This window comes from Bufo bufo, chromosome 6 (genome assembly GCF_905171765.1).
Source record: "Bufo bufo chromosome 6, aBufBuf1.1, whole genome shotgun sequence".
Classification (NCBI taxonomy): domain Eukaryota; kingdom Metazoa; phylum Chordata; class Amphibia; order Anura; family Bufonidae; genus Bufo; species Bufo bufo.
In genome coordinates this window covers 353,671,094-353,807,212 of record NC_053394.1, presented here as the reverse complement: position 1 = coordinate 353,807,212, position 136,119 = coordinate 353,671,094, and the positions used below count along the sequence as shown (strand labels likewise).

Sequence of the window (136,119 nt, the reverse complement as noted above, 5' to 3'; positions counted from 1 at the left end):
CATTTTGTGCAAAGAAATCTTTAATTGAGGCCTAGTCTGGTTACATACTGTCGTTCTTTTTTACTATTATTTAAACACCCATTTAGGGCAAGATCCTAAATTCAAAAAATACGAGGAGAGAGTCAAATAAGGGACGTGGCCCAGGTCGTGGTGCTGCTGGTGGAGCTCCTGTTGCAGGGAGAGGACGTGGTTGATCTGTGCCAGCTACACGCACAAGTGAAACCACTTCCTCAGGTGCGAATAGGCGACAAAACCTGCAGTGGTATTTGGTCGGGCCTAATGCTGCTCTAAGAATAGTGAGGCCTGAACAAGTACAGGCGATAGTAGATTGGGTTGCTGACAGTGGATCCAGTTCCTTCACATTGTCTCCCACCCAGTCTCCTGCTGAAAGACCACAGTTGGCACCTGCAGCCGATGTCCATCAGTCTTTCACCTCACCCCCTTGCAAATCAGCCAAGCAGTCTGAGCCCCAAGTCATGCAGCAGTCTCTTCTGCTTTTTGATGACTCTGTTAGCAGGGTTTCCCAGGGCCATCCACCTAGCCCTGCCCCAGAAGTGGAAGAGATTGAGTGCACCGATGCCCAACCACTTATTTTTTAAGATGAGTACATGGGAGGACCATCGCAGCACGTCTCGGATGATGACGAAACACAGGTGCCAACTGCTGGGGCTTTTGAAAGTGTGCAGACCGACAAGGAAGTCAGGGGTGAAGACTGGGTGGAAGATGATGTGGAGGACGATGAGGTCCTCGACCCCACATGAAATCAAGGTCATGTGAGTGACCGATGTAGTTCGGAGGAAGAGGTGGTGGTCGCACAGACCACCGCAGCAAGGGACCGAGCACACCAAAGCCAGCTCCAAGGAGTTCCCTGGCGTGGCAGTTTTTCAGACAATGTGCTGACGACAAGACACGAGTGGTTTGCACGCTGTGCAATCAGAGCCTGAAGCGAGGCATAAACGTTCTCAACCTGAGTACAACCTGCATGACCAGGCATTTACGTGCAAAGCACGAGCAGCAGTGGAGTAGACACCTCAAAAATCAAGAAAGGTCTCTGGCTCCTCCTGCTTCCTCTTCTGCTGCAGTCGCGGCCTCTTCATCCACCTCTGGAGTGACAGTGCCACCTGGCACCCCACAGAGGATCTGCCAGCAACACCAACACCTGGGTCACCAAGCATCTCCACAATGTCACACGGAAGCGTTCAGCTCTCCATATCCCAAACGCTGGAGAGGAAGTACCCCCCTACCCACCCACGATCCCTAGCCCTGAATGCCAGCATTTCTAAATTACTTGCCTTTGAAATGCTGTCATTCCATCTGGTGGAGACGGATAGTTTTAAAGGCCTTATGGCGGTGGTTGTCCCACAGTACGTCGTGCCCAGCCGCCACTACTTTTCAAGGCGAGCCATCCCTTCCTTTCACAACCAAGTAGGGGACAAAATCAGGTGTGCACTGCGCAACGCCATCTGTGGCAAGGTGCACCTGACTACGGATACGTGGACCAGTAAGCACGGTCAGGGCCGTTATATCTCCATAACAGCACACTGGGTAAATGCAGTGGCGGCTGGGCCTGAGGCGGATAGCAGTTTGGCGCATGTCCTTCCACCACCGAGGATTGCAGGGCGCTTCAGTTTGCCTCCTGTTGCTTCCTCCTCCTACTCCGCTTCCTCATCCTCTACCAGCTCCTCTTATCCGGTCAGCGTAACACCTTCACCACCAACTTCAGCACAGCCAGGGGTAAACGACAGCAGGCAATTTTAAAACGTATCTGTTTGGGGGACAAACCCCACACCGCGCAGGAGCTGTGGATGGGCCTTGAACAACAGACCGATGAGTGGTTTGTGACAGTCAGCCTCAAGCCCGGCCTGGTGGTGTGCGATAATGGGCGAAATCTCGTAGCAGCTCTGGGACTAGCCGGTTTGACGCACATCCCTTGCCTGGCGCATGTGCTGAATTTGGTGGTGCAGAGATTCCTTAAAAATTACCCCGACATGTCAGAGCTGCTGCATAAAGTGCGGGCCGTCTGTGCGCGCTTTCGGAGTTCTCACCCTGCTGCTGCTCGCCTGTCAGCGCTGCGGCGTAACTTTGGCCTTCCCGCTCACCGCCTCATATGCGACGTGCCCACAAGGTGGAACTCCACCTTGCACATGCTGGCCAGACTGTGCGAGCAGCAGCAGGCGATAGTGGAGTTCCAGCTGCAGCACGCACGGGTGAGTCGCTCGGCGGAACAGCACCACATCACCACCAATGACTGGGCCTCCATGCGAGACCTGTGTTCCTTGTTGCGCTGTTTAGAGTACTCCACCAACATGGCCAGTGCCGATAACGCCATTCTCAGCGTTACTATCCCGCTTCTATGCCTCCTTGAAAAAATGCTCATGGCAATGATGGAAGAGGATGTGGCACAGGAGGAGGAGAAGGAAGAGGGATCATTTCGTAGGGTTTCCGGCCAGTCATTCCCAAGTGGCTCCGAGGGTGGGTTCCTGCACCCAAAAACCCAAGGTACACAATTGTACAGCCAGGGCACAGTTCTGGAGGATGAGGAGGTGGAGGATGAGGAGGAGGAGATGCAGGAGGAGGAACTATGTTCACAGCAGGGTGGCACCCAGACCAGCTCATGGCCATCACTGGTGCGAGGATGGGGGGATACAGAGGACACAGACGATACACCTCCCACAGAGGACAGCTTTTCGTTGCCTCTGGGCAGCCTGGCACACATGAGCAATTACATTCTGCAGAGTCTCTGCAACGACCACCGAGTTGCCCACATTCTAACTTGTGCTTATTACTAGGTGGCCACGCTTCTGGATTCCCGTTACAAGGACAACGTACCGTGCTTAATTCCATCACTGGAGCGTGATCGTAAGATGCGCGAGTACAAGCGCACGCTGGTAGACGCGCTGCTGGTGCCATTCCCACCTGACAGCGGGGGCACAGTGGAAGCACAAGGCGAAGGCAGAGGACGAGGAAGAGGTTGCCAACGCAGCTGGGGCACCGCCAGCACCTCAGAAGGCAGGGTTAGCATGGCCGAAATGTGGAAAAGCTTTGTCAGCACGCCACAACAACCAGCACCACCAGCTGATATAGAACGTCTTAGCAGGAGGCAGCATTTAACCAACATGGTGGAGCAGTATGTGTGCACACGCCTACATGTACTGAATGACGGATCTGCCCCCTTCAACTTCTGGGTCTCCAAATTGGGCACATGGCCTGATCTTGCCCTTTTCGCCTTGGAGGTGCTGGCCTGCCCTGCAGCCAGTGTATTATCTGAACGTGTGTTTAGCACGGCAGGGGGTTTCATCACAGACAAGCGCAGCTGCCTGTCCACAGCCAACGTGGACAAGCTCACGTTCATTAAAATGACCCAGGCTTGGATCCCACAAGACTTGTCTGTACCTTGTGCAGAATAGACATTTATACCACCATCAAACATACATTCTTGTACTCAAGTCAAGTGCAATGATTCTTTATTTTCTTTTTTTTTATTTGTCCCAATATTTTGGGGTCTACCTACCCCAATAAAAAAAAAAAAAACATTGTTAGCTACCTCCTCCATTGCTGCCTCCACCTACAACACCACATTCACCGCCTCCTCAACCTCTGACTCCATATCCACCTCCTTCTCTGAGTTGCAGGTTAATAATTTGTAATTTTTAGTTATTTTATTTTATTTTAAGTTATTTCCCTATCCACATTTGTTTGCAGAGCAGTTGCCATGCTCTTAAGCACATTTTACTGCTTTTTATATCCCTCTAGCCTTTTCAAGGACTATTTTAGAGCCATTTTAATGCAAAAAAGTGCCAATTCTTATTTTCAATTGTCGGGTGACATTTTACCATTTTTGGCGTATACAAACCCCTGCTGTGCCTGGATGACAGGGGCCTAAATCTCTCAAAATCCTCTGTTCTATTGCTGGGTGACATGAACCCCCTTTTGCCGTGAATGAACCCCTGCTGTGCCTGGGTGACAGGGGCCTAAATCTCTCAAAATCCTCTGTTCTATTGCTGGGTGACATGAACCCCCTTTTGCTGTGAATGAACCCCTGCTGTCCCTGGGTGACAGGGGCCTAAATCTCTCAAAATCCTCTGTTCTATTGCTGGGTGACATGAACCCCCTTTTGCCGTGAATGAACCCCTGCTGTGCCTGTGTGACAGGGGCCTAAATCTCTCAAAATCCTCTGTTCTATTGCTGGGTGACATGAACCCCCTTTTGCCGTGAATGAACTCCTGCTCTGCATTGCTGACAGGAAACTAAATTTAGTGAAAACATCTGTTACTGATCGGAAGATGCACGACTACAAGCGCACGCTGATGATAGCATTCCCACCTGACAGCGGGGGCACAGTGGAAGCACAAGGCGAAGGCAGAGGAGGAGGAAGAGGTCACCAATGCAGCTGGGGCAACACCAGCACCTGAGAAGGCAGGGTTAGCATGGCCAAAATGTGGAAAAGCATTGTCAGCCTTGTAGGTGCTGACCTGCCCTGCAGCCAGTGTATAGTGTGAACGTGTGTTTAGCACGGCAGAGAGCATTATCACAGGCCACAGCCAATGTGGACAAGCTTGCGTTTATTAAAATGAACCAGCTATGGATCCCACAGGACTTGTCCGTTCCTTGTGCAGAATAGACATTTATACCAGCCTCAACCATCCATTCTTGTACTCAAGTGCACTTATTCTTTGTTTTATTTTGTTATATGTCCCAATATTTTGGGGGATACCCCAATTTAGAAATAAAAAATAACACGAAGTCAGTGTTGGCTACCTATTCCTCCTTCACCGCCGCTTCCACCTACACCGCCACGTCAACCTACACCGCCCCATCCACCGCCTACTCAACCTCCTACTCCTAGATCCAGATTGTTATTTTTTATTTTTCTGTATTTTATGTTATTTTAAGTCATTTCCCTATCCACATTTGTTTGCAGAACAGTTGCCATGCTCTTAAGCACATTTTGATGCATTTCCCTCTAGCCCTTTCCAGGACTATTTTAGAGCCATTTTAGTGCCCAAAAGTTAGGGTCCCCATTGACGTCAATGGGGCTCGGGTTCGGAGTCAAGTTCAGGTCAAGTTCGGGTCCCGACCCCGAACTTTTTTTTCAAGTTCGGTCGAACTCGTCGAACCCGAACATCCAGGTGTCCTCTCAACTCTATTCAAGACGTATCTGTCTTGGCTATGTTAAAGATAATACAAACTGATCCATTCTGAACTGATGCAGACGGTTGTATTATCTGAACGGATCCGTCCATGACGGATCTGCACAAAACCTGAGTGTGAAAGTAGCCTAACACAGGAAATGTGAAGCAGCTAATATCACTGTCCGCAGCGGACACTGTCTATGGAAAAAGTATACTGTATGTCACAGATAATTTTTTTCAGCGCACACGTTACACTGCAGATGTTGGACTGGTAATGTCACTGTTAGAAGCGGACACCATCTATTGAAAAAGTACAATGTATGTCACAGATACATTTTTTAACCACACACGTTACTCTGGAGATGTGTCCCTGGTAATGTCACTGTCAGAAGCGGACACCGTCTACGTCAAAAGTACACTGTATGTCACAGATAAATTTTTGAAGCGCACACGTTACACTGCAGATCTGCCCCTGGTATTGTCAATGGCCGAAGCTGACACCGTCTATTGAAAAAGTACACTGTATGTCATAGATACATTTTAGAAGCACACACGTTACACTGCAGATGTGGCGCTGGTAATGTTACTGTCCGCAGCAGACACCGTCTACAGAAAAAGTACACTGTATGTCACAGATAAATTTTTGAACCGCACACGTTACACTGCAGATGTGGGCCAGATGTGTGCAGATGTGGGCCTGGTAATGTCACTGTCAGAAGCGGACACTGTCTACGTCAAAAGTACACTGTATGTCACAGATAAATTTTTGAAGCGCACACGTTACACTGCAGATGTGCCCCTGGTATTGTCAATGTCAGAAGCTGACACCGTCTTTTGAAAAAGTACACTGTATGTCATAGATACATTTTTGAAGCACAAACGTTACACTGCAGATGTGGCGCTGGTAATGTCACTCTCAGAAGCGGACACCGTCTATTGACAAAGTACACTGGATGTCACAGATAAATTTTTGAAGCGCACACGTTACACTGCAGATGTGGGCCTGAAATGGACAGATGTGGGCAGATAAATTTTTGAAGCGCACACGTTACACTGCAGATGTGGGCCTGATGTGTGCAGATGTGGGCCTGGTAATGTCACTGTCAGAAGCGGACACAGTCTATTGAAAAAGTACACTGTATGTCACAGATACATTTTTGAAGCGCACACGTTACACTGGAGATGTGCCCCTAGTAATGCCACTGTCCGAAGCAGACACTGTCTATTGAAAAATTACACTATATGTCACAGATAAATATTTCAAGCACACTTGTTACACTGCAGATGTGGGCCTGGTAATGTCACTGTCCGCAGCGGACACCGTCTATTGACAAAGTACACTGTGTGTCACAGATAAATTTTTGAAGCGCACACTTTACACTGGAGATGTTGCGCAGCTAATGTCACAGTCTGCAGTGGACACAGTCTATGGAAAAAGTACACTACATGTCACAGATATTTTTTAGATGCGCACACTTTAGTCTACTTTCACACTCGCGTTTTGGCTTTCCATTTGTGAGATCCGTTCAGGGCTCTCACAAGCGGTCGAAAATGGATCAGATTGCATTCTAATGCATTCTGAATGGAAAAGGATCCGCTCAGAATGCATCAGTTTGCATCAATTCAGTCTCCATTGCGCTTTGGAGACGGACACCAAAACGCTACTTGCAGCGTTTTGGTGTCCGTCTGATGAAACTGAGCCAAACGGCTGGCACACAATGTAAGTCAATGGAGATGGATCCGTTTTCACTCACACAATCTGGCACAATAGAAAACGGATCCGTCCTCCATTGACTTTCAATGGTATTCAAGACGTATCTGTCTTGGCTATGTTAAAGATAGTACAAACTGATCCGTTCTGAACGAATGCAGACTGTTGTATTATCTGAACGGATCCTTCCATGATAGATCTGCACAAAACGCGAGTGTGAAAGTAGCCTAACACAGGAAATGTGGCGCAGCTAATATCACTGTCCGCAGCGGACACTGTCTATTGAAAAAGTACAATGTATGTCACAGATACATTTTTTCAGCGCACACGTTACACTGCAGATGTGTCACTGGTAATGTCACTGTCAGAAGAGGACACCGTCTATTGAAAAAGTACACTGGATGTCAGATTTCTTTTGGATGCGCACACTTTACACTGGAGATGTGGCACAACTAATGTCACTGTCCGCAGCGTACACCGTCTATGGAAAAAGTACACTGGATGTCACAGATTTTTTTTGGAGGCGCACACTTTACACTAGAGATGTGGCGCAGCTAATGTCGTTGTCTGCAGCGGCCTAACTATTGTACGCTATTTAGCGCAGGATGCGCTATAAATAGATATTGCTGCCACACACAATAGTCCTTAGAAGGACTTTGGACTCTCCACAGCAGGAAGGTGCTCTCCATGGCTCTGTAAATTTTTAGCTATTTAGCGCAGTTTGCGCTAAAAAAAGATATTGCTGCTGCCAAACACAATAGTCTTTAAAAGGACTTTGGACTCTCCACAGCAGGAAGGTGCTCTCCATGGCTTGTTGGTCTAGTGGTATAATCCTTGCTTAGGGTGCGAGATAGGGGTTCGTAATATTCGTAATATTCTAAAACAAGAATATTTAGCAATATAGCAAATATTCGGAAAAAACGAATGTAGAACAATTTAGTTAATATAAAATCTTTTTTTTTAATAGTTGTAATTTTTTTCCAATCTGGACTTCAGATGAGAAAAAAATTACAACTATTAGACAAAGAAGATTGTAGCACTATATTAGCTAAATTGATCTATATTTGTTTTTTTTTCAAATATTCGCTATATAGCTATATATTCGTTTTAATCAGTACACATGATCCCTCCCTGCTCCTAGCTTGTGGGCCAATGACAACTCTGCAATATCTTTGACCTTAGGAGTAGTGTCTATTGCGAATTTTCGTAATGCAAATTTTCATAATGAGAATTTTCGTAATGAGAATTTTCGTAATATAATTTGCTATATTGCTATATATTCTTGTTTTAGAATATTACGAATATTCAAAAAAATGAATATATAGCAATATAGCGAATATTCGAAAAAAATAATAATAATATAGAGCAATTTAGCTAATATAGTGCTATAATCTTCTTTGTCTAAAAGTTGTAATTTTTTTCTCATCCGAAGTTCAGATTGGAAATTAATTACAACTATAAAAAAAAGATTATAGCATTATATTAGCTAAATTGTTCTACATTATTTTTTTTTCGAATATTCGCTATATTGCTATATATTCTTGTTTTAGAATATTATGAATATTCTAAAAAACAAATATATTAGTTTTTTCTGTACAGTTGTTCCACTTTGCCATACTCCTCCCCGACAAGCGTCCCCATCACCATGGTAACGCCTGGGGGTTAGAATATACCATCGGATCTCTTTGATTCTCATTACAAAAATTCTCATTACAAAAATTCGCATTACGAAAATTCGCAATCAACACTACTCCTAAAGTCAAATATATTTCAGCCTTCTCATTGGCCCACAAGCTAGAAGCAGGGAAGGATCATGTGTACTGATTAAAAAAAAATCTCGAATATTCAAAATTACCAATATATATCACTATATTCTAAATATTTGCAAATTCTCAAAGTGCCGATATTCGCAATAAAAATTTGCAATTCGAATATTCGTGATCAACACTATTAACTGTATCATCGTGCCAGAGAGACACGTTTCTAGAGAAACCGAGTTTTCTTCTGTAGCCACCTGTTGTCAATGTGCTCCAATTAAGCCTTCTTCTTCTGGTATTTGCATGTTGACACATGAAAAAAAAAACTTATGTCCCTCAAGCAGTTAAGTAGTTGTTGTTAAGCAGTTGTTACTTTGCAAAAGCCAGAAAAATCATATCCTCTTCAAGACGGTAACCGAGAGCAGTCTTGGTGTAGCGGTATGGTTCTTTCTTTAGGTGTGGGAGGTTCTGTCTTCAAATTCCACGTGATCCCTTATAGCTGTACTTTCAAATTCCCTTGCCATCGTTATCTTAACAAGACCTTTACCAGAGCACCCGACCTTTACCAGAGCAGCGTGCTTCATGTCACGTACATAGGTGTTTCTCTGGAAGCATTCTACTAAGGCCTCATGCACACGATCGTTGTTGTAGATCCGCGTCCGTTCTGTCATTTTTCACAGTTTAGCGAAGGTCCATTTATTTCTATGGAGCTGTGAAAAAAAACTGATAGTCCTCAGTTATTTCTCAGTGATCCGTTATTCGAGGAGTCTGTCAAAAAAATATAACCTGTCCTATTCTTGTCAGTGGAAAATTGAGGACGGACCCATTTAAGTCAATGGGTCCGTGATTCCAGTCCATCAAAAAAATATAACCTGTCCTATTCTTGTCAGTGGAAAACGGAGGACGGACCCATTCAAGTCAATGGGTCCGTCAAAAAAAACGGATGCACAACTGGTATGTCATCCGTGTCTGCGTCCGTGTCCGTTTTTTTTCTACAAGAACTTGGTGCAATAAAATTACACTTTTCATTAACCTTCCTTTTTTTCCCCCTGTCAGACAAAAAAAAAGGAAGACACAAGGAAACACAACTGAAGCAAAATCGGACACGGACTACTGAAGCCAAATCACTGACAGTGAAAAAACACTGTCGTGTGCATGAGGCCTAAGGGTAGCCTAATTCAACTTGGATGCCTTTAGAAGTGGGAATCCAAGCCAGCCCAACGTTGTTGTTTTCAAAGAACACACTGGTTGGTATGATTCAAGCTTAGGATGCGAGGAGTATTAATAACAGGCGAGCCCTCGGTACCAAAATGGTTATCTTCTTCCACTTTTGTATGTGGCGTATAGTCTTCTCCTTGTAAGTCTCTTGATGCCGGCATTAAAGGGAACCTGTCACCAGTTTTATGGTGTCCTAACTAGGGGCAACATAAATAAGTGACTGATTCGCTTAGCAAAATGCCGGGTCACTTTTTTTAATTGACCCAGTCAATCTGCCAACATCTTGTATTGAAAAGCTCCAGCTGATAATGATGAGTCATGAATATTCATGAGCTCCTGACTCTCCCCGCCCATCTGCTGCTGAATGACAGGTATTTTCCATATGAATCAGCAGCAGGTGGGCAGGGGAGTGGCTATAGCTCTGAATTAAATAAACGCTGGACTCAATGACATCACGCTGGACTCAAATCAGCTCATTATCATGCGGCATATTTGTGTGTATATTATGAGGTAACCATCTGTCACATCAGTAAGTGAATACATCTAAGGCACTTTTTAGTAGTTAAGGATTGTATATAATTACTTAGATTATAATCAAATATCCACATGACAGGTTCCCTTTAAGGCTCTCATAATGAATCATGTGAATAAATATGTATAGCGCAAAATGCATTTTGTTGATATTCTCAGGGTGTCCCATCCGGCAAGGGTCTGGATACTCAGCAAGTGTCTGAGAGGATCTAGGTTTAAATCTCGGACAAGCCTAGTATTTTGAAAGCTCCTGTGATGGTGAATCTGTAGTGCTTCCCCTATGTACTTACCTATGTGGGTGCCAAGCAAGCTCTCTGCAGCAGGATGGTGATGTCTGTGGCTCGTTGGTCTAGGGGTATGATTCTCTCTTAGGGTTCGAGAGGTCCCTGGTTACAAGCCTTGACAAGCCTTGTTTTTGGAACCCCCTGCCATCACTGTCGGTAGAAAAGTATGGGTCTTGGTCTTGACTGGATCAGCGTGCCAGAGATTACAGATGAGCCCTTGCTCGTCTTGTAGAGAAACAGAGTTTTCTTCTGTAGCCACCTGTTGTCAATGTGCTCCAAATAAGCCTTCTTCTTCTGGAATTTGCATGTTGACACATGAAAGAAAACCTTATGTCCCTCAAGTGGTTAAGCAGGTAAAGCTCGTTGGTCTAGGGGTATGATTCTCGCTTTGCGTGTGAAAGGTCCTGTGTTCAAATCACGAACGAGCCCTGCCCCATGTCATTTTGCAATTCCCTCGCCATCGTTATTTGAAGCAATGCAGCGTGTTCATCATAGCAGTGTGCTCCGTGTCACTGAAAAAGGTTTTTCTATAGAGACACCTTTTCAAAGGTACCTCTTCCCTGGCTGGATGCTTTAAGGGATGGGTTTCCATCCCAGATTAGTCCTGGATGCAAAAGCAGTTACCTTCTTGCACTTTTTATAAGTTGCGTGTAAGCTACTGCTTGAAAGTGCTCTGATGCCAGCGTTCAGGCTCTCATAATGAATCATGTGAATAAATATGGATTGTACAAGCAGCATTTTGCTGACATAATCAGCTTGTCTCATTGGGCTAGGGGGTGTGATTCATCTCAGGGTACGAGAGGTCCCGACTGCAAATCCCACTCGAACCCCTTCTTTTGAAAACCCCCCTTGCGGTTCACTTGTGATTCTTCTCTTAGGTAATTGGTTTGGTATGTACCAAGCAAGCGCTGCACATGTCAGCGAATTTTGAGTGGTGAAACTCAGAAAGATAGTAAGAGCTCCAAGTGCTGTCTTTGGCCCTTTGCTCTCACCCTGAGCGAGAATAATACCCCGCATACACCTATTGTCAGTTTTCCATAATAAGCCAACACTCTGAGGAATTTGGAGGTTTACAAAAGAGAGAAAATCTTACCAGCCTAGAGAAAGTGAGGGAAAGTAGGGTCATTGCTCTAGAGGTGTGATTGTTTGCTTTCGGTGTGAGCGGTCCCAGATTCATATCCTGCATGAGCCCTAAAAAGTGCAATTTTGTTTTCCCTTGCAATCATTATCTGTAGAAAAGCATTGTTAATTGTCTTTACCAGAGAAGCTTCCTTCACATTACTGACAGTGGTGTGTTTCTCGAGAAATACCCCTGTAGCGGAGTACCTTAATTCAACTCAGATCCTGTAAGGAGTAGGTTAAAATCCCAGACCAGCCCTGAAAACGATAGCAGTTTTCTTCTTCCGGTTTCCACAGTTTAGCTCATTGGTCTTGGGGGGGTGATACTGGCTTAGGGTGCAAACGGTCTGGACCTGAAGTGCCGGAATAATCTGCTCTTTCAAAAACTCCCCTTAGAGTTAATCCTGTATTGCTTCTCTTAAGTAGTTGCCGTTGTAGGTACCAAGCAAGCTCTCCATTTCAGTGAAGTTCAAGTGGTGAAACGCTAAAGAAAGCCCAAACCCATGTCTTTGGCTCGTTGGTCTAGGGCAGGCATCCTCAAACTGCGGCCCTCCAGCTGTTGCAAAACTACAACTCCCAGCATGCCCGAACAGCCTACAGGTATCAGCCTACAGCGGGGCATTGTGGGAGTTGTAGTTTTACAACAGCTGGAGGGCCGCAGTTTGAGGATGCCTGGTCTAGGGGTATGGTATACTTTGGAGAGAGTTCAGAGAAGAGCTACTAAACTGGTACATGGATTGCAGGATAAAACTTACCAGGAAAGATTAAAGCAATGGCCGGACTGAGGGGGGGCGGAGCCCCCTTTAGGGGAGGCCCCCATGATGGGGGTTTGGTTTTAGAGAGCTGGGGGGGTTGTCGGACTAGGGTAGAGGGAGGGGGGGGGCTATGGTAGGGAGAAAGGTTAGGATAGGTTAGTTTGAGTGAGGGGGTGGAGTTAAGGGGTTAAATAGGCAGGGAGGAGGAAGGCAGGGCGCAATTTTAGGTACAGAGGAAAAGCTAAGCTTACCGGAGTGATGGAGCAGCTGGAGGCCATGATCGGGGAGTTGCGGGCGGCAGCGGAGGTGAGGGGCCCAGCGTGGGCTCAGAAACAGATCCAGTTGCTGCTGAGGGGGCTGGGTGAGGTGTTTGTTTTGCCTCACCCACCTGCTTTACGCCGGCGGCGCGCCTGTCACCATCTTCCCCCCCTCGGGCTCAGCGCCGTATTAGGAGCCCCTCGCGGGACCCTCCACGTCGGGTGCCGCCGACACCAGCTTCCTCCAGGCCCCGACGTGGGAGGAATCCTTCCTGTAGGCGGAGCCTTGTGGGTGGCCGGGCCCGGCCATCTACACCTGCGAGCGGTGACGGCATGGGAGCAGGATCGAGTACTGCGGGCGCCTCTGTAACTCCAGGCACAGAGGCGGCCCCTCGGCGTGGGAGGTCAAGCGTACAGCGCGGGGCTGCTGCAGTTAGGTCCGTCGGTGGTAGCAGGCCCCAGGACACAGGCAGTGCAAGAGGCTCCGCCCCCAGGAGCAGTTCAGAATCAACTGTTAACCCCGGCATCCCTGGTCTGTGTGGGGCCAGGGGACAGGAGACAGCCAGTCCCAGGAGAAGTCAGGAGGTCCGGGCTGCTGAGGGGTCCTTCTGCACTGCGCGTTCCTGCCTTGCCAGGAGGCAAGGTGAAGAGGAGAGGTCCGGCTTCGTGGTCTATCCTGGTGAGGACGTCCCTGGTCCCAGCGGGCCCAGGGGACAGTAGGACGGCCTTACGCACTCGGACGGCGCGACGCAGAGGAGAGATCTTCAGGAGTCAGGACTTAGGGCTGATGGGAACACAGCACCCAGCCAGTCAGGTGAGATTTCCTGGGGACCACTTGCGCAGGTAGTGCAGGGTGTGGGGGCTGGGGTGGGGGTGTCTCCCAGTCAGAGTTGAGTAAGGGCCTGGGGTAATTGTTGGGGGGTTTGGCAGGGTTGGTTGCTAGTTGGGGGTTGAGTGGGGGGACACCGTTACAGGCCTGGGGCGTGCACGGTTTGGCTGCGAGTGCGGGGTCGGGGGAGCAGCAGCGGGGGTTGCCGGGCATGGGGGTGTCAGTGCAGACGCAGGCGGGAGCGGAGGTGGAGGAGGATACTGTTCTGGTGGATGATAAGGCGAAAGGGGAGGTTTATGTTTGCTTTGAGGGCCCGTTGGGGGCGCATTTGAAGTCGGAGGTGAGGGAGAGGATTTGAAAGGGGGAATATGTGGAGATATTTTCCCTGCTTCCTTTGGAGCGCTTCAATTTAGATAGGGTGCGAAGGGAGGATGGTAAGAGGGAGGAGGAGGAGAAGCGCCGTTATAGGTTAATACCACGGACGTTCGCAAACTGGTTGCAGGCGTTCGCAATATTGGCAAGTTTGATTGGGGAGAAGGCGCCGGAGGCTTGATCGGGGTTGTTTTGCTATCTGGACGCAATCGGTGAGGCGTATCGGGTGTATGGGGGGTAGCGTGGTTGCATTATGATGAGCAATTCCGGCAGCGGAAGGCGGTGCGCCCTGAGATGCGGTGAGACCATAAGGATATCGCCTTGTGGTTAAAGGTTACGGCCCCAGTGTGTTCGGGGCAGCCCTTTCGGGGGGAAGGTAGCAGTGGGGAGACGAGCAATACAGCAGTTGCCTCAGCGAGGGGACTGTGTTTTGCCTATAATGAAGGCAACTGTAGGTTTGGGGTTAAATGTAAGTTTAAGCACGAATGCTCAGGTTGTGGAGGGAATCATGGGGCAGAGAGGTGTTTTAAGGGTGGCAAGCAGAGCGGGGGGGATAGTTCTGGAAAAAGGGGTGACGCCGGTTCGGCTGGTAAAGATGCAACCGTACTTAGATAGGTACCCCAACAGGGAGGCAGCGGGATTGTTGGTTTTGGGTTTTGCGGAGTGTTTTAGAATTCCGTTCGTGCCGGGGGAGGCGGTGTTGCTCAGGAAGAATTTGCGGTCCGCTAGGGAGCATCCGGAGGTGGTGGAGAAGTTGGGGAAGGAGGTGATGCTTGGGCGGATGGCAGGCCCGTTTTTGGAGCCACCCGTTTGCAATTTGCGGGTGTCGCCGTTGGGGGTTGTCCCTAAGAAGGAGGCGAATAAGTTTCGCCTTATCCATCATCTGTTGTTCCCGAGGGGCTCCTCGGTCAACGATGGTATTGACCCGGCAGTTTGTTCTGTAGTATATACATCGTTCGACGCGGCAGTGGGTTGGGTGAGGTGTTTTGGGGCTGGGGCATTGATGGCAAAGACGGACATTGAGGCGGCGTTTAGGTTGTTGCCGGTTCATCCGGAGTGTCAGCACTTGTTGGGGTGTTTTTGGGATGGGGGGTTCTTTGTGGATCGTTGTTTACCTATGGGGTGTTCGCTGTCATGCGCTTACTTCGAAACGTTCAGCTCGTTTTTGGAGTGGGCGGTTGTGGACTCGTCAGGTTGTGAATCACTGATTAATTACCTGGACGATTTTTTGTGTATTGGCCCCCCAGGGTCGCCGGTTTGCGCATTGTTGTTGGAGACGTTGGGCTCGATTTCTGGGAAGTTTGGGGTCCCGCTGCCGGAGGGCAAGACGGTGGGGCCTGTAACGGAATTGAGTTTCCTTGGCATAGTGATTGATTCAGTGAGGATGGAGTGTCAGTTGCCGGGTGATAAGCTGGAAGATCTGAAAGGTCTGGTGGCTAGGGCGATTCGGGTGAGAAAGTTGCAGTTGAGGGAGCTTCAGTCGCTGTTGGGGAAGCTTAATTTCGCTTGCCGGATTATGCCCATGGGTCGAGTGCTCTGCAGGCGGTTGGCGCAGGCGACCGGGGGGGTGGTGGTTTCGCATCATTATATCCGGTTAGGGAGGGAGCTGCGGGCGGACTTGCAGGTTTGGAGTTCTTTTCTGGACCAGTACAACGGTCGCTCGCTTTTTATGGGGTGAGTTGTTGAGGCTTTTGATTTTGAGTTATTCACTGATGTGGCGTGGGGTTCGGGTTTTGGGGCGTTTTGTGGAGGTCAATGGTGTGCTGGGGTTTGGCCGGCTGTGTGGGTTGAACGGGGCTGGGTGAGGAATTTGGCTTTGTTGGAGTTGTTCCCTATTGTGCTGGCGGTTTTGTTGTGGGGGGAGCGTTTCCGGGACAGGAAGGTTCGTTTTCACTGCGACAATATGGGGGTGGTTCAGGCGATCAATGGTCTGTCGGCGTCGTCGCCATTAGTGGTGCGGCTGCTGCAGCGGTTAGTGTTGGAGTGCTTGTCGCTTAATGCTTGGGTTGTAGCGGTACATGTGCCAGGGGTGGACAATTGTATTGCTGACGCCCTTTCTCGTTCGCAGTGGAATCGTTGTCGGCAGTTGGCTCTGGAGGCGGACGCGGTTGGCCTGGAGTGTCCGGCTTGCTTGTGGGAGCTGTTGGAGGAACGTTAATGGGGCTTATTCGGGCGTCATTGGCTCCGGGTACGTGGGATATGTATATGAGGGCTTGGAGGGCCTGGGGGGATTGGTGTACCGTTTTGGGAGGGGGGATGGAGGAGCCGGAGTTGGCTTTATTAATGTTTTTGGGTCATGGTAGGGAGCAGGGTTGGTTGGTTAGCAAGGTTAACGGATACATGGCTGGGTTGGCTTTTGGTTTTAAGGTTCGGCGGATGGTGGATGTTATGAAATCCTTTCTGGTGGTGCAGGCGTTAAAAGGGTGGAAGAGGATGGGTGTTGGGGTGGATGGGAGGAGGCCAGTTTCGTCTGGGTTGTTGCTTAAGTTGGGGGGTCAGTTGCGGACGGTTTGTCGTTCAGAGGGGGAAGCGCGGTTGTTTCGGTTGGCTTTCTCGCTGTCGTTTTTTGGGGCAATGCGTGTGGGGGAGTTGGTTTGTCCATCGGTGAGTCGGGTGGGGGGACTTTTGAGGGGGGATGTTGAGTTGTTTGAGGATAGGGTTGAGTTTGTTATCCGGCGGTCAAAAACGGATACGTTGGGTAGAGGAAGGTGGTGCTTTTTCGGATTGAGGGTTGTGATATGTGCCCGGTTCAATGTTTGCGGGATTTTGGGATGGAGGGGGAGGCGTCCCCTTTGTTGGTTCATGCAGATGGCACCTTTTTGTCTCGCTTCCAGTTTTCTGCTTTTTTTTCTAGGTGTTTGAGCCGGGTGGGGGTGGATAAGGTGGGGTATTCTAGCCACTCCTTTAGGATTTGGGCAGCGACGGAAGCGGCTAGATGGGGCCTGGGTGAGGATGTTATTAAGCGGATTGGACGTTGGGAGTCGGCAAGGTTTAAGTCTTATGTTCGTTTGGATCGCCTATAGAGACGGGGGGGTGGTTGTGTTCAGGGTTTGTTGTGTTGGTGCAAAGCTGCGGTATTGTTCTTTTGTTTCTCTCGTTGCAGATGCGGCGCCCGCTCTGGTGTGGATTCTGGGGCATTCTTATGTCTTCTGGGGGGCTGTCCGGGCAGCGGTTCGGCCGGATGGTCAACAGCTAGGCTTTGACAGGGAGTCTGCGGTGGTAAGGTGGATTGGGAGGCAGGGTATGGTTTGGAAGGGGGTGTTGCCTGAGATTCATAGGTTCGTGAGAATGGATAGGGCACAGGATGTGTTGGTGGTCCATGCGGGGGGCAACGATTTGGCGGCGAAGCCTATTCGGGAGCTGATTAAGGAGGTCAAGTGGGATTTTTTACGGTTGTGGTCATTATTTCCGGGTACGGTGACCGTATGGTCTGATATTGTTCCCCGGCAGGTGTGGAGGGAGGCTCGGTCTGTGGATGCGGTGAATAAGGCGAGGGTAAAGGTGAATAGGGCAATAGGGCATTTTATGGCTAGGAACGGGGCGGTGGTAGTCAGGCATAGGGAGTTGGAGGCTGGAACGGGGGCTTTTTGGAGGTCGGACGGAGTGCATTTGAATGCGGTGGGGCTGGATATGTGGAGTTTGGCATTGCAGGATGGCATTGAGGTGGCCCTGAGGTTGTGGAGGAATGCCCGGAGTTGAGGTGGTCAAGTCCGGTCGTTGGTGGCGGTGGGGGGGGGGTCCTTGGAGTTGGTCACGGTGGAATCTGAGGACAATTGGGGGGGCCCCACGGTTGGGGCTGGACTCCCAGTTGGACCGAGCGGTTGTGGTGAATCGAGGGGGGGTCATTCGGAGGTGCCTTTGAGCTGGGCGTTACGGCTGGAGGCAAGAATGGCTCACCCTGGTTCGGCAGCTCAATGTTTTTGGGGCTTCAAGGACCTTCCCCCATTGGGGTTTACAGTATTATGTTATGTTATTTTGTAATTGTTATTTAATAAACGGCTGCTGTGGCCATTATATTTCCAGTTGGTGGTCCGAGTTTTTATTGGGATTGGGGCTCTGGGGCGGGGAGGTGTAATGGTGGAAAAGGGGTTAAAAAGGACCTTAACATGTATAGCTTGGAAGAAAGACGTGATAGGGTTATTGGGGAAGTTCTCTCGGGTCCCTCACACACCATCTCACCCCTAACCCTCAACCTCCCCCACCCCATCAACCCACCAATGAAGACACTGAGGCAGATGATTGGAATTAAATGGCCACAGCAGCCTTTTTATTAATATAACATAACATCAAAAACATGTACATCATGAACCCGACGAAGGAGGTCCTGAAAGCCCTAGTTACACTCTAAAACAAGTGCACCAAAAACACCCGGGTAAATACAACTTGCCTCCAGCAGCGCCACACCAGCTCGGAGACCCCCGAGAGCTGTATCCCCTTTAAACCGCCTGATTACCAAAACCTGGGAGTCCAGCCCCACCAATTGAGGCCCTCCCATCCACAAACACCAAGTCCTAGCCCAGCTTCCAGGACCTCCTACCGCCACACCTGCCGTGACAAACAGATTCGACCTCCCGCCACTAAGCCATACAACAAGGGGGGGGGGTAGGTGAGAGCTCGTTCCAACTAAAGATGGCGCTGGATAGCCCTTAGCGCCACCCTTATAAACCCTCAGCTCCGCCCCTACCTCCCAACCGCTTCCTCACACCATTTAACCCCTTCCTCGCCTCACCAGCCCTCACCTACCTAACCTGCGTCCCCTCGCTCCCCAAAACCTATCATGGCAGCCTCCCTTAAAGTCTGTCGCCCCCCAGTACAGCTGCACTTGATAGGGTTATTGGGGAAGTTCTCTCGGGTCCCTCACACACCATCTCACCCCTAACCCTCAACCTCCCCCACCCCATCAACCCACCAATGAAGACACTGAGGCAGATGTTTGGAATTAAATGGCCACAGCAGCCTTTTTATTAATATAACATAACATCAAAAACATGTACATCATGAACCCGACGAAGGAGGTCCTGAAAGCCCTAGTTACACTCTAAAACAAGTGCACCAAAAACAACCGGGTAAATACAACTTGCCTCCAGCCGCGCCACACCAGCTCGGAGACCTCCGAGTGCTCTATCCCCTTTAAACCGCCTGATTACCAAAACCTGGGAGTCCAGCCCCACCAATTGAGGCCCTCCCATCCACAAACACCAAGTCCTAGCCCAGCTTCCAGGACCTCCTACCGCCACAGACGCGCAACTTGAACCAACTAACTTAAGCTTGCGCGCCCCTCCACACCACCAATGCCCGTTCGATCCCGCCCTGCAGACCCAGGGCCCATAAATCCACACCCACCGCATTAAGGTGAACCCCGTCCGCTCTCCAATAAGCCCCCTCACCAGACTCCAAATCAAAATGCCGCACTACCACAGAACCGTTCCGGGCCACAAACTTTCCAACTGTTCTATTCACCTTAATACGAGCCCTATTGACCCGCTCCACCGACCGCGCCTCCCGCCAACTCTTCCTCGGGACAATATCTGACCACACCACCACCAGCCCCGGAAACAAGGCCCACAACCTTAGCAAATCAAACTTAATGTCCCTTATCAGCTCTCTCACCGGCTTCACCCCCAAATCGTTACCACCTGCATGAACAACTAGGACATTCGGGGGGCGATCCAGCTGAACAAAACGATGCACCTCCCTCAAAACCCCACCCCACAACATACCTCGATAGCCCATCCACCGGATGGCCGCAACATCCCTGCTAATACTCAACTGCCGCCCGTTAGGCCTCACGTCAGCCCGTATCGCCCCCCAGAAAACAAAGGAATGGCCGATAATCCACACCAACGCCGGCGAATGACCTAAAATACAAAAGAAACAATCAACATCAGAGAACAAGCCCTAAACCACCAACCATCAGACTTCCCCAAGCCGCACATAGGAGCGGAACCTACTAGACTCCCACCGCCCAATCCTCCGAATAACCTCATCACTCACACCCCTCCGCGCAGCCTTCGTGGCTGCCCCAATCCTGAAAGAGTGACCCGTGTAACACCCTGGGTCCACCCCCAGGCTCCGCAAACACTTCTTCAACACAGCCAGAAACTGATACCGGGACAAAAATGCCCCATTCTCATGCCGAAGCAAAGGGGCACCCGCCCCCCGCAACCCCGCACCATACTCCCGCAAGCAAGCCACCGGGCACATAGCACAGCCCGGAACCGAAAACAAACAAACACAACGACCCCGCCCCTCCTGATCCGTCTTTGACGCCCTCAGCCGAATCACCACCCGATCCGGGAACACATCCACATCATCATCACGCAACCCTCCCACACAGCGAACACTCCGACTCACCAATTCCCCCAAACGAAACGCCCCAAAAAAAGCCAGCGAATACGCTGCCTTAAACAAACGAACCTCACTCCCCGAGCTGCAAACCAACTCAACCTGCACCCCCAGTCTCATCAACAAATCAAAAGACACCGGCCGACGCCGATCCTCCGACCTTTACCCCCTCCGCCAGCCCTTTAAAACCTGCCGAACCACAAAAGCCTTGGTACAATCCACCAACCCCGCACCCGAAACCCAAACGCCAGGCCCGCCATGCACTTGTTAACCCTAGCCACCGACCAACCCTCCTCCTTCTTCCACCCCAGGAACAACACTAAAGAAATCTCACCAGCATCCACACCTAGCCCCAACATACCACACCACTCCCCCCAAGCAACCCAAGCAGCCTCGTACGCCGCCCACGTCCCAGCAGACAGGGACGCCCTAAACAGCCTCTTCACCGTACCTCCAATATCTCCCACAACAACCCCAGGCACTCCATCCCGACGACGTCCGCGTCCGGCGCCAACTGCCGAAAACGATCCCACTGCGAACGAGAAAGAGCATCCGCAACACCATTAGAAACACCCGGCACATGCACCGCCACCGCCCAAACATTCAATGACAAACAACTCAGAACCATATGCTGCAACAACCTTACAACCTGAGGGGAAGAAGCAGACAACTGATTAATTGCCTGCACTACCCCCAAGTTGTCACAATGAAAACGCACCTTTTTATTCCTAAACTTGTCCCCCAACAACTCCAAAGCCAACACAATGGGAAACAACTCCAACAACGCAACGTTCTTGACCCAACCCCTCTCCACCCACAACGAAGGCCAGCGATCCGCACACCACTGCCCGTTACAATAGACCCCAAAACCAACCCTCCCTGCCGCATCCGAGAAAAGGTCAAAATCCACACTATCCACTGCATCCCCCAAAACCAGCGCCCTCCCATTGAAATCCTCCAAAAACCGAGCCCACACCCCCAAATCCCCCCTCAACTCCTCCCCCAAACGGATGAAATGGTGCGGAGCCGTCACTCCAGCGGTTGCTGCCGCCAACCGCCTGCAAAATATACTCCCCATGGGCATAATCCGACATGCAAAATTAAATTTACCTAATAATGACTGCAAATCCCGCAAACAAATTTTTACTAACCGGCTCGCCCCGGCCACCACCGCACGCAAATCCAACAACTTGTCCTCCGGAAGCCTACACTCCATGGCCACCGTATCCAACACAATCCCCAGAAAACTAAGCTCGGTAGTGGGCCCCACCGTTTTACCCCCGCCAACGGAACTCCAAAAGACGCAAACACCGATTGCAACATAGCGAGCAATACCGCACAAACCCGAGAACCCGCCGGACCTAAACACAAAAAATCATCCAAATAATGAATGACCGACGTGCTCCCTGCTACCTCCTTCACCACCCACTCCAAAAAACAACTAAAAGCCTCAAAATACGCACAGGACAGGGAACAACCCATCGGCAAACACCTGTCCACATAGAAACCCCCTTCCCAAAAACACCCCAACAAATGCAGGCTATCTGGATGCACCGGAAGCAGCCGAAACGCTGCCTCGATATCCGTTTTTGCCAACAAGGTCCCCGGACCCAACCGCCGAACCCACTCCACAGCCGCATCAAACGAGGTATAGACCACCGAACATAATTCTGGGTCAATGCCCTCATTGACCGACGCCCCCTTTGGGTATGACAGGTGATGAATCAACCGAAACTTGTTCAGTTCCTTCTTCGGAACCACCCCCAAAGGTGAAACCCTAAAATTAGGCAAAGGCGGCTCCGAGAACGGGCCATCCATCCTCCCCAACCCCACTTCCTTCGCCAATTTTTCCGCCACCACCCCCGGATAATCCCCCGCCGAGCGCAAATTCCTCCCTACAAAAGGGGCCGGCCCCGGATCTTAAAACCAAAACTAAAACCTTCCCACAACAACTGCGCCGCAACCCGATTCGGGTACCTATCTAGAAACGGCAACATCTTTTCCACCCGCACCGGCGTCCTGCCCTTTTCCACCATTCCCCCCCCCTGCTGCCGTCCCCCCCTAAAACACCGTGACGCTCCATGTCCTCCACCACAGTTGGTGCACTCGTGCTTGAACTTGCACTTAGCACCGAACTTACAGGTTCCCTCATTAAAGAGGAAACACAACCCCTTTGCCACCGCTGTTGACACACCTGACGTTCCCGCCCCAGAACCCCCATCCCCCCGAAAGGACTGCCCCTGCCGCCCCGGCGCAGTCACCCGCATCCATAACCCTATATCCTTATGGCCCCACCGCATAGACGGGCGGACCGCTTTCCTCTGCCTAAATTGTTCATCGTACCGCAGCCACCCCACACCCCCATAAACCCGGTACGCTTCCCCAATCGCATCCATGTAGCAAAATAGCGCCGAGCAACACTCCGGCGCCCTCTCCCCAATCACGCTAGCCAGTATCGCAAACGCCTGCAACCAATTAGAGAACGTGCGTGGAATCAAACGATACCGCCGCTTCTCATCCTCTTCCTTCTTCCCCTCCTCGCGACGCGCCCTATCCAGGTTAAACCGTTCCAGCGGCAATAATGAAAAAATTTCCATATATTCCCCCTTCCAAATCCTCTCTCTCACCTCCTGCTTCAAATGCGCCCCCAAGGGGCCCTCGAAACAAACATATACCTCCCCTTGCGCCGCATCATCAACCTTGCGCCTCTCCTCCTCCCCACCGGCCTGCGTCTGCACCGAAACCGCCTCACTCACCAGACCCGCCGCCACCTGAATCCCCGCACCAACACCGCCTGGCCCCAGAGAAGCCTCCTGCCCCCCCCCCACGCCGGTAACGGAGACACCCCTGACCCTCCCAAACCAGCCACCCATCCCGCCAGACTCCCTAAAAGCTGGCTAAGGCCCCCTATTAATTCTCCCTGGCTTCCACCAACCCCTACACCCCCCTGAACCCCCACCAACGTCTGCAATGAATTCCCCATGGTCCTACCTGGCTGCCCGGGCGCTGTGAACCCCGCAGCCGTGGGTCCGGAATCCTTATGCTCCATCCTCTGCGACAAAACGTCATCACACGGCACCACCACGGAACAGGAACCCCGCACCCCAACCTCCAAACTGCTGGGTGCGCCGGACGATGTCGAAGATGATGCAGGCAGCTCCTCTGCACGCCTGCGCTCCGCTGGGCACGCGTCATTCCACTCCGCATCCAAAGGCCTGGGCCTCCTGTGGCCTGACACCACGCGCCCAGCCTCGCTTCCAGCACGTGCACCGCTCCCCCGTCGCACGGGCCTCCCCACCCCCTGGGAGGGGGGGACCCCGCAGGCCCTGGTCCAGATCCATCGTCGCTAGCAGGGGAAGGCAGGGGGGGGAACCCCTGCCCTGCACAGGACTCCGCCGTACCGCGGGATTCCTCCCACGCCGGAAGGACGATGCTGGGGGTCTGCTACGTCCTCCCCGGCGCGGAGGGTCCCTAGGGGGTCTCTCAATCCGGCGCCGAGTCCGTGGGGTGTCGCTTGGGCTAAAGCGCGCCGGCGGCCGTACCCGCCGCAGCCGTGCGCCCTCCGGCGACGCGCTAACTGTGCCCGCCGCCTCCCCACTCAGCAGGCTGGATACCTGCGCCTCTAGCCACTCCGGGCCCCGCTCCTCCGCCACCGCCCGCAATCTTTCAATTATTGCCTCCATCTCCTGCGTGCGCACACTGCAGCTCGTTCCAACTAAGGATGGCGCCGGATAGCCCTTAGCGCCACCCTTATAAACCCTCAGCTCCGCCCCTACCTCCCAACCGCTTCCTCACACCATTTAACCCCTTCCTCGCCTCACCAGCACTCACCTACCTAACCTGCTTCCCCTCGCTCCCCAAAACCTATCATGGCAGCCTCCCTTAAAGGCTGTCGCCCCCCAGTACAGCTGCACTAGACAGAGGGGATATGATAGAAACTTTTAAATACATAAAGGGAATCAACAAGGTAAAAGAGGAGAGAATATTTAAAAGAAGAATAATTGCTACAAGAGGACATAGTTTTAAATTAGAGGGCAAAGGTTTAAAAGTAATATCAGGAAGTATTACTTTACTGAGAGAGTAGTGGATGCATGGAATAGCCTTCCTGCAGAAGTGGTAGCTGCAAATTCAGTAAAGGCGTTTAAGCATGCATGGGATAGGCATAAGGCCATCCTTCATATAAGATAGGGCCAGGGGCTATCCATAGTATTCAGTATATTGGGCAGACTAGATAGGCTAAATGGTTCTTATCTGCACATTCTATGTTTCTATGATTCTCGCAGCCACCTGTTGTCAATGTGCTCCAAATAAGCCTTCAATTTTCTGGTATTTGCATGTTGAAACATGAAAGAAAACCTTATGTCCCTCAAGCGGTTAAGCAGGTAAGGCTCGTTGGTCTAGGGGTATGATTCTCACTTCGGGTCCGAGAGGTCGCGTTTTCAAATCACAGACTGGCCCTAACCCATGTCATTCTGTAATTCCCTCGCCATCGTTTTTTGAAGCAATGCAGCGTGTTCATCATAGCAGTGTGCTCCGTGTCACCGACAAAGGTTTTTCGTATAGAGACACCTTTTCAAAGGTACCTCTTCCCTGGTTGGATGCTTTAAGGGATGGGTTTCCATCCCAGATGAGTCCTGGATGCAAAAGCAGTTACCTTCTTGCACTTTTTATAAGTTGCGTGTAACCTACTGCTTGAAAGTGCTCTGATGTCAGCGTTCAGGCTCTCATAATGAATCATGTGAATAAATATGGATTGTACAAGCAGCATTTTGCTGACATAATCAGCTTGGCTGATTGGGCTAGGGGGTGTGATTCATTATCAGGGTACGAGAGGTCCCGACTGCAAATCCCACTTAAACCCCTTCTTTTGAAATCCCCCCTTGCGGTTCACTTGTGACTCTTCTCTAAGGTAATTGGTTTGGTATGTACCAAGCAAGCGCTGAACATGTCAGTGAATTTTGAGTGGTGAAACTCGGAAAGATAGTAAGAACTCCAAGTGCTGTCTTTGGCCCTTTGCTCTCACCCTGAGCGAGAATAATACCCCGCATACACCTATTGTCAGTTTTTCCATAATAAGCCAACACTCTGAGGAATTTGGAGGTTTACAAAAGAGAGAAAATCTTACCAGCCTAGAGAAAGTGAGGGAAAGTAGGGTCATTGCTCTAGAGGTGCGATTGTTTGCTTTCGGTGTGAGCGGTCCCAGATTCATATCCTGCATGAGCCCTAAAAAGTGCAATTTTGTTTTCCCTTGCAATCATTATCTGTAGAAAAGCATTGTTAATTGTCTTTACCAGAGAAGCTTCCTTCACATTACTGACAGTGGTGTGTTTCTCGAGAAATACCCCTGTAGCGGAGTACCTTAATTCAACTCAGATCCTGTAAGGAGTAGGTTAAAATCCCCGACCAGCCCTGAAAACTAAAGCAATTTTCTTTTTCCGGTTTCCACATGTTGTAGAAATATTAATAGTTGTAATCTGTTCTCCAATAGCTTTGTGTAAGGAAAGGTAAAAATCTCAACCGCAGTCAGAGGCAGACCCAGGTGTTACCATATTGAATTCTTGCTGAGCAACTCCTCCCCTCCCTGCCCAGTCTGTTTCTTTTATTTACTCACAAAAGGTTTAAAAGGGGCTGGCCCAAGACAAGGTTGTTTATTTACAGGACAACGTCATTATCTCCAGCGGCTGATCAGGCGCACTAAAGACAAAAAAAACGCACGTTCCTTTAATATATTGTTCTCTTAACAAATGCATCCACGCCAAGCCAATAAATCCGCGTCTTGTGCGGAGGCCCTAGCCGGCGTCCATACATCAGCCAACAAAACACTGCTCTGCCAAACACATCAGTCTCCCCCGGCCCACAGCCCAGTGCTTGGTACATGGACCATTCGCCGACGGAGACCTCTGCTCCCAGCAGCTGTGACAGGACATACAGTACAGACCAAAAGTTTGGACACACCTTCTCATTCAAAGAGTTTTCATTATTTTCATGACTATGAAGGCATCAAAACTATGAATTAACACATGTGGAATTATATACATAACAAACAAGTGTGAAACAACTGAAAATATGTCATATTCTAGGTTCTTCAATGTAGCCACCTTTTGCTTTGATTACTGCTTTGCACACTCTTGGCATTCTCTTGATGAGCTTCAAGAGGTAGTCCCCTGAAATGGTCTTCCAACAGTCTTGAAGGAGTTCCCAGAGATGCTTAGCACTTGTTGGCCCTTTTGCCTTCACTCTGCGGTCCAGCTCACCCCAAACCATCTCGATTGGGTTCAGGTCCGGTGACTGTGGCGGCCAGGTCATCTGGCGCAGCACCCTATCACTCTCCTTCATGGTCAAATAGCCCTTACTTTCAAAGTTTTCCCAATTTTCCAGCTGACTGACTGACCTTAATTTCTTAAAGTAATGATGGCCACTCTTTTTTCTTGCCATAATACAAATTCTAACAGTCTATTCAGTAGGACTATCAGCTGTGGATCCACCTGACTTCTCCTCAATGCAACTGATGGTCCCAACCCCATTTATAAGGCAAGAAATCCCACTTATTAAACCTGACAGGGGACACCTGTGAAGTGAAAACCATTTCAGGGGACTACCTCTTGAAGCTCATCAAGAGAATGCCAAGAGTGTGCAAAGCAGTAATCAAAGCAAAAGGTGGCTACTTTGAAGAACCTAGAATATTACATATTTTCAGTTGTTTCACACTTGTTTGTTATGTATATAATTCCACATGTGTTAATTCATAGTTTTGATGCCTTCATAGTCATGAAAATAAAGAAAACTCTTTGAATGAGAAGGTGTGTCCAAACTTTTGGTCTGTACTGTACACGGGAAGATATCCACTCCAATGGTTTACCCTGACACTGAGAGACATGATGACAATACACAATATATTAAATACACATCCTAATAAAATTTCCACAACAGTCCCTCCTCTTTGTCATATGCTCCCCAGTTTTCCTCGACAAATCTCGATCTTCTTCTTTGAAAAAAACAGTCTTGTCTACGAAAAGTCCTGCATCCATAAAACGAAACAGATGGTGGAAAACAGAAAGTCAATCTTGACATGTAGCTTATTTTCTTTGGGAGGTGACTTAGGACGTGGCATTTCGCGTTGGTCGCCGGCTGGTTTGGGATCCTCTGCATCTGGTCCATGGTTTGGTCTTCAGGGCGTCTTGTCTGTTTGGGCTTCGGTAACTCAGTCGATTAGACCAGTGTTTCCCAACCAGTGTGCCTCCAGCTGTTGCAAAACTACAACTCCCAGCATGCTCGCACAGCCAAAGGCTGTCCGGGCATGCTGGGAGTTGTAGTTTTGCAACAGCTGGAGGCATACTGGTTGGGAAACACTGGATTAGACATCAGGAACATCTCACTCCGGCGTATAGAAGGAATGGAAACAAAAAAACATAAGTACATGTCCTATTTCCTTTCGCCCAGATCCAATGGAAAACCAGTGAGCCCCAAGACCTCCCAAAGCTTTAAAAAGGATTCTGACCCTCACTAGTCATAGCTCCGCCTCTGCCCTGCTCCTGTCAGTATGTGCCTGACCCTTGTCACTGGTGTCTGCTAGCCAGGCATAACCGTATACCTTCCTCACAACTGGAGGATCCCACATCTACGGGTCGCCTAGCTGCCCGGACACTCATACAGGATTAACAAGCGAGGAGCAGGAGCCAGAGCTAATATTAAAATTACCCTCTAGGAATGTATCGTTATGTGCTATCAACAAATGCCTCCTTGTAACAAATAAATAAAAGTGATACTCTGCATTCTTTGACTTAGTTGAGCAGCTTCTTGCAGTGACCGGTGTGGATCCAGTTGTCTCGTCCCTCGAACTTCAGAGAGGTTGGCGTCATCAGCAGCACCTGGAATGGCCCAAGATATCTCGGCTCTAGTCCCGTCTTCGGATGTTTCTTTAGCTCGACCAAATCACCTGGTTGACTAGAATGAACACTGGTTATTGAGTCTGGGTCTGGGAGAAACTCCCGAACCCGGTGGTGGACATCGGGTGATAACCCGTGGGGCTGCCCGGGGGAATACCTGATGGAATAAAAGGGTTACAGCGGAACATTCAGGCCATGGATCGGCCATGATTTTTGCCTTCTTTGCAAAAATCTGACCCAAATACCATCAAAGAAAAGGCAGTCGTAATGGTTCTCAACGTAATTCCCTACTAGGTTAGAAATTGATTGACATTTGAGAGGTTAGAAAGTTTGAAGATCATTGTTTTCTGCACCACTTTACACCCTTCTCATCGTCCTTAAAACCAGGACGAAGAGAAGCTGTATTATACATGGTGCATCGTCTCAAGGTTAGATAGAGAGATGAGGAAGGGATGAGAGGGAGAGATAGAGAAAGAGAAAAGTGCTTCTCTTGGACTCTGCAGTCTTAGCGGGACGGGAGTACATGACAGTGTTAGTTCGCACTATCTGGGACTTTTGAATGCCCTGTTGCTGGAGATCGATGGATTAGTGCAGCCACAGTTCTGCTTTCTGGAGGGAACCATGGCTTTGGAGTCTAGTGGGGAATTCATGGACGAAATTTTTCCCAATCCAGACCTCAAAGGTCCCTTCTTTGGGGATGGTCCACTCTGAACCTACAGTCCCTTGGTGCCAATCCTTGAGGGGCTTAACAACTCCTCCTCCATAGATGGATTTCATGTACTGCTTGGCTGTCCTATAGTCAGAAGTGGTACCCTTCTGTTCCCTAAATTTCCCTAAACCCATGCTCGAGCCTTCTAAAAGTAGCACCTACAGTGTCCCGCGACCTACGCAAGGACTTGTCCCGCGACACACGCCTGGACGGCTGCTACTCCCCTTCGTTCGCCTCTGAGTTGCCCTAGGGTTTCTGGCACCGACACACGGACTCCGTTCACCCTAGTTAGACCTCAGAAAAAGGAATAATCAGTGTGAGGAAAAGGGCTCTCGCCGACACACGGCGGCCCTCAGAGTCTCCTAATAAGATATACCAGCCTCGGTTTTGGCTCTGAATAGTGACCTGACCACAGGATAGGGCTTCAAATTGAAACAAACACACAGTACTCCTGTGGGGAATGGGGTTACTCACACAGCTATTGGTATGCCCGGGTGATATACACTGCTCAAAAAAATTAAGGGAACACAAAAATAACACATCCTAGATCTGAATTAATTAAATATTCTTCTGAAATACTTTGTTCTTTACATAGTTGAATGTGCTGACAACAAAATCACACAAAAATAAAAAAATGGAAATCAAATTTTTCAACCCATGGAGGTCTGGATTTGGAGTCACACTCAAAATTAAAGTGGAAAAACACTCTACAGGCTGATCCAACTTTGATGTAATGTCCTTAAAACAAGTCAAAATGAGGCTCAGTATTGTGTGTGGCCTCCACGTGCCTGTATGACCTCCCTACAACGCCTGTGCATGCTCCTGATGAGGTGGCGAACGGTCTCCTGAGGGATCTCCTCCCAGACCTGGACTAAAGCATCTGCCAACTCCTGGACAGTCTATGGTGCAACGTGACGTTGGTGGATACAGCGAGACATGATGTCCCAGATGTGCTCAATTGGATTCAGGTCTGGGGAACGGGCGGGCCAGTCCATAGCATCAATGCCTTCGTCTTGCAGGAACTGCTGACACACTCCAGCCACATGAGGTCTAGCATTGTCTTGCATTATGAGGAACCCAGGGCCAACCGCACCAGCATATGGTCTCACAAGGGGTCTGAGGATCTCATCTCGGTACCTAATGGCAGTCAGGCTACCTCTGGCGAGCACATGGAGGGCTGTGCGGCCCTCCAAAGAAATGCCACCCGACACCATTACTGACCCAATGCCAAACCGGTCATGCTGGAGGATGTTGCAGGCAGCAGAACGTTCTCCACGGCGTCTCAAGACTCTGTCACGTCTGTCACATGTGCTCAGTGTGAACCTGCTTTCATCTGTGAAGAGCACAGGGCGCCAGTGGTGAATTTGCCAATCTTGGTGTTCTCTGGCAAATGCCAAACGTCCTGCACGGTGTTGGGCTGTAAGCACAACCCCCACCTGTGGACGTCGGGCCCTCATATCACCCTCATGGAGTCTGTTTCTGACCGTTTGAGCAGACACATGCACATTTGTGGCCTGCTGGAGGTCATTTTGCAGGGCTCTGGCAGTGCTCCTCCTGTTCCTCCTTGCACATAGGCGGAGGTAGCGGTCCTGCTGCTGGGTTGTTGCCCTCCTACGGCCTCCTCCACGTCTCCTGATGTACTGGCCTGTCTCCTGGTAGCGCCTCCATGCTCTGGACACTACGCTGACAGACACAGCAAACCTTCTTGCCACAGCTCGCATTGATGTGCCATCCTGGATAAGCTGCACTACCTGAGCCACTTGTGTGGGTTGTAGACTCAGTCTCATGCTACCACTAGAGTGAAAGCACCGCCAGCATTCAAAAGTGACCAAAACATCAGCCAGGAAGCATAGGAACTGAGAAGTTGTCTGTGCTCACCACTTGCAGAACCACTCCTTTATTGGGGGTGTCTTGCTAATTGCCTATCATTTCCACCTGTTGTCTATCCCATTTGCACAACAGCATGTGAAATTGATTGTCACTCAGTGTTGCTTCCTAAGTGGACAGTTTGATTTCACAGAAGTGTGATTGACTTGTAGTTACATTGTGTTGTTTAAGTGTTCCCTTTATTTTTTTGAGCAGTGTATATCACCTTTTCTCCTTAAAAAAAGCTCATCAACTCACTTTCCTTTGCCGATATCATTCTATATAGTCAAGCTGAACAGCACACAAAGTACTTTTTGCAGTGACTGATCAAAAACCTCTCGCTCAGCAGCAACCCTTGAATTCAGACAGTAGTTCACACACAATATCATGAGACCCCCAGTACTCCTAACCAAATGTACAGAGAAGAGAGAGGGAAAGAAAGAGAAAAAGAAAGAAAAAGAGAAAAGCGCCAAAATATGGAAAAGGAAAAAATTAATAATAGACTAAAAATAAAAATGGGTTGGTAAATAAGAAAAAACTGAAAGAAACTTCAATAAAAACCTAAAAAATAAAAATGGATTAGTGAAAGAAGAAATTAATCAAAGAAATACCCAAACAAAAATAGACAAAAATAAAAAAGGAAAAAACTTGATTACAACAATAAAACCTAAAAATAAAAATGGATTAGCAAAAGAAGAAAAATGTAAACAGGAGAGAAAGACAAACAACATAGAAAACTTCAGTTACAGACAGTCTCGTTAGAAACATTGAGACTCAGTAAAAAGTTCATGTTAACTTAAAACTGAGACCCAAATACAAAAACAAAAACCCTCTGGAACACATTCAACTGTATAGGACTGAATTAACAAATCAATATCTTAAGGGTTCACCTGAGACCGTACAGGAGAATTTCTACCCACCCAGTCATTGAAATGTTAATTTGCCCAGCCCCAAACAGCTTCAGATTCATTTTACCAGAGAAGCAGGATTTAACATTACAAGGTCCCAAAACCTTTTTTTCCTAGGGGAAGGGAAAAATCTATTTAAATTAGGTCTTAGATAAAGACCTTAATTTACCCTTCTTTGGCACACAAAAATTAGAAACTCTACTGAATTCCAGGAACTGATCTCTTTCCTCTCTGAGCTTCACATTTTCAAATTTTAACCGTTCATATTGTGATTTAAAATCTGCTTCATTGATAAATGACCTTGGCTGTCCCTGGGTTCTCTGCCTTTGCAAAGAAGCATGTCTGGGACCATTACCCCACCTTGCTGAATAAACCACTTTACTTCTAGGTGTGGTTCTGGGGTACTTAACATACCTGTGTCTGTTGCCATTAGCAACGTTACAATATCGTGCAATGTGCCCGTATTCCCTGCATGCAAAACAACAAATAGCTTGCCTCCCTGCACAATACCTTGTCTGGTCACATGGTGATTTGACTTGGCGCACAACATTAACCATCTCACCATGACTAGATCCCACACTCCTATCTGTATTGAGTCCACTTACCACGGACTCATCTGAGGAATCTTCTGGCCTTGTGTTAATACTTCCAACTCCAGGGTCAGACACATTGTCCATCTCAATCCCTGATTCAGATCCACCATGCGACCCACAGTCCTCAGACTTCTCCATGCTTACGGCCCATACATTTCCTCTAATCCCAGACACATTACTCTCCAACGGTTGTTTCAATAACTCTGGCAATTCCCTTACAGCACCCTGTGCATGCGTCAGGCTTTCAGATAAACATAAATTTTCCTTGCGCAGCTCAGTATTATACCTCACAGTACATTCATAATTAGCGCTAGCTTCAGCTGCCTTCTGGACACGAGTTCTCAATTTAACAATTTCCCCTTTTAAATCTTCCACTTCTCCTTCCAAACTCAGCTTCAACCTACAAGACTCCTGATATTTATCCGCTATCCACCCAGCAGCAAAAATGCTTTTCCTTTTACGCCAATTTTTGGTACCGATCAGGTTTGCTACACAATTCTGAGCCTGCAGCCATGGATCAGTAGATCCCTGCATAGCCTGAAGAATGGCCGCCGTATCCTTCAATTTTGCAACTTCTTTAAAAATACTTTCCATTGCACAAGAAAACAAAACACTGGTACCAAGCACCTCCTTTCTTCACTGTAATACCTGTATTAATTATGCCAAACAAGTCTACAATTCAGTGTAACAGCCACAGATATACAAACATTAAGCAGAATCATCAACTATAGGACGATTTCACCGCTAAACTGCGACTAATGTTCACACAATGATTCCTGTATCAGACTGGTCACTGAGCTATACCATAACCGAACACTCAACTGATATCCAGCACAAAACTTCCTCTTACAAGATCACAGTAATATAAAAGTTAAGAAGTTACAAAAAAAACACAATACCCTGTACTGCTCAGCACACACATCACAATCTCTGTACAATCAACTCAGATCGACCAAAAACTACACAACGGAAAAACTCTTACCTTATCCTTACACAAATAGAGTGAAAAATGTTCTTTAACAAGCAGAAATTTTCTCTGACGCAGCAGACAAAACTACAGTTTACTATCCCCTCCCTTTTACCTGCTGTGCAGAGAAAAAAATCAGTTGAATCCTTCCTAGCTCGCCAAACTGTTGTAGAAATATTAATAGTTGTAATCTGCTCGCATCAAACTTTGTGTAAAGAAATAGGAAAATCTCTCTTCCCTCAACCACAGTCAGAGACAGACCCAGGTGTTACCATCTTGATTGAATTCTGAGCAACTCCCCCTCCTCCCTGCCCAGTCTGTTTCTTTTATTTACTCAAAAAAGGTGTAAAAGGGGCTAGCCCAAGACGAGGATACAGGAAGTGATGACATAGGAAGATGAGAACATAGCCAGCTCACAAACACATGTATACAATAACCACTGGAGCGAACTTTATCTAGCCTTGCTCAGTGATCAATGCCAGATAAAGTTACTATGATCCTCATGCATGTTTATTTACAGGACAACGTCATTATCTCCAGCGGCTGATAGAGACAACAAACGCACGTTCCTTTAATATATTGTTCTCTTAACAAATGCATCCACGCCAAGATAATAAATCCGCGTCTTGCGCGGGGGCCCTAGCCGGCGTCCATACATCAGCCAACAAAACACTGCTCTGCTGAACACATCAGTCTCCCCCGGCCCACAGCCCAGTGCTTGGCACGTGGACCATTCGCCGACGGAGACCTCTGCGCCCAGCAGCTGTGACAGGAAATACATGGGAAGATATCCACTCCAATGATTTACCCTGACACTGAGAGACATGATGACAATACACAATATATTAAATACACATCCTAATAAAATTTCCAAAACAGACAGTTTAGCTCATTGGTCTTGGGGGGGGGGGGGGTGATACTGGCTTAGGGTGCAAACGGTCTGAAACCGAAGAAGCTGCTCTTTCAAAAACTCCCCTTAGAGTTAATCCTGTATTGCTTCTCTTAAGTAGTTGCCGTTGTAGGTACCAAGCAAGCGCTCCATCTCAGTGAAGTTAGAGTGGTGAGACGCTAAAGAAAACCCAAACCCATGTCTTTGGCTTGTTGGTCTAGGGGTATGATTCTCGCGAGAGGTCCCGGGTTAAAATCCCAGACGAGCCCTCAACTTCTCTGTCCTGTCTACATTTGCTTACCCACTTTCAAGCCTGCCTCTTGTAGCAATTGTTACTTTACAAAAGCCAGAAAAATGGTATCCTCTTCAAGACGGTAACCGAGAGTAGTCTTGTTGGTGTAGCGGTATGGTTCTTTCTTTAGGTGCGGGATGTTCTGTCTTCAAATTCCACGTGATCCCTTATAGCTGTACTTTCAAATTCCCTTGCCATCGTTATCTGCACAAGAGCGTTGCACCCAACCTTTATCAGAGCAGCGTGCTTCATGTCACGTACAAAGGTGTTTCTCCGGAAGCATTCTACTAAGGGTAGCCTAATTTAACTTGGATGCCTTTAGAAGTGGGAATCCAAGCAAGCCCAACGTTGTTGTTTTCAAAGAACACACTGGTTGGTCAAGGGGTATGATTCAAGCTTAGGATGCGAGGAGTATTAATACCAGGCGAGCCCTCGGTACCAAAACGGTTATCTTCTTCCACTTTTGTATGTGGTGTATAGTCTTCTCCTTGTAAGTCTCTTGATGTCGGCATTAAGAGGATCTAGGTTTAAATCTCGGACAAGCCTAGTATTTTGAAAGCTCCTGTGATGGTAAATCTGTAGTGCTTCCACTATGTACTTGCCTATGTGGGTGCCAAGCAAGCTCTAGGGGTATGATTCTCGCTTAGGGTGCGAGAGGTCCCGGGTTCAAATCCTGGATGAGCCCTGCAAAACCTTGTTTTTGGATATCACTGTCGGTAGAAAACCATGGGTCTTGGTCTTGACTGGATCAGCGTGCCAGAGATTACAGACGAGCCCTTGCTCGTCTTGTAGAGAAACAGAGTTTTCTTCTGTAGCCACCTGTTGTCAATGTGCTCTAAATAAGCCTTCTTCTTCAGGTATTTGCATGTTGACACATGAAAGAAAACCTTATGTCCCTCAAGCAGTTAAGAAGGTTAGGCTCGTTGGTCTAGGGGTATGATTCTCACTTCGGGTGCGAGAGGTCCCGTGTTCAAATCACGGACGAGCCCTAACCCCCTGTCATTTTGTAATTCCCTCGCCATCGTTATTTGAAGCAATGCAGCGTGTTCATCATAGCAGTGTGTTCCGTGTCACCGACAAAGGTTTTTCTATAGAGACACCTTTTCAAAGGTACCTCTTCCCTGGTTGGATGCTTTAAGGGATGGGTTTCCATCCTAGTTGAGTCCTGGATGCAAAAGCAGTTACCTTCTTGCACTTTTTATAAGTTGCGTGTAACCTACTGCTTGAAAGTGCTCTGATGCCAGCGTTCAGGCTCTCATAATGAATCATGTGAATAAATATGGATTGTACAAGCGGCATTTTCCTGACATAATCAGCTTGGCTCATTGGGCTAGGGGGTGTGATTCGTTCTCAGGGTACGAGAGGTCCCGACTGCAAATCCCACTCGAACCCCTTCTTTTGAAATCCCCCCTTGCGGTTCATTTGTGATTCTTCTCCCAGGTAATTGGTTTGGTATGTACCAAGCAAGTGCTGCACATGTCAGCGACTTTTTAGTGGTGAAACTCGGAAAGATAGTAAGAACTCCAAGTGCTTTCTTTGGCCCTTTGCTCTCATCCTGAGCGAGAATAATACCCCGCATACACCTATTGTCAGTTTTTCCATAATAAGCCAACACTCTGTGGAATTTGGAGGTTTACAAAAGAGAGAAAATCTTACCAGCCTAGAGAAAGTGAGGGAAAGTAGGGTCATTGCTCTAGAGGTGCGATTGTTTGCTTTCAGTGTGAGCGGTCCCAGATTCATATCCTGCATGAGCCCTAAAAAGTGCAATTTTGTTTTCCCTTGCAATCATTATCTGTAGAAAAGCATTGTTAACCACTTGCCATCTGGGCCATTTGCCCCCTTCCTGACCAGGCCTAATTTAGCAAAACTGACATATCTCACTTTATGTGGTAATAACTTTGGAACGCCTTTATTTATCCAAGTCATTCAGAGATTGTTTTCCCGTGACACATTGTACTTCATGATAGTCATAAATTTGAGTCAAAATATTTCACCTTTATTTATGAAAAAATCCCAAATTTACCCAAAAATTTGAAAAATTTGCAATTTTCTAAATTTCAATTTCTCTGCTTTTAAAACAGAAAGTGATACCTCATAAAATATTTATTACTTAACATTCCCTATATGTCTACTTTATGTTGGCATAATTTTGGAAATGTCTTTTTATTTTTTTAGGACGTTAGAAGGCTTAGAAGTTTAGAAGCAATTCTTCAAATTTTTAAGAAAATTGCCAAAACCCACTTTTTATGGACCAGTTCAGGTCTGAAGTCAGTTTGTGGGGCCTACATAGTGGATACCCCCATAAATGACCCAATTGTAGAAAATACACCCCTCAAGGTATTCAAAACCGATTTTACAAACTTTGTTAACCCTTTAGGCGTTCCACAAGAATTAAAGGAAAATGGAGATCAAATTTTTAAATTTCCCTTTTTTGGCAGATTTTCCATTTTAATCCAATTTTTTCTTTAACACATCGATGGTTAACAGCCAAACAAAACTCAATATTTATTACCCAGATTCTGCGGTTTACAGAAACACCCCACATGTGGTCATAAACTGCTGTATGGGCACACGGCAGGGCGCAGAAGGAAAGGAACTCCACATGGTTTTTAGATGCCATGTCCCATTTGAAGCCCCCTGATGCACCCTTACAGTAGAAACTCCCAAGAAGTGACCCCATTTTGGAAACTAGGGTATGAGGTGCCAGTTTTATTAGTACTATTTTTGGGTACATATGATTTTTTGATCATTCATTATAACACTTTATGGGGCAAGGTGACCAAAAAATTGGTTGTTTTAGCACAGTTTCTATTTATTTATTTTTACAGCGTTCACCTGAGGGGTTCAGTCAAGTTACATTTTTATAAATCAGATTGTTACGGACGTGGCGATACCTAATATGTATACTTTTTCTCATTTATTAAAGTTTTACACAATAATAGCATTTTTGAAACAAAAAAATTATGTTTTAATGTGTCCATGTTCTGAGAGCTATAGTTTTTTTATTTTTTGAGAGATTTTCTTATGTAGGGGCTCATTTTTTGAGGGATGAGGTGACGGTTTTATTGGTACCATTTTGTGGGACATACGCGTTTTTGATCACTTGGTGTTGCACCTTTTGTGATGCAAGGTGACAAAAATTGCTTGTTTTGACACATTTTTTTTTTTTTTACAGTGTTCACCTGAGGGGTTAGCTCATGTGATATTTTTATAGAGCTGGTTTTTACGGACGCGGCAATACCTAATATGTATACTTTTTTTATTTGTTTCACTTTAACACAATAATAGCATTTTTGAAACCAAAAAATGATGTTTTAGTGTCTCCATGTTCTAAGAGCTATAGTTTTTTTTTTTTCTGAGAGATTTTCTTATGTAGGGGCTCATTTTTTGCGGGATGAGGTGACGGTTTTATTGGTACCATTTTGTGGGACATACGCGTTTTTGATCACTTGGTGTTGCACCTTTTGTGATGCAAGGTGACAAAAATTGCTTGTTTTGACACATTTTTTTTTTTTTTACGGTGTTCACCCGAGGGGTTAGGTCATGTGATATGTTTATAGAGCTGGTTTTTACGGACGCGGCAATACCAAATATGTCTATTTTATTTTATTTTTTCTATTTTTAACATTTTTTTTTATTCCTTACTTGGGGACTTTTTTTTTTACATGTGAAACTTTTTTTTATTTTATTTTTTCAACCCTTTATTTTTTATTTATTTTTTTTTTACACTTTTCGTCCCCCATAAAGTCATACAAGAACTCTGGGGGACATTTACTTCACTTTTTCTTTTTTTTTTTCACTGTTGATTTCTCCTGTAACTGGGGCTGACATAGTAGCCCCAGTTACAGAAGAAATGCACCCCCCAGAGAGGCTGTACAGCATAATTCCCTCAAGCAATTGAGCAGGTAAGGCTCGTTGGTCTAGGGGTATGATTCTCGCTTCGGGTGCGAGAGGTCCCGTGTTCAAATCACGGACGAGCCCTAACCCCCTGTCATTTTGTAATTCCCTCGCCATCGTTATTTGAAGCAATGCAGCGTGTTCATCATAGCAGTGTGCTCCGTGTCACCGACAAAGGTTTTTCTATAGAGACACCTTTTCAAAGGTACCTCTTCCCTGGTTGGATGCCTTAAGGGATGGGTTTCCATCCCAGTTGAGTCCTGGATGCAAAAGCAGTTACCTTCTTGCACTTTAATAAGTTGCGTGTAACCTACTGCTTGAAAGTGCTCTGATACCAGCGTTCAGGCTCTCATAATGAATCATGTGAATAAATATGGATTGTACAAGCGGCATTTTGCTGACATAATCAGCTTGGCTCATTGGGCTAGGGGGTGTGATTCGTTCTCAGGGTACGAGCGGTCCCGACTGCAAATCCCACTCGAACCCCTTCTTTTGAAATCCCCCCTTGCGGTTCATTTGTGATTCTTCTCCCAGGTATTTGGTTTGGTATGTACCAAGCAAGCGCTGCACATGTCAGCGAATTTTGAGTGGTGAAACTCGGAAAGATAGTAAGAACTCCAAGTGCTGTCTTTGGCCCTTTGCTCTCATCCTGAGCGAGAATAATACCCCGCATACACCTATTGTCAGTTTTTCCATAATAAGCCAACACTCTGTGGAATTTGGAGGTTTACAAAAGAGAGAAAATCTTACCAGCCTAGAGAAAGTGAGGGAAAGTAGGGTCATTGCTCTAGAGGTGCGATTGTTTGCTTTCGGTGTGAGCGGTCCCAGATTCATATCCTGCATGAGCCCTAAAAAGTGCAATTTTGTTTTCCCTTGCAATCATTATCTGTAGAAAAGCATTGTTAATTGTCTTTACCAGAGAAGCTTCCTTCACATTACTGACAGTGGTGTGTTTCTCGAGAAATACCCCTGTAGCGGAGTACCTTAATTCAACTCAGATCCTGTAAGGAGTAGGTTAAAATCCCCAACCAGCCCTAAAAACAAAAGCAGTTTTCTTCTTCCGGTTTCCACAGTTTAGCTCATTGGTCTTGGGGGGGTGATACTGGCTTAGGGTGCCAACGGTCTGGACCTGAAGTGCCGGAAGAAGCTGCTCTTTCAAAACCTCCCCTTAGAGTTAATCCTGTATTGCTTCTCTTAAGTAGTTGCCAAGCAAGCTCTCCATCTCAGTGAAGTTAGAGTGGTGAAAGGCTAAAGAAAGTCCAAGCCCATGTCTTTGGCTCGTTGGTCTAGGGGTATGATTCTCGCTTTGGGTGCGAGAGGTCCTGGGTTCAAATCCCGGACGAGCCCTCAACTTTTCTGTCCTGTCTACATTTGCTTACCCTTTTTCAAGCCTGCCTCTTGTGGCATTTGTTACTTTACAAAAGCCAGAAAAATGGTATCCTCTTCAAGACGGTAACCGAGAGTAGTCTTGTTGGTGTAGCGGTATGGTTCTTTCTTTAGGTGGGGTATGTTCTGTCTTCAAATTCCACGTGATCCCTTATAGCTGTACTTTCAAATTCCCTTGCCATCGTTATCTGCACAAGAGCGTTGCACCCGACCTTTATCAGAGCAGCGTGCTTCATGTCACGTACAAAGGTGTTTCTCCGGAAGCATTCTACTAAGGGTAGCCTAATTCAACTTGGATGCCTTTAGAAGTGGGAATCCAAGCAAGCCCAACGTTGTTGTTTTCAAAGAACACACTGGTTGGTCAAGGGGTATGATTCAAGCTTAGGATGCGAGGAGTATTAATACCAGGCGAGCCCTCGTTACCAAAACGGTTATCTTCTTCCACTTTTGTATGTGGTGTATAGTCTTCTCCTTGTAAGTCTCTTGATGTCGGCATTAATAGGATCTAGGTTTAAATCTCAGACAAGCCTAGTATTTTGAAAGCTCCTGTGATGGTGAATCTGTAGTGCTTCCACTATGTACTTGCCTATGTGGGTGCCAAGCAAGCTCTCTGCAGCATGAGGGTGCAGTCCGTGGCTCGTTGGTCTAGGGGTATGATTCTCGCTTAGGGTGCGAGAGGTCCCGGGTTCAAATCCCGGACGAGCCCTGAAAAGCCTTGTTTTTGGATTTCCCTGCCATCACTGTCGGTAGAAAAACATGGGTCTTGGTCTTGACTGGATCAGCGTGCCAGAGATTACAGACGAGCCCTTGCTCGTCTTGTAGAGAAACAGAGTTTTATTCTGTAGCCAGCTGTTGTCAAGGTGCTCCAAATAAGCCTTCTTCTTCAGGTATTTGCATGTTGACACATGAAAGAAAACCTTATGTCCCTCAAGCAGTTGAGCAGGTAAGTCTCGTTGGTCTAGGGGTATGATTCTCGCTTCGGGTGCGAGAGGTCCCGTGTTCAAATCACGGACGAGCCCTAACCCCCTGTCATTTTGTAATTCCCTCGCCATCGTTATTTGAAGCAATGCAGCGTGTTCATCATAGCAGTGTGCTCCGTGTCACCGACAAAGGTTTTTCTATAGAGACACCTTTTCAAAGGTACCTCTTCCCTGGTTGGATGCCTTAAGGCAGGGGTCAGCAACCTTCGGCACTCCAGCTGTTGTGAAACTACAATTCCCAGCATGCTCCATCCATTACTATGGGAATTCTGAGAACAGCAGAGCAAGTATGCATGCTGGGAGTTGTAGTTTCACAACAGCTGGAGTGCCGGAGGTTGCCGACCCCTGCCTTAAGGGATGGGTTTCCATCCCAGTTGAGTCCTGGATGCAAAAGCAGTTACCTTCTTGCACTTTTTATAAGTTGCGTGTAACCTACTGCTTGAAAGTGCTCTGATACCAGCGTTCAGGCTCTCATAATGAATCATGTGAATAAATATGGATTGTACAAGCGGCATTTTGCTGACATAATCAGCTTGGCTCATTGGGCTAGGGGGTGTGATTCGTTCTCAGGGTACGAGCGGTCCCGACTGCAAATCCCACTCGAACCCCTTCTTTTGAAATCCCCCCTTGCGGTTCATTTGTGATTCTTCTCCCAGGTATTTGGTTTGGTATGTACCAAGCAAGCGCTGCACATGTCAGCGAATTTTGAGTGGTGAAACTCGGAAACATAGTAAGAACTCCAAGTGCTGTCTTTGGCCCTTTGCTCTCATCCTGAGCGAGAATAATACCCCGCATACACCTATTGTCAGTTTTTCCATAATAAGCCAACACTCTGTGGAATTTGGAGGTTTACAAAAGAGAGAAAATCTTACCAGCCTAGAGAAAGTGAGGGAAAGTAGGGTCATTGCTCTAGAGGTGCGATTGTTTGCTTTCGGTGTGAGCGGTCCCAGATTCATATCCTGCATGAGCCCTAAAAAGTGCAAATTTGTTTTCCCTTGCAATCATTATCTGTAGAAAAGCATTGTTAATTGTCTTTACCAGAGAAGCTTCCTTCACATTACTGACAGTGGTGTGTTTCTCGAGAAATACCCCTGTAGCGGAGTACCTTAATTCAACTCAGATCCTGTAAGGAGTAGGTTAAAATCCCCAACCAGCCCTAAAAACAAAAGCAGTTTTCTTCTTCCGGTTTCCACAGTTTAGCTCATTGGTCTTGGGGGGGGTGATACTGGCTTAGGGTGCCAACGGTCTGGACCTGAAGTGCCGGAAGAAGCTGCTCTTTCAAAACCTCCCCTTAGAGTTAATCCTGTATTGCTTCTCTTAAGTAGTTGCCAAGCAAGCTCTCCATCTCAGTGAAGTTAGAGTGGTGAAAGGCTAAAGAAAGTCCAAACCCATGTCTTTGGCTTGTTGGTCTAGGGGTATTATTCTCGCTTTGGGTGCGAGAGGTCCCGGGTTCAAATCCCAGACGAGCCCTCAACTTTTCTGTCCTGTCTACATTTGCTTACCCACTTTCAAGCCTGCCTCTTGTGGCATTTGTTACTTTACAAAAGCCAGAAAAATGGTATCCTCTTCAAGACGGTAACCGAGAGTAGTCTTGTTGGTGTAGCGGTATGGTTCTTTCTTTAGGTGGGGTATGTTCTGTCTTCAAATTCCACGTGATCCCTTATAGCTGTACTTTCAAATTCCCTTGCCATCGTTATCTGCACAAGAGCGTTGCACCCGACCTTTATCAGAGCAGCGTGCTTCATGTCACGTACAAAGGTGTTTCTCCGGAAGCATTCTACTAAGGGTAGCCTAATTCAACTTGGATGCCTTTAGAAGTGGGATTTCAAGCAAGCCCAACGTTGTTGTTTTCAAAGAACACACTGGTTGGTCAAGGGGTATGATTCAAGCTTAGGATGCGAGGAGTATTAATACCAGGCGAGCCCTCGGTACCAAAACGGTTATCTTCTTCCACTTTTGTATGTGGTGTATAGTCTTCTCCTTGTAAGTCTCTTGATGTCGGCCTTAAGAGGATCTAGGTTTAAATCTCGGACAAGCCTAGTATTTTGAAAGCTCCTGTGATGGTGAATCTGTAGTGCTTCCACTATGTACTTGCCTATGTGGGTGCCAAGCAAGCTCTCTGCAGCATGAGTGTGCAGTCCGTGGCTCGTTGGTCTAGGGGTATGATTCTCGCTTAGGGTGCGAGAGGTCCCGGGTTCAAATCCCGGACGAGCCCTGAAAAGCCTTTTTTTTGGATTCCCCTGCCATCACTGTCGGTAGAAAAACATGGGTCTTGGTCTTGACTGGATCAGCGTGTCAGAGATTACAGACGAGCCCTTGCTCGTCTTGTAGAGAAACAGAGTTTTCTTCTGTAGCCACCTGTTGTCAATGTGCTCCAAATAAGCCTTCTTCTTCAGGTATTTGCATGTTGACACATGAAAGAAAACCTTATGTCCCTCAAACAGTGAGCAGGTAAGGCTCGTTGGTCTAGGGGTATGATTCTCGCTTCGGGTGCGAGAGGTCCCGTGTTCAAATCACAGACGAGCCCTAACCCCCTGTCATTTTGTAATTCCCTCGCCATCGTTATTTGAAGCAATGCAGCGTGTTCATCATAGCAGTGTGCTCCGTGTCACCGACAAAGGTTTTTCTATAGAGACACCTTTTCAAAGGTACCTCTTCCCTGGTTGGATGCTTTAAGGGATGGGTTTCCATCCCAGTTGAGTCCTGGATGCAAAAGCAGTTACCTTCTTGCACTTTTTATAAGTTGCGTGTAACCTACTGCTTGAAAGTGCTCTGATACCAGCGTTCAGGCTCTCATAATGAATCATGTGAATAAATATGGATTGTACAAGCGGCATTTTGCTGACATAATCAGCTTGGCTCATTGGGCTAGGGGGTGTGATTCGTTCTCAGGGTACGAGCGGTCCCGACTGCAAATCCCACTCGAACCCCTTCTTTTGAAATCCCCCCTTGCGGTTCATTTGTGATTCTTCTCCCAGGTATTTGGTTTGGTATGTACCAAGCAAGCGCTGCACATGTCAGCGAATTTTGAGTGGTGAAACTCGGAAAGATAGTAAGAACTCCAAGTGCTGTCTTTGGCCCTTTGCTCTCATCCTGAGCGAGAATAATACCCCGCATACACCTATTGTCAGTTTTTCCATAAAAAGCCAACACTCTGTGGAATTTGGAGGTTTACAAAAGAGAGAAAATCTTACCAGCCTAGAGAAAGTGAGGGAAAGTAGGGTCATTGCTCTAGAGGTGCGATTGTTTGCTTTCGGTGTGAGCGGTCCCAGATTCATATCCTGCATGAGCCCTAAAAAGTGCAATTTTGTTTTCCCTTGCAATCATTATCTGTAGAAAAGCATTGTTAATTGTCTTTACCAGAGAAGCTTCCTTCACATTATTGACAGTGGTGTGTTTCTCGAGAAATACCCCTGTAGCGGAGTACCTTAATTCAACTCAGCTCCTGTAAGGAGTAGGTTAAAATCCCCAACCAGCCCTAAAAACGAAAGCAGTTTTCTTCTTCCGGTTTCCACAGTTTAGCTCATTGGTCTTGGGGGGGTGATACTGGCTTAGGGTGCCAACGGTCTGGACCTGAAGTGCCGGAAGAAGCTGCTCTTTCAAAACCTCCCCTTAGAGTTAATCCTGTATTGCTTCTCTTAAGTAGTTGCCAAGCAAGCTCTCCATCTCAGTGAAGTTAGAGTGGTGAAAGGCTAAAGAAAGTTCAAAATCATGTCTTTGGCTCGTTGGTCTAGTTCATTTGTGATTCTTCTCCCAGGTATTTGGTTTGGTATGTACCAAGCAAGCGCTGCACATGTCAGCGAATTTTGAGTGGTGAAACTCGGAAAGATAGTAAGAACTCCAAGTGCTGTCTTTGGCCCTTTGCTCTCAATCTGAGCGAGAATAATACTCCGCATACACCTATTGTCAGTTTTTCCATAATAAGCCAACACTCTGTGGAATTTGGAGGTTTAGCCTAGAGAAAGTGAGGGAAAGTAGGGTCATTGCTCTAAAGGTGCGATTGTTTGCTTTCGGTGTGAGCGGTCCCAGATTCATATCCTGCATGAGCCCTAAAAAGTGCAATTTTGTTTTCCCTTGCAATCATTATCTGTAGAAAAGCATTGTTAATTGTCTTTACCAGAGAAGCTTCCTTCACATTACTGACAGTGGTGTGTTTCTCGAGAAATACCCCTGTAGCGGAGTACCTTAATTCAACTCAGATCCTGTAAGGAGTAGGTTAAAATCCCCAACCAGCCCTAAAAACGAAAGCAGTTTTCTTCTTCCGGTTTCCACAGTTTAGCTCATTGGTCTTGGGGGGGTGATACTGGCTTAGGGTGCCAACGGTCTGGACCTGAAGTGCCGGAAGAAGCTGCTCTTTCAAAACCTCCCCTTAGAGTTAATCCTGTATTGCTTCTCTTAAGTAGTTGCCAAGCAAGCTCTCCATCTCAGTGAAGTTAGAGTGGTGAAAGGCTAAAGAAAGTCCAAACCCATGTCTTTGGCTCGTTGGTCTAGGGGTATGATTCTCGCTTTGGGTGCGAGAGGTCCCGGGTTCAAATCCCGGACGAGCCCTCAACTTTTCTGTCCTGTCTACATTTGCTTACCCACTTTCAAGCCTGCCTCTTGTGGCATTTGTTACTTTACAAAAGCCAGAAAAATGGTATCCTCTTCAAGACGGTAACCTAGAGTAGTCTTGTTGGTGTAGCGCTATGGTTCTTTCTTTAGGTGGGGGATGTTCTGTCTTCAAATTCCACGTGATCCCTTATAGCTGTACTTTCAAATTCCCTTGCCATCGTTATCTGCACAAGAGCGTTGCACCCGACCTTTATCAGAGAAGCGTGCTTCATGTCACGTACAAAGGTGTTTCTCCGGAAGCATTCTACTAAGGGTAGCCTAATTCAACTTGGATGCCTTTAGAAGTGGGAATCCAAGCAAGCCCAACGTTGTTGTTTTCAAAGAACACACTGGTTGGTCAAGGGGTATGATTCAAGCTTAGGATGCGAGGAGTATTAATACCAGGTGAGCCCTCGCTACCAAAACGGTTATCTTCTTCCACTTTTGTATGTGGTGTATAGTCTTCTCCTTGTAAGTCTCTTGATGTCGGCATTAAGAGGATCTAGGTTTAAATCTCGGACAAGCCTAGTATTTTGAAAGCTCCTGTGATGGTGAATCTGTAGTGCTTCCACTATGTACTTGCCTATGTGGGTGCCAAGCAAGCTCTCTGCAGCATGAGGGTGCAGTCCGTGGCTCGTTGGTCTAGGGGTATGATTCTCGCTTAGGGTGCGAGAGGTCCCGGGTTCAAATCCCGGACGAGCCCTGAAAAGCCTTGTTTTTGGATTCCCCTGCCATCACTGTCGGTAGAAAAACATGGGTCTTGGTCTTGACTGGATCAGCGTGCCAGAGATTACAGACGAGCCCTTGCTCGTCTTGTAGAGAAACAGAGTTTTCTTCTGTAGCCACCTGTTGTCAATGTGCTCCAAATAAGCCTTCTTCTTCAGGTATTTGCATGTTGACACATGAAAGAAAACCTTATGTCCCTCAAGCAGTTGAGCAGGTAAGGCTCGTTGGTCTAGGGGTTTGATTCTCGCTTCGGGTGCGAGAGGTCCCGTGTTCAAATCACAGACGAGCCCTAACCCCCTGTCATTTTGTAATTCCCTCGCCATCGTTATTTGAAGCAATGCAGCGTGTTCATTATAGCAGTGTGCTCCGTGTCACCGACAAAGGTTTTTCTATAGAGACACCTTTTCAAAGGTACCTCTTCCCTGGTTGGATGCTTTAAGGGATGGGTTTCCATCCCAGTTGAGTCCTGGATGCAAAAGCAGTTACCTTCTTGCACTTTTTATAAGTTGCGTGTAACCTACTGCTTGAAAGTGCTCTGATACCAGCGTTCAGGCTCTCATAATGAATCATGTGAATAAATATGGATTGTACAAGCGGCATTTTGCTGACATAATCAGCTTGGCTCATTGGGCTAGGGGGTGTGATTCGTTCTCAGGGTACGAGCGGTCCCGACTGCAAATCCCACTCGAACCCCTTCTTTTGAAATCCCCCCTTGCGGTTCATTTGTGATTCTTCTCCCAGGTATTTGGTTTGGTATGTACCAAGCAAGCGCTGCACATGTCAGCGAATTTTGAGTGGTGAAACTCGGAAAGATAGTAAGAACTCCAAGTGCTGTCTTTGGCCCTTTGCTCTCATCCTGAGCGAGAATAATACCCCGCATACACCTATTGTCAGTTTTTCCATAATAAGCCAACACTCTGTGGAATTTGGAGGTTTACAAAAGAGAGAAAATCTTACCAGCCTAGAGAAAGTGAGGGAAAGTAGGGTCATTGCTCTAGAGGTGCGATTGTTTGCTTTCGGTGTGAGCGGTCCCAGATTCATATCCTGCATGAGCCCTAAAAAGTGCAATTTTGTTTTCCCTTGCAATCATTATCTGTAGAAAAGCATTGTTAATTGTCTTTACCAGAGAAGCTTCCTTCACATTACTGACAGTGGTGTGTTTCTCGAGAAATACCCCTGTAGCGGAGTACCTTAATTCAACTCAGATCCTGTAAGGAGTAGGTTAAAATCCCCAACCAGCCCTAAAAACGAAAGCAGTTTTCTTCTTCCGGTTTCCACAGTTTAGCTCATTGGTCTTGGGGGGGTGATACTGGCTTAGGGTGCCAACGGTCTGGACCTGAAGTGCCGGAAGAAGCTGCTCTTTCAAAACCTCCCCTTAGAGTTAATCCTGTATTGCTTCTCTTAAGTAGTTGCCAAGCAAGCTCTCCATCTCAGTGAAGTTAGAGTGGTGAAAGGCTAAAGAAAGTCCAAACCCATGTCTTTGGCTCGTTGGTCTAGGGGTATGATTCTCGCTTTGGGTGCGAGAGGTCCCGGGTTCAAATCCCGGACGAGCCCTCAACTTTTCTGTCCTGTCTACATTTGCTTACCCACTTTCAAGCCTGCCTCTTGTGGCATTTGTTACTTTACAAAAGCCAGAAAAATGGTATCCTCTTCAAGACGGTAACCGAGAGTAGTCTTGTTGGTGTAGCGCTATGGTTCTTTCTTTAGGTGGGGTATGTTCTGTCTTCAAATTCCACGTGATCCCTTATAGCTGTACTTTCAAATTCCCTTGCCATCGTTATCTGCACAAGAGCGTTGCACCCGACCTTTATCAGAGCAGCGTGCTTCATGTCACGTACAAAGGTGTTTCTCCGGAAGCATTCTACTAAGGGTAGCCTAATTCAACTTGAATGCCTTTAGAAGTGGGAATCCAAGCAAGCCCAACGTTGTTGTTTTCAAAGAACACACTGGTTGGTCAAGGGGTATGATTTAAGCTTAGGATGCGAGGAGTATTAATACCAGGCGAGCCCTCGGTACCAAAACGGTTATCTTCTTCCACTTTTGTATGTGGTGTATAGTCTTCTCCTTGTAAGTCTCTTGATGTCGGCATTAAGAGGATCTAGGTTTAAATCTCGGACAAGCCTAGTATTTTGAAAGCTCCTGTGATGGTGAATCTGTAGTGCTTCCACTATGTACTTGCCTATGTGGGTGCCAAGCAAGCTCTCTGCAGCATGAGGGTGCAGTCCGTGGCTCGTTGGTCTAGGGGTATGATTCTCGCTTAGGGTGCGAGAGGGTTCAAATCCCGGACGATCCCTGAAAAGCCTTGTTTTTGGATTCCCCTGCCATCACTGTCGGTAGAAAAACATGGGTCTTGCTCTTGACTGGATCAGCGTGCCAGAGATTACAGACGAGCCCTTGCTCGTCTTGTAGAGAAACAGAGTTTTCTTCTGTAGCCACCTGTTGTCAATGTGCTCCAAATAAGCCTTCTTCTTCAGGTATTTGCATGTTGACACATGAAAGAAAACCTTATGTCCCTCAAGCAGTTGAGCAGGTAAGGCTCGTTGGTCTAGGGGTATGATTCTCGCTTCGGGTGCGAGAGGTCCCGTGTTCAAATCACGGACGAGCCCTAACCCCCTGTCATTTTGTAATTCCCTCGCCATCGTTATTTGAAGCAATGCAGCGTGTTCATCATAGCAGTGTGCTCCGTGTCACCGACAAAGGTTTTTCTATAGAGACACCTTTTCAAAGGTACCTCTTCCCTGGTTGGATGCTTTAAGGGATGGGTTTCCATCCCAGTTGAGTCCTGGATGCAAAAGCAGTTACCTTCTTGCACTTTTTATAAGTTGCGTGTAACCTACTGCTTGAAAGTGCTCTGATACCAGCGTTCAGGCTCTCATAATGAATCATGTGAATAAATATGGATTGTACAAGCGGCATTTTGCTGACATAATCAGCTTGGCTCATTGGGCTAGGGGGTGTGATTCGTTCTCAGGGTACGAGCGGTCCCGACTGCAAATCCCACTCGAACCCCTTCTTTTGAAATCCCCCCTTGCGGTTCATTTGTGATTCTTCTCCCAGGTATTTGGTTTGGTATGTACCAAGCAAGCGCTGCACATGTCAGCGAATTTTGAGTGGTGAAACTCGGAAAGATAGTAAGAACTCCAAGTGCTGTCTTTGGCCCTTTGCTCTCATCCTGAGCGAGAATAATACCCCGCATACACCTATTGTCAGTTTTTCCATAATAAGCCAACACTCTGTGGAATTTGGAGGTTTACAAAAGAGAGAAAATCTTACCAGCCTAGAGAAAGTGAGGGAAAGTAGGGTCATTGCTCTAGAGGTGCGATTGTTTGCTTTCGGTGTGAGCGGTCCCAGATTCATATCCTGCATGAGCCCTAAAAAGTGCAATTTTGTTTTCCCTTGCAATCATTATCTGTAGAAAAGCATTGTTAATTGTCTTTACCAGAGAAGCTTCCTTCACATTACTGACAGTGGTGTGTTTCTCGAGAAATACCCCTGTAGCGGAGTACCTTAATTCAACTCAGATCCTGTAAGGAGTAGGTTAAAATCCCCAACCAGCCCTAAAAACGAAAGCAGTTTTCTTCTTCCGGTTTCCACAGTTTAGCTCATTGGTCTTGGGGGGGTGATACTGGCTTAGGGTGCCAACGGTCTGGACCTGAAGTGCCGGAAGAAGCTGCTCTTTCAAAACCTCCCCTTAGAGTTAATCCTGTATTGCTTCTCTTAAGTAGTTGCCAAGCAAGCTCTCCATCTCAGTGAAGTTAGAGTGGTGAAAGGCTAAAGAAAGTCCAAACCCATGTCTTTGGCTCGTTGGTCTAGGGGTATGATTCTCGCTTTGGGTGCGAGAGGTCCCGGGTTCAAATCCCGGACGAGCCCTCAACTTTTCTGTCCTGTCTACATTTGCTTACCCACTTTCAAGCCTGCCTCTTGTGGCATTTGTTACTTTACAAAAGCCAGAAAAATGGTATCCTCTTCAAGACGGTAACCGAGAGTAGTCTTGTTGGTGTAGCGCTATGGTTCTTTCTTTAGGTGGGGGATGTTCTGTCTTCAAATTCCACGTGATCCCTTATAGCTGTACTTTCAAATTCCCTTGCCATCGTTATCTGCACAAGAGCGTTGCACCCGACCTTTATCAGAGCAGCGTGCTTCATGTCACGTACAAAGGTGTTTCTCCGGAAGCATTCTACTAAGGGTAGCCTAATTCAACTTGGATGCCTTTAGAAGTGGGAATCCAAGCAAGCCCAACGTTGTTGTTTTCAAAGAACACACTGGTTGGTCAAGGGGTATGATTCAAGCTTAGGATGCGAGGAGTATTAATACCAGGCGAGCCCTCGCTACCAAAACGGTTATCTTCTTCCACTTTTGTATGTGGTGTATAGTCTTCTCCTTGTAAGTCTCTTGATGTCGGCATTAAGAGGATCTAGGTTTAAATCTCGGACAAGCCTAGTATTTTGAAAGCTCCTGTGATGGTGAATCTGTAGTGCTTCCACTATGTACTTGCCTATGTGGGTGCCAAGCAAGCTCTCTGCAGCATGAGGGTGCAGTCCGTGGCTCGTTGGTCTAGGGGTATGATTCTCGCTTAGGGTGCGAGAGGTCCCGGGTTCAAATCCCGGACGAGCCCTGAAAAGCCTTGTTTTTGGATTCCCCTGCCATCACTGTCGGTAGAAAAACATGGGTCTTGTTCTTGACTGGATCAGCGTGCCAGAGATTACAGACGAGCCCTTGCTCGTCTTGTAGAGAAACAGAGTTTTCTTCTGTAGCCACCTGTTGTCAATGTGCTCCAAATAAGCCTTCTTCTTCAGGTATTTGCATGTTGACACATGAAAGAAAACCTTATGTCCCTCAAGCAGTTGAGCAGGTAAGGCTCGTTGGTCTAGGGGTATGATTCTCGCTTCGGGTGCGAGAGGTCCCGTGTTCAAATCACAGACGAGCCCTAACCCCCTGTCATTTTGTAATTCCCTCGCCATCGTTATTTGAAGCAATGCAGCGTGTTCATCATAGCAGTGTGCTCCGTGTCACCGACAAAGGTTTTTCTATAGAGACACCTTTTCAAAGGTACCTCTTCCCTGGTTGGATGCTTTAAGGGATGGGTTTCCATCCCAGTTGAGTCCTGGATGCAAAAGCAGTTACCTTCTTGCACTTTTTATAAGTTGCGTGTAACCTACTGCTTGAAAGTGCTCTGATACCAGCGTTCAGGCTCTCATAATGAATCATGTGAATAAATATGGATTGTACAAGCGGCATTTTGCTGACATAATCAGCTTGGCTCATTGGGCTAGGGGGTGTGATTCGTTCTCAGGGTACGAGCGGTCCCGACTGCAAATCCCACTCGAACCCCTTCTTTTGAAATCCCCCCCTGCGGTTCATTTGTGATTCTTCTCCCAGGTATTTGGTTTGGTATGTACCAAGCAAGCGCTGCACATGTCAGCGAATTTTGAGTGGTGAAACTCGGAAAGATAGTAAGAACTCCAAGTGCTGTCTTTGGCCCTTTGCTCTCATCCTGAGCGAGAATAATACCCCGCATACACCTATTGTCAGTTTTTCCATAATAAGCCAACACTCTGTGGAATTTGGAGGTTTACAAAAGAGAGAAAATCTTACCAGCCTAGAGAAAGTGAGGGAAAGTAGGGTCATTGCTCTAGAGGTGCGATTGTTTGCTTTCGGTGTGAGCGGTCCCAGATTCATATCCTGCATGAGCCCTAAAAAGTGCAATTTTGTTTTCCCTTGCAATCATTATCTGTAGAAAAGCATTGTTAATTGTCTTTACCAGAGAAGCTTCCTTCACATTACTGACAGTGGTGTGTTTCTCGAGAAATACCCCTGTAGTGGAGTACCTTAATAAAACTCAGATCCTGTAAGGAGTAGGTTAAAATCCCCAACCAGCCCTAAAAACGAAAGCAGTTTTCTTCTTCCGGTTTCCACAGTTTAGCTCATTGGTCTTGGGGGGGTGATACTGGCTTAGGGTGCCAACGGTCTGGAACTGAAGTGCCGGAAGAAGCTGCTCTTTCAAAACCTCCCCTTAGAGTTAATCCTGTATTGCTTCTCTTAAGTAGTTGCCAAGCAAGCTCTCCATCTCAGTGAAGTTAGAGTGGTGAAAGGCTAAAGAAAGTCCAAACCCATGTCTTTGGCTCGTTGGTCTAGGGGTATGATTGTCGCTTTGGGTGCGAGAGGTCCCGGGTTCAAATCCCGGACGAGCCCTCAACTTTTCTGTCCTGTCTACATTTGCTTACCCACTTTCAAGCCTGCCTCTTGTGGCATTTGTTACTTTACAAAAGCCAGAAAAATGGTATCCTCTTCAAGACGGTAACCGAGAGTAGTCTTGTTGGTGTAGCGCTATGGTTCTTTCTTTAGGTGGGGGATGTTCTGTCTTCAAATTCCACGTGATCCCTTATAGCTGTACTTTCAAATTCCCTTGCCATCGTTATCTGCACAAGAGCGTTGCACCCGACCTTTATCAGAGCAGCGTGCTTCATGTCACGTACAAAGGTGTTTCTCCGGAAGCATTCTACTAAGGGTAGCCTAATTCAACTTGGATGCCTTTAGAAGTGGGAATCCAAGCAAGCCCAACGTTGTTGTTTTCAAAGAACACACTGGTTGGTCAAGGGGTATGATTCAAGCTTAGGATGCGAGGAGTATTAATACCAGGCGAGCCCTCGCTACCAAAACGGTTATCTTCTTCCACTTTTGTATGTGGTGTATAGTCTTCTCCTTGTAAGTCTCTTGATGTCGGCATTAAGAGGATCTAGGTTTAAATCTCGGACAAGCCTAGTATTTTGAAAGCTCCTGTGATGGTGAATCTGTAGTGCTTCCACTATGTACTTGCCTATGTGGGTGCCAAGCAAGCTCTCTGCAGCATGAGGGTGCAGTCCGTGGCTCGTTGGTCTAGGGGTATGATTCTCGCTTAGGGTGCGAGAGGTCCTGGGTTCAAATCCCGGACGAGCCCTGAAAAGCCTTGTTTTTGGATTCCCCTGCCATCACTGTCGGTAGAAAAACATGGGTCTTGGTCTTGACTGGATCAGCGTGCCAGAGATTACAGACGAGCCCTTGCTCGTCTTGTAGAGAAACAGAGTTTTCTTCTGTAGCCACCTGTTGTCAATGTGCTCCAAATAAGCCTTCTTCTTCAGGTATTTGCATGTTGACACATGAAAGAAAACCTTATGTCCCTCAAGCAGTTGAGCAGGTAAGGCTCGTTGGTCTAGGGGTATGATTCTCGCTTCGGGTGCGAGAGGTCCCGTGTTCAAATCACGGACGAGCCCTAACCCCCTGTCATTTTGTAATTCCCTCGCCATCGTTATTTGAAGCAATGCAGCGTGTTCATCATAGCAGTGTGCTCCGTGTCACCGACAAAGGTTTTTCTATAGAGACACCTTTTCAAAGGTACCTCTTCCCTGGTTGGATGCTTTAAGGGATGGGTTTCCATCCCAGTTGAGTCCTGGATGCAAAAGCAGTTACCTTCTTGCACTTTTTATAAGTTGCGTGTAACCTACTGCTTGAAAGTGCTCTGATACCAGCGTTCAGGCTCTCATAATGAATCATGTGAATAAATATGGATTGTACAAGCGGCATTTTGCTGACATAATCAGCTTGGCTCATTGGGCTAGGGGGTGTGATTCGTTCTCAGGGTACGAGCGGTCCCGACTGCAAATCCCACTCGAACCCCTTCTTTTGAAATCCCCCCTTGCGGTTCATTTGTGATTCTTCTCCCAGGTATTTGGTTTGGTATGTACCAAGCAAGCGCTGCACATGTCAGCGAATTTTGAGTGGTGAAACTCGGAAAGATAGTAAGAACTCCAAGTGCTGTCTTTGGCCCTTTGCTCTCATCCTGAGCGAGAATAATACCCCGCATACACCTATTGTCAGTTTTTCCATAATAAGCCAACACTCTGTGGAATTTGGAGGTTTACAAAAGAGAGAAAATCTTACCAGCCTAGAGAAAGTGAGGGAAAGTAGGGTCATTGCTCTAGAGGTGCGATTGTTTGCTTTCGGTGTGAGCGGTCCCAGATTCATATCCTGCATGAGCCCTAAAAAGTGCAATTTTGTTTTCCCTTGCAATCATTATCTGTAGAAAAGCATTGTTAATTGTCTTTACCAGAGAAGCTTCCTTCACATTACTGACAGTGGTGTGTTTCTCGAGAAATACCCCTGTAGCGGAGTACCTTAATTCAACTCAGATCCTGTAAGGAGTAGGTTAAAATCCCCAACCAGCCCTAAAAACGAAAGCAGTTTTCTTCTTCCGGTTTCCACAGTTTAGCTCATTGGTCTTGGGGGGGTGATACTGGCTTAGGGTGCCAACGGTCTGGACCTGAAGTGCCGGAAGAAGCTGCTCTTTCAAAACCTCCCCTTAGAGTTAATCCTGTATTGCTTCTCTTAAGTAGTTGCCAAGCAAGCTCTCCATCTCAGTGAAGTTAGAGTGGTGAAAGGCTAAAGAAAGTCCAAACCCATGTCTTTGGCTCGTTGGTCTAGGGGTATGATTCTCGCTTTGGGTGCGAGAGGTCCCGGGTTCAAATCCCGGACGAGCCCTCAACTTTTCTGTCCTGTCTACATTTGCTTACCCACTTTCAAGCCTGCCTCTTGTGGCATTTGTTACTTTACAAAAGCCAGAAAAATGGTATCCTCTTCAAGACGGTAACCGAGAGTAGTCTTGTTGGTGTAGCGCTATGGTTCTTTCTTTAGGTGGGGGATGTTCTGTCTTCAAATTCCACGTGATCCCTTATAGCTGTACTTTCAAATTCCCTTGCCATCGTTATCTGCACAAGAGCGTTGCACCCGACCTTTATCAGAGCAGCGTGCTTCATGTCACGTACAAAGGTGTTTCTCCGGAAGCATTCTACTAAGGGTAGCCTAATTCAACTTGGATGCCTTTAGAAGTGGGAATCCAAGCAAGCCCAACGTTGTTGTTTTCAAAGAACACACTGGTTGGTCAAGGGGTATGATTCAAGCTTAGGATGCGAGGAGTATTAATACCAGGCGAGCCCTCGCTACCAAAACGGTTATCTTCTTCCACTTTTGTATGTGGTGTATAGTCTTCTCCTTGTAAGTCTCTTGATGTCGGCATTAAGAGGATCTAGGTTTAAATCTCGGACAAGCCTAGTATTTTGAAAGCTCCTGTGATGGTGAATCTGTAGTGCTTCCACTATGTACTTGCCTATGTGGGTGCCAAGCAAGCTCTCTGCAGCATGAGGGTGCAGTCCGTGGCTCGTTGGTCTAGGGGTATGATTCTCGCTTAGGGTGCGAGAGGTCCCGGGTTCAAATCCCGGACGAGCCCTGAAAAGCCTTGTTTTTGGATTCCCCTGCCATCACTGTCGGTAGAAAAACATGGGTCTTGTTCTTGACTGGATCAGCGTGCCAGAGATTACAGACGAGCCCTTGCTCGTCTTGTAGAGAAACAGAGTTTTCTTCTGTAGCCACCTGTTGTCAATGTGCTCCAAATAAGCCTTCTTCTTCAGGTATTTGCATGTTGACACATGAAAGAAAACCTTATGTCCCTCAAGCAGTTGAGCAGGTAAGGCTCGTTGGTCTAGGGGTATGATTCTCGCTTCGGGTGCGAGAGGTCCCGTGTTCAAATCACGGACGAGCCCTAACCCCCTGTCATTTTGTAATTCCCTCGCCATCGTTATTTGAAGCAATGCAGCGTGTTCATCATAGCAGTGTGCTCCGTGTCACCGACAAAGGTTTTTCTATAGAGACACCTTTTCAAAGGTACCTCTTCCCTGGTTGGATGCTTTAAGGGATGGGTTTCCATCCCAGTTGAGTCCTGGATGCAAAAGCAGTTACCTTCTTGCACTTTTTATAAGTTGCGTGTAACCTACTGCTTGAAAGTGCTCTGATACCAGCGTTCAGGCTCTCATAATGAATCATGTGAATAAATATGGATTGTACAAGCGGCATTTTGCTGACATAATCAGCTTGGCTCATTGGGCTAGGGGGTGTGATTCGTTCTCAGGGTACGAGCGGTCCCGACTGCAAATCCCACTCGAACCCCTTCTTTTTAAATCCCCCCTTGCGGTTCATTTGTGATTCTTCTCCCAGGTATTTGGTTTGGTATGTACCAAGCAAGCGCTGCACATGTCAGCGAATTTTGAGTGGTGAAACTCGGAAAGATAGTAAGAACTCCAAGTGCTGTCTTTGGCCCTTTGCTCTCATCCTGAGCGAGAATAATACCCTGCATACACCTATTGTCAGTTTTCCATAATAAGCCAACACTCTGTGGAATTTGGAGGTTTACAAAAGAGAGAAAATCTTACCAGCCTAGAGAAAGTGAGGGAAAGTAGGGTCATTGCTCTAGAGGTGCGATTGTTTGCTTTCGGTGTGAGCGGTCCCAGATTCATATCCTGCATGAGCCCTAAAAAGTGCAATTTTGTTTTCCCTTGCAATCATTATCTGTAGAAAAGCATTGTTAATTGTCTTTACCAGAGAAGCTTCCTTCACATTACTGACAGTGGTGTGTTTCTCGAGAAATACCCCTGTAGCGGAGTACCTTAATTCAACTCAGATCCTGTAAGGAGTAGGTTAAAATCCCCAACCAGCCCTAAAAACAAAAGCAGTTTTCTTCTTCCGGTTTCCACAGTTTAGCTCATTGGTCTTGGGGGGGTGATACTGGCTTAGGGTGCCAACGGTCTGGACCTGAAGTGCCGGAAGAAGCTGCTCTTTCAAAACCTCCCCTTAGAGTTAATCCTGTATTGCTTCTCTTAAGTAGTTGCCAAGCAAGCTCTCCATCTCAGTGAAGTTAGAGTGGTGAAAGGCTAAAGAAAGTCCAAACCCATGTCTTTGGCTCGTTGGTCTAGGGGTATGATTCTCGCTTTGGGTGCGAGAGGTCCCGGGTTCAAATCCCGGACGAGCCCTCAACTTTTCTGTCCTGTCTACATTTGCTTACCCACTTTCAAGCCTGCCTCTTGTGGCATTTGTTACTTTACAAAAGCCAGAAAAATGGTATCCTCTTCAAGACGGTAACCGAGAGTAGTCTTGTTGGTGTAGCGCTATGGTTCTTTCTTTAGGTGGGGGATGTTCTGTCTTCAAATTCCACGTGATCCCTTATAGCTGTACTTTCAAATTCCCTTGCCATCGTTATCTGCACAAGAGCGTTGCACCCGACCTTTATCAGAGCAGCGTGCTTCATGTCACGTACAAAGGTGTTTCTCCGGAAGCATTCTACTAAGGGTAGCCTAATTCAACTTGGATGCCTTTAGAAGTGGGAATCCAAGCAAGCCCAACGTTGTTGTTTTCAAAGAACACACTGGTTGGTCAAGGGGTATGATTCAAGCTTAGGATGCGAGGAGTATTAATACCAGGCGAGCCCTCGCTACCAAAACGGTTATCTTCTTCCACTTTTGTATGTGGTGTATAGTCTTCTCCTTGTAAGTCTCTTGATGTCGGCATTAAGAGGATCTAGGTTTAAATCTCGGACAAGCCTAGTATTTTGAAAGCTCCTGTGATGGTGAATCTGTAGTGCTTCCACTATGTACTTGCCTATGTGGGTGCCAAGCAAGCTCTCTGCAGCATGAGGGTGCAGTCCGTGGCTCGTTGGTCTAGGGGTATGATTCTCGCTTAGGGTGCGAGAGGTCCCGGGTTCAAATCCCGGACGAGCCCTGAAAAGCCTTGTTTTTGGATTCCCCTGCCATCACTGTCGGTAGAAAAACATGGGTCTTGTTCTTGACTGGATCAGCGTGCCAGAGATTACAGACGAGCCCTTGCTCGTCTTGTAGAGAAACAGAGTTTTCTTCTGTAGCCACCTGTTGTCAATGTGCTCCAAATAAGCCTTCTTCTTCAGGTATTTGCATGTTGACACATGAAAGAAAACCTTATGTCCCTCAAGCAGTTGAGCAGGTAAGGCTCGTTGGTCTAGGGGTATGATTCTCGCTTCGGGTGCGAGAGGTCCCGTGTTCAAATCACAGACGAGCCCTAACCCCCTGTCATTTTGTAATTCCCTCGCCATCGTTATTTGAAGCAATGCAGCGTGTTCATCATAGCAGTGTGCTCCGTGTCACCGACAAAGGTTTTTCTATAGAGACACCTTTTCAAAGGTACCTCTTCCCTGGTTGGATGCTTTAAGGGATGGGTTTCCATCCCAGTTGAGTCCTGGATGCAAAAGCAGTTACCTTCTTGCACTTTTTATAAGTTGCGTGTAACCTACTGCTTGAAAGTGCTCTGATACCAGCGTTCAGGCTCTCATAATGAATCATGTGAATAAATATGGATTGTACAAGCGGCATTTTGCTGACATAATCAGCTTGGCTCATTGGGCTAGGGGGTGTGATTCGTTCTCAGGGTACGAGCGGTCCCGACTGCAAATCCCACTCGAACCCCTTCTTTTGAAATCCCCCCCTGCGGTTCATTTGTGATTCTTCTCCCAGGTATTTGGTTTGGTATGTACCAAGCAAGCGCTGCACATGTCAGCGAATTTTGAGTGGTGAAACTCGGAAAGATAGTAAGAACTCCAAGTGCTGTCTTTGGCCCTTTGCTCTCATCCTGAGCGAGAATAATACCCCGCATACACCTATTGTCAGTTTTTCCATAATAAGCCAACACTCTGTGGAATTTGGAGGTTTACAAAAGAGAGAAAATCTTACCAGCCTAGAGAAAGTGAGGGAAAGTAGGGTCATTGCTCTAGAGGTGCGATTGTTTGCTTTCGGTGTGAGCGGTCCCAGATTCATATCCTGCATGAGCCCTAAAAAGTGCAATTTTGTTTTCCCTTGCAATCATTATCTGTAGAAAAGCATTGTTAATTGTCTTTACCAGAGAAGCTTCCTTCACATTACTGACAGTGGTGTGTTTCTCGAGAAATACCCCTGTAGCGGAGTACCTTAATTCAACTCAGATCCTGTAAGGAGTAGGTTAAAATCCCCAACCAGCCCTAAAAACGAAAGCAGTTTTCTTCTTCCGGTTTCCACAGTTTAGCTCATTGGTCTTGGGGGGGTGATACTGGCTTAGGGTGCCAACGGTCTGGAACTGAAGTGCCGGAAGAAGCTGCTCTTTCAAAACCTCCCCTTAGAGTTAATCCTGTATTGCTTCTCTTAAGTAGTTGCCAAGCAAGCTCTCCATCTCAGTGAAGTTAGAGTGGTGAAAGGCTAAAGAAAGTCCAAGCCCATGTCTTTGGCTCGTTGGTCTAGGGGTATGATTGTCGCTTTGGGTGCGAGAGGTCCCGGGTTCAAATCCCGGACGAGCCCTCAACTTTTCTGTCCTGTCTACATTTGCTTACCCACTTTCAAGCCTGCCTCTTGTGGCATTTGTTACTTTACAAAAGCCAGAAAAATGGTATCCTCTTCAAGACGGTAACCGAGAGTAGTCTTGTTGGTGTAGCGCTATGGTTCTTTCTTTAGGTGGGGTATGTTCTGTCTTCAAATTCCACGTGATCCCTTATAGCTGTACTTTCAAATTCCCTTGCCATCGTTATCTGCACAAGAGCGTTGCACCCGACCTTTATCAGAGCAGCGTGCTTCATGTCACGTACAAAGGTGTTTCTCCGGAAGCATTCTACTAAGGGTAGCCTAATTCAACTTGGATGCCTTTAGAAGTGGGAATCCAAGCAAGCCCAACGTTGTTGTTTTCAAAGAACACACTGGTTGGTCAAGGGGTATGATTCAAGCTTAGGATGCGAGGAGTATTAATACCAGGCGAGCCCTCGCTACCAAAACGGTTATCTTCTTCCACTTTTGTATGTGGTGTATAGTCTTCTCCTTGTAAGTCTCTTGATGTCGGCATTAAGAGGATCTAGGTTTAAATCTCGGACAAGCCTAGTATTTTGAAAGCTCCTGTGATGGTGAATCTGTAGTGCTTCCACTATGTACTTGCCTATGTGGGTGCCAAGCAAGCTCTCTGCAGCATGAGGGTGCAGTCCGTGGCTCGTTGGTCTAGGGGTATGATTCTCGCTTAGGGTGCGAGAGGTCCCGGGTTCAAATCCCGGACGAGCCCTGAAAAGCCTTGTTTTTGGATTCCCCTGCCATCACTGTCGGTAGAAAAACATGGGTCTTGGTCTTGACTGGATCAGCGTGCCAGAGATTACAGACGAGCCCTTGCTCGTCTTGTAGAGAAACAGAGTTTTCTTCTGTAGCCACCTGTTGTCAATGTGCTCCAAATAAGCCTTCTTCTTCAGGTATTTGCATGTTGACACATGAAAGAAAACCTTATGTCCCTCAAGCAGTTGAGCAGGTAAGGCTCGTTGGTCTAGGGGTATGATTCTCGCTTCGGGTGCGAGAGGTCCCGTGTTCAAATCACGGACGAGCCCTAACCCCCTGTCATTTTGTAATTCCCTCGCCATCGTTATTTGAAGCAATGCAGCGTGTTCATCATAGCAGTGTGCTCCGTGTCACCGACAAAGGTTTTTCTATAGAGACACCTTTTCAAAGGTACCTCTTCCCTGGTTGGATGCTTTAAGGGATGGGTTTCCATCCCAGTTGAGTCCTGGATGCAAAAGCAGTTACCTTCTTGCACTTTTTATAAGTTGCGTGTAACCTACTGCTTGAAAGTGCTCTGATACCAGCGTTCAGGCTCTCATAATGAATCATGTGAATAAATATGGATTGTACAAGCGGCATTTTGCTGACATAATCAGCTTGGCTCATTGGGCTAGGGGGTGTGATTCGTTCTCAGGGTACGAGCGGTCCCGACTGCAAATCCCACTCGAACCCCTTCTTTTGAAATCCCCCCTTGCGGTTCATTTGTGATTCTTCTCCCAGGTATTTGGTTTGGTATGTACCAAGCAAGCGCTGCACATGTCAGCGAATTTTGAGTGGTGAAACTCGGAAAGATAGTAAGAACTCCAAGTGCTGTCTTTGGCCCTTTGCTCTCATCCTGAGCGAGAATAATACCCCGCATACACCTATTGTCAGTTTTTCCATAATAAGCCAACACTCTGTGGAATTTGGAGGTTTACAAAAGAGAGAAAATCTTACCAGCCTAGAGAAAGTGAGGGAAAGTAGGGTCATTGCTCTAGAGGTGCGATTGTTTGCTTTCGGTGTGAGCGGTCCCAGATTCATATCCTGCATGAGCCCTAAAAAGTGCAATTTTGTTTTCCCTTGCAATCATTATCTGTAGAAAAGCATTGTTAATTGTCTTTACCAGAGAAGCTTCCTTCACATTACTGACAGTGGTGTGTTTCTCGAGAAATACCCCTGTAGCGGAGTACCTTAATTCAACTCAGATCCTGTAAGGAGTAGGTTAAAATCCCCAACCAGCCCTAAAAACGAAAGCAGTTTTCTTCTTCCGGTTTCCACAGTTTAGCTCATTGGTCTTGGGGGGGTGATACTGGCTTAGGGTGCCAACGGTCTGGACCTGAAGTGCCGGAAGAAGCTGCTCTTTCAAAACCTCCCCTTAGAGTTAATCCTGTATTGCTTCTCTTAAGTAGTTGCCAAGCAAGCTCTCCATCTCAGTGAAGTTAGAGTGGTGAAAGGCTAAAGAAAGTCCAAACCCATGTCTTTGGCTCGTTGGTCTAGGGGTATGATTCTCGCTTTGGGTGCGAGAGGTCCCGGGTTCAAATCCCGGACGAGCCCTCAACTTTTCTGTCCTGTCTACATTTGCTTACCCACTTTCAAGCCTGCCTCTTGTGGCATTTGTTACTTTACAAAAGCCAGAAAAATGGTATCCTCTTCAAGACGGTAACCGAGAGTAGTCTTGTTGGTGTAGCGCTATGGTTCTTTCTTTAGGTGGGGGATGTTCTGTCTTCAAATTCCACGTGATCCCTTATAGCTGTACTTTCAAATTCCCTTGCCATCGTTATCTGCACAAGAGCGTTGCACCCGACCTTTATCAGAGCAGCGTGCTTCATGTCACGTACAAAGGTGTTTCTCCGGAAGCATTCTACTAAGGGTAGCCTAATTCAACTTGGATGCCTTTAGAAGTGGGAATCCAAGCAAGCCCAACGTTGTTGTTTTCAAAGAACACACTGGTTGGTCAAGGGGTATGATTCAAGCTTAGGATGCGAGGAGTATTAATACCAGGCGAGCCCTCGGTACCAAAACGGTTATCTTCTTCCACTTTTGTATGTGGTGTATAGTCTTCTCCTTGTAAGTCTCTTGATGTCGGCATTAAGAGGATCTAGGTTTAAATCTCGGACAAGCCTAGTATTTTGAAAGCTCCTGTGATGGTGAATCTGTAGTGCTTCCACTATGTACTTGCCTATGTGGGTGCCAAGCAAGCTCTCTGCATCATGAGGGTGCAGTCCGTGGCTCGTTGGTCTAGGGGTATGATTCTCGCTTAGGGTGCGAGAGGTCCCGGGTTCAAATCCCGGACGAGCCCTGAAAAGCCTTGTTTTTGGATTCCCCTGCCATCACTGTCGGTAGAAAAACATGGGTCTTGGTCTTGACTGGATCAGCGTGCCAGAGATTACAGACGAGCCCTTGCTCGTCTTGTAGAGAAACAGAGTTTTCTTCTGTAGCCACCTGTTGTCAATGTGCTCCAAATAAGCCTTCTTCTTCAGGTATTTGCATGTTGACACATGAAAGAAAACCTTATGTCCCTCAAGCAGTTGAGCAGGTAAGGCTCGTTGGTCTAGGGGTATGATTCTCGCTTCGGGTGCGAGAGGTCCCGTGTTCAAATCACGGACGAGCCCTAACCCCCTGTCATTTTGTAATTCCCTCGCCATCGTTATTTGAAGCAATGCAGCGTGTTCATCATAGCAGTGTGCTCCGTGTCACCGACAAAGGTTTTTCTATAGAGACACCTTTTCAAAGGTACCTCTTCCCTGGTTGGATGCTTTAAGGGATGGGTTTCCATCCCAGTTGAGTCCTGGATGCAAAAGCAGTTACCTTCTTGCACTTTTTATAAGTTGCGTGTAACCTACTGCTTGAAAGTGCTCTGATACCAGCGTTCAGGCTCTCATAATGAATCATGTGAATAAATATGGATTGTACAAGCGGCATTTTGCTGACATAATCAGCTTGGCTCATTGGGCTAGGGGGTGTGATTCGTTCTCAGGGTACGAGCGGTCCCGACTGCAAATCCCACTCGAACCCCTTCTTTTGAAATCCCCCCTTGCGGTTCATTTGTGATTCTTCTCCCAGGTATTTGGTTTGGTATGTACCAAGCAAGCGCTGCACATGTCAGCGAATTTTGAGTGGTGAAACTCGGAAAGATAGTAAGAACTCCAAGTGCTGTCTTTGGCCCTTTGCTCTCATCCTGAGCGAGAATAATACCCCGCATACACCTATTGTCAGTTTTTCCATAATAAGCCAACACTCTGTGGAATTTGGAGGTTTACAAAAGAGAGAAAATCTTACCAGCCTAGAGAAAGTGAGGGAAAGTAGGGTCATTGCTCTAGAGGTGCGATTGTTTGCTTTCGGTGTGAGCGGTCCCAGATTCATATCCTGCATGAGCCCTAAAAAGTGCAATTTTGTTTTCCCTTGCAATCATTATCTGTAGAAAAGCATTGTTAATTGTCTTTACCAGAGAAGCTTCCTTCACATTACTGACAGTGGTGTGTTTCTCGAGAAATACCCCTGTAGCGGAGTACCTTAATTCAACTCAGATCCTGTAAGGAGTAGGTTAAAATCCCCAACCAGCCCTAAAAACGAAAGCAGTTTTCTTCTTCCGGTTTCCACAGTTTAGCTCATTGGTCTTGGGGGGGTGATACTGGCTTAGGGTGCCAACGGTCTGGACCTGAAGTGCCGGAAGAAGCTGCTCTTTCAAAACCTCCCCTTAGAGTTAATCCTGTATTGCTTCTCTTAAGTAGTTGCCAAGCAAGCTCTCCATCTCAGTGAAGTTAGAGTGGTGAAAGGCTAAAGAAAGTCCAAAAGCATGTCTTTGGCTCGTTGGTCTAGGGGTATGATTCTTGCTTTGGGTGGGAGAGGTCCCGGGTTCAAATCCCGGACGAGCCCTCAACTTTTCTGTCCTGTCTACATTTGCTTACCCACTTTCAAGCCTGCCTCTTGTGGCATTTGTTACTTTACAAAAGCCAGAAAAATGGTATCCTCTTCAAGACGGTAACCGAGAGTAGTCTTGTTGGTGTAGCGCTATGGTTCTTTCTTTAGGTGGGGGATGTTCTGTCTTCAAATTCCACGTGATCCCTTATAGCTGTACTTTCAAATTCCCTTGCCATCGTTATCTGCACAAGAGCGTTGCACCCAACCTTTATCAGAGCAGCGTGCTTCATGTCACGTACAAAGGTGTTTCTCCGGAAGCATTCTACTAAGGGTAGCCTAATTCAACTTGGATGCCTTTAGAAGTGGGAATCCAAGCAAGCCCAACGTTGTTGTTTTCAAAGAACACACTGGTTGGTCAAGGGGTATGATTCAAGCTTAGGATGCGAGGAGTATTAATACCAGACGAGCCCTCGGTACCAAAACGGTTATCTTCTTCCACTTTTGTATGTGGTGTATAGTCTTCTCCTTGTAAGTCTCTTGATGTCGGCATTAAGAGGATCTAGGTTTAAATCTCGGACAAGCCTAGTATTTTGAAAGCTCCTGTGATGGTGAATCTGTAGTGCTTCCACTATGTACTTGCCTATGTGGGTGCCAAGCAAGCTCTCTGCATCATGAGGGTGCAGTCCGTGGCTCGTTGGTCTAGGGGTATGATTCTCGCTTAGGGTGCGAGAGGTCCCGGGTTCAAATCCCGGACGAGCCCTGAAAAGCCTTGTTTTTGGATTCCCCTGCCATCACTGTCGGTAGAAAAACATGGGTCTTGGTCTTGACTGGATCAGCGTGCCAGAGATTACAGACGAGCCCTTGCTCGTCTTGTAGAGAAACAGAGTTTTCTTCTGTAGCCACCTGTTGTCAATGTGCTCCAAATAAGCCTTCTTCTTCAGGTATTTGCATGTTGACACATGAAAGAAAACCTTATGTCCCTCAAGCAGTTGAGCAGGTAAGGCTCGTTGGTCTAGGGGTATGATTCTCGCTTCGGGTGCGAGAGGTCCCGTGTTCAAATCACGGACGAGCCCTAACCCCCTGTCATTTTGTAATTCCCTCGCCATCGTTATTTGAAGCAATGCAGCGTGTTCATCATAGCAGTGTGCTCCGTGTCACCGACAAAGGTTTTTCTATAGAGACACCTTTTCAAAGGTACCTCTTCCCTGGTTGGATGCTTTAAGGGATGGGTTTCCATCCCAGTTGAGTCCTGGATGCAAAAGCAGTTACCTTCTTGCACTTTTTATAAGTTGCGTGTAACCTACTGCTTGAAAGTGCTCTGATACCAGCGTTCAGGCTCTCATAATGAATCATGTGAATAAATATGGATTGTACAAGCGGCATTTTGCTGACATAATCAGCTTGGCTCATTGGGCTAGGGGGTGTGATTCGTTCTCAGGGTACGAGCGGTCCCGACTGCAAATCCCACTCGAACCCCTTCTTTTGAAATCCCCCCTTGCGGTTCATTTGTGATTCTTCTCCCAGGTATTTGGTTTGGTATGTACCAAGCAAGCGCTGCACATGTCAGCGAATTTTGAGTGGTGAAACTCGGAAAGATAGTAAGAACTCCAAGTGCTGTCTTTGGCCCTTTGCTCTCATCCTGAGCGAGAATAATACCCCGCATACACCTATTGTCAGTTTTTCCATAATAAGCCAACACTCTGTGGAATTTGGAGGTTTACAAAAGAGAGAAAATCTTACCAGCCTAGAGAAAGTGAGGGAAAGTAGGGTCATTGCTCTAGAGGTGCGATTGTTTGCTTTCGGTGTGAGCGGTCCCAGATTCATATCCTGCATGAGCCCTAAAAAGTGCAATTTTGTTTTCCCTTGCAATCATTATCTGTAGAAAAGCATTGTTAATTGTCTTTACCAGAGAAGCTTCCTTCACATTACTGACAGTGGTGTGTTTCTCGAGAAATACCCCTGTAGCGGAGTACCTTAATTCAACTCAGATCCTGTAAGGAGTAGGTTAAAATCCCCAACCAGCCCTAAAAACGAAAGCAGTTTTCTTCTTCCGGTTTCCACAGTTTAGCTCATTGGTCTTGGGGGGGTGATACTGGCTTAGGGTGCCAACGGTCTGGACCTGAAGTGCCGGAAGAAGCTGCTCTTTCAAAACCTCCCCTTAGAGTTAATCCTGTATTGCTTCTCTTAAGTAGTTGCCAAGCAAGCTCTCCATCTCAGTGAAGTTAGAGTGGTGAAAGGCTAAAGAAAGTCCAAACCCATGTCTTTGGCTCGTTGGTCTAGGGGTATGATTCTTGCTTTGGGTGCGAGAGGTCCCGGGTTCAAATCCCGGACGAGACCTCAACTTTTCTGTCCTGTCTACATTTGCTTACCCACTTTCAAGCCTGCCTCTTGTGGCATTTGTTACTTTACAAAAGCCAGAAAAATGGTATCCTCTTCAAGACGGTAACCGAGAGTAGTCTTGTTGGTGTAGCGCTATGGTTCTTTCTTTAGGTGGGGGATGTTCTGTCTTCAAATTCCACGTGATCCCTTATAGCTGTACTTTCAAATTCCCTTGCCATCGTTATCTGCACAAGAGCGTTGCACCCAACCTTTATCAGAGCAGCGTGCTTCATGTCACGTACAAAGGTGTTTCTCCGGAAGCATTCTACTAAGGGTAGCCTAATTCAACTTGGATGCCTTTAGAAGTGGGAATCCAAGCAAGCCCAACGTTGTTGTTTTCAAAGAACACACTGGTTGGTCAAGGGGTATGATTCAAGCTTAGGATGCGAGGAGTATTAATACCAGGCGAGCCCTCGCTACCAAAACGGTTATCTTCTTCCACTTTTGTATGTGGTGTATAGTCTTCTCCTTGTAAGTCTCTTGATGTCGGCATTAAGAGGATCTAGGTTTAAATCTCGGACAAGCCTAGTATTTTGAAAGCTCCTGTGATGGTGAATCTGTAGTGCTTCCACTATGTACTTGCCTATGTGGGTGCCAAGCAAGCTCTCTGCATCATGAGGGTGCAGTCCGTGGCTCGTTGGTCTAGGGGTATGATTCTCGCTTAGGGTGCGAGAGGTCCCGGGTTCAAATCCCGGACGAGCCCTGAAAAGCCTTGTTTTTGGATTCCCCTGCCATCACTGTCGGTAGAAAAACATGGGTCTTGGTCTTGACTGGATCAGCGTGCCAGAGATTACAGACGAGCCCTTGCTCGTCTTGTAGAGAAACAGAGTTTTCTTCTGTAGCCACCTGTTGTCAATGTGCTCCAAATAAGCCTTCTTCTTCAGGTATTTGCATGTTGACACATGAAAGAAAACCTTATGTCCCTCAAGCAGTTGAGCAGGTAAGGCTCGTTGGTCTAGGGGTATGATTCTCGCTTCGGGTGCGAGAGGTCCCGTGTTCAAATCACGGACGAGCCCTAACCCCCTGTCATTTTGTAATTCCCTCGCCATCGTTATTTGAAGCAATGCAGCGTGTTCATCATAGCAGTGTGCTCCGTGTCACCGACAAAGGTTTTTCTATAGAGACACCTTTTCAAAGGTACCTCTTCCCTGGTTGGATGCTTTAAGGGATGGGTTTCCATCCCAGTTGAGTCCTGGATGCAAAAGCAGTTACCTTCTTGCACTTTTTATAAGTTGCGTGTAACCTACTGCTTGAAAGTGCTCTGATACCAGCGTTCAGGCTCTCATAATGAATCATGTGAATAAATATGGATTGTACAAGCGGCATTTTGCTGACATAATCAGCTTGGCTCATTGGGCTAGGGGGTGTGATTCGTTCTCAGGGTACGAGCGGTCCCGACTGCAAATCCCACTCGAACCCCTTCTTTTGAAATCCCCCCTTGCGGTTCATTTGTGATTCTTCTCCCAGGTATTTGGTTTGGTATGTACCAAGCAAGCGCTGCACATGTCAGCGAATTTTGAGTGGTGAAACTCGGAAAGATAGTAAGAACTCCAAGTGCTGTCTTTGGCCCTTTGCTCTCATCCTGAGCGAGAATAATACCCCGCATACACCTATTGTCAGTTTTTCCATAATAAGCCAACACTCTGTGGAATTTGGAGGTTTACAAAAGAGAGAAAATCTTACCAGCCTAGAGAAAGTGAGGGAAAGTAGGGTCATTGCTCTAGAGGTGCGATTGTTTGCTTTCGGTGTGAGCGGTCCCAGATTCATATCCTGCATGAGCCCTAAAAAGTGCAATTTTGTTTTCCCTTGCAATCATTATCTGTAGAAAAGCATTGTTAATTGTCTTTACCAGAGAAGCTTCCTTCACATTACTGACAGTGGTGTGTTTCTCGAGAAATACCCCTGTAGCGGAGTACCTTAATTCAACTCAGATCCTGTAAGGAGTAGGTTAAAATCCCCAACCAGCCCTAAAAACAAAAGCAGTTTTCTTCTTCCGGTTTCCACAGTTTAGCTCATTGGTCTTGGGGGGGTGATACTGGCTTAGGGTGCCAACGGTCTGGACCTGAAGTGCCGGAAGAAGCTGCTCTTTCAAAACCTCCCCTTAGAGTTAATCCTGTATTGCTTCTCTTAAGTAGTTGCCAAGCAAGCTCTCCATCTCAGTGAAGTTAGAGTGGTGAAAGGCTAAAGAAAGTCCAAGCCCATGTCTTTGGCTCGTTGGTCTAGGGGTATGATTCTCGCTTTGGGTGCGAGAGGTCCCGGGTTCAAATCCCGGACGAGCCCTCAACTTTTCTGTCCTGTCTACATTTGCTTACCCACTTTCAAGCCTGCCTCTTGTGGCATTTGTTACTTTACAAAAGCCAGAAAAATGGTATCCTCTTCAAGACGGTAACCGAGAGTAGTCTTGTTGGTGTAGCGCTATGGTTCTTTCTTTAGGTGGGGGATGTTCTGTCTTCAAATTCCACGTGATCCCTTATAGCTGTACTTTCAAATTCCCTTGCCATCGTTATCTGCACAAGAGCGTTGCACCCGACCTTTATCAGAGCAGCGTGCTTCATGTCACGTACAAAGGTGTTTCTCCGGAAGCATTCTACTAAGGGTAGCCTAATTCAACTTGGATGCCTTTAGAAGTGGGAATCCAAGCAAGCCCAACGTTGTTGTTTTCAAAGAACACACTGGTTGGTCAAGGGGTATGATTCAAGCTTAGGATGCGAGGAGTATTAATACCAGGCGAGCCCTCGGTACCAAAACGGTTATCTTCTTCCACTTTTGTATGTGGTGTATAGTCTTCTCCTTGTAAGTCTCTTGATGTCGGCATTAAGAGGATCTAGGTTTAAATCTCGGACAAGCCTAGTATTTTGAAAGCTCCTGTGATGGTGAATCTGTAGTGCTTCCACTATGTACTTGCCTATGTGGGTGCCAAGCAAGCTCTCTGCATCATGAGGGTGCAGTCCGTGGCTCGTTGGTCTAGGGGTATGATTCTCGCTTAGGGTGCGAGAGGTCCCGGGTTCAAATCCCGGACGAGCCCTGAAAAGCCTTGTTTTTGGATTCCCCTGCCATCACTGTCGGTAGAAAAACATGGGTCTTGGTCTTGACTGGATCAGCGTGCCAGAGATTACAGACGAGCCCTTGCTCGTCTTGTAGAGAAACAGAGTTTTCTTCTGTAGCCACCTGTTGTCAATGTGCTCCAAATAAGCCTTCTTCTTCAGGTATTTGCATGTTGACACATGAAAGAAAACCTTATGTCCCTCAAGCAGTTGAGCAGGTAAGGCTCGTTGGTCTAGGGGTATGATTCTCGCTTCGGGTGCGAGAGGTCCCGTGTTCAAATCACGGACGAGCCCTAACCCCCTGTCATTTTGTAATTCCCTCGCCATCGTTATTTGAAGCAATGCAGCGTGTTCATCATAGCAGTGTGCTCCGTGTCACCGACAAAGGTTTTTCTATAGAGACACCTTTTCAAAGGTACCTCTTCCCTGGTTGGATGCTTTAAGGGATGGGTTTCCATCCCAGTTGAGTCCTGGATGCAAAAGCAGTTACCTTCTTGCACTTTTTATAAGTTGCGTGTAACCTACTGCTTGAAAGTGCTCTGATACCAGCGTTCAGGCTCTCATAATGAATCATGTGAATAAATATGGATTGTACAAGCGGCATTTTGCTGACATAATCAGCTTGGCTCATTGGGCTAGGGGGTGTGATTCGTTCTCAGGGTACGAGCGGTCCCGACTGCAAATCCCACTCGAACCCCTTCTTTTGAAATCCCCCCCTGCGGTTCATTTGTGATTCTTCTCCCAGGTATTTGGTTTGGTATGTACCAAGCAAGCGCTGCACATGTCAGCGAATTTTGAGTGGTGAAACTCGGAAAGATAGTAAGAACTCCAAGTGCTGTCTTTGGCCCTTTGCTCTCATCCTGAGCGAGAATAATACCCCGCATACACCTATTGTCAGTTTTTCCATAATAAGCCAACACTCTGTGGAATTTGGAGGTTTACAAAAGAGAGAAAATCTTACCAGCCTAGAGAAAGTGAGGGAAAGTAGGGTCATTGCTCTAGAGGTGCGATTGTTTGCTTTCGGTGTGAGCGGTCCCAGATTCATATCCTGCATGAGCCCTAAAAAGTGCAATTTTGTTTTCCCTTGCAATCATTATCTGTAGAAAAGCATTGTTAATTGTCTTTACCAGAGAAGCTTCCTTCACATTACTGACAGTGGTGTGTTTCTCGAGAAATACCCCTGTAGCGGAGTACCTTAATTCAACTCAGATCCTGTAAGGAGTAGGTTAAAATCCCCAACCAGCCCTAAAAACGAAAGCAGTTTTCTTCTTCCGGTTTCCACAGTTTAGCTCATTGGTCTTGGGGGGGTGATACTGGCTTAGGGTGCCAACGGTCTGGAACTGAAGTGCCGGAAGAAGCTGCTCTTTCAAAACCTCCCCTTAGAGTTAATCCTGTATTGCTTCTCTTAAGTAGTTGCCAAGCAAGCTCTCCATCTCAGTGAAGTTAGAGTGGTGAAAGGCTAAAGAAAGTCCAAACCCATGTCTTTGGCTCGTTGGTCTAGGGGTATGATTCTCGCTTTGGGTGCGAGAGGTCCCGGGTTCAAATCCTGGACGAGCCCTCAACTTTTCTGTCCTGTCTACATTTGCTTACCCACTTTCAAGCCTGCCTCTTGTGGCATTTGTTACTTTACAAAAGCCAGAAAAATGGTATCCTCTTCAAGACGGTAACCGAGAGTAGTCTTGTTGGTGTAGCGCTATGGTTCTTTCTTTAGGTGGGGGATGTTCTGTCTTCAAATTCCACGTGATCCCTTATAGCTGTACTTTCAAATTCCCTTGCCATCGTTATCTGCACAAGAGCGTTGCACCCGACCTTTATCAGAGCAGCGTGCTTCATGTCACGTACAAAGGTGTTTCTCCGGAAGCATTCTACTAAGGGTAGCCTAATTCAACTTGGATGCCTTTAGAAGTGGGAATCCAAGCAAGCCCAACGTTGTTGTTTTCAAAGAACACACTGGTTGGTCAAGGGGTATGATTCAAGCTTAGGATGCGAGGAGTATTAATACCAGGCGAGCCCTCGGTACCAAAACGGTTATCTTCTTCCACTTTTGTATGTGGTGTATAGTCTTCTCCTTGTAAGTCTCTTGATGTCGGCATTAAGAGGATCTAGGTTTAAATCTCGGACAAGCCTAGTATTTTGAAAGCTCCTGTGATGGTGAATCTGTAGTGCTTCCACTATGTACTTGCCTATGTGGGTGCCAAGCAAGCTCTCTGCAGCATGAGGGTGCAGTCCGTGGCTCGTTGGTCTAGGGGTATGATTCTCGCTTAGGGTGCGAGAGGTCCCGGGTTCAAATCCCGGACGAGCCCTGAAAAGCCTTGTTTTTGGATTCCCCTGCCATCACTGTCGGTAGAAAAACATGGGTCTTGTTCTTGACTGGATCAGCGTGCCAGAGATTACAGACGAGCCCTTGCTCGTCTTGTAGAGAAACAGAGTTTTCTTCTGTAGCCACCTGTTGTCAATGTGCTCCAAATAAGCCTTCTTCTTCAGGTATTTGCATGTTGACACATGAAAGAAAACCTTATGTCCCTCAAGCAGTTGAGCAGGTAAGGCTCGTTGGTCTAGGGGTATGATTCTCGCTTCGGGTGCGAGAGGTCCCGTGTTCAAATCACAGACGAGCCCTAACCCCCTGTCATTTTGTAATTCCCTCGCCATCGTTATTTGAAGCAATGCAGCGTGTTCATCATAGCAGTGTGCTCCGTGTCACCGACAAAGGTTTTTCTATAGAGACACCTTTTCAAAGGTACCTCTTCCCTGGTTGGATGCTTTAAGGGATGGGTTTCCATCCCAGTTGAGTCCTGGATGCAAAAGCAGTTACCTTCTTGCACTTTTTATAAGTTGCGTGTAACCTACTGCTTGAAAGTGCTCTGATACCAGCGTTCAGGCTCTCATAATGAATCATGTGAATAAATATGGATTGTACAAGCGGCATTTTGCTGACATAATCAGCTTGGCTCATTGGGCTAGGGGGTGTGATTCGTTCTCAGGGTACGAGCGGTCCCGACTGCAAATCCCACTCGAACCCCTTCTTTTGAAATCCCCCCTTGCGGTTCATTTGTGATTCTTCTCCCAGGTATTTGGTTTGGTATGTACCAAGCAAGCGCTGCACATGTCAGCGAATTTTGAGTGGTGAAACTCGGAAAGATAGTAAGAACTCCAAGTGCTGTCTTTGGCCCTTTGCTCTCATCCTGAGCGAGAATAATACCCCGCATACACCTATTGTCAGTTTTTCCATAATAAGCCAACACTCTGTGGAATTTGGAGGTTTACAAAAGAGAGAAAATCTTACCAGCCTAGAGAAAGTGAGGGAAAGTAGGGTCATTGCTCTAGAGGTGCGATTGTTTGCTTTCGGTGTGAGCGGTCCCAGATTCATATCCTGCATGAGCCCTAAAAAGTGCAATTTTGTTTTCCCTTGCAATCATTATCTGTAGAAAAGCATTGTTAATTGTCTTTACCAGAGAAGCTTCCTTCACATTACTGACAGTGGTGTGTTTCTCGAGAAATACCCCTGTAGCGGAGTACCTTAATTCAACTCAGATCCTGTAAGGAGTAGGTTAAAATCCCCAACCAGCCCTAAAAACGAAAGCAGCTTTCTTCTTCCGGTTTCCACAGTTTAGCTCATTGGTCTTGGGGGGGTGATACTGGCTTAGGGTGCCAACGGTCTGGACCTGAAGTGCCGGAAGAAGCTGCTCTTTCAAAACCTCCCCTTAGAGTTAATCCTGTATTGCTTCTCTTAAGTAGTTGCCAAGCAAGCTCTCCATCTCAGTGAAGTTAGAGTGGTGAAAGGCTAAAGAAAGTCCAAACCCATGTCTTTGGCTCGTTGGTCTAGGGGTATGATTCTCGCTTTGGGTGCGAGAGGTCCCGGGTTCAAATCCCGGACGAGCCCTCAACTTTTCTGTCCTGTCTACATTTGCTTACCCACTTTCAAGCCTGCTTCTTGTGGCATTTGTTACTTTACAAAAGCCAGAAAAATGGTATCCTCTTCAAGACGGTAACCGAGAGTAGTCTTGTTGGTGTAGCGCTATGGTTCTTTCTTTAGGTGGGGGATGTTCTGTCTTCAAATTCCACGTGATCCCTTATAGCTGTACTTTCAAATTCCCTTGCCATCGTTATCTGCACAAGAGCGTTGCACCCGACCTTTATCAGAGCAGCGTGCTTCATGTCACGTACAAAGGTGTTTCTCCGGAAGCATTCTACTAAGGGTAGCCTAATTCAACTTGGATGCCTTTAGAAGTGGGAATCCAAGCAAGCCCAACGTTGTTGTTTTCAAAGAACACACTGGTTGGTCAAGGGGTATGATTCAAGCTTAGGATGCGAGGAGTATTAATACCAGGCGAGCCCTCGGTACCAAAACGGTTATCTTCTTCCACTTTTGTATGTGGTGTATAGTCTTCTCCTTGTAAGTCTCTTGATGTCGGCATTAAGAGGATCTAGGTTTAAATCTCGGACAAGCCTAGTATTTTGAAAGCTCCTGTGATGGTGAATCTGTAGTGCTTCCACTATGTACTTGCCTATGTGGGTGCCAAGCAAGCTCTCTGCAGCATGAGGGTGCAGTCCGTGGCTCGTTGGTCTAGAGGTATGATTCTCGCTTAGGGTGCGAGAGTTCCCGGGTTCAAATCCCAGATGAGTCCTGAAAAGCCTTGTTTTTGGATTCCCCTGCCATCACTGTCGGTAGAAAAACATGGGTCTTGGTCTTGACTGGATCAGCGTGCCAGAGATTACAGACGAGCCCTTGCTCGTCTTGTAGAGAAACAGAGTTTTCTTCTGTAGCCACCTGTTGTCAATGTGCTCCAAATAAGCCTTCTTCTTCAGGTATTTGCATGTTGACACATGAAAGAAAACCTTATGTCCCTCAAGCAGTTTGTTAGGCTCGTTGGTCTAGGGGTATGATTCTCGCTTCGGGTGCGAGAGGTCCTGTGTTCAAAATCACGGACGAGCCCTAACCCCCTGTCATTTTGTAATTCCCTCGCCATCGTTATTTGATGCAATGCAGCGTGTTCATCATAGCAGTGTGCTCCGTGTCACCGACAAAGGTTTTTCTATAGAGACACCTTTTCAAAGGTACCTCTTCCCTGGTTGAATGCTTTAAGGGATGGGTTTCCATCCCAGTTGAGTCCTGGATGCAAAAGCAGTTACCTTCTTGCACTTTTTATAAGTTGCGTGTAACCTACTGCTTGAAAGTGCTCTGATACCAGCGTTCAGGCTCTCATAATGAATCATGTGAATAAATATGGATTGTACAAGCGGCATTTTGCTGACATAATCAGCTTGGCTCATTGGGCTAGGGGGTGTGATTCGTTCTCAGGGTACGAGCGGTCCCGACTGCAAATCCCACTCGAACCCCTTCTTTTGAAATCCCCCCTTGCGGTTCATTTGTGATTCTTCTCCCAGGTATTTGGTTTGGTATGTACCAAGCAAGCGCTGCACATGTCAGCGAATTTTGAGTGGTGAAACTCGGAAAGATAGTAAGAACTCCAAGTGCTGTCTTTGGCCCTTTGCTCTCATCCTGAGCGAGAATAATACCCCGCATACACCTATTGTCAGTTTTTCCATAATAAGCCAACACTCTGTGGAATTTGGAGGTTTACAAAAGAGAGAAAATCTTACCAGCCTAGAGAAAGTGAGGGAAAGTAGGGTCATTGCTCTAGAGGTGCGATTGTTTGCTTTCGGTGTGAGCGGTCCCAGATTCATATCCTGCATGAGCCCTAAAAAGTGCAATTTTGTTTTCCCTTGCAATCATTATCTGTAGAAAAGCATTGTTAATTGTCTTTACCAGAGAAGCTTCCTTCACATTACTGACAGTGGTGTGTTTCTCGAGAAATACCCCTGTAGCGGAGTACCTTAATTCAACTCAGATCCTGTAAGGAGTAGGTTAAAATCCCCAACCAGCCCTAAAAACGAAAGCAGCTTTCTTCTTCCGGTTTCCACAGTTTAGCTCATTGGTCTTGGGGGGGTGATACTGGCTTAGGGTGCCAACGGTCTGGACCTGAAGTGCCGGAAGAAGCTGCTCTTTCAAAACCTCCCCTTAGAGTTAATCCTGTATTGCTTCTCTTAAGTAGTTGCCAAGCAAGCTCTCCATCTCAGTGAAGTTAGAGTGGTGAAAGGCTAAAGAAAGTCCAAACCCATGTCTTTGGCTCGTTGGTCTAGGGGTATGATTCTCGCTTTGGGTGCGAGAGGTCCCGGGTTCAAATCCCGGACGAGCCCTCAACTTTTCTGTCCTGTCTACATTTGCTTACCCACTTTCAAGCCTGCCTCTTGTGGCATTTGTTACTTTACAAAAGCCAGAAAAATGGTATCCTCTTCAAGACGGTAACCGAGAGTAGTCTTGTTGGTGTAGCGCTATGGTTCTTTCTTTAGGTGGGGGATGTTCTGTCTTCAAATTCCACGTGATCCCTTATAGCTGTACTTTCAAATTCCCTTGCCATCGTTATCTGCACAAGAGCGTTGCACCCGACCTTTATCAGAGCAGCGTGCTTCATGTCACGTACAAAGGTGTTTCTCCGGAAGCATTCTACTAAGGGTAGCCTAATTCAACTTGGATGCCTTTAGAAGTGGGAATCCAAGCAAGCCCAACGTTGTTGTTTTCAAAGAACACACTGGTTGGTCAAGGGGTATGATTCAAGCTTAGGATGCGAGGAGTATTAATACCAGGCGAGCCCTCGGTACCAAAACGGTTATCTTCTTCCACTTTTGTATGTGGTGTATAGTCTTCTCCTTGTAAGTCTCTTGATGTCGGCATTAAGAGGATCTAGGTTTAAATCTCGGACAAGCCTAGTATTTTGAAAGCTCCTGTGATGGTGAATCTGTAGTGCTTCCACTATGTACTTGCCTATGTGGGTGCCAAGCAAGCTCTCTGCAGCATGAGGGTGCAGTCCGTGGCTCGTTGGTCTAGGGGTATGATTCTCGCTTAGGGTGCGAGAGGTCCCGGGTTCAAATCCCGACGAGCCCTGAAAAGCCTTGTTTTTGGATTCCCCTGCCATCACTGTCGGTAGAAAAACATGGGTCTTGGTCTTGACTGGATCAGCGTGCCAGAGATTACAGACGAGCCCTTGCTCGTCTTGTAGAGAAACAGAGTTTTCTTCTGTAGCCACCTGTTGTCAATGTGCTCCAAATAAGCCTTCTTCTTCAGGTATTTGCATGTTGACACATGAAAGAAAACCTTATGTCCCTCAAGCAGTTGAGCAGGTAAGGCTTGTTGGTCTAGGGCAGTGGTCGGCAAGCCGCGGCTCGCGAGCCACATGCGGCTCTTTACACACTTTAATGCGGCTCTTCTGCCAGGCTCCAGATGCCATTTGCGACTGGACCCGCCGCCGCAGCTCTGCTCAATACAGCGGCGGGGCACAGGAGATGATCGTTCTCAGCAGCGCAGGAGGAGTCTCTCCCTCCCCCCTGTGCTGCTGCCCCCGCCGCTGCCAATAAGAAGAGACGGGAGGAGGAGGGGAGGGGCTGTGGCCACTGCGCCACCAATGAAGAAAACTGACCTGTTAATACAAATACAGGAGGCGGGTGCTGGAATCAAATAGCCGGCACCCGACCTCTATGACAGGGAGCTGCGATCAGCTGCAGTTGAGTTAACCCTTCAGGTGCGGTACCTGAGGGGTTAACTGCCGCTGATCGCAGCCCCCTGTCACAGAGGTCGGGTGCCGGCTATTTGATTCCGGCACCCGCCTCCTGTATTTGTATAAGAAACGTTGGTGGCACAGTGCGCCCCCCCCCCCCCAGTATAATAAACGTTGGTGGCACAGCGCGCCCCCCCCCCCAGTATAATAAACGTTGGTGGCACAGTGCGCCCCCCCAGTATAATAAACGTTGGTGGCACAGTGCGCCCCCCCCTCCCCCCCCCCCCCAGTATAATAAACGTTGGTGGCACAGTGGGAAGTGCCAATGAGGGTTAAAAATAATAAAATAAAATTAACTCACCTCCTCCAGTTGATCAGGTAGCTGCCGGTCTCCTGTTCTTACTTCTTTCTAGTTTCTTCAGGACCTGTGGTGACGTCACTGAGCTCATCACATGGCCCATTACCATGGTGATGGATCATGTGATGAGAGCAGTGATGTCACCACAGGTCCTGCGTCCTGAAGAAACTAGAAAGAAGTAAGAACAGGAGACGATCAATTGGAGGAGGTGAGTTAATTATTTTTTTATTTTTTAACCCTCATTGGCACTGCCCACTGCGCCACCAATGTTTATTATATTAAGGGGGGGCGCACTGCGCCACCAATGTTTATTATATTGGGGTGATGGGGGGGCGCACTGCGCCACCAATGTTTATTATATTGGGGTGATGGGGGGGCGCACTGCGCCACCAATGTTTATTATATTGGGGTGATGGGGGGGCGCACTGCGCCACCAATGTTTATTATATTGGGATGATGGGGGGGCGCACTGCGCCACCAATGTTTATTATATTGAGGGGGGGCGCACTGCGCCACCAATGTTTATTATATTGGGGTGATGGGGGGCGCACTGCGCCACCAATGTTTATTATATTGAGGGGGGGCGCACTGCGCCACCAATGTTTATTATATTATGGTGATGGGGGGGGCGCACTGCGCCACCAATGTTTATTATATTGACCTTCTACTATGCATTCTGTATTCAGAATGCTATTATTTTCCCTTATAACCATGTTATAAGGGAAAATAATACAGTGAATAGACTTTCATCCTAGGAACCATGCGTGAAAATCGTACTTGCTTGCGATTTTCACACAGCCCCATTAACTTCTACGGGGCCTGCGTTGCGCGAAAAACGCACAACAGAGCATGCTGCGATTTTCACGCAACGCACAAGTGATGTGTGAAAATCACCGCTCATGTGCACAGCCCCATAGAAATGAATGGGTCCGGATTTAGTGCGGGTGCATTCCAGTATTTTGAATGCCGGATCCAGCACTAATACATTTCTATGGGGAAAAATGCCGGATCCGGCATTCAGGCAAATCTTCATTTTTTTTCGCCGGAGATAAAACCATAGCATGCTACGGTTTTATCTTTTGCCTGATCAGTCAAAATGACTGAACTGAAGACATCCTGATGCATCCTGAACGGATTACTCTCCATTCAGAATGCATGGGGATAAAACTGATCAGTTATTTTCCGGTATAGAGCCCCTGTGACGGAACTCAGTGCCGGAAATGAAAAACGCTAATGTGAAAGTACTTTAAAATATTAAGTTTAAATCCCCCCTTTCCCAATTTTACATATAAAATATATAAACAATAAATAAATAAACATATTACATAGCCTTTTTAGTCACCTTGTCACCCCAAAAAATAGCATAGGACTGTTCTATTATGGGCCGAATGTTTCATAAAATGCGAAATGCACGCAGCTTTTTTTGGTGTTTTTTTTTTTTTGCGCGGTATTGAGTATCACAATACTTTTTTATGGTGACGAAAGCGAATCAAAATTTTGGTTTCAAAACAACCCTACGCCGATCTGATCGGCGTAGCGTTGTCACGATACCAAAATTTTGATTCAGTTTCGATTTGGCGACTAAAAATTTGATTTGGCTCCTAAATTTTTCAGTTCAGGAGCCAATGGCTACTAGGAATTTTTTTTAGTCTGGAGCACTGTTCTGTGTGCCAGGCGCCCGCTCCCCTCCCTCCTCTCTGGGGCGGCAGCCTGCGGCTGTCCTGCCTACATGTGTGCCGTGCGGCGCTCAGGCCAAAGGAGGCGTCACTGACTGTCAGTGGGGCCGCGGCGGAGGGAGGCGAGGAGGCGGAGCTGCTCTGTCTGCTATGGCCTGTAAAAGCTGCCCCTCCAGGCTGGCAGCAGAAGAACACAGTCACAGAGTAACACTGAGGCACGACTTGTTGGAACTTGGCCGACCCTGCTGGACTCTAGTCTGGACTCTGGAGAAGACACCTTAAGGCAGAGCCAGCTGAGATTGGAGCCAGGACCAGACCGACCCCACTCCAGCCAGACCCCAGTGATATATCAGGTACCGACTCCAACATTGTCCCTCATCATGTCACCCACCCGATGGTGCAGACTCCAACATTGTCCCCCATTAGGGAGCATAATGGATGGGGGCTGACGGCTGTCATGGGGGGCATGATGGCTGACATGGGAGTAATGATGGATGGGTGCTGACGGCTGACATGGGCATGATGGATGGGGTGCTGACGGCTGACATGGGCATGATGGATGGGGTGCTGACATGGGGGGCTGACGGCTGACATAAGGTCATGATAGCTGACATGGGGGGCATGATGGATGGGGGCTGACGGCTGACATGGGCATGATGGATGGAGTGCTGACATGGGGGGCTGACGGCTGACATGGGGTGCTGACGGCTGACATAGGGGCATGACGGCTGACATGGGGGGCATGATGGATGGGGGCTGACAGCTGACATGGGCATGATGGATGGGGTGCTGACGGCTGACATGGGGGGCATGATGGCTGACATGGGGGGCTGATGGCTGACATGGGGGGTAATGATGGATGGGGGCTGACATGGGCATGATGGGGTGCTGACGGCTGACATGGGCATGATGGATGGGGTGCTGACGGCTGACATGGGCATGATGGATGGGGGGCTGACGGCTGACATAAGGTCATGATGGCTGACATGGGGGGCATAATGGATGGGGGCTGACGGCTGACATGGACATAATGGATGGAGTGCTGACATGGGGGGCTGATGGCTGACGGCTGACATAGGGTGCTGACGGCTGACATAGGGGCATGACGGCTGACATGGGGGGCATGATAGATGGGGGCTGACAGCTGACATGGGCATGATGGATGGGGTGCTGACGGCTGACATGGGGGGCTGATGGCTGACATGGGGGGTAATGATGGATGGGGGCTGACATGGGCATGATGGGGTGCTGACGGCTGACATGGGCCTGATAGATGGGGTGCTGACGGCTGACATGGGCATGATGGATGGAGTGCTGACATGGGGGGCTGACGGCTGACATAAGGTCATGATGGCTGACATGGGGGGCATGATGGATGGGGGCTGACGGCTGACATGGACATGATGGATGGAGTGCTGACATGGGGGGCTGATGGCTGACGGCTGACATGGGGTGCTGACGGCTGACATAGGGGCATGACGGCTGACATGGGGGGCATGATGGATGGGGGCTGACAGCTGACATGGGCATGATGGATGGGGTGCTGACGGCTGACATGGGGGGCATGATGGCTGACATGGGGGGCTGATGGCTGACATGGGGGGTAATGATGGATGGGGGCTGATATGGGCATGATGGGGTGCTGACGGCTGACATGGGCATGATGGATGGGGTGCTGACGGCTGACATGGGCATGATGGATGGGGTGCTGACGGCTGACATGGGCATGATGGATGGGGTGCTGACATGGGGGGCTGACGGCTGACATAGGGGCATGACGGCTGACATGGGGGCATGATGGATGGGGGCTGACGGCTGACATGGGCATGATGGATGGGGTGCTGACGGCTGATATGGGGGGCTGATCTGAGGTATGATTAACATTGGGGGTCTGATTGGTGGTCTGACCTGAGGTATAATGGAAAATATTGTTTCTTATTATACTCCTCTAAAACCTATGTGCATCTTATAGGGCGAAAAGTACAGTCCTCAAACCAGATTGAAGCAGAGCGAAGATTTCAGGACCACACAGAGGAGAAGCCAGCTGCTGCAGACAGAACCAGGACCAGGTGAGCTGCGGGCGGGGTGGGGGGAGGGGGGGGGTCACCGAGATGTAGCTTCGCTTGTGTTGCCAAAAAATCCTTGCACAGGCTCTGGTCACGTCCACGTGACAGGGCCGGTGCAAAGAGTCCCACAGTACCCGACCTATGTGGATACTTGCATGCACAATATTCTCAATAAAAACTTATTGAAACTAAAAACAGTGTACCATCCTATGTATTTTCGGTTTTAAAAATGTGGCTCTTAAAATAAATTTCAATCGTGGTTTTGGCGAGATTTGGCTCAGTTGAAAAAAAAGGTTGCCCACCACTGGTCTAGGGGTATGATTCTCGCTTCGGGTGCGAGAGGTCCCGTGTTCAAATCACGGACGAGCCCTAACCCCCTGTCATTTTGTAATTCCCTCGCCAACCTTTTTTTGAAGCAATGCAGCGTGTTCATCATAGCAGTGTGCTCCGTGTCACCGACAAAGGTTTTTCTATAGAGACACCTTTTCAAAGGTACCTCTTCCCTGGTTGGATGCCTTAAGGGATGGGTTTCCATCCCAGTTGAGTCCTGGATGCAAAAGCAGTTACCTTCTTGCACTTTTTATAAGTTGCGTGTAACCTACTGCTTGAAAGTGCTCTGATACCAGCGTTCAGGCTCTCATAATGAATCATGTGAATAAATATGGATTGTACAAGCAGCATTTTGCTGACATAATCAGCTTGGCTCATTGGGCTAGGGGGTGTGATTCATTCTCAGGGTACGAACGGTCCCGACTGCAAATCCCACTCGAACCCCTTCTTTTGAAATCCCCCCTTGCGGTTCATTTGTGATTCTTCTCCCAGGTATTTGGTTTGGTATGTACCAAGCAAGCGCTGCACATGTCAGCGAATTTTGAGTGGTGAAACTCGAAAAGATAGTAAGAACTCCAAGTGCTGTCTTTGGCCCTTTGCTCTCATCCTGAGCGAGAATAATACCCCGCATACACCTATTGTCAGTTTTTCCATAATAAGCCAACACTCTGTGGAATTTGGAGGTTTACAAAAGAGAGAAAATCTTACCAGCCTAGAGAAAGTGAGGGAAAGTAGGGTCATTGCTCTAGAGGTGCGATTGTTTGCTTTCGGTGTGAGCGGTCCCAGATTCATATCCTGCATGAGCCCTAAAAAGTGCAATTTTGTTTTCCCTTGCAATCATTATCTGTAGAAAAGCATTGTTAATTGTCTTTACCAGAGAAGCTTCCTTCACATTACTGACAGTGGTGTGTTTCTCGAGAAATACCCCTGTAGCGGAGTACCTTAATTCAACTCAGATCCTGTAAGGAGTAGGTTAAAATCCCCAACCAGCCCTAAAAACGAAAGCAGTTTTCTTCTTCCGGTTTCCACAGTTTAGCTCATTGGTCTTGGGGGGGTGATACTGGCTTAGGGTGCCAAAGGTCTGGACCTGAAGTGCCGGAAGAAGCTGCTCTTTCAAAACCTCCCCTTAGAGTTAATCCTGTATTGCTTCTCTTAAGTAGTTGCCAAGCAAGCTCTCCATCTCAGTGAAGTTAGAGTGGTGAAAGGCTAAAGAAAGTCCAAGCTCATGTCTTTGGCTCGTTGGTCTAGGGGTATGATTCTCGCTTTGGGTGCGAGAGGTCCCGGGTTCAAATCCCGGACGAGCCCTCAACTTTTCTGTCCTGTCTACATTTGCTTACCCACTTTCAAGCCTGCTTCTTGTGGCATTTGTTACTTTACAAAAGCCAGAAAAATGGTATCCTCTTCAAGACGGTAACCGAGAGTAGTCTTGTTGGTGTAGCGCTATGGTTCTTTCTTTAGGTGGGGGATGTTCTGTCTTCAAATTCCACGTGATCCCTTATAGCTGTACTTTCAAATTCCCTTGCCATCGTTATCTGCACAAGAGCGTTGCACCCGACCTTTATCAGAGCAGCGTGCTTCATGTCACGTACAAAGGTGTTTCTCCGGAAGCATTCTACTAAGGGTAGCCTAATTCAACTTGGATGCCTTTAGAAGTGGGAATCCAAGCAAGCCCAACGTTGTTGTTTTCAAAGAACACACTGGTTGGTCAAGGGGTATGATTCAAGCTTAGGATGCGAGGAGTATTAATACCAGGCGAGCCCTCGGTACCAAAACGGTTATCTTCTTCCATTTTTGTATGTGGTGTATAGTCTTCTTCTTGTAAGTCTCTTGATGTCGGCATTAAGAGGATCTAGGTTTAAATCTCGGACAAGCCTAGTATTTTGAAAGCTCCTGTGATGGTGAATCTGTAGTGCTTCCACTATGTACTTGCCTATGTGGGTGCCAAGCAAGCTCTCTGCAGCATGAGGGTGCAGTCCGTGGCTCGTTGGTCTAGAGGTATGATTCTCGCTTCGGGTGCGAGAGGTCCCGTGTTCAAATCACGGACGAGCCCTAACCCCCTGTCATTTTGTAATTCCCTCGCCATCGTTATTTGAAGCAATGCAGCGTGTTCATCATAGCAGTGTGCTCCGTGTCACCGACAAAGGTTTTTCTATAGAGACACCTTTTCAAAGGTACCTCTTCCCTGGTTGGATGCTTTAAGGGATGGGTTTCCATCCCAGTTGAGTCCTGGATGCAAAAGCAGTTACCTTCTTGCACTTTTTATAAGTTGCGTGTAACCTACTGCTTGAAAGTGCTCTGATACCAGCGTTCAGGCTCTCATAATGAATCATGTGAATAAATATGGATTGTACAAGCGGCATTTTGCTGACATAATCAGCTTGGCTCATTGGGCTAGGGGGTGTGATTCGTTCTCAGGGTACGAGAACGAATCACATACACTTTTGTATGTGGTGTATAGTCTTCTCCTTGTAAGTCTCTTGATGTCGGCATTAAGAGGATCTAGGTTTAAATCTCGGACAAGCCTAGTATTTTGAAAGCTCCTGTGATGGTGAATCTGTAGTGCTTCCACTATGTACTTGCCTATGTGGGTGCCAAGCAAGCTCTCTGCAGCATGAGGGTGCAGTCCGTGGCTCGTTGGTCTAGGGGTATGATTCTCGCTTAGGGTGCGAGAGGTCCTGGGTTCAAATCCCGGACGATCCCTGAAAAGCCTTTTTTTTGGATTCCCCTGCCATCACTGTCGGTAGAAAAACATGGGTCTTGGTCTTGACTGGATCAGCGTGCCAGAGATTACAGACGAGCCCTTGCTCGTCTTGTAGAGAAACAGAGTTTTCTTCTGTAGCCACCTGTTGTCAATGTGCTCCAAATAAGCCTTCTTCTTCAGGTATTTGCATGTTGACACATGAAAGAAAACCTTATGTCCCTCAAGCAGTTGAGCAGGTAAGGCTCGTTGGTCTAGGGGTATGATTCTCGCTTCGGGTGCGAGAGGTCCCGTGTTCAAATCACGGACGAGCCCTAACCCCCTGTCATTTTGTAATTCCCTCGCCATCGTTATTTGAAGCAATGCAGCGTGTTCATCATAGCAGTGTGCTCCGTGTCACCGACAAAGGTTTTTCTATAGAGACACCTTTTCAAAGGTACCTCTTCCCTGGTTGGATGCTTTAAGGGATGGGTTTCCATCCCAGTTGAGTCCTGGATGCAAAAGCAGTTACCTTCTTGCACTTTTTATAAGTTGCGTGTAACCTACTGCTTGAAAGTGCTCTGATACCAGCGTTCAGGCTCTCATAATGAATCATGTGAATAAATATGGATTGTACAAGCGGCATTTTGCTGACATAATCAGCTTGGCTCATTGGGCTAGGGGGTGTGATTCGTTCTCAGGGTACGAGCGGTCCCGACTGCAAATCCCACTCGAACCCCTTCTTTTGAAATCTCCCCTTGCGGTTCATTTGTGATTCTTCTCCCAGGTATTTGGTTTGGTATGTACCAAGCAAGCGCTGCACATGTCAGCGAATTTTGAGTGGTGAAACTCGGAAAGATAGTAAGAACTCCAAGTGCTGTCTTTGGCCCTTTGCTCTCATCCTGAGCGAGAATAATACCCCGCATACACCTATTGTCAGTTTTTCCATAATAAGCCAACACTCTGTGGAATTTGGAGGTTTACAAAAGAGAGAAAATCTTACCAGCCTAGAGAAAGTGAGGGAAAGTAGGGTCATTGCTCTAGAGGTGCGATTGTTTGCTTTCGGTGTGAGCGGTCCCAGATTCATATCCTGCATGAGCCCTAAAAAGTGCAATTTTGTTTTCCCTTGCAATCATTATCTGTAGAAAAGCATTGTTAATTGTCTTTACCAGAGAAGCTTCCTTCACATTACTGACAGTGGTGTGTTTCTCGAGAAATACCCCTGTAGCGGAGTACCTTAATTCAACTCAGATCCTGTAAGGAGTAGGTTAAAATCCCCAACCAGCCCTAAAAAGGAAAGCAGCTTTCTTCTTCCGGTTTCCACAGTTTAGCTCATTGGTCTTGGGGGGGTGATACTGGCTTAGGGTGCCAACGGTCTGGACCTGAAGTGCCGGAAGAAGCTGCTCTTTCAAAACCCCCCCTTAGAGTTAATCCAGTATTGCTTCTCTTAAGTAGTTGCCAAGCAAGCTCTCCATCTCAGTGAAGTTAGAGTGGTGAAAGGCTAAAGAAAGTCCAAACCCATGTCTTTGGCTCGTTGGTCTAGGGGTATGATTCTCACTTTGGGTGCGAGAGGTCCCGGGTTCAAATCCCGGACGAGCCCTCAACTTTTCTGTCATGTCAACATTTGCTTACCCACTTTCAAGTCTGCCTCTTGTGGCATTTGTTACTTTACAAAAGCCAGAAAAATGGTATCCTCTTCAAGACGGTAACCGAGAGTAGTCTTGTTGGTGTAGCGGTATGGTTCTTTCTTTAGGTGGGGGATGTTCTGTCTTCAAATTCCACGTGATCCCTTATAGCTGTACTTTCAAATTCCCTTGCCATCGTTATCTGCACAAGAGCGTTGCACCCGACCTTTATCAGAGCAGCGTGCTTCATGTCACGTACAAAGGTGTTTCTCCGGAAGCATTCTACTAAGGGTAGCCTAATTCAACTTGGATGCCTTTAGAAGTGGGAATCCAAGCAAGCCCAACGTTGTTGTTTTCAAAGAACACACTGGTTGGTCAAGGGGTATGATTCAAGCTTAGGATGCGAGGAGTATTAATACCAGGCGAGCCCTCGGTACCAAAACGGTTATCTTCTTCCACTTTTGTATGTGGTGTATAGTCTTCTCCTTGTAAGTCTCTTGATGTCGGCATTAAGAGGATCTAGGTTTAAATCTCGGACAAGCCTAGTATTTTGAAAGCTCCTGTGATGGTGAATCTGTAGTGCTTCCACTATGTACTTGCCTATGTGGGTGCCAAGCAAGCTCTCTGCAGCATGAGGGTGCAGTCCGTGGCTCGTTGGTCTAGGGGTATGATTCTCGCTTAGGGTGCGAGAGGTCCTGGGTTCAAATCCCGGACGATCCCTGAAAAGCCTTGTTTTTGGATTCCCCTGCCATCACTGTCGGTAGAAAAACATGGGTCTTGGTCTTGACTGGATCAGCGTGCCAGAGATTACAGACGAGCCCTTGCTCGTCTTGTAGAGAAACAGAGTTTTCTTCTGTAGCCACCTGTTGTCAATGTGCTCCAAATAAGCCTTCTTCTTCAGGTATTTGCATGTTGACACATGAAAGAAAACCTTATGTCCCTCAAGCAGTTGAGGCTCGTTGGTCTAGGGGTATGATTCTCGCTTCGGGTGCGAGAGGTCCCGTGTTCAAATCACGGACGAGCCCTAACCCCCTGTCATTTTGTAATTCCCTCGCCATCGTTATTTGAAGCAATGCAGCGTGTTCATCATAGCAGTGTGCTCCGTGTCACCGACAAAGGTTTTTCTATAGAGACACCTTTTCAAAGGTACCTCTTCCCTGGTTGGATGCTTTAAGGGATGGGTTTCCATCCCAGTTGAGTCCTGGATGCAAAAGCAGTTACCTTCTTGCACTTTTTATAAGTTGCGTGTAACCTACTGCTTGAAAGTGCTCTGATACCAGCGTTCAGGCTCTCATAATGAATCATGTGAATAAATATGGATTGTACAAGCGGCATTTTGCTGACATAATCAGCTTGGCTCATTGGGCTAGGGGGTGTGATTCGTTCTCAGGGTACGAGCGGTCCCGACTGCAAATCCCACTCGAACCCCTTCTTTTGAAATCTCCCCTTGCGGTTCATTTGTGATTCTTCTCCCAGGTATTTGGTTTGGTATGTACCAAGCAAGCGCTGCACATGTCAGCAAATTTTGAGTGGTGAAACTCGGAAAGATAGTAAGAACTCCAAGTGCTGTCTTTGGCCCTTTGCTCTCATCCTGAGCGAGAATAATACCCCGCATACACCTATTGTCAGTTTTTCCATAATAAGCCAACACTCTGTGGAATTTGGAGGTTTACAAAAGAGAGAAAATCTTACCAGCCTAGAGAAAGTGAGGGAAAGTAGGGTCATTGCTCTAGAGGTGCGATTGTTTGCTTTCGGTGTGAGCGGTCCCAGATTCATATCCTGCATGAGCCCTAAAAAGTGCAATTTTGTTTTCCCTTGCAATCATTATCTGTAGAAAAGCATTGTTAATTGTCTTTACCAGAGAAGCTTCCTTCACATTACTGACAGTGGTGTGTTTCTCGAGAAATACCCCTGTAGCGGAGTACCTTAATTCAACTCAGATCCTGTAAGGAGTAGGTTAAAATCCCCAACCAGCTCTAAAAACGAAAGCAGTTTTCTTCTTCCGGTTTCCACAGTTTAGCTCATTGGTCTTGGGGGGGTGATACTGGCTTAGGGTGCCAACGGTCTGGACCTGAAGTGCCGGAAGAAGCTGCTCTTTCAAAACCTCCCCTTAGAGTTAATCCTGTATTGCTTCTCTTAAGTAGTTGCCAAGCAAGCTCTCCATCTCAGTGAAGTTAGAGTGGTGAAAGGCTAAAGAAAGTCCAAAACCATGTCTTTGGCTCGTTGGTCTAGGGGTATGATTCGCGCTTAGAGTGCGAGAGGTCCCGGGTTCAAATCCCGGACGAGCCCTCAACTTTTCTGTCCTGTCTACATTTGCTTACCCACTTTCAAGCCTGCCTCTTGTTGGTGTAGTGCTATGGTACTTTCTTTAGGTGGGGGATGTTCTGTCTTCAAATTCCACGTGATCCCTTATAGCTGTACTTTCAAATTCCCTTGCCATCGTTATCTGCACAAGAGCGTTGCACCCGACCTTTATTAGAGCAGCGTGCTTCATGTCACGTACAAAGGTGTTTCTCCGGAAGCATTCTACTAAGGGTAGCCTAATTCAACTTGGATGCCTTTAGAAGTGGGAATCCAAGCAAGCCCAACGTTGTTGTTTTCAAAGAACACACTGGTTGGTCAAGGGGTATGATTCAAGCTTAGGATGCGAGGAGTATTAATACCAGGCGAGCCCTCGGTACCAAAACGGTTATCTTCTTCCACTTTTGTATGTGGTGTATAGTCTTCTCCTTGTAAGTCTCTTGATGTCGGCATTAAGAGGATCTAGGTTTAAATCTCGGACAAGCCTAGTATTTTGAAAGCTCCTGTGATGGTGAATCTGTAGTGCTTCCACTATGTACTTGCCTATGTGGGTGCCAAGCAAGCTCTCTGCATCATGAGGGTGCAGTCCGTGGCTCGTTGGTCTAGGGGTATGATTCTCGCTTAGGGTGCGAGAGGTCCCGGGTTCAAATCCCGGACGAGCCCTGAAAAGCCTTGTTTTTGGATTCCCCTGCCATCACTGTTGGTAGAAAAACATGGGTCTTGGTCTTGACTGGATCAGCGTGCCAGAGATTACAGACGAGCCCTTGCTCGTCTTGTAGAGAAACAGAGTTTTCTTCTGTAGCCACCTGTTGTCAATGTGCTCCAAATAAGCCTTCTTCTTCAGGTATTTGCATGTTGACACATGAAAGAAAACCTTATGTCCCTCAAGCAGTTGAGCAGGTAAGGCTCGTTGGTCTAGGGGTATGATTCTCGCTTCGGGTGCGAGAGGTCCTGTGTTCAAATCACGGACGAGCCCTAACCCCCTGTCATTTTGTAATTCCCTCGCCATCGTTATTTGAAGCAATGCAGCGTGTTCATCATAGCAGTGTGCTCCGTGTCACCGACAAAGGTTTTTCTATAGAGACACCTTTTCAAAGGTACCTCTTCCCTGGTTGGATGCTTTAAGGGATGGGTTTCCATCCCAGTTGAGTCCTGGATGCAAAAGCAGTTACCTTCTTGCACTTTTTATAAGTTGCGTGTAACCTACTGCTTGAAAGTGCTCTGATACCAGCGTTCAGGCTCTCATAATGAATCATGTGAATAAATATGGATTGTACAAGCGGCATTTTGCTGACATAATCAGCTTGGCTCATTGGGCTAGGGGGTGTGATTCGTTCTCAGGGTACGAGCGGTCCCGACTGCAAATCCCACTCGAACCCCTTCTTTTGAAATCCCCCCTTGCGGTTCATTTGTGATTCTTCTCCCAGGTATTTGGTTTGGTATGTACCAAGCAAGCGCTGCACATGTCAGCGAATTTTGAGTGGTGAAACTCGGAAAGATAGTAAGAACTCCAAGTGCTGTCTTTGGCCCTTTGCTCTCATCCTGAGCGAGAATAATACCCCGCATACACCTATTGTCAGTTTTTCCATAATAAGCCAACACTCTGTGGAATTTGGAGGTTTACAAAAGAGAGAAAATCTTACCAGCCTAGAGAAAGTGAGGGAAAGTAGGGTCATTGCTCTAGAGGTGCGATTGTTTGCTTTCGGTGTGAGCGGTCCCAGATTCATATCCTGCATGAGCCCTAAAAAGTGCAATTTTGTTTTCCCTTGCAATCATTATCTGTAGAAAAGCATTGTTAATTGTCTTTACCAGAGAAGCTTCCTTCACATTACTGACAGTGGTGTGTTTCTCGAGAAATACCCCTGTAGCGGAGTACCTTAATTCAACTCAGATCCTGTAAGGAGTAGGTTAAAATCCCCAACCAGCCCTAAAAACGAAAGCAGTATTCTTCTTCCGGTTTCCACAGTTTAGCTCATTGGTCTTGGGGGGGGATACTGGCTTAGGGTGCCAACGGTCTGGACCTGAAGTGCTGGAAGAAGCTGCTCTTTCAAAACCTCCCCTTAGAGTTAATCCTGTATTGCTTCTCTTAAGTAGTTGCCAAGCAAGCTCTCCATCTCAGTGAAGTTAGAGTGGTGAAAGGCTAAAGAAAGTCCAAACCCATGTCTTTGGCTCGTTGGTCTAGGGGTATGATTCTCGCTTTGGGTGCGAGAGGTCCCGGGTTCAAATCCCGGACGAGCCCTCAACTTTTCTGTCCTGTCTACATTTGCTTACCCACTTTCAAGCCTGCCTCTTGTGGCATTTGTTACTTTACAAAAGCCAGAAAAATGGTATCCTCTTCAAGACGGTAACCGAGAGTAGTCTTGTTGGTGTAGCGCTATGGTTCTTTCTTTAGGTGGGGGATGTTCTGTCTTCAAATTCCACGTGATCCCTTATAGCTGTACTTTCAAATTCCCTTGCCATCGTTATCTGCACAAGAGCGTTGCACCCGACCTTTATCAGAGCAGCGTGCTTCATGTCACGTACAAAGGTGTTTCTCCGGAAGCATTCTACTAAGGGTAGCCTAATTCAACTTGGATGCCTTTAGAAGTGGGAATCCAAGCAAGCCCAACGTTGTGGTTTTCAAAGAACACACTGGTTGGTCAAGGGGTATGATTCAAGCTTAGGATGCGAGGAGTATTAATACCAGGCGAGCCCTCGGTACCAAAACGGTTATCTTCTTCCACTTTTGTATGTGGTGTATAGTCTTCTCCTTGTAAGTCTCTTGATGTCGGCATTAAGAGGATCTAGGTTTAAATCTCGGACAAGCCTAGTATTTTGAAAGCTCCTGTGATGGTGAATCTGTAGTGCTTCCACTATGTACTTGCCTATGTGGGTGCCAAGCAAGCTCTCTGCAGCATGAGGGTGCAGTCCGTGGCTCGTTGGTCTAGGGGTATGATTCTCGCTTAGGGTGCGAGAGGTCCCGGGTTCAAATCCCGGACGAGCCCTGAAAAGCCTTCTTTTTGGATTCCCCTGCCATCACTGTTGGTAGAAAAACATGGGTCTTGGTCTTGACTGGATCAGCGTGCCAGAGATTACAGACGAGCCCTTGCTCGTCTTGTAGAGAAACAGAGTTTTCTTCTGTAGCCACCTGTTGTCAATGTGCTCCAAATAAGCCTTCTTCTTCAGGTATTTGCATGTTGACACATGAAAGAAAACCTTATGTCCCTCAAGCAGTTGAGCAGGTAAGGCTCGTTGGTCTAGGGGTATGATTCTCGCTTCGGGTGCGAGAGGTCCTGTGTTCAAATCACGGACGAGCCCTAACCCCCTGTCATTTTGTAATTCCCTCGCCATCGTTATTTGAAGCAATGCAGCGTGTTCATCATAGCAGTGTGCTCCGTGTCACCGACAAAGGTTTTTCTATAGAGACACCTTTTCAAAGGTACCTCTTCCCTGGTTGGATGCTTTAAGGGATGGGTTTCCATCCCAGTTGAGTCCTGGATGCAAAAGCAGTTACCTTCTTGCACTTTTTATAAGTTGCGTGTAACCTACTGCTTGAAAGTGCTCTGATACCAGCGTTCAGGCTCTCATAATGAATCATGTGAATAAATATGGATTGTACAAGCGGCATTTTGCTGACATAATCAGCTTGGCTCATTGGGCTAGGGGGTGTGATTCGTTCTCAGGGTACGAGCGGTCCCGACTGCAAATCCCACTCGAACCCCTTCTTTTGAAATCCCCCCTTGCGGTTCATTTGTGATTCTTCTCCCAGGTATTTGGTTTGGTATGTACCAAGCAAGCGCTGCACATGTCAGCGAATTTTGAGTGGTGAAACTCGGAAAGATAGTAAGAACTCCAAGTGCTGTCTTTGGCCCTTTGCTCTCATCCTGAGCGAGAATAATACCCCGCATACACCTATTGTCAGTTTTTCCATAATAAGCCAACACTCTGTGGAATTTGGAGGTTTACAAAAGAGAGAAAATCTTACCAGCCTAGAGAAAGTGAGGGAAAGTAGGGTCATTGCTCTAGAGGTGCGATTGTTTGCTTTCGGTGTGAGCGGTCCCAGATTCATATCCTGCATGAGCCCTAAAAAGTGCAATTTTGTTTTCCCTTGCAATCATTATCTGTAGAAAAGCATTGTTAATTGTCTTTACCAGAGAAGCTTCCTTCACATTACTGACAGTGGTGTGTTTCTCGAGAAATACCCCTGTAGCGGAGTACCTTAATTCAACTCAGATCCTGTAAGGAGTAGGTTAAAAGCCCCAACCAGCCCTAAAAACGAAAGCAGTTTTCTTCTTCCAGTTTCCACAGTTTAGCTCATTGGTCTTGGGGGGGTGATACTGGCTTAGGGTGCCAACGGTCTGGACCTGAAGTGCCGGAAGAAGCTGCTCTTTCAAAACCTCCCCTTAGAGTTAATCCTGTATTGCTTCTCTTAAGTAGTTGCCAAGCAAGCTCTCCATCTCAGTGAAGTTAGAGTGGTGAAAGGCTAAAGAAAGTCCAAACCCATGTCTTTGGCTCGTTGGTCTAGGGGTATGATTCTCGCTTTGGGTGCGAGAGATCCCGGACGAGCCCTCAACTTTTCTGTCCTGTCTACATTTGCTTACCCACTTTCAAGCCTGCCTCTTGTGGCATTTGTTACTTTACAAAAGCCAGAAAAATGGTATCCTCTTCAAGACGGTAACCGAGAGTAGTCTTGTTGGTGTAGCGCTATGGTTTTTTCTTTAGGTGGGGGATGTTCTGTCTTCAAATTCCACGTGATCCCTTATAGCTGTACTTTCAAATTCCCTTGCCATCGTTATCTGCACAAGAGCGTTGCACCCGACCTTTATCAGAGCAGCGTGCTTCATGTCACGTACAAAGGTGTTTTTCTGGAAGCATTCTACTAAGGGTAGCCTAATTCAACTTGGATGCCTTTAGAAGTGGGATTCCAAGCAAGCCCAACGTTGTTGTTTTCAAAGAACACACTGGTTTGTCAAGGGGTATGATTCAAGCTTAGGATGCGAGGAGTATTAATACCAGGCGAGCCCTCGGTACCAAAACGGTTATCTTCTTCCACTTTTGTATGTGGTGTATAGTCTTCTCCTTGTAAGTCTCTTGATGTCGGCATTAAGAGGATCTAGGTTTAAATCTCGGACAAGCCTAGTATTTTGAAAGCTCCTGTGATGGTGAATCTGTAGTGCTTCCACTATGTACTTGCCTATGTGGGTGCCAAGCAAGCTCTCTGCAGCATGAGGGTGCAGTCCGTGGCTCGTTGGTCTAGGGGTATGATTCTCGCTTCGGGTGCGAGAGGTCCCGTGTTCAAATCACGGACGAGCCCTAACCCCCTGTCATTTTGTAATTCCCTCGCCATCGTTATTTGAAGCAATGCAGCGTGTTCATCATAGCAGTGTGCTCCGTGTCACCGACAAAGGTTTTTCTATAGAGACACCTTTTCAAAGGTACCTCTTCCCTGGTTGGATGCTTTAAGGGATGGGTTTCCATCCCAGTTGAGTCCTGGATGCAAAAGCAGTTACCTTCTTGCACTTTTTATAAGTTGCGTGTAACCTACTGCTTGAAAGTGCTCTGATACCAGCGTTCAGGCTCTCATAATGAATCATGTGAATAAATATGGATTGTACAAGCGGCATTTTGCTGACATAATCAGCTTGGCTCATTGGGCTAGGGGGTGTGATTCGTTCTCAGGGTACGAGCGGTCCCGACTGCAAATCCCACTCGAACCCCTTCTTTTGAAATCCCCCCTTGCGGTTCATTTGTGATTCTTCTCCCAGGTATTTGGTTTGGTATGTACCAAGCAAGCGCTGCACATGTCAGCGAATTTTGAGTGGTGAAACTCGGAAAGATAGTAAGAACTCCAAGTGCTGTCTTTGGCCCTTTGCTCTCATCCTGAGCGAGAATAATACCCCGCATACACCTATTGTCAGTTTTTCCATAATAAGCCAACACTCTGTGGAATTTGGAGGTTTACAAAAGAGAGAAAATCTTACCAGCCTAGAGAAAGTGAGGGAAAGTAGGGTCATTGCTCTAGAGGTGCGATTGTTTGCTTTCGGTGTGAGCGGTCCCAGATTCATATCCTGCATGAGCCCTAAAAAGTGCAATTTTGTTTTCCCTTGCAATCATTATCTGTAGAAAAGCATTGTTAATTGTCTTTACCAGAGAAGCTTCCTTCACATTACTGACAGAGGTGTGTTTCTCGAGAAATACCCCTGTAGCGGAGTACCTTAATTCAACTCAGATCCTGTAAGGAGTAGGTTAAAATCCCCAACCAGCCCTAAAAACGAAAGCAGTTTTCTTCTTCCGGTTTCCACAGTTTAGCTCATTGGTCTTGGGGGGGGATACTGGCTTAGGGTGCCAACAGTCTGGACCTGAAGTGCTGGAAGAAGCTGCTCTTTCAAAACCTCCCCTTAGAGTTAATCCTGTATTGCTTCTCTTAAGTAGTTGCCAAGCAAGCTCTCCATCTCAGTGAAGTTAGAGTGGTGAAAGGCTAAAGAAAGTCCAAACCCATGTCTTTGGCTCGTTGGTCTAGGGGTATGATTCTCGCTTTGGGTGCGAGAGGTCCCGGGTTCAAATCCCGGGCGAGCCCTCAACTTTTCTGTCCTGTCTACATTTGCTTACCCACTTTCAAGCCTGCCTCTTGTGGCATTTGTTACTTTACAAAAGCCAGAAAAATGGTATCCTCTTCAAGACGGTAACCGAGAGTAGTCTTGTTGGTGTAGCGCTATGGTTCTTTCTTTAGGTGGGGGATGTTCTGTCTTCAAATTCCACGTGATCCCTTATAGCTGTACTTTCAAATTCCCTTGCCATCGTTATCTGCACAAGAGCGTTGCACCCGACCTTTATCAGAGCAGCGTGCTTCATGTCACGTACAAAGGTGTTTCTCCGGAAGCATTCTACTAAGGGTAGCCTAATTCAACTTGGATGCCTTTAGAAGTGGGAATCCAAGCAAGCCCAACGTTGTTGTTTTCAAAGAACACACTGGTTGGTCAAGGGGTATGATTCAAGCTTAGGATGCGAGGAGTATTAATACCAGGCGAGCCCTCGGTACCAAAACGGTTATTTTCTTCCACTTTTGTATGTGGTGTATAGTCTTCTCCTTGTAAGTCTCTTGATGTCGGCATTAAGAGGATCTAGGTTTAAATCTCGGACAAGCCTAGTATTTTGAAAGCTCCTGTGATGGTGAATCTGTAGTGCTTCCACTATGTACTTGCCTATGTGGGTGCCAAGCAAGCTCTCTGCAGCATGAGGGTGCAGTCCGTGGCTCGTTGGTCTAGGGGTATGATTCTCGCTTAGGGTGCGAGAGGTCCCGGGTTCAAATCCTGGACGAGCCCTGAAAAGCCTTGTTTTTGGATTCCCCTGCCATCACTGTTGGTAGAAAAACATGGGTCTTGGTCTTGACTGGATCAGCGTGCCAGAGATTACAGACGAGCCCTTGCTCGTCTTGTAGAGAAACAGAGTTTTCTTCTGTAGCCACCTGTTGTCAATGTGCTCCAAATAAGCCTTCTTCTTCAGGTATTTGCATGTTGACACATGAAAGAAAACCTTATGTCCCTCAAGCAGTTGAGCAGGTAAGGCTCGTTGGTCTAGGGGTATGATTCTCGCTTTGGGTGCGAGAGGTCCCGGGTTCAAATCCCGGACGAGCCCTCAACTTTTCTGTCCTGTCTACATTTGCTTACCCACTTTCAAGCCTGCCTCTTGTGGCATTTGTTACTTTACAAAAGCCAGAAAAATGGTATCCTCTTCAAGACGGTAACCGAGAGTAGTCTTGTTGGTGTAGCGCTATGGTTCTTTCTTTAGGTGGGGGATGTTCTGTCTTCAAATTCCACGTGATCCCTTATAGCTGTACTTTCAAATTCCCTTGCCATCGTTATCTGCACAAGAGCGTTGCACCCGACCTTTATCAGAGCAGCGTGCTTCATGTCACGTACAAAGGTGTTTCTCCGGAAGCATTCTACTAAGGGTAGCCTAATTCAACTTGGATGCCTTTAGAAGTGGCAATCCAAGCAAGCCCAACGTTGTTGTTTTCAAAGAACACACTAGTTGGTCAAGGGGTATGATTCAAGCTTAGGATGCGAGGAGTATTAATACCAGGCGAGCCCTCGGTACCAAAACGGTTATGTTCTTCCACTTTTGTATGTGGTGTATAGTCTTCTCCTTGTAAGTCTCTTGATGTCGGCATTAAGAGGATCTAGGTTTAAATCTCGGACAAGCCTAGTATTTTGAAAGCTCCTGTGATGGTGAATCTGTAGTGCTTCCACTATGTACTTGCCTATGTGTGTGCCAAGCAAGCTCTCTGCAGCATGAGGGTGCAGTCCGTGGCTCGTTGGTTTAGGGGTATGATTCTCGCTTAGGGTGCGAGAGGTCCCGGATTCAAATCCCAGATGAGCCCTGAAATGCCTTGCTTTTGGATTCCCCTGCCATCACTGTCGGTAGAAAAGCATGGGTCTTGGTCTTGACTGGATCAGCGTGCCAGAGATTACAGACGAGCCCTTGCTCGTCTTGTAGAGAAACAGAGTTTTCTTCTGTAGCCACCTGTTGTCAATGTGCTCCAAATAAGCCTTCTTCTTTAGGTATTTGCATGTTGACACATGAAAGAAAACCTTATGTCCCTCAAGCAGTTAAGCAGGTAAGGCTCGTTGGTCTAGGGGTATGATTCTCGCTTCGGGTGCGAGAGGTCCTGTGTTCAAATCACGGACGAGCCCTAACCCCCTGTCATTTTGTAATTCCCTCGCCATCGTTATTTGAAGCAATGCAGCGTGTTCATCATAGCAGTGTGCTCCGTGTCACCGACAAAGGTTTTTCTATAGAGACACCTTTTCAAAGGTACCTCTTCCCTGGTTGAATGCTTTAAGGGATGGGTTTCCATCCCAGTTGAGTCCTGGATGCAAAAGCAGTTACCTTCTTGCACTTTTTATAAGTTGCGTGTAACCTACTGCTTGAAAGTGCTCTGATACCAGCGTTCAGGCTCTCATAATGAATCATGTGAATAAATATGGATTGTACAAGCGGCATTTTGCTGACATAATCAGCTTGGCTCATTGGGCTAGGGGGTGTGATTCGTTCTCAGGGTACGAGCGGTCCCGACTGCAAATCCCACTCGAACCCCTTCTTTTGAAATCCCCCCTTGCGGTTCATTTGTGATTCTTCTCCCAGGTATTTGGTTTGGTATGTACCAAGCAAGCGCTGCACATGTCAGCGAATTTTGAGTGGTGAAACTCGGAAAGATAGTAAGAACTCCAAGTGCTGTCTTTGGCCCTTTGCTCTCATCCTGAGCGAGAATAATACCCCGCATACACCTATTGTCAGTTTTTCCATAATAAGCCAACACTCTGTGGAATTTGGAGGTTTACAAAAGAGAGAAAATCTTACCAGCCTAGAGAAAGTGAGGGAAAGTAGGGTCATTGCTCTAGAGGTGCGATTGTTTGCTTTCGGTGTGAGCGGTCCCAGATTCATATCCTGCATGAGCCCTAAAAAGTGCAATTTTGTTTTCCCTTGCAATCATTATCTGTAGAAAAGCATTGTTAATTGTCTTTACCAGAGAAGCTTCCTTCACATTACTGACAGTGGTGTGTTTCTCGAGAAATACCCCTGTAGCGGAGTACCTTAATTCAACTCAGATCCTGTAAGGAGTAGGTTAAAATCCCCAACCAGCCCTAAAAACGAAAGCAGTTTTCTTCTTCCGGTTTCCACAGTTTAGCTCATTGGTCTTGGGGGGGTGATACTGGCTTAGGGTGCCAACGGTCTGGACCTGAAGTGCCGGAAGAAGCTGCTCTTTCAAAACCTCCCCTTAGAGTTAATCCTGTATTGCTTCTCTTAAGTAGTTGCCAAGCAAGCTCTCCATCTCAGTGAAGTTAGAGTGGTGAAAGGCTAAAGAAAGTCCAAACCCATGTCTTTGGCTCGTTGGTCTAGGGGTATGATTCTCGCTTTGGGTGCGAGAGGTCCCGGGTTCAAATCCCGGACGAGCCCTCAACTTTTCTGTCCTGTCTACATTTGCTTACCCATTTTTAAGCCTGCCTCTTGTGGCATTTGTTACTTTACAAAAGCCAGAAAAATGGTATCCTCTTCAAGACGGTAACCGAGAGTAGTCTTGTTGGTGTAGCGCTATGGTTCTTTCTTTAGGTGGGGGATGTTCTGTCTTCAAATTCCACGTGATCCCTTATAGCTGTACTTTCAAATTCCCTTGCCATCGTTATCTGCACAAGAGCGTTGCACCCGACCTTTATCAGAGCAGCGTGCTTCATGTCACGTACAAAGGTGTTTCTCCGGAAGCATTCTACTAAGGGTAGCCTAATTCAACTTGGATGCCTTTAGAAGTGGGAATCCAAGCAAGCCCAACGTTGTTGTTTTCAAAGAACACACTGGTTGGTCAAGGGGTATGATTCAAGCTTAGAATGCGAGGAGTATTAATACCAGGCGAGCCCTCGGTACCAAAACGGTTATTTTCTTCCACTTTTGTATGTGGTGTATAGTCTTCTCCTTGTAAGTCTCTTGATGTCGGCATTAAGAGGATCTAGGTTTAAATCTCGGACAAGCCTAGTATTTTGAAAGCTCCTGTGATGGTGAATCTGTAGTGCTTCCACTATGTACTTGCCTATGTGGGTGCCAAGCAAGCTCTCTGCAGCATGAGGGTGCAGTCCGTGGCTCGTTGGTCTAGGGGTATGATTCTCGCTTAGGGTGCGAGAGGTCCCGGGTTCAAATCCCGGACGAGCCCTGAAAAGCCTTGTTTTTGGATTCCCCTGCCATCACTGTTGGTAGAAAAACATGGGTCTTGGTCTTGACTGGATCAGCGTGCCAGAGATTACAGACGAGCCCTTGCTCGTCTTGTAGAGAAACAGAGTTTTCTTCTGTAGCCACCTGTTGTCAATGTGCTCCAAATAAGCCTTCTTCTTCAGGTATTTGCATGTTGACACATGAAAGAAAACCTTATGTCCCTCAAGCAGTTGAGCAGGTAAGGCTCGTTGGTCTAGGGGTATGATTCTCGCTTCGCGTGCGAGAGGTCCCGTGTTCAAATCACGGACGAGCCCTAACCCCCTGTCATTTTTTAATTCCCTCGCCATCGTTATTTGAAGCAATGCAGCGTGTTCATCATAGCAGTGTGCTCCGTGTCACCGACAAAGGTTTTTCTATAGAGACACCTTTTCAAAGGTACCTCTTCCCTGGTTGGATGCTTTAAGGGATGGGTTTCCATCCCAGTTGAGTCCTGGATGCAAAAGCAGTTACCTTCTTGCACTTTTTATAAGTTGCGTGTAACCTACTGCTTGAAAGTGCTCTGATACCAGCGTTCAGGCTCTCATAATGAATCATGTGAATAAATATGGATTGTACAAGCGGCATTTTGCTGACATAATCAGCTTGGCTCATTGGGCTAGGGGGTGTGATTCGTTCTCAGGGTACGAGCGGTCCCGACTGCAAATCCCACTCGAACCCCTTCTTTTGAAATCCCCCCTTGCGGTTCATTTGTGATTCTTCTCCCAGGTATTTGGTTTGGTATGTACCAAGCAAGCGCTGCACATGTCAGCGAATTTTGAGTGGTGAAACTCGGAAAGATAGTAAGAACTCCAAGTGCTGTCTTTGGCCCTTTGCTCTCATCCTGAGCGAGAATAATACCCCGCATACACCTATTGTCAGTTTTTCCATAATAAGCCAACACTCTGTGGAATTTGGAGGTTTACAAAAGAGAGAAAATCTTACCAGCCTAGAGAAAGTGAGGGAAAGTAGGGTCATTGCTCTAGAGGTGCGATTGTTTGCTTTCGGTGTGAGCGGTCCCAGATTCATATCCTGCATGAGCCCTAAAAAGTGCAATTTTGTTTTCCCTTGCAATCATTATCTGTAGAAAAGCATTGTTAATTGTCTTTACCAGAGAAGCTTCCTTCACATTACTGACAGTGGTGTGTTTCTCGAGAAATACCCCTGTAGCGGAGTACCTTAATTCAACTCAGATCCTGTAAGGAGTAGGTTAAAATCCCCAACCAGCCCTAAAAACGAAAGCAGTTTTCTTCTTCCGGTTTCCACAGTTTAGCTCATTGGTCTTGGGGGGGGATACTGGCTTAGGGTGCCAACGGTCTGGACCTGAAGTGCTGGAAGAAGCTGCTCTTTCAAAACCTCCCCTTAGAGTTAATCCTGTATTGCTTCTCTTAAGTAGTTGCCAAGCAAGCTCTCCATCTCAGTGAAGTTAGTGTGGTGAAAGACTAAAGAAAGTCCAAACCCATGTCTTTGGCTCGTTGGTCTAGGGGTATGATTCTCGCTTTGGGTGCGAGAGGTCCCCGGTTCAAATCCCGGACGAGCCCTCAACTTTTCTGTCCTGTCTACATTTGCTTACCCACTTTCAAGCCTGCCTCTTGTGGCATTTGTTACTTTACAAAAGCCAGAAAAATGGTATCCTCTTCAAGACGGTAACCGAGAGTAGTCTTGTTGGTGTAGCGCTATGGTTCTTTCTTTAGGTGGGGGATGTTCTGTCTTCAAATTCCACGTGATCCCTTATAGCTGTACTTTCAAATTCCCTTGCCATCGTTATCTGCACAAGAGCGTTGCACCCGACCTTTATCAGAGCAGCGTGCTTCATGTCACGTACAAAGGTGTTTCTCCGGAAGCATTCTACTAAGGGTAGCCTAATTCAACTTGGATGCCTTTAGAAGTGGGAATCCAAGCAAGCCCAACGTTGTTGTTTTCAAAGAACACACTGGTTTGTCAAGGGGTATGATTCAAGCTTAGGATGCGAGGAGTATTAATACCAGGCGAGCCCTCGGTACCAAAACGGTTATCTTCTTCCACTTTTGTATGTGGTGTATAGTCTTCTCCTTGTAAGTCTCTTGATGTCGGCATTAAGAGGATCTAGGTTTAAATCTCGGACAAGCCTAGTATTTTGAAAGCTCCTGTGATGGTGAATCTGTAGTGCTTCCACTATGTACTTGCCTATGTGGGTGCCAAGCAAGCTCTCTGCAGCTTAAGGGTGCAGTCCGTGGCTCGTTGGTCTAGGGGTATGATTCTCGCTTTGGGTGCGAGAGGTCCCGGGTTCAAATCCCGGACGAGCCCTCAACTTTTCTGTCCTGTCTACATTTGCTTACCCACTTTCAAGCCTGCCTCTTGTGGCATTTGTTACTTTACAAAAGCCAGAAAAATGGTATCCTCTTCAAGACGGTAACCGAGAGTAGTCTTGTTGGTGTAGCGCTATGGTTCTTTCTTTAGGTGGGGGATGTTCTGTCTTCAAATTCCACGTGATCCCTTATAGCTGTACTTTCAAATTCCCTTGCCATCGTTATCTGCACAAGAGCGTTGCACCCGACCTTTATCAGAGCAGCGTGCTTCATGTCACGTACAAAGGTGTTTCTCCGGAAGCATTCTACTAAGGGTAGCCTAATTCAACTTGGATGCCTTTAGAAGTGGGAATCCAAGCAAGCCCAACGTTGTTGTTTTCAAAGAACACACTGGTTGGTCAAGGGGTATGATTCAAGCTTAGGATGCGAGGAGTATTAATACCAGGCGAGCCCTCGGTACCAAAACGGTTATCTTCTTCCACTTTTGTATGTGGTGTATAGTCTTCTCCTTGTAAGTCTCTTGATGTCGGCATTAAGAGGATCTAGGTTTAAATCTCGGACAAGCCTAGTATTTTGAAAGCTCCTGTGATGGTGAATTTGTAGTGCTTCCACTATGTACTTGCCTATGTGGGTGCCAAGCAAGCTCTCTGCAGCATGATGGTGCAGTCCGTGGCTTGTTGGTCTAGGGGTATGAGTCTCGCTTAGGGTGCGAGAGGTCCCGGGTTCAAATCCCGGACGAGCCCTGAAAAGCCTTGTTTTTGGATTCCCCTGCCATCACTGTCGGTAGAAAAACATGGGTCTTGGTCTTGACTGGATCAGCGTGCCAGAGATTACAGACGAGCCCTTGCTCGTCTTGTAGAGAAACAGAGTTTTCTTCTGTAGCCACCTGTTGTCAATGTGCTCCAAATAAGCCTTCTTCTTCAGGTATTTGCATGTTGACACATGACAGAAAACCTTATGTCCCTCAAGCAGTTGAGCAGGTAAGGCTCGTTGGTCTAGGGCAGTGGTCGGCAAGCCGCGGCTCGCGAGCCACATGCGGCTCTTTTGATCCTTCACTGCGGCTCTTTGGTTCGGGCTGGCGGGTGGGCGGCCGCGCAGCCATATCGCGCCGCTCAAGCTGCTTGTAAATTGTCTGTCATGTGCCTGCTGCCCCGTCTGTCTGCTCCTTCCACTTTATGAATGAAGCAGGCAGGCGGGGCAGGAGGCGCATGACGGTGGGAGAGATGTCACGCTGCGCACAGCAGCAGAAGGGCGGGCAGCAAGGCTCTAGTTCGGCTGCCCGCTGTGAGGAGGGGTGGAGTGGTGAAGAGGCTGCCGCTCAGGAGGAACGAAATGTCCTGCAGCAGAAAGGTAGGAGCTGCCCCCGGTGTGTGCACTGCATCGGCCTCGCCGCAAGTGTCCCTGCCCCCTTCCTTCCCCCCACTAATACATTACTTACTGGAAGGCACTTATGGGGGATATCTGTGGATGGCTCACTTATGGGGGATATCTGTGGATGGCTCACTTATGGGGGATATCTGTGGAGGGCACTTATGGGGGATATCTGTGGAGGGCACTTATGGGGGATATCTGTGGATGACACATATATAGCATCTTATGCTATATATGTGTCATCCACAGATATCCCCCATAAGTGCGTCATCCACAGATATCCCCCATAAGTGCGTCATCCACAGATATCCCCCATAAATGCGTCATCCACAGATATCCCCCATAAGTGCGTCATCCACAGATATCTCCCATAAGTGCGTCATCCACAGATATCCCCCATAAGTGCGTCATCCACAGATATCCCCCATAAGTGCGTCATCCACAGATATCCCCCATAAGTGCGTCATCCACAGATATCCCCCATAAGTGCGTCATCCACAGATATCCCCCATAAGTGCGTCATCCACAGATATCCCCCATAAGTGCGTCATCCACAGATATCCCCCATAAGTGCGTCATCCACAGATATCCCCCATAAGTGCGTCATCCACAGATATCCCCCATAAGTGCGTCATCCACAGATATCCCCCATAAGTGCGTCATCCACAGATATCCCCCATAAGTGCGTCATCCACAGATATCCCCCATAAGTGCGTCATCCACATTACATCCACATCTGCAGACAGTTTAAGAAAAGTAAAAAATAATAAAGATAAAATGAAATAATAATCAAGATCCAAATAAAAGAAAGTACATATAAAAGTATTCAAAAACACACTCTGGGCTCATGCCCACGAATGTAAGGGCGCCGTGCCTGTGCTGCAGACCGCAAATAGCAGTCCGCAATGCACGGACACAGACCATGGGGCAGCTGCATGAGGATCGCGGACCCATTCACTTGAATGGGGTTCGCGATCCGCATCCGACTGCCCGCACCGCAAAAAAGTAGTGCATGCTGAAGTGAATGGGTCCATGATGCAGGCTGAACACGGCCGTGTGCAGCCCGCATCATGGACCCATTCACTTCAATGGGTCCAGGATCCGGGATATGAGTGCTACAGTGTGCTTCCGTGGGGCTTCTGGCTGTGCCTCCGCACCGCAAAAAAGTAGTGCATACGCCCGGATCCTGGACCCATTGAAGTGAATGGGTCCTTGATGCGGGCTGCACACGGCCGTGTGCAGCACGCATCATGGACCCATTCACTTCAGCATGCGCTACTTTTTTGCGGGCACACGGTCGTGTGCATGAGCCTAATAGTCCTCACTGGTACTGTTGATGCAATATTTTAGGTTTTAAAAATGTGGCTCTCGAAAGAAATTCCAATCGTGGTTTTGGCGATATTTGGCTCAGTTGACAAAAAAGGTTTCCCACCACTGGTCTAGGGGTATAATTCTCGCTTCGGGTGCGAGAGGTCCCGTGTTCAAATCACGGACGAGCCCTAACCCCCTGTCATTTTGTAATTCCCTCGCCATCGTTATTTAAAGCAATGCAGCGTGTTCATCATAGCAGTGTGCTCCGTGTCACCGACAAAGGTTTTTCTATAGAGACACCTTTTCAAAGGTACCTCTTCCCTGGTTGGATGCTTTAAGGGATGGGTTTCCATCCCAGTTGAGTCCTGGATGCAAAAGCAGTTACCTTCTTGCACTTTTTATAAGTTGCGTGTAACCTACTGCTTGAAAGTGCTCTGATACCAGCGTTCAGGCTCTCATAATGAATCATGTGAATAAATATGGATTGTACAAGCGGCATTTTGCTGACATAATCAGCTTGGCTCATTGGGCTAGGGGGTGTGATTCGTTCTCAGGGTACGAGCGGTCCCGACTGCAAATCCCACTCGAACCCCTTCTTTTGAAATCCCCCCTTGCGGTTCATTTGTGATTCTTCTCCCAGGTATTTGGTTTGGTATGTACCAAGCAAGCGCTGCACATGTCAGCGAATTTTAAATGGTGAAACTCGGAAAGATAGTAAGAACTCCAAGTGCTGTCTTTGGCCCTTTGCTCTCATCCTGAGCGAGAATAATACCCCGCATACACCTATTGTCAGTTTTTCCATAATAAGCCAACACTCTGTGGAATTTGGAGGTTTACAAAAGAGAGAAAATCTTACCAGCCTAGAGAAAGTGAGGGAAAGTAGGGTCATTGCTCTAGAGGTGCGATTGTTTGCTTTCGGTGTGAGCGGTCCCAGATTCATATCCTGCATGAGCCCTAAAAAGTGCAATTTTGTTTTCCCTTGCAATCATTATCTGTAGAAAAGCATTGTTAATTGTCTTTACCAGAGAAGCTTCCTTCACATTACTGACAGTGGTGTGTTTCTCGAGAAATACCCCTGTAGCGGAGTACCTTAATTCAACTCATATCCTGTAAGGAGTAGGTTAAAATCCCCAACCAGCCCTAAAAACGAAAGCAGTTTTCTTCTTCCGGTTTCCACAGTTTAGCTCATTGGTCTTGGGGGGGTGATACTGGCTTAGGGTGCCAACGGTCTGGACCTGAAGTGCCGGAAGAAGCTGCTCTTTCAAAACCTCCCCTTAGAGTTAATCCTGTATTGCTTCTCTTAAGTAGTTGCCAAGCAAGCTCTCCATCTCAGTGAAGTTAGAGTGGTGAAAGGCTAAAGAAAGTCCAAACCCATGTCTTTGGCTCGTTGGTCTAGGGGTATGATTCTTGCTTTGGGTGCAAGAGGTCCCGGGTTCAAATCCTGGATGAGCCCTCAACTTTTCTGTCCTGTCTACATTTGCTTACCCACTTTCAAGCCTGCCTCTTGTGGCATTTGTTACTTTACAAAAGCCAGAAAAATGGTATCCTCTTCAAGACGGTAACCGAGAGTAGTCTTGTTGGTGTAGCGGTATGGTTCTTTCTTTAGGTGGGGGATGTTCTGTCTTCAAATTCCACGTGATCCCTTATAGCTGTACTTTCAAATTCCCTTGCCATCGTTATCTGCACAAGAGCGTTGCACCCAACCTTTATCAGAGCAGCGTGCTTCATGTCACGTACAAAGGTGTTTCTCCGGAAGCATTCTACTAAGGGTAGCCTAATTCAACTTGGATGCCTTTAGAAGTGGGAATCCAAGCAAGCCCAACGTTGTTGTTTTCAAAGAACACACTGGTTGGTCAAGGGGTATGATTCAAGCTTAGGATGCGAGGAGTATTAATACCAGGCGAGCCCTCGGTACCAAAACGGTTATCTTCTTCCACTTTTGTATGTGGTGTATAGTCTTCTCATTGTAAGTCTCTTGATGTCGGCATTAAGAGGATCTAGGTTTAAATCTCGGACAAGCCTAGTATTTTGAAAGCTCCTGTGATGGTGAATCTGTAGTGCTTCCACTATGTACTTGCCTATGTGGGTGCCAAGCAAGCTCTCTGCAGCATGAGGGTGCAGTCCGTGGCTCGTTGCTCTAGGGGTATGATTCTCGCTTAGGGTGCGAGAGGTCCCGGGTTCAAATCCCGGACGACCCCTGAAAAGCCTTGTTTTTGGATTCCCCTGCCATCACTGTTGGTAGAAAAACATGGGTCTTGGTCTTGACTGGATCAGCGTGCCAGAGATTACAGACGAGCCCTTGCTCGTCTTGTAGAGAAACAGAGTTTTCTTCTGTAGCCACCTGTTGTCAATGTGCTCCAAATAAGCCTTCTTCTTCAGGTATTTGCATGTTGACACATGAAAAAAAACCTTATGTCCCTCAAGCAGTTGAGCAGGTAAGGCTCGTTGGTCTAGGGGTATGATTCTCGCTTCGGGTGCGAGAGGTCCCGTGTTCAAATCACGGACGAGCCCTAACCCCCTGTCATTTTGTAATTCCCTCGCCATCGTTATTTGAAGCAATGCAGCGTGTTCATCATAGCAGTGTGCTCCGTGTCACCGACAAAGGTTTTTCTATAGAGACACCTTTTCAAAGGTACCTCTTCCCTGGTTGGATGCTTTAAGGGATGGGTTTCCATCCCAGTTGAGTCCTGGATGCAAAAGCAGTTACCTTCTTGCACTTTTTATAAGTTGCGTGTAACCTACTGCTTGAAAGTGCTCTGATACCAGCGTTCAGGCTCTCATAATGAATCATGTGAATAAATATGGATTGTACAAGCGGCATTTTGCTGACATAATCAGCTTGGCTCATTGGGCTAGGGGTTGTGATTCGTTCTCAGGGTACGAGCGGTCCCGACTGCAAATCCCACTCGAACCCCTTCTTTTGAAATCCCCCCTTGCGGTTCATTTGTGATTCTTCTCCCAGGTATTTGGTTTGGTATGTACCAAGCAAGCGCTGCACATGTCAGCGAATTTTGAGTGGTAAAACTCGGAAAGATAGTAAGAACTCTAAGTGCTGTCTTTGGCCCTTTGTTCTCATCCTGAGCGAGAATAATACCCCGCATACACCTATTGTCAGTTTTTCCATAATAAGCCAACACTCTGTGGAATTTGGAGGTTTACAAAAGAGAGAAAATCTTACCAGCCTAGAGAAAGTGAGGGAAAGTAGGGTCATTGCTCTAGAGGTGCGATTGTTTGCTTTCGGTGTGAGCGGTCCCAGATTCATATCCTGCATGAGCCCTAAAAAGTGCAATTTTGTTTTCCCTTGCAATCATTATCTGTAGAAAAGCATTGTTAATTGTCTTTACCAGAGAAGCTTCCTTCACATTACTGACAGTGGTGTGTTTCTCGAGAAATACCCCTGTAGCGGAGTACCTTAATTCAACTCAGATCCTGTAAGGAGAAGGTTAAAATCCCCAACCAGCCCTAAAAACGAAAGCAGTTTTCTTCTTCCGGTTTCCACAGGTCCCGGGTTCAAATCCCGGACGAGCCCTGAAAAGCCTTGTTTTTGGATTGCCCTGCCATCACTGTCGGTAGAAAAACATGGGTCTTGGTCTTGACTGGATCAGCGTGCCAGAGATTACAGACGAGCCCTTGCTCGTCTTGTAGAGAAACAGAGTTTTCTTCTGTAGCCACCTGTTGTCAATGTGCTCCAAATAAACCTTCTTCTTCAGGTATTTGCATGTTGACACATGAAAGAAAACCTTATGTCCCTCAAGCAGTTGAGCAGGTAAGGCTCGTTGGTCTAGGGGTATGATTCTCGCTGCGGGTGCGAGAGGTCCCGTGTTCAAATCACGGACGAGCCCTAACCCCCTGTCATTTTGTAATTCCCTCGCCATCGTTATTTGAAGCAATGCAGCGTGTTCATCATAGCAGTGTGCTCCGTGTCACCGACAAAGGTTTTTCTATAGAGACACCTTTTCAAAGGTACCTCTTCCCTGGTTGGATGCTTTAAGGGATGGGTTTCCATCCCAGTTGAGTCCTGGATGCAAAAGCAGTTACCTTCTTGCACTTTTTATAAGTTGCGTGTAACCTACTGCTTCAAAGTGCTCTGATACCAGCGTTCAGGCTCTCATAATGAATCATGTGAATAAATATGGATTGTACAAGCGGCATTTTGCTGACATAATTCGCTTGGCTCATTGGGCTAGGGGGTGTGATTCGTTCTCAGGGTACGAGCGGTCCCGACTGCAAATCCCACTCGAACCCCTTCTTTTGAAATCCCCCCTTGCGGTTCATTTGTGATTCTTCTCCCAGGTATTTGGTTTGGTATGTACCAAGCAAGCGCTGCACATGTCAGCGAATTTTGAGTGGTGAAACTCGGAAAGATAGTAAGAACTCCAAGTGCTGTCTTTGGCCCTTTGCTCTCATCCTGAGCGAGAATAATACCCCGCATACACCTATTGTCAGTTTTTCCATAATAAGCCAACACTCTGTGGAATTTTGAGGTTTACAAAAGAGAGAAAATCTTACCAGCCTAGAGAAAGTGAGGGAAAGTAGGGTCATTGCTCTAGAGGTGCGATTGTTTGCTTTCGGTGTGAGCGGTCCCAGATTCATATCCTGCATGAGCCCTAAAAAGTGCAATTTTGTTTTCCCTTGCAATCATTATCTGTAGAAAAGCATTGTTAATTGTCTTTACCAGAGAAGCTTCCTTCACATTACTGACAGTGGTGTGTTTCTCGAGAAATACCCCTGTAGCGGAGAACCTTAATTCAACTCAGATCCTGTAAGGAGTAGGTTAAAATCCCCAACCAGCCCTAAAAACGAAAGCAGTTTTCTTCTTCCGGTTTCCACAGTTTAGCTCATTGGTCTTGGGGGGGTGATACTGGCTTAGGGTGCCAACGGTCTGGACCTGAAGTGCCGGAAGAAGCTGCTCTTTCAAAACCTCCCCTTAGAGTTAATCCTGTATTGCTTCTCTTAAGTAGTTGCCAAGCAAGCTCTCCATCTCAGTGAAGTTAGAGTGGTGAAAGGCTAAAGAAAGTCCAAACCCATTTCTTTGGCTCGTTGGTCTAGGGGTATGATTCTCGCTTTGGGTGCGAGAGGTCCCGGGTTCAAATCCCGGACGAGCCCTCAACTTTTCTGTCCTGTCTACATTTGCTTACCCACTTTCAAGCCTGCCTCTTGTGGCATTTGTTACTTTACAAAAGCCAGAAAAATGGTATCCTCTTCAAGACGGTAACCGAGAGTAGTCTTGTTGGTGTAGCGGTATGGTTCTTTCTTTAGGTGGGGGATTTTCTGTCTTCAAATTCCACGTGATCCCTTATAGCTGTACTTTCAAATTCCCTTGCCATCGTTATCTGCACAAGAGCGTTGCACCCGACCTTTATCAGAGCAGCGTGCTTCATGTCACGTACAAAGGTGTTTCTCCGGAAGCATTCTACTAAGGGTAGCCTAATTCAACTTGGATGCCTTTAGAAGTGGCAATCCAAGCAAGCCCAACGTTGTTGTTTTCAAAGAACACACTGGTTGGTCAAGGGGTATGATTCAAGCTTAGGATGCGAGGAGTATTAATACCAGGCGAGCCCTCGGTACCAAAACGGTTATCTTCTTCCACTTTTGTATGTGGTGTATAGTCTTCTCCTTGTAAGTCTCTTGATGTCGGCATTAAGAGGATCTAGGTTTAAATCTCGGACAAGCCTAGTATTTTGAAAGCTCCTGTGATGGTGAATCTGTAGTGCTTCCACTATGTACTTGCCTATGTGTGTGCCAAGCAAGCTCTCTGCAGCATGAGGGTGCAGTCCGTGGCTCGTTGGTTTAGGGGTATGATTCTCGCTTAGGGTGCGAGAGGTCCCGGATTCAAATCCCAGATGAGCCCTGAAATGCCTTGCTTTTGGATTCCCCTGCCATCACTGTCGGTAGAAAAGCATGGGTCTTGGTCTTGACTGGATCAGCGTGCCAGAGATTACAGACGAGCCCTTGCTCGTCTTGTAGAGAAACAGAGTTTTCTTCTGTAGCCACCTGTTGTCAATGTGCTCCAAATAAGCCTTCTTCTTTAGGTATTTGCATGTTGACACATGAAAGAAAACCTTATGTCCCTCAAGCAGTTAAGCAGGTAAGGCTCGTTGGTCTAGGGGTATGATTCTCGCTTCGGGTGCGAGAGGTCCTGTGTTCAAATCACGGACGAGCCCTAACCCCCTGTCATTTTGTAATTCCCTCGCCATCGTTATTTGAAGCAATGCAGCGTGTTCATTATAGCAGTGTGCTCCGTGTCACCGACAAAGGTTTTTCTATAGAGACACCTTTTCAAAGGTACCTCTTCCCTGGTTGGATGCTTTAAGGGATGGGTTTCCATCCCAGTTGAGTCCTGGATGCAAAAGCAGTTACCTTCTTGCACTTTTTATAAGTTGCGTGTAACCTACTGCTTGAAAGTGCTCTGATACCAGCGTTCAGGCTCTCATAATGAATCATGTGAATAAATATGGATTGTACAAGCGGCATTTTGCTGACATAATCAGCTTGGCTCATTGGGCTAGGGGGTGTGATTCGTTCTCAGGGTACGAGCGGTCCCGACTGCAAATCCCACTCGAACCCCTTCTTTTGAAATCCCCCCTTGCGGTTCATTTGTGATTCTTCTCCCAAGTATTTGGTTTGGTATGTACCAAGCAAGCGCTGCACATGTCAGCGAATTTTGAGTGGTGAAACTCGGAAAGATAGTAAGAACTCCAAGTGCTGTCTTTGGCCCTTTGCTCTCATCCTGAGCGAGAATAATACCCTGCATACACCTATTGTCAGTTTTTCCATAATAAGCCAACACTCTGTGGAATTTGGAGGTTTACAAAAGAGAGAAAATCTTACCAGCCTAGAGAAAGTGAGGGAAAGTAGGGTCATTGCTCTAGAGGTGCGATTGTTTGCTTTCGGTGTGAACGGTCCCAGATTCATATCCTGCATGAGCCCTAAAAAGTGCAATTTTGTTTTCCCTTGCACTTATTATCTGTAGAAAAGCATTGTTAATTGTCTTTACCAGAGAAGCTTCCTTCACATTACTGACAGTGGTGTGTAGAAAGCAGTTTTCTTCTTCCGGTTTCCACAGTTTAGCTCATTGGTCTTGGGGGGGTGATACTGGCTTAGGCCTCTTTCACACGGGCGTTGCGGGAAAATGTGCGTGTGCGTTGCGGGAACACCCGCGATTTTTCCGCGCGAGTGCAAAACATTGTAAGGCGTTTTGCACTCGCGTGAGACAAATCACGCATGTTTGGTACCCAAACCCGAACTTCTTCACAGAAGTTCGGGCTTGGGTTAGGTGTTGTGTAGATGTTATTATTTTCCCTTATAACATGGTTATAAGGGAAAATAATAGCATTCTGAATACAGAATGCTTAGTAGGTGATCAATTGAGGGTTAAAAAAATAAAAAAAAATAAACTCACCTTCTCCTCTTGTTCGCGTAGTTCCCGGTCTCTTCTTTACTTCTTTAATGATGAGCTGTGAGCTAAAGGAGTTTTGGTGACGTCAGATCACATGCTCCAATCACATGGTCCATCACCGTGGTGATGGACCATGTGATTGGAGCATGTGATCTGACGTCACCACAGGTCATAGCTGGTAGTTCATCATTAAAAAGTAAAGCAATGAACTTTCCTTCCAATAGATCCTCTCCTGATAGAAAGCATCTCAACCTAACACCAGAGTGGACCCTGTCACGAGTTGGAGGTCCCAGGAGAGACCACCGCGTCGTCAAGCAATAAACAAACGGAAATCAGATAGACACACAAGAGTTTATTGCACAAACAAAAACCAGGGACGGCAGCACAGACAAAACAAGAGCTCTATGTACCGTCAGCACAGTGGGAGAAAACCCCCACTGCGCCACTGTCTAGTAATACTCCAGAGGGGCGTGACTAAGCAACTCCTGGTATTCACTAGAGCCCTAGATGGTAGGGTTAGACTTTGCCGCAGGAAGTTGCCAGGGTCCACTCTGGAGCGTGAACTAGACAGTGACAGCAGGAACGAATGGACAACAGGTACCAGAAAGTACCGACGGCACATAGGCAAACATAACAGACAGGCAAACACAAAACAGGGCAACTAATAATACAAGCAGGCGTTCACGCAAGGGAGCAGAAGTGACAATGAGCAGAGAAGGACTTGCTCCACCAGTGGTATACTGCGTGGCCTTGCGCATAGCACTCTGCAGCTAGGCGCTTGCTGAACCGAGACATATGAATACACACAAAGTAACTAAAACATAACTGGCAGAACAGATAACAGAAAGACAGGAAAGAGGACGGGAAAGGACGTAAATGAACAAGTAGGGAAACCCACAGAGCACAGACAGACAGACACGGATCCCATGGGTCAGCAGCATGGGAGATAGAGTACAAACCAGGAGCAGGACAAGACAACACACACCAGGAGAGCTGACACAGAACTGAGGAAACCTCAGCCTTATATACAGGTTCCGTGGGTGCAGCAGAGAAGCCACACCCATGGAGCAGACAGAGGATTAACTCCTAATAGGCACACAGGGGAGTTAACCCATAAAGAACCACAAATAACACACAGGAACAAAACTTCAGCGAGGAGCGCCGAACGAGCAAGGACAGAAGGTCACAGTCAGAGGTAACGACTGTGACACTCCCACCCCTCAAAGGCCCCCCTCTCCTCCCAAACAGAAAGGGGAAGAAGTGGGGCAACAAACTAAACAGAACCAGGCAAGGGGACAGAAATCAAAGGGGTGACGAGGTACAATGGCAGGAACACACACGACGACCGCAACCAGCCCAACCCCTGAAAACCAGCCTACACGGAAGGTCCGCAGCCAGTACGCCAGGGGAAGATAGCCAGCCAACACGGCATACACGTCAAATGAACCGCACCAAGAAGTTACCTCCCCCTCCACTCTCCCTCCGGAGAATGACATGTCTGCCAAGAACTGATTGGCCAGACATGCAGACACCCCCTTCCGGAGGATAGGGACCAGGAACAGAAACCAGACAGGAATACAAAGAAAATCAGAATCAAAGGGGTACAGAGGTACACAAGCAGAACACATAAGACGACCGCAGCCAGCACGCAGCCCCTAGCAACCAGCCTACACGGTAAACGCAGCCAGTACGCCAAGAGGAATGCAGCCAGCCTACACGGCCACAAAAGTCATGGTGAACTGCAGTGTGCTAACACCTCCCCCTCCATTCTCCCTCCGGAGAATGGCATGTCTGCCAAGAACTGATTGGTAAGACATGCTGACACCCCCTTCCGGAGGCCAGGACCAGAAGCAGATACCTGCGCCGATAAAGGAAAACACGGCCGTAGGCAGAACTGCAAGCTAAAAGGCTACACCGGACGTCGCCCCTGGCAACCAGCATACACGGAAAACACTGCAGCCAGTAAATCAAGGCAACCAAATCCGATACCTAAAGGCACCATAAAGAGGGAAATACAGAATGCACACACACACCACAGATAAGCAGAAAACAGAACAAAAAAAAACTCTGTGAAAGTTCACTTGTTCATTCTGTCACGAGTTGGAGGTCCCAGGAGAGACCACCGCGTCGTCAAGCAATAAACAAACGGAAATCAGATAGACACACAAGAGTTTATTGCACAAACAAAAACCAGGGAAGGCAGCACAGACAAAACAAGAGCTCTATGTACCGTCAGCACAGTGGGAGACAACCCCCACTGCGCCACTGTCTAGTAATACTCCAGAGGGGCGTGACTAAGCAACTCCTGGTATTCACTAGAGCCCTAGATGGTAGGGTTAGACTTTGCCGCAGGAAGTTGCCAGGGTCCACTCTGGAGCGTGAACTAGACAGTGACAGCAGGAACGAATGGACAACAGGTACCAGAAGGTACCGACGGCACATAGGCAAACATAACAGACAGGCAAATACAAAACAGGGCAACTAATAATACAAGCAGGAGTTCACGCAAGGGAGCAGAAGTGACAATGAGCAGAGAAGGACTTGCTCCACCAGTGGTATACTGCGTGGCCTTGCGCGTAGCACTCTGCAGCTAGGCGCTTGCTGAACCGAGACATATGAATACACACAAAGTAACTAAAACATAACTGGCAGAACAGATAACAGAAAGACAGGAAAGAGGACGGGAAAGGACGTAAATGAACAAGTAGGGAAACCCACAGAGCACAGACAGACACGGATCCCATGGGTCAGCAGCATGGGAGAGAGAGTACAAACCAGGAGCAGGACAAGACAACACACACCAGGAGAGCTGACACAGAACTGAGGAAACCTCAGCCTTATATACAGGTTCCGTGGGTGCAGCAGAGAAGCCACACCCATGGAGCAGACAGAGGATTAACTCCAAATAGGCACACAGGGGAGTTAACACATAAAGAACCACAAATAACACACAGGAACAAAACTTCAGCGAGGAGCGCCGAACAAGCAAGGACGGAAGTTCACAGTCAGAGGTAACAACTGTGACAGGACCAAAGTAGGAAGAAACCCTCCATGACCTCCATTCGGGACAGTAACTATAGTTTTTTAAGCTTATTGCTATGTTCTACAAGTCTTACAGGGTTCCACACCCTGCTGCTCTACCTCTCAGAACACATATTCCATCTTAGTGTTCATATTCCCTAATCCACTGTTTCCTTTACGCCTCTCATACTAAGTGATAGACATCACAGTTTTGTGGTTATTGTTAGACCCTTATTATGTTATTGTTATTTATTACTTACTTTATTTTTTATGTTTTAATTTATTATTTTATAAGGTTACATATAAGGGATCTACCCCTATCTCATCAAATACCTGAAAACAAAGGTACAATTCCACGGTCCCCTCAATTATCACACGGTAACATCTGGGTACTTCATTCTTTAGTACTTGTTTTTTTTTTATTTATTCAGGTTAGAAACTCTAGCAGGTTGTTATGAAGCTTTAAAATGGCCAGTATTGGTATAAAGATCTTCTCAGCAAATGTTAAGGGTCTCAATAGCCCTTTCAAGCGATCCACATGCTGGAATGAGGTGAGAAGACAGAGAGCTGACATTATTTGCATTCAAGAGTCTCACCTTAATGAGGAAGTGTCACGAGGGTATCAAGAGCCACGTCTGACTCCGTTATACCCGGGGTCAGGAAGTCGCAGCAAATCGCAGCGGGTGGCTGCGCGCTCTATATCTAAAGATCACGGTGTTTCTTAGTTATTGTTTTCTGTGTTTGCCTTGCTATCCTTTTTGTCTCTCTCAGGGATCCGTAGCTTCTCCTCCTCAGCTGTTTCTTGTCTGCCACTCCCTACCTCCTTATATTCTCCCCTCACACTTCTCTAGTTGCCAGTTATAGAGCTTCCTGCCTGGACATCTATACTGACCCACTGGAGTGGTTAATCCTGGTTGTTGTTCCTGTGTGCTACCCTCCGGATCCCTGTTTGGTTTATTGTTGCCTCCTGTTGTCGCCCACCTGGGAATATATGTTGAGTCTGTGTTGTCTGTCCTCCCCTTGGTGTTTTCCCTTAGAGTTAGTGGTGCGGACTAGTGTTCCCATCGCCCTGTTCACTACCTAGGGCTCAGCTCAGGGAAAGCCAGGGCTTTAGGCACGTGATCGGCGTACGGGTGAGGAACCCGTCTAGGGACGTCAGGGCAGCCAGGTGCCAGCCGCCAGGTGAGTCAGGGGTCACCATCTTCCCTCTCACTTGGTCAGGGCCTTCCTCGTTCCCTCCCTCTGTGTCACGTATGTGATAGCCACGCCGACCGTGATAGGAAGACTCTTACAGATTTTGTCACCCCTCCTTTCCGCACATTTTTTTTTCTCCAGCTACAAAAAAAAAGAAGGGTGTGATTATAGGCTTTAAAAACACTATTGCCTCTCAATGTCATAATATAATATCAGACAAAGAGGGTAGATATATTATCATTATATGTGACATAAACAACTCTAGATACACAATAGTGAATCTTTATGCTCCCAACTCTGATCAGATAAATTTCATCAAGCGCACCATTAAATTGGCTCAGGACTCCAAACAGGGATCCTTATTGATCTGTGGTGACTTTAATATGTGCCCTGATTCTTCAATTGATAGGCTTCCAGCCCCTCCCCCTTCTCATAAAAACTCGCACCTTCAAGACTTTTTATTTCAGGAAGAGCTTCTTGATATTTGGAGGGTCCATCACGCAAATGAAAAAAATTTAACTTTTTTCTCACATCCACATAGTACATACTCTAGAATTGATCTTTTTATTTCAGATAAGTGGCTTCTTCAAAAAGTGTTAGATGTATCTATTTCCAATATCACATGGTCTGATCATGCGTTTATAACTCTCACATTAGATGACATGTATAACAATAGAGTATACTCCCCATGGAGACTTAATAACTCCTTGCTCCAAAATTCCTCTATACGTACGGATGTAGAAAACTCACTAAAAGAATATTTTATGACTAATGATAATAATTTGATATCAGACACCACATTATGGAGCGCGCACAAGGCATTTATTAGAGGGGTACTGCTAAAACATGCGGCTATCCAGAAAAAAAATTGAAGGAAAACCTTGGATACATTACTAGCTGACATTAAGTCCCTAGAGGAATCTTCTAAATCTTCTCTAGATCCAAAAATTTTCAGCAAATTTAAAACAGCCAGACATCACCTCTATCTTCACCTTCATGAAAAACATGAGTTCCATCTTCGTAAAATTAAATCAGACCACTATTCACAAGGTAACAAAGCTTCAAAAATCTATCTTAGCAAATACAGGAAGTGCAGAATTATTAGGCAAGTTGTATTTTTGAGGATTAATTTTATTATTGAGCAACAACCATGTTCTCAATGAACCCAAAAAAACTCATTAATATCAAAGCTGAATATTTTTGGAAGTACTTTTTAGTTTGTTTTTAGTTTTAGCTATTTTAGGGGGATATCTGTGTGTGCAGGTGACTATTACTGTGCATAATTATTAGGCAACTTAACAAAAAACAAATATATACCCATTTCAATTATTTATTTTTACCAGTGAAACCAATATAACATCTCAACATTCACAAATATACATTTCTGACATTCAAAAACAAAACAAAAACAAATCAGTGAATGAAAAAAGATACTGGGCACTCTCTAGAATACAAGGAACCTCACAATTTATTATCAATAAGACATATAATCATATAGACAGTTCATTTAATACCATTAAAACACCATAACATAAAATCCATATAAATATACTAAAATATGGATATAAAACTAGATTCCTAATAGTCTAAAAATATATATAGGAATAAGATCGCCTCTGATTGTTCGGGGATAAAAAGTCTTTGTAAATAAATGTTCCTCCAACTTTGAGTTTGGATATACTGTAGAAATATTCTTTAGGGTATTGATAGCCCAAATATAACTTCTCCTCCACAAATGAAATGAAATCTCAGTTTTTCAATACAGTGATTTAGTTGTGCGGCGTCCCGCTATTACTCACTGTTCAGTTGAAATGCTTTATTCCGCTGCTATGCCGGTACTTTGAGTTTAGGGATATCACATATGAGTTTCGTTCCCCTCTCTGTCTCGTAGGCGCCGCTCTATCAGTAGAAGAGCCGGCGCTCGATGGATATTGCAGGCTCCTTTTTCTGCGCTGGATTTGATTTGTGGATGAGGGTATGATACTCCTCAGAAAAGTCCTTTTGGAGTGCGCATAAGGTCTGCAGTGAGACACAGTTAATCCGGGTATCTGTGATACTTTAGCACGGAAAATCAATGTCCATCAGGGGGGATCCTAGGATCCTAGGATCCCCCCTGATGGACATTGATTTTCCGTGCTAAAGTATCACAGATACCCGGATTAACTGTGTCTCACTGCAGACCTTATGCGCACTCCAAAAGGACTTTTCTGAGGAGTATCATACCCTCATACACAAATCAAATCCAGCGCAGAAAAAGGAGCCTGCAATATCCATCGAGCGCTGGCTCTTCTACTGATAGAGCGGCGCCTACGAGACAGAGAGGGGAACGAAACTCATATGTGATATCCCTGAACTCAAAGTACCGGCATAGCAGCGGAATAAAGCATTTCAACTGAACAGTGAGTAATAGCGGGACGCCGCACAACTAAATCACTGTATTGAAAAACTGAGATTTCATTTCATTTGTGGAGGAGAAGTTATATTTGGGCTATCAATACCCTAAAGAATATTTCTACAGTATATCCAAACTCAAAGTTGGAGGAACATTTATTTACAAAGACTTTTTATCCCCGAACAATCAGAGGCGATCTTATTCCTATATATATTTTTAGACTATTAGGAATCTAGTTTTATATCCATATTTTAGTATATTTATATGGATTTTATGTTAGGGTGTTTTAATGGTATTAAATGAACTGTCTATATGATTATATGTCTTATTGATAATAAATTGTGAGGTTCCTTGTATTCTAGAGAGTGCCCAGTATCTTTTTTCATTTGCACATTTTATCAAAGGAAGGGTGATTCCTTTTTACTGAGAGCACCTCTACCATAATCTGCTCCAGATCCAGTGCTTCACCTCTCTTTATCTGAAAAACAAATCAGTGACCAATATAGCCACCTTTCTTTGCAAGGACACTCAAAAGCCTGCCATCCATGGATTCTGTCAGTGTTTTGATCTGTTCACCATCAACATTGCGTGCAGCAGCAACCACAGCCTCCCAGACACTGTTCAGAGAGGTGTACTGTTTTCCCTCCTTGTAAATCTCACATTTGATGATGGACCACAGGGTCTCAATGGGGTTCAGATCAGGTGAACAAGGAGGCCATGTCATTAGATTTTCTTCTTTTATACCCTTTCTTGCCAGCCACGCTGTGGAGTACTTGGACGCGTGTGATGGAGCATTGTCCTGCATGAAAATCATGTTTTTCTTGAAGGATGCAGACTTCTTCCTGTACCACTGCTTGAAGAAGGTGTCTTCCAGAAACTGGCAGTAGGACTGGGAGTTGAGCTTGACTCCATCCTCAACCCGAAAAGGCCCCACAAGCTCATCTTTGATGATACCAGCCCAAACCAGTACTCCACCTTGCTGGCGTCTGAGTCGGACTGGAGCTCTCTGCCCTTTACCAATCCAGCCACGGGCCCATCCATCTGGCCCATCAAGACTCACTCTCATTTCATCAGTCCATAAAACCTTAGAAAAATCAGTCTTGAGATATTTCTTGGCCCAGTCTTGACATTTCAGCTTGTGTGTCTTGTTCAGTGGTGGTCGTCTTTCAGCCTTTCTTACCTTGGACATGTCTCTGAGTATTGCACACCTTGTGCTTTTGGGCACTCCAGTGATGTTGCAGCGCTGAAATATGGCCAAACTGGTGGCAAGTGGCATCTTGGCAGCTGCACACTTGACTTTTCTCAGTTCATGGGCAGTTATTTTGCACCTTGGTTTTTCCACACGCTTCTTGCGACCCTGTTGACTATTTTGAATGAAAAGCTTGATTGTTCGATGATCACGCTTCAGAAGCTTTGCAATTTTAAGAGTGCTGCATCCCTCTGCAAGATATCTCACTATTTTTTGACTTTTCTGAGCCTGTCAAGTCCTTCTTTTGACCCATTTTGCCAAAGGAAAGGAAGTTGCCTAATAATTATGCACACCTAATATAGGGTGTTGATGTCATTAGACCACACCCCTTCTCATTACAGAGATGCACATCACCTAATATGCTTAATTGGTAGTAGGCTTTCGAGCCTATACAGCTTGGAGTAAGACAACATGCATAAAGAGGATGATGTGGTCAAAATACTCATTTGCCTAATAATTCTACACGCAGTGTAGAGTTAAAAAAAGAGACGTCAAGACAAGAATACCCTTTCTACATGATATTCAAGGCAAAAAACTGTTTAATCCCAAACATATAGCAGAGGAATTTGCCAACTATTACGCAAATGTGTACAATTTAGAAAGTTCAACTGACACTGTCCAACCTACTACTGAATATATCAATGACTTCCTTAGTGGCATCTCCCTCCCGTCCCTAACGCCAAACCAAAATCAAACCCTTAATTCTAAAATTACACATTCAGAAATTTCTGAGGCAATCCATTCCCTCAAAAATAATAAATCCCCTGGCCCAGACGGACTTACAAATGAATATTACAAGAACTTCTCACACATTTTAAACCCCTTCCTGAATAGAACCTTTAACTTAATAGCAGCACAAAAATCAATTCCAAAAGACATGTTAAACGCACTGATCATTACCCTTCCAAAACCTGGTAAACCTGCAGATAAACCGGCTAACTTCAGACCCATATCACTTTTAAATTCCGATATAGAGATTTTTGCGAAAATACTGGCAAAAAGGTTATCTAGCATTCTGCCTTCTTTAATTTCCAATGACCAAATTGGATTTGTTCCCAACAGACAATCATCAGACGGTACTAGAAGGTTTATAGATCTATTAGATGTGGCATATGCCACCCGGACGCCTTCTCTGCTTCTTTCCTTGGATGCGGAGAAGGCGTTCGATAGAATACATTGGGATTATATTTATGCAACTTTAAAAAAGTTTGGATTTGGGGAATTCTTCCTATCTGCAGTTATGTCCTTATACTCTAATCCCAGTGCCTCTATATATTCGTCTAGTTTTCTCTCTGCCCCATTCAATATCAAGAATGGAACCAGACAAGGCTGCCCTATGTCACCCTTGATATTTGCTTTTGCAATGGAACCCTTTGCTGAACATATTAGATCCTCCCCGCTTATTAAAGGGATACTAGTAGGAGTCTTTGACATATTTGGGCATTCAACTTGCTTTCCCTACCAACAAACTATTCAAGGTTAACTTCTGGCCGTTATATAATAAAATTAATGACTCTTTAAATAACCTAAGGATGGACTCTCTCTCATGGCTAGGAAGAATAGCTGCATTGAAAATGGTCATTCTTTCCAAAATTATTTACATGTTCCGCAATATTCCAATTTCCATACCCACTGGATATTTAACCAAGCTACAATCCTTAATTAACCGCCACATTTGAGTAAAATTTAAACCCAGAGTGAAAGCACTTATCCTTAGCAAACCACTCAAAACAGGAGGTCTCAATGTTCCTTCTATTAAACATTATCATGCCTCATCTATACTCGACCAATTGAGATATTTGATTAAAGACGACACCTCAAAAAAATGGGTTTCATTAGAAAAAAGTTTTATGGGATCTTATGACATAAATTTATGTCTTTCCGCTACAGCGGCCTTTGGTATCAAAAATAACTCTCCATTATCAACTTTGACTGCAATACTTAACACCTGGTACTCCATTGCTAGAATAGATAAGCTAATTCCTACCTCATTATCCTCTGTGCCTCTGAAAATCTGTGAATTAGCCATCCCAGACTTACGGTTAAATAATTGGGTAGATTCAGGCATTACTGATGTTAAACAACTATGGAAGGATGGTATCTTTGTTGAATTTGCTCAATTACATAGAGACTTTAATATCCCCAACTCAGATTTCTATAAATATCTAAGGATAAGACACTTACTAAAATCTCCAAGAGTTTTTAACTTTAACACCAATAACCAAGCACTTCTAAAATGGATACATATGTCCCAAAACCTGGATAAAGGCATCACTAAGGGCTATCAACTCTTGAAAGAATCAAGCATAAACCCCTTACAACATACTTTGGATCTTTCGAATTCTGAGTTGGGCTCTGTCCTCACGGACTCAGATTGGATAGAAGCCTTTACCTCCGTATCCAAACTGTCTAAATGCTCTGACCATTTAGAAGGGGCAAGGAAAATATTATATAGATGGTATAGAACCCCTACATACTTAAATTGGATTTTCCCTGAGATTTCTCCAGAGTGCTGGAGATGTGGCCAAGCTCCTGGTTCATTTTTACATTTGTGGTGGGACTGTCCGAGAGTTAAAGATCTATGGGATTCAATATTTAAGTTCATCTCATCGTTAGACCTTCCCTGTCACTTTAGGTCTATAGCCAGCCACTTAATATTTACAACCCGACTAAAAATTGCTGCTTGTTGGAAATCTGGGAAGCTCCCTAATATTAATCGAATTTTCAGATCTCTAGATAATAGCTGCTTATATGAAGGTTTGTGGGCATCTTCTAGGAATATGAAGTCTTCATTCCTAAAGAGATGGGATATATGGTTAAATCATAGTAGTTGTAAACTACCTCCTAGTGCTTCCATTAGACTATAAGTCTTTTCTCATTGCTATATGTCTTCTACACAAGTACTTATCTCTTTATATATGTACCTGACAAGCTTTTTCCCTTTACATGGTTTAATATTCTCTGTCATATGCTGCGTAATAACTTCTAATTCTTTAGAAGCTTCACATTTGCCTTAATTTTACTTGTTTCAAACATGTACATGTGATTGTCATTCATTCATTCTGTAACCTATTTTTTATGAAAACCTTTTCAATAAAAATTGTTGTAAAAAAAAAAAAAAGAAGTAAAGAAGAGACCGGGAACTACGCGAACAAGAGAAGGTGAGTTAATTTTTTTAATTTTTTTTAACCCTCAATTGATCACCTACTAAGCATTCTGTATTCAGAATGCTATTATTTTCCCTCATAACCATGTTATAAGGGAAAATAATACAGTGAATAGACTGTCACCTAAGAACCATGCGTGAAAATCACACCGCATCCGCACTTGCTTGCGGATGCTTGCGTTTTTCACGCAACCCCATTCACTTCTATGGGGCCTGCGTTGCGTGAAAAACGCAGAATATAGAGCATGCTGTGATTTTCACGCACCGCACAAGATATGCGTGAAAATCACCGCTCATGTGAACGGCCCCATAGAAATGAATGGGTCGGTATTCAGTGCGGGTGCAATACGTTTACCTCACGCATCACATCCGCGCGGAATACTCGCCCGTGTGAAAGGGGCCTTAGGGTGCAAACGGTCTGGACCTGAAGTGCCGGAAGAAGCTGCTCTTTCAAAACCTCCCCTTAGAGTTAATCCTGTATTGCTTCTCTTAAGTAGTTGCCATTGTAGGTACCAAGCAAGCTCTCCATCTCAGTGAAGTTAGAGTGGTGAAAAGCTAAAGAAAGTCCAAACCCATGTCTTTGGCTCGTTGGTCTAGGGGTATGATTCTCGCTTTGGGTGCGAGAGGTCCCGGATGAGCCCCCACCTTTTCTGTCCTGTCTACATTTGCTTACCCACTTTCAAGCCTGCCTCTTGTGGCATTTGTTACTTTACAAAAGCCAGAAAAATTGTATCCTCTTCAAGACGGTAACCGAGAGTCGTCTTGTTGGTGTAGCGGTATGGTTCTTTCTTTAGGTGGGGGATGTTCTGTCTTCAAATTCCACGTGATCCCTTATAGCTGTACTTTCAAATTCCCTTGCCATCGTTATCTGCACAAGAGAGTTGCACCCGACCTTTAACAGAGCAGCGTGCTTCATGTCACGTACAAAGGTGTTTCTCCAGAAGCATTTTACTAAACGTAGCCTAATTCAACTCAGATGCCTTTAGAAGTGGGAATCCAAGCAAGCCCAACGTTGTTGTTTTCAAAGAACACACTGGTTGGTCAAGGGGTATGATTCATGCTTAGGATGCGAGGAGTATTAATACCAGGTGAGCCCTCGTTACCAAAACGGTTATCTTCTTCCACTTTTGTATATGGCGTATAGTCTTCTCCTTGTAAGTCTCTTGATGCCGGAATTAAAGCTCTCATAATGAATCATATGAATAAATATGTATAGCGCAAAATGCATTTTGTTGATATTCTTAGGGTGTCCCATCTGGCAAGGGTCTGGATACTCAGTAAGGGTCTGAGAGGATCTCCTAATAACTGAAAAGAGTATTCTTTTAATTGAGTATATACATTTAACGGTCAACTGCATGAAATTGGTGGATTGCCGGTCACAAAAGGCCGGTATAAGGAGTTGTAGAGGAATAAAAGAGCGGCGGGCCGGGGAAAATTGATCTAACTGTATTAACCTGACTAACACCATTGCCTGCCAGGCTATTTAGGCATTCATTCGGGGGGTTGGGAGGATTTCCCATGTAGGCCACTGCAGTTTTGGCCGTTTTTTTCAGACTAGGCTTAAGTACAGAATACAGAGATGGCCAGACAGGGAATAGGGAAAAAGGGGAGGGGCCAAACGGAGTTGAACACCTCAATTTCCCCAAAGCAGAAAAGTCTAAGCAACTACTGTTGACTAATATGCGCGGACAGACTAGTCCCCCCAGGAAGAAAAAAGATGATACACCCCAGGACCCTGAGGGGGAATCCTTCAGTTCGTTGGAGAATGTCAATTTGAAAACACCTAGAGAGGATTTCCGGTATGGGGAGAGAAGTAGCAGTTGAAAGAGGTCGAACAGTTGAAAGAGGTCGAAGAAAAGAACCCCGATAAAGGGGAGCAGATGCCCAGTCTGCAAGATATATTTCAAGAAATAAAGAACTGTAGTTTGGCAATAAAAGACCTCTCTTTCCAGATTGGAAATATTAAGGACGTTTTTAGGCTTCTTAGAGCGGATTTACAAAAATATAAAGACAGGATGACAGAAGTAGAGAAAAGAATATCGGACTCGGAGGATCTCCTACAGATAACAGTTAAAGAGAAAAACACCCTAAAGGAAGAGAATAAGGAATAAAAAAATAAAATACTAGATTTAGACAATAGGTCCAGAAGTGCAAATCTGAGATGTTTAGGGATCCCGAAGGGGGTGGAAGGAAGAGATCTTTGTCGCTTTATACAAATCTGGCTGATGGAACAACTGGGCCAAGATATTTCAGATCATAAAAATTTTGTGGAACGGGCATACAGATTGCCGGCAAAGCCACCCCCCTCAACCCCGGAACAAAACCACGACCGATAGTGATTAACTTATTATCGGTCAGGGATAAGGAGGAGATAGCACGTAGGTCCAGGAAGAAAGGAAGGTTGGAGTATTCAGGTACAGCAGTAATGTTGTTTCCGGACTATGCAAGGGAGACGGTAAAGGAAAGTAGCCGCTTTATTGATGAAAAAAAAAACTGAGTCTAAATAATGTAAAGTACTCCATGATGTTTCCAGCTAAGTTACGAATAGAATGGGAGAATAGAACTTGGTTTTTTGAGACCGCAGGGGCGGTGGAAGAATGGATTAAAGAAAAAATAAAGAGCTGAGGTGCAACGGGCTGAGGAGGGGCAGGGATGAAGTAATACTAAGGAAGAGAGCCAGGGCTAGATGCTACTCTGGGTCATTCAGTAGGGGAGGGAGGCTTGGGGTGGGCAAGGGGCAATTCCTCAGCTGCCTTTTTTTTTGTCATTTTTTTTCTCTCCTCTCCCGGCGTCCCTCGTACCCCCCCCATACCCCCTCCCTGCTGGCAATTAATAATCTGGGTGATGGATCAAGCTGCCATATACCGAAATCTCTGCAAGGGTGATTTTGAATGGAGAATATTCGGACAACATAGCTATTGGTAGGGGGGTTAGACAAGGATGCCCCCTCTCCCCCCTCCTATTTGCTATAGTCATGGAACCCTTAGCGGATATGATTAGACAAGATAAAGAAATTGTGGGTTTTAGGTTTGGATCTCATGAAGAAAAAATTGCTTTATATCCAGATGATATCATGCTGTTTGTGGGTTTCCATGGATCACTTGCTAGGATCTTCCAGATATTTGACGATTATAGTAAATATGCTTGACTAAACATTAATTGGTCTAAATTGGCCTGCATCCTGGTTGATCCCTTGAATAACTTAATACCAGGGTCATTGGAAATTAAGAGACCAGATGAACCCGTAAAATATTTAGGAATTCAGATAACCCCTAATTCCAAGGATTATGTTCAGCTAAATGTGCTTCCTAAAATACAGGAAATTAGGAAGAAAATAGAGGTATGGAAAAAACTATATGTTTCAATGGCAGGACGCATTTCCCTAGGGAAAATGTGCATTTTACCTTCCTTGAACTATACGGTATAAGGCCTCTTTCACACTTGCGTTGTCCGGATCCGTCGTGTACTCCATTTGCCGGAGGTGCCCGCAAGTGTTACTATGGCAGCCTATGGCAGCCATAGTGTTACTATGGCAGCCAGGACGCTATTAAAGTCCTGGTTGCCGTAGTAGTAGTGGGGAGCGGGGGAGCAGTATACTTACAGTCCGTGCGGCTCCCGGGGCGCTCCAGAATGACGTCAGAGCGCCACATGCGCATGGATGACGTGATCCATGCGATCACGTCATCCATGCGCGTGGGGCGCCCTGACGTCACTCTGAAGCGCCCCAGGAGCCGCACGGACGGTAAGTATACTGCTCCCCACTACACTTTACCATGGCAAACAGGACTTTAGCGTCCTTGCAGCCATGGTAACCATTCAGAAAAAGCTAAACGTCGGATCCGGTAATGCGCCGAAACGACGTTTAGCTTAAGGCCGGATCCGGATTAATGCCTTTCAATGGGCATTAATTCCAGATCCGGCCTTGCGGCAAGTGTTCAGGATTTTTGGCCGGAGCAAAAAGCGCAGCATGCTGCGGTATTTTCTCCGGCCAAAAAACGTTCCGGTCCGGAACTGAAGGCATCCTGATGCATCCTGATGCATCCTGAACGGATTTCTCTCCATTCAGAATGCATGGGGATAATCCTGATCAGGATTCTTCCGGCATAGAGCCCCGACGACGGAACTCTATGCCGGAACAAAACAACGCAAGTGTGAAAGAGCCCTAAGGCTACTTTCAGACTAGCGTTCAGAGAGGATCCGTCTGGTGTCTGCACAGACGGATCCTCTCCTATAATGCAGACGTTTGGATCCGTTCAGAACGGATCCGTCTGCATTATAGTTTAGAAAAATTTCTAAGTCTGAAAGTTGTTCAGACGGATCCGTCCAGACTTTACATTGAAAGTCAATGGGGGACGGATCCGTTTGAAAATTGAGCCATATTGTGTCAACTTCAAACGGATCCGTCCCCATTGACTTACATTGTAAGTCTGGACGGATCCGTTTGCCTCCGCACGGCCAGGCGGACACCCGAACGCTGCAAGCAGCGTTCTGGTGTCCGCCTGCTGAGTGGAGCGGAGGCTGAACGCTGCCAGACTGATGCATTCTGAGCGGATCCGCATCCACTCAGAATGCATTGGTAGCTGGACGGATGCGTTCGGGGACGCTTGTGAGACCCTTCAAACGGAGCTCACAAGCGGAGCCCCGACGCTAGTGTGAAAGTACCCTTATATGGAACGCGCCTGTATTAATTCCTAAAAGAATTTTCAAAAAAATAGCTTCTCTTCTGGCGGATTTGATATGGAGATGTAAAAAAACACGGATAAGAGCTCAAATACTGCACATTCGTGAGAGAGACGGTGGTCTGTCGGTCCCGAATCTGGAACTCTATTTTTTCTCTGGCCATATTAGAAATATGTTAATATGGAGTAACTCACAAAGATATAAGACCATGATAGCAGGGATCAATAAAAAGTTGGACAAATGCAGTATCTTGCAATTGGTGGAGGCTGACATTTTGTCTCAACAGCAAACCAGTAAAATACCGTTATTTGGTCTGTGGGCCAAAATCTGGAAAGAGGTAAGAGAACTGTAGCCACAGACCAGATTACATACAGACACCCTACTGTGGGATAATACGCAACTTATATAATTAAAGTTAATTGAACAGGAAATCTGGTGGAAATATGGAATTTTTAGATTGGGTCAAAAATAGAAGGAGGGAGATATTATCACATACCTCGATCTTAAAAATGAGTCTGGAATTGCAAATAGGGACATGAGTTTCTTTTATCTACAATTGAAACATGCCTTACGGGTGTCATTGGGAAGGGGAACACAAATTGTTACTTTCCCTCGCCCTCTAGCCAATATTTCTAAACTAGCAGTGGGGAAGAAACTGGTGTCTAGGATATATGAATGCCTGTTACATCAAAAGACAGAAAAAAGAGCAATTAATTGTCTAATGCACAAATGGCATTATGTTCTTAAGTTTCAACGGGAAGAGTTTTGGGAGAGGGTGTTACAGGCCAAAAATGGGGTTTCAAACAACTCTCTTAGAATCACCCAATTTAATATACTATACCAACTAATTTACTCCCCCAAGAGTCTTATGAAATATTATAAATCTAAAGAATTTAGCTGCAAAAAATGCGGCCAAATAGGTGTGCATGATATGCACATACTATGGACATGCATAAAGATTCAAGATTTCTGGCGGAAGGTAAATTAAAAAATAAAGGCATATCGCGTTCCTAGGGAGTTTGAATTATGTATTTTGGGGGTAATGGATAAGATAGATAACTCTAAATATCGAGTCATAGCCTCTAAACTTCTATTGCAGCATCCCACTCAGGAACCCGTGGGAACTGCAAAATAGCTTAAAACGGCATTATCCTATTGCATGTCATTTTGTACTACAACACCTGTTGTATCCCTGTTCATAGGCTTGTCTGGTGTAATTTATGCATCCCACCACTAGATGGGGATAGTACTTAGGTCATATAAATACTTAGGTCAGGCCTAGAAACACAGTTCAGTGGTTGTTGATTAGTTCAGTGCAGTCTGTTGCAGAGAGTGAGAGAGTGCAGATCTAGCACTTCTGCTCAGTTAAAGTTTAGTCCAGGAAGGGACACAAGAAAGAACGGACTTGAAAATCCAACGGATAAAAGCCACAAACCAGGCATAAAAGACCTTTGGGTATCCAGGTGAAGGATACTATAGCCATTGGCAACCTCATCAAATTACATTGATACAGAACCTTCAAGCCAAGCTAAACCCAGCCAAACCTATTAACAGTGGATCAGCAGGATTCCTTTAAGTTGCAAAGGACTGTATTCTGTTTGATGTACATGCTGCAACTGGAACCAACATCAGTAAAAGCTGTGAGTTGTATCTTACCACTGTCTACTTCATTCTTACCATTGGTTGTACCACCATTAACGGTACTGGCGTCACGGCAAATAACATCAAGGGACTCAGCCGCCACAAGCACCCTAAGCACCCCTCACATCAAGGGCACCTCAACCTCCATCTTGGCTGATGCTTCCCTACCACAGAGCGTGCCCCGGAGGATTTCGTGCTGTCTTCCTCAACATTGTGCTGCCAGCCCAGGGAGGCTTTCTACTAACCGTGAGTAAACCGATGAACTGTGTGTTATTGTTTGGCCCCTCATCGGCTCACCGTGCACCTCACGTGTTACCCCTGCGGTCATGGCTGGCTGCATATCTTTTCTTAGCATCACGAACAGGATATTAACCCTTGCGCCATATTTGAGAGACTGTCACATGTGAATAAGCCCCTTTACTGTATTTAGAGACTTTTGCTTATTGTGCACTGTATTGGGCTACAGAACTGTTTAAACTGTTTGGAAATTGCATGGAAGTGCTATACTAGTCACCAGCATAAAAATCGCAGTGTTAAAAGTGGGAAAAACAGACATTTGTGTGTGACTAAAACGGCTTTCTGTCATTGAATAGACTGTTTCTATGCACTTAAGATGGCTGCCGGAGGCCTTGTTTGAAAGAAAAATACTGCGCCATCACTGTGGACAAGTTAGCGACACCCCCTAAAGAGCGGGAAAACCTAGTGCCGCCCATTTATGCAAAATTGTCTGGTCAGCCCATCCTACCTTTACTGTGTTAACTCTGAGAGGCTGAACCTTGTATGCAAACGCAGAGCCGCCTCCTCTGCCTGTAGCCACATCAAAGTGAGACGCCGCGCATGGGAGGAGAGTGTGACGTGCGTACATCCTAAACATCGCGAGAATTCTCATGCAAACTAACGGAGTGAGAGGATCGCATTGCTTGCCGTCCCCCAAGTAGAAATCGCAGTCTGTGAGTACTCCGATTTGCCCCTGCTAACCATAAGGGAGCATCGATAGCCAGGAGCGCTGTCAGAGACTTAAACTAGCGCTGTACAAACACTGTATTCAGCTGGCACCAAGTTTCTTAAAGGGCTATACGCCCACAAGATAGAGGTTGCCCATAGCAACGCCACACAAAAAGCGTCTACAGCCACATTTAACCTACCTAACCCTAATTTACCTGCTGTTACCATGTCAGTGCAGGAAGATAACGTGCAGCCTGACCTCCGCGGACCTCCTGCGGCAGCCGCAGCCGGTCCCAGCGCAATACCAACTGCTGCAGCACCAAGCTTAATGCCTTTAACCATGCCTTATTATTTTGGGGCCCCCTGGTTCCCACGGTATTCTGGAGAAGTTCATACTTTAAGGGACTTTAAAGGAAAAAATGCTTGCTTACAGATTGTACCCTGTATCCCCAGAACAACAGATGGAAATTCTCCTTGCGCAATTGGAAGGAGCTGCTCTCAGAGAAGTGAAATCCTGGCCAAGCTCAGAGAGGAGGACACTGGAGCAGATATTTGAACGTCTCTACACCACCTTTGAACCCAGAACCGTGTCAGAGGACAAGATGAGGTTCTTTAGCAAGAAACAGCAATCGGGTGAGTCACTCAGAGACTTTGCATTATCTTTGCAGGAACCCCTTAGAGCTGTTGTCCAAGTAGTCCCCCGTGAGGCAGAGAATCAGGACAAAACCCTGAAAGAGCAATTTATTGAAGGCGTCAATACAGACAATTTAAAGAGCCAGCTAAGAATGTTAGCCGCTCAGCATCCAAGTGCTGCTTTCTTAGACTTTAAAGAATTAGCTATCAGCATATTGGGAAAAAGTCCACCAACAGGACCTGTTGGATCCGCTGCAGTGCCAGTAGCACAGCTGGTCACCCCTATAAAATCTTTACCTGTCGTCAGTCAGGCAACCCAAGCCCCAATTCCTGACGCAGTTGCTGCCCTTACTGAGCAAGTCCAATTCTTGACTAAAAGTCTGGAGAAAGTCCACCAAAAGTTGGAACAGTGGGAAAAACCATTATTGCTGGAGTTCAGAGAAGAGCTACTAAACTGGTACATGGATTGCAGGATAAAACTTACCAGGAAATATTAAAGGACCTTAACATGTATAGCTTGGAAGAAAAACGAGACAGAGGGGATATGATAGAAACTTTTAAATACATAAAGGGAATCAACAAGGTAAAAGAGGAGAGAATATTTAAAAGAAGAAAAACTGCTACAAGAGGACATAGTTTTAAATTAGAGGGGCAAAGGTTTAAAAGTAATATCAGGAAGTATTACTTTACTGAGAGAGTAGTGGATGCATGGAATAGCCTTCCTGTAGAAGTGGTAGCTGCAAATACAGTGAAGGAGTTTAAGCATGCATGGGATAGGCATAAGGCCATCCTTCATATAAGATAGGGCCAGGGGCTATCCATAGTATTCAGTATATTGGGCAGACTAGATGGGCCAAATGGTTCTTATCTGCCGACACATTCTATGAGAAACCTGTGTCCAGAAGGCTCTTCTCTCCTGACTATAAAGAGACTTATTCCAGAATTTCGGGTGGACGCCCACCTGACCGCGCTAGTACCCCTAGGCGGCCTATCTGCACATACTGTCACAAGCCAGGCCATACTGAAGCAACCTGCTGGCAGTTAAACGGGCGACCCCGAGGCCAAGGACCACCCCTCGGGAGGTAAATCAATAGGTCCAAAAGATCCCTATTGGATGCCAAGATATGTAGGATCTCGTCCAGAAGTGACACTTCAGATAAATGGTGTTTCTTTTGTTGCCCTAGTTGACACAGGATCCCAAGTCACTACCATTCAACAAGCAGCATCTGCAAAATACTGGGACCAAAATCAGCTTACCCAGCCCCCAGAATCCTGGCTGAGTCTCATAGCCAGTAACGGTAAACCCGTACCAATACTTGGCAGTAGTAAGAGGGTATATGTTTCGTCAAAGTGACAGGTACCACGCCCCCTTTATATTGCTTGATATTAATTTTATATTGCTTGATATTAGGTTTATATCGCTTGATATTAGGTTTATAGTGCTGGCTAATAAAATGTATAGTGCTTGATATAAAATTTATAGTGCAGGCTATTAAAATTTATATCGCTTGATATTAAATTTATAGTGCGTGCTATTTGATATTAAAATTTATATTGCCTGATATTAATTTAATATAATCGCATTAAAAATCAAACGATGACAAATATAATTCGTTTAAAAGCTTTATTCATTTTCCTTATTTGCAACAGCCCCGTAGGGACAGACACGTTTGATTGTAATTACAGCATCGTATACATAAGCGTTTCATGCGTTTTGTTACAAATGATCGCACAATACGGTCATTTTTTCTAAAATCGTTAGTGAACATTTTTAACACATTTTCAAAAGATATTCCTTTAGCGAGACATTGTAAGATATAGCTACAGTAATGGCCGCAGACTGTACTAACGGCATCTTGTATTTGTCTGTTTTGATACCTTATAGTCTTAGAATTTTTATATAAAAACTGCATAAAGTCGCCAGGAAATATTTCATTTGCGGGTGATAAACCATAACTATCAAAAAAAATAGATATACCATTCGGGTATAATATAATTAAAATCCAATGCTTCCCCGCTGATACGAATTATCCGTATTTACAATGTATGCCGCGGGCCTGTCGATGATTTTACCCCCCCGGTAATAAATCGCACGGGAATACACCTTTAAATATGCACCTGGCGTTAATATCAGCTTTAATAACACAGGCAATTTCATAATTATTCATGTTTATTAAAAATCATATAATACCTCCCGCCGATTATTTATTTCAATAATATTTTCATGAACTGAATATACAATCATGTTAATTGTGTTCGCAATCGGTTCAGCAAATCTAATTTCAGCTCGCAGATTGCCAGTTTTTACTAGAGAGAAATGACCGCCGGGCTCTTGATCCGGTGATAAATCAAAAGCGAACAAAGTGTAACAGTTCAAAAACTCGTGCCGATCGACGGATAAAGCGTTGTCGGCCTTGTATTTCCCCGAAATATGTACTAGGGACATATATTCACGAACAGCTGATTCGTCTTGGAAGTTAGGTTGAAAAGGTTTTGCCGGGATCTGTTGACCATCCAAATATAAGGCTGCATAATTCACATTATAGTGGTTGAAGCACAAAGGATTTCTTTGGTAACTCCCGGAAAATGATTCGTTATCCACAAACGCTAGTATTACTGTTTTTGGTAGGTTTCCGAGGAAAAGATTCTCGTGGTTAGATATGCGCGTACCGGCGGGTACGCTATACACTTTAAGCTACGCCCGATCGATCGAGTACTTTGCGTTAGCTGTTAACAGAGCGCGACTGTGACCGATTCTTACAGCGGGCGATACTTGTACTCTTTTGACAAACAGGGAAGCGTGCTGTATTTGGACTTTAAAATGGGACGCCTCGGCCGACATAAGGCAGAAAGTGTCTTTGTTTCTGGTCAATTTTATCTTCAGATCTAAACCGTTCAGTATTAACTTCGGTTGATTAAATATATCGGCGTAAATGGGGCCCATTAATTCCACACTTCTAGATCGGGCGGAATACTTTGCTCTCTTGCTGAAGCCTTCATTACGCCCGTCGAGAACCCTGTCATCATGATGTCCCGCTGTGTCTTTATAGAATAAACCGGCTGTAAATTGGGACGCTAAAGTTTGTGAATTATAATTTATTAGGGACTCTATATACGCTCTATACGTATAAAGGTTGTCGCTTCTTGAAATCAACGTGTCGCCGAGCGTTATATCCAGTTGATTAAAAATACTCGCTATAGGGTAGTTAATAAGTGCAACGCGGGATCCTTCTGGTATGGGTGTGTTATCAGGACTAACGATTTTGCAAACGACGTGTAACAATGTGTTATTAAGGTCGTAATAATATTCACTGCTGCCCGTGATGTAGAATTCCAAAGGGGCAATGTTAGTGATTGCGGCGATTGGCTGCACCTCTACATAAAGTGATTTTTCAATGCTTGTTTGTGTAGGCGATATTTGAAAGATATCCAACTCTGATTTGGCATACTCGGCGGAGGCGTCATGCACGAAAGCCATAGCGTCTGACTAGAAGATGTCGCTCGGTGAACGACTTCTTGTTTTCTGACGGCGACGTCTCTTAGGTTGTGCTACTTTATTAATAAAAGTTGGTAAGACAACGGCAGCGCGTTCACGTTTTCTTTTACGTGTTTTTTTACGTATTTGTACGACACCAGAGCCCTCCTGGCCCTGCGTCGACCTATTTATACGATCCATAAAGGCGGTCGAAGCCGTAGTGACAACGTCTTTAGCGATGTTATGGGCGGCTGTTTTCACGTGCGGTTTTACAAGCTCCACACCTTTCTTAAATAGGGGAACGACACGACGGAACAGACCCCGAAATAACCCGGCAAGGCCAGAACCATGCATGAATTCGGTACCGTGAAATCCGTCCAAACCATGACCGGCTTGCGTTATGTAATAATGCGTATATGCGTCCGGGTCACCATACACTCTCTGGGACAACATTTTAGTGCGTCGTCACAGCGCGCGGTCTAAAGTGTAATCGCTCAATAGTCTTGCCATATTTGAATTTAACAGGTTTAGCCTGATCCGTGAGTATTGATATTGTAACCGTGTCAAAATGATGTTTACAAACAGGTATATAGTCCGGCCGGTGATACTTTTGTGTGACTATCTCGCCATTTTTACCGCCTAACTCGACAGTTCTTAAAAGTTGTACGAAACTATCGCCAACAAGTTGATGTTGAACGATATCTGTCCAAACAAATATTGTATAAAAACCGGCTTTAATATCGGGATAAATTTTTTTCTCTTTTGATAAAGTTAGAGCAAGCCCCTTTATACCACCAGCATGATGTTCTAAAACAGGTAAGCCGGGTCCTTTGTAGCGGAGAGTGATGTGCTCGGTGTCTACAATCTTGAGCGACGGTGTCATGGTCTTACCTTCTTGCTGTTCTCCTTCGTTTGACATGTGCTGGCGGCCATCTTGGTTTCTGGGTTTCTTGTAGCCTTCCACCCTGCGGCTCCTCCTTCCCACTGGGAGGAGCTGGATGCCTAGCTCATATATATAGGAGGTCTGTGGCTTCAGTTCCTTGCTTGGTCCTCCTGTGTTCACATGCTTCTAAGACTGCTGCTGCTTCTGGTTCCTGATCCTGGTTTCGTCTGACTACCCTGCTGGTTCCTGATCCTGGCTTCGTCTGACTACCCTGCTGGTTCCTGATCCTGGCTTCGTCTGACTACCCTGCTGGTTCCTGATCCTGGCTTCGTCTGACTACCCTTCTGGTTCCTGATCTCTGGCCTCTCAAAGACTCTGCTTCGGTTTCACCATTCGTTTGGACTTTTGCTTTACAGTTTTATTTTCAATAAAGCCTTCTTGTTTTCACTTATCTCTTGTTGTACGTCTGGTTCATGGTTCCGTGACATTAGGACCAAGCCATGAGTTCTGACGGTACAGGGCCATCCTCGCTACCCATGCTGGTTGCCAGACTTGATCAGCAGGATCACCTGTTGGGTCGGTTCGCTGTGGCGTTGCAAACCCTGCTTGAACGCACGGCTCATTTCGCTCCTGTTGCCGATGGGTCGGTTGTCGCTCCTACTGCCGCTCCGGTTGTTGCGCCAGAGTCTACCCCGACACCTGTTGTTGCGCCTGCGGTGTTTCGGGGTATGACCGGTTCTGCCCCTCTTCCACAGCGCTTTGGGGGAGAGCCAACTCAGTGCCGAGGTTTCCTTAACCAGGTGGGCATTTATTTCGAGTTGCTGCCACATGCCTTTCCTACTGAGAGATCAAAGGTGGGCTTCTTGATCTCGCTGCTCTCGGACAAGGCCTTGGCCTGGGCCAGCCCTTTATGGGAGAACAACAATCCGGTGGTTGCCGAGTTTTCCGGTTTTGTTGCTTCTCTTCAGAAGGTATTCGATGTGCCGGCTCGTGCTGCCTCTGCTGCGAAGCTCCTTATGTCCATCAGACAGGGTTCACGATCCGTAGCTGAATACGCCATTGAGTTTCGTACCCTGGCAGCAGAGGTGGGCTGGAATAATGAGGCTCTGGTCGCTGCTTTCTCTCATGGTCTCTCGGATGCCTTGAAGGATGAGGTTGCAGCTAAGGACCTACCAGTGGAGCTCGAGTCTCTTATTTCTTTCCTGATTTTGATTGACACCAGACTCAGGGAGAGACCTTCCTTTAAGGAGAGCCTGCGGAGGTCTGCTAACAGATTGGCGCCTACGTTTGCTGTCCCACCCGTGCCTCCCTCTCCTCCCACGCCTCCTGGGGATGACTTGTCTGGGGGTGAACCCATGCAGCTGGGGTTTGCTCGCCTGTCCGAGGGGGAGAGGGTACTCCGGAGACGCGAGGGTCGATGCATGTACTGTGGTCTCGGTGGGCATTTTCGGTTGGCATGTCCGAACCGTCCGGGAAACGCTCGTACCTGAGATCCTGTCGGGGGCAGATCTTGGGTGGAGTCTCCTCGTCCCCGGTTTCCCGTGTTGACAAACCACTGATCACTGTTGTCCTCTCCTGGGTCGGGGGCTCGGTGACGACCCAGGCGTTGGTGGACTCTGGTGCTGGTGGTTTGTTCATTGATAGTGGGTTCGCTGCCGCCAATTCCATTCCTCTGCAGGCTCGAGGTTCCCCACTGGCTCTTGAGGCGATAGACGGCAGACCCCTTCTGTCGTCACACGTGACTCATGAGACCCTTCCAGTGGGGATAGCCATTGGTGCCGTTCACAGAGAGTCGGTCTGTCTCCAGGTTATTTCGTCTCCACACTACTCGGTGGTCTTGGGGTACCCCTGGCTCCAGAAGCATAATCCGACTTTCGATTGGAGATCGGCCGAGATCCTCTCGTGGTCACCGCAGTGTGGGGCTAGTTGCATCCATGGGTCTGTCAAGTTGCTGTGTACTT

At 46.5% G+C, this 136,119-nt stretch overlaps 73 non-coding genes across 73 annotated transcripts; all 73 read left to right on the top strand.

Moving 5' to 3' along the window:
- The first annotated feature begins 35,337 nt into the window (after nucleotides 1–35,337).
- Nucleotides 35,338–35,409, top strand: TRNAP-CGG. Its single transcript has one exon. It is a non-coding gene; the product is annotated as a tRNA-Pro (tRNA).
- A 2,920-nt stretch (nucleotides 35,410–38,329) lies between these two features.
- On the top strand, nucleotides 38,330–38,401 carry TRNAP-CGG. The gene has a single exon. It is a non-coding gene; the product is annotated as a tRNA-Pro (tRNA).
- A 1,191-nt stretch (nucleotides 38,402–39,592) lies between these two features.
- Nucleotides 39,593–39,664, top strand: TRNAP-UGG. Its single transcript has one exon. It is a non-coding gene; the product is annotated as a tRNA-Pro (tRNA).
- A 673-nt stretch (nucleotides 39,665–40,337) lies between these two features.
- On the top strand, nucleotides 40,338–40,409 carry TRNAP-AGG. The gene has a single exon. It is a non-coding gene; the product is annotated as a tRNA-Pro (tRNA).
- A 241-nt stretch (nucleotides 40,410–40,650) lies between these two features.
- On the top strand, nucleotides 40,651–40,722 carry TRNAP-CGG. The gene has a single exon. It is a non-coding gene; the product is annotated as a tRNA-Pro (tRNA).
- A 2,104-nt stretch (nucleotides 40,723–42,826) lies between these two features.
- On the top strand, nucleotides 42,827–42,898 carry TRNAP-AGG. The gene has a single exon. It is a non-coding gene; the product is annotated as a tRNA-Pro (tRNA).
- Nucleotides 42,899–43,138: 240 nt separating this feature from the next.
- On the top strand, nucleotides 43,139–43,210 carry TRNAP-CGG. Its single transcript has one exon. It is a non-coding gene; the product is annotated as a tRNA-Pro (tRNA).
- Nucleotides 43,211–45,159: 1,949 nt separating this feature from the next.
- On the top strand, nucleotides 45,160–45,231 carry TRNAP-UGG. Its single transcript has one exon. It is a non-coding gene; the product is annotated as a tRNA-Pro (tRNA).
- A 673-nt stretch (nucleotides 45,232–45,904) lies between these two features.
- TRNAP-AGG lies at nucleotides 45,905–45,976 on the top strand. Its single transcript has one exon. It is a non-coding gene; the product is annotated as a tRNA-Pro (tRNA).
- Nucleotides 45,977–47,481: 1,505 nt separating this feature from the next.
- On the top strand, nucleotides 47,482–47,553 carry TRNAP-UGG. Its single transcript has one exon. It is a non-coding gene; the product is annotated as a tRNA-Pro (tRNA).
- Nucleotides 47,554–48,533: 980 nt separating this feature from the next.
- On the top strand, nucleotides 48,534–48,605 carry TRNAP-CGG. Its single transcript has one exon. It is a non-coding gene; the product is annotated as a tRNA-Pro (tRNA).
- Nucleotides 48,606–49,797: 1,192 nt separating this feature from the next.
- TRNAP-UGG lies at nucleotides 49,798–49,869 on the top strand. Its single transcript has one exon. It is a non-coding gene; the product is annotated as a tRNA-Pro (tRNA).
- Nucleotides 49,870–50,542: 673 nt separating this feature from the next.
- Nucleotides 50,543–50,614, top strand: TRNAP-AGG. Its single transcript has one exon. It is a non-coding gene; the product is annotated as a tRNA-Pro (tRNA).
- Nucleotides 50,615–50,855: 241 nt separating this feature from the next.
- On the top strand, nucleotides 50,856–50,927 carry TRNAP-CGG. Its single transcript has one exon. It is a non-coding gene; the product is annotated as a tRNA-Pro (tRNA).
- A 1,192-nt stretch (nucleotides 50,928–52,119) lies between these two features.
- On the top strand, nucleotides 52,120–52,191 carry TRNAP-UGG. The gene has a single exon. It is a non-coding gene; the product is annotated as a tRNA-Pro (tRNA).
- Nucleotides 52,192–52,864: 673 nt separating this feature from the next.
- Nucleotides 52,865–52,936, top strand: TRNAP-AGG. Its single transcript has one exon. It is a non-coding gene; the product is annotated as a tRNA-Pro (tRNA).
- Nucleotides 52,937–53,177: 241 nt separating this feature from the next.
- On the top strand, nucleotides 53,178–53,249 carry TRNAP-CGG. Its single transcript has one exon. It is a non-coding gene; the product is annotated as a tRNA-Pro (tRNA).
- A 1,192-nt stretch (nucleotides 53,250–54,441) lies between these two features.
- Nucleotides 54,442–54,513, top strand: TRNAP-UGG. Its single transcript has one exon. It is a non-coding gene; the product is annotated as a tRNA-Pro (tRNA).
- Nucleotides 54,514–55,186: 673 nt separating this feature from the next.
- Nucleotides 55,187–55,258, top strand: TRNAP-AGG. The gene has a single exon. It is a non-coding gene; the product is annotated as a tRNA-Pro (tRNA).
- A 241-nt stretch (nucleotides 55,259–55,499) lies between these two features.
- Nucleotides 55,500–55,571, top strand: TRNAP-CGG. Its single transcript has one exon. It is a non-coding gene; the product is annotated as a tRNA-Pro (tRNA).
- Nucleotides 55,572–56,762: 1,191 nt separating this feature from the next.
- TRNAP-UGG lies at nucleotides 56,763–56,834 on the top strand. Its single transcript has one exon. It is a non-coding gene; the product is annotated as a tRNA-Pro (tRNA).
- Nucleotides 56,835–57,507: 673 nt separating this feature from the next.
- Nucleotides 57,508–57,579, top strand: TRNAP-AGG. The gene has a single exon. It is a non-coding gene; the product is annotated as a tRNA-Pro (tRNA).
- A 241-nt stretch (nucleotides 57,580–57,820) lies between these two features.
- Nucleotides 57,821–57,892, top strand: TRNAP-CGG. The gene has a single exon. It is a non-coding gene; the product is annotated as a tRNA-Pro (tRNA).
- A 1,192-nt stretch (nucleotides 57,893–59,084) lies between these two features.
- TRNAP-UGG lies at nucleotides 59,085–59,156 on the top strand. Its single transcript has one exon. It is a non-coding gene; the product is annotated as a tRNA-Pro (tRNA).
- A 673-nt stretch (nucleotides 59,157–59,829) lies between these two features.
- On the top strand, nucleotides 59,830–59,901 carry TRNAP-AGG. Its single transcript has one exon. It is a non-coding gene; the product is annotated as a tRNA-Pro (tRNA).
- A 241-nt stretch (nucleotides 59,902–60,142) lies between these two features.
- Nucleotides 60,143–60,214, top strand: TRNAP-CGG. Its single transcript has one exon. It is a non-coding gene; the product is annotated as a tRNA-Pro (tRNA).
- Nucleotides 60,215–61,406: 1,192 nt separating this feature from the next.
- On the top strand, nucleotides 61,407–61,478 carry TRNAP-UGG. Its single transcript has one exon. It is a non-coding gene; the product is annotated as a tRNA-Pro (tRNA).
- A 673-nt stretch (nucleotides 61,479–62,151) lies between these two features.
- Nucleotides 62,152–62,223, top strand: TRNAP-AGG. The gene has a single exon. It is a non-coding gene; the product is annotated as a tRNA-Pro (tRNA).
- A 241-nt stretch (nucleotides 62,224–62,464) lies between these two features.
- On the top strand, nucleotides 62,465–62,536 carry TRNAP-CGG. Its single transcript has one exon. It is a non-coding gene; the product is annotated as a tRNA-Pro (tRNA).
- Nucleotides 62,537–63,728: 1,192 nt separating this feature from the next.
- Nucleotides 63,729–63,800, top strand: TRNAP-UGG. The gene has a single exon. It is a non-coding gene; the product is annotated as a tRNA-Pro (tRNA).
- A 673-nt stretch (nucleotides 63,801–64,473) lies between these two features.
- Nucleotides 64,474–64,545, top strand: TRNAP-AGG. Its single transcript has one exon. It is a non-coding gene; the product is annotated as a tRNA-Pro (tRNA).
- A 241-nt stretch (nucleotides 64,546–64,786) lies between these two features.
- Nucleotides 64,787–64,858, top strand: TRNAP-CGG. The gene has a single exon. It is a non-coding gene; the product is annotated as a tRNA-Pro (tRNA).
- Nucleotides 64,859–66,050: 1,192 nt separating this feature from the next.
- Nucleotides 66,051–66,123, top strand: TRNAP-UGG. Its single transcript has one exon. It is a non-coding gene; the product is annotated as a tRNA-Pro (tRNA).
- A 672-nt stretch (nucleotides 66,124–66,795) lies between these two features.
- TRNAP-AGG lies at nucleotides 66,796–66,867 on the top strand. Its single transcript has one exon. It is a non-coding gene; the product is annotated as a tRNA-Pro (tRNA).
- A 241-nt stretch (nucleotides 66,868–67,108) lies between these two features.
- Nucleotides 67,109–67,180, top strand: TRNAP-CGG. Its single transcript has one exon. It is a non-coding gene; the product is annotated as a tRNA-Pro (tRNA).
- Nucleotides 67,181–68,372: 1,192 nt separating this feature from the next.
- Nucleotides 68,373–68,444, top strand: TRNAP-UGG. The gene has a single exon. It is a non-coding gene; the product is annotated as a tRNA-Pro (tRNA).
- A 673-nt stretch (nucleotides 68,445–69,117) lies between these two features.
- Nucleotides 69,118–69,189, top strand: TRNAP-AGG. The gene has a single exon. It is a non-coding gene; the product is annotated as a tRNA-Pro (tRNA).
- Nucleotides 69,190–69,430: 241 nt separating this feature from the next.
- Nucleotides 69,431–69,502, top strand: TRNAP-CGG. The gene has a single exon. It is a non-coding gene; the product is annotated as a tRNA-Pro (tRNA).
- A 1,192-nt stretch (nucleotides 69,503–70,694) lies between these two features.
- On the top strand, nucleotides 70,695–70,766 carry TRNAP-UGG. The gene has a single exon. It is a non-coding gene; the product is annotated as a tRNA-Pro (tRNA).
- A 673-nt stretch (nucleotides 70,767–71,439) lies between these two features.
- TRNAP-AGG lies at nucleotides 71,440–71,511 on the top strand. Its single transcript has one exon. It is a non-coding gene; the product is annotated as a tRNA-Pro (tRNA).
- A 241-nt stretch (nucleotides 71,512–71,752) lies between these two features.
- Nucleotides 71,753–71,824, top strand: TRNAP-CGG. Its single transcript has one exon. It is a non-coding gene; the product is annotated as a tRNA-Pro (tRNA).
- Nucleotides 71,825–73,016: 1,192 nt separating this feature from the next.
- Nucleotides 73,017–73,088, top strand: TRNAP-UGG. The gene has a single exon. It is a non-coding gene; the product is annotated as a tRNA-Pro (tRNA).
- A 981-nt stretch (nucleotides 73,089–74,069) lies between these two features.
- On the top strand, nucleotides 74,070–74,142 carry TRNAP-CGG. The gene has a single exon. It is a non-coding gene; the product is annotated as a tRNA-Pro (tRNA).
- A 1,192-nt stretch (nucleotides 74,143–75,334) lies between these two features.
- Nucleotides 75,335–75,406, top strand: TRNAP-UGG. The gene has a single exon. It is a non-coding gene; the product is annotated as a tRNA-Pro (tRNA).
- Nucleotides 75,407–82,424: 7,018 nt separating this feature from the next.
- Nucleotides 82,425–82,496, top strand: TRNAP-UGG. The gene has a single exon. It is a non-coding gene; the product is annotated as a tRNA-Pro (tRNA).
- A 673-nt stretch (nucleotides 82,497–83,169) lies between these two features.
- TRNAP-CGG lies at nucleotides 83,170–83,241 on the top strand. Its single transcript has one exon. It is a non-coding gene; the product is annotated as a tRNA-Pro (tRNA).
- A 578-nt stretch (nucleotides 83,242–83,819) lies between these two features.
- TRNAP-AGG lies at nucleotides 83,820–83,891 on the top strand. Its single transcript has one exon. It is a non-coding gene; the product is annotated as a tRNA-Pro (tRNA).
- Nucleotides 83,892–84,132: 241 nt separating this feature from the next.
- Nucleotides 84,133–84,204, top strand: TRNAP-CGG. The gene has a single exon. It is a non-coding gene; the product is annotated as a tRNA-Pro (tRNA).
- A 1,192-nt stretch (nucleotides 84,205–85,396) lies between these two features.
- On the top strand, nucleotides 85,397–85,468 carry TRNAP-UGG. Its single transcript has one exon. It is a non-coding gene; the product is annotated as a tRNA-Pro (tRNA).
- Nucleotides 85,469–86,141: 673 nt separating this feature from the next.
- On the top strand, nucleotides 86,142–86,213 carry TRNAP-AGG. Its single transcript has one exon. It is a non-coding gene; the product is annotated as a tRNA-Pro (tRNA).
- Nucleotides 86,214–86,446: 233 nt separating this feature from the next.
- On the top strand, nucleotides 86,447–86,518 carry TRNAP-CGG. The gene has a single exon. It is a non-coding gene; the product is annotated as a tRNA-Pro (tRNA).
- Nucleotides 86,519–87,710: 1,192 nt separating this feature from the next.
- TRNAS-AGA lies at nucleotides 87,711–87,782 on the top strand. Its single transcript has one exon. It is a non-coding gene; the product is annotated as a tRNA-Ser (tRNA).
- Nucleotides 87,783–88,385: 603 nt separating this feature from the next.
- Nucleotides 88,386–88,457, top strand: TRNAP-AGG. The gene has a single exon. It is a non-coding gene; the product is annotated as a tRNA-Pro (tRNA).
- Nucleotides 88,458–88,698: 241 nt separating this feature from the next.
- On the top strand, nucleotides 88,699–88,770 carry TRNAP-CGG. Its single transcript has one exon. It is a non-coding gene; the product is annotated as a tRNA-Pro (tRNA).
- Nucleotides 88,771–89,961: 1,191 nt separating this feature from the next.
- Nucleotides 89,962–90,033, top strand: TRNAP-UGG. The gene has a single exon. It is a non-coding gene; the product is annotated as a tRNA-Pro (tRNA).
- Nucleotides 90,034–90,706: 673 nt separating this feature from the next.
- TRNAP-AGG lies at nucleotides 90,707–90,778 on the top strand. The gene has a single exon. It is a non-coding gene; the product is annotated as a tRNA-Pro (tRNA).
- Nucleotides 90,779–91,019: 241 nt separating this feature from the next.
- TRNAP-CGG lies at nucleotides 91,020–91,091 on the top strand. Its single transcript has one exon. It is a non-coding gene; the product is annotated as a tRNA-Pro (tRNA).
- Nucleotides 91,092–93,015: 1,924 nt separating this feature from the next.
- On the top strand, nucleotides 93,016–93,087 carry TRNAP-CGG. Its single transcript has one exon. It is a non-coding gene; the product is annotated as a tRNA-Pro (tRNA).
- A 1,191-nt stretch (nucleotides 93,088–94,278) lies between these two features.
- TRNAP-UGG lies at nucleotides 94,279–94,350 on the top strand. Its single transcript has one exon. It is a non-coding gene; the product is annotated as a tRNA-Pro (tRNA).
- Nucleotides 94,351–95,023: 673 nt separating this feature from the next.
- TRNAP-AGG lies at nucleotides 95,024–95,095 on the top strand. Its single transcript has one exon. It is a non-coding gene; the product is annotated as a tRNA-Pro (tRNA).
- A 241-nt stretch (nucleotides 95,096–95,336) lies between these two features.
- On the top strand, nucleotides 95,337–95,408 carry TRNAP-UGG. Its single transcript has one exon. It is a non-coding gene; the product is annotated as a tRNA-Pro (tRNA).
- Nucleotides 95,409–96,394: 986 nt separating this feature from the next.
- On the top strand, nucleotides 96,395–96,466 carry TRNAP-CGG. The gene has a single exon. It is a non-coding gene; the product is annotated as a tRNA-Pro (tRNA).
- A 1,192-nt stretch (nucleotides 96,467–97,658) lies between these two features.
- Nucleotides 97,659–97,730, top strand: TRNAP-UGG. Its single transcript has one exon. It is a non-coding gene; the product is annotated as a tRNA-Pro (tRNA).
- A 673-nt stretch (nucleotides 97,731–98,403) lies between these two features.
- On the top strand, nucleotides 98,404–98,475 carry TRNAP-AGG. Its single transcript has one exon. It is a non-coding gene; the product is annotated as a tRNA-Pro (tRNA).
- Nucleotides 98,476–98,716: 241 nt separating this feature from the next.
- Nucleotides 98,717–98,788, top strand: TRNAA-CGC. Its single transcript has one exon. It is a non-coding gene; the product is annotated as a tRNA-Ala (tRNA).
- Nucleotides 98,789–99,979: 1,191 nt separating this feature from the next.
- On the top strand, nucleotides 99,980–100,051 carry TRNAP-UGG. Its single transcript has one exon. It is a non-coding gene; the product is annotated as a tRNA-Pro (tRNA).
- A 673-nt stretch (nucleotides 100,052–100,724) lies between these two features.
- Nucleotides 100,725–100,796, top strand: TRNAP-UGG. Its single transcript has one exon. It is a non-coding gene; the product is annotated as a tRNA-Pro (tRNA).
- A 673-nt stretch (nucleotides 100,797–101,469) lies between these two features.
- TRNAP-AGG lies at nucleotides 101,470–101,541 on the top strand. Its single transcript has one exon. It is a non-coding gene; the product is annotated as a tRNA-Pro (tRNA).
- A 3,320-nt stretch (nucleotides 101,542–104,861) lies between these two features.
- On the top strand, nucleotides 104,862–104,933 carry TRNAP-UGG. The gene has a single exon. It is a non-coding gene; the product is annotated as a tRNA-Pro (tRNA).
- Nucleotides 104,934–105,919: 986 nt separating this feature from the next.
- TRNAP-CGG lies at nucleotides 105,920–105,991 on the top strand. Its single transcript has one exon. It is a non-coding gene; the product is annotated as a tRNA-Pro (tRNA).
- A 1,259-nt stretch (nucleotides 105,992–107,250) lies between these two features.
- Nucleotides 107,251–107,322, top strand: TRNAP-CGG. The gene has a single exon. It is a non-coding gene; the product is annotated as a tRNA-Pro (tRNA).
- Nucleotides 107,323–108,514: 1,192 nt separating this feature from the next.
- Nucleotides 108,515–108,586, top strand: TRNAP-UGG. The gene has a single exon. It is a non-coding gene; the product is annotated as a tRNA-Pro (tRNA).
- A 986-nt stretch (nucleotides 108,587–109,572) lies between these two features.
- On the top strand, nucleotides 109,573–109,644 carry TRNAP-CGG. Its single transcript has one exon. It is a non-coding gene; the product is annotated as a tRNA-Pro (tRNA).
- Nucleotides 109,645–136,119: the final 26,475 nt, after the last annotated feature.